The sequence below is a fragment of the Platalea leucorodia genome (assembly GCF_965183815.1).
Source record: "Platalea leucorodia genome assembly, chromosome: 3".
In the NCBI taxonomy this organism is placed as follows: Eukaryota; Metazoa; Chordata; class Aves; order Pelecaniformes; family Threskiornithidae; genus Platalea; species Platalea leucorodia.
Window position 1 is genome coordinate 49,854,257 of NC_138825.1, and position 144,179 is coordinate 49,998,435.

At 40.8% G+C, this 144,179-nt stretch overlaps 2 protein-coding genes across 4 annotated transcripts; one reads left to right on the top strand and one right to left on the bottom strand.

The window, feature by feature from the left end:
- Positions 1 to 14,582: 14,582 nt before the first annotated feature.
- CEP43 (centrosomal protein 43) lies at positions 14,583 to 44,652 on the bottom strand. 2 transcript variants are annotated; one of them, XM_082307934.1, is made up of 12 exons: positions 44,355 to 44,652; positions 35,681 to 35,734; positions 33,646 to 33,700; positions 32,905 to 32,993; positions 30,905 to 31,039; positions 30,018 to 30,101; positions 22,444 to 22,661; positions 19,621 to 19,730; positions 18,947 to 19,015; positions 18,158 to 18,197; positions 17,335 to 17,428; positions 14,583 to 16,882 (listed from the first exon to the last, which is right to left on the bottom strand). In XM_082307934.1, the coding sequence occupies exons 1-12, from the start codon at positions 44,442 to 44,444 to the stop codon at positions 16,808 to 16,810; spliced, it is 1,113 nt and encodes a 370-aa protein (XP_082164060.1). In that variant the 5' UTR covers positions 44,445 to 44,652; the 3' UTR covers positions 14,583 to 16,807. The 2 variants fall into 2 exon arrangements, with proteins under 2 accessions (XP_082164060.1, XP_082164059.1); XM_082307933.1 differs by lacking the exon at positions 35,681 to 35,734 and having other exon boundaries at positions 44,355 to 44,533.
- A 5,643-nt stretch (positions 44,653 to 50,295) lies between these two features.
- Positions 50,296 to 81,997, top strand: RNASET2 (ribonuclease T2). 2 transcript variants are annotated; one of them, XM_082307585.1, is made up of 10 exons: positions 50,296 to 50,390; positions 54,758 to 54,862; positions 57,416 to 57,482; positions 63,422 to 63,477; positions 64,409 to 64,466; positions 65,285 to 65,355; positions 70,866 to 70,979; positions 73,230 to 73,275; positions 73,489 to 73,563; positions 76,055 to 81,996. In XM_082307585.1, exons 2-10 carry the CDS (start codon positions 54,774 to 54,776, stop codon positions 76,244 to 76,246), a joined length of 768 nt encoding a protein of 255 aa, XP_082163711.1. In that variant the 5' UTR covers positions 50,296 to 50,390; positions 54,758 to 54,773; the 3' UTR covers positions 76,247 to 81,996. The 2 variants fall into 2 exon arrangements, with proteins under 2 accessions (XP_082163711.1, XP_082163712.1); XM_082307586.1 differs by lacking the exon at positions 50,296 to 50,390 and adding an exon at positions 50,924 to 51,128 and having other exon boundaries at positions 76,055 to 81,997.
- The last annotated feature ends 62,182 nt before the right edge of the window (positions 81,998 to 144,179 follow it).

Consider the following 144,179-nt stretch of genomic DNA (forward strand, 5'->3'; position numbering starts at 1 on the left):
ATCCTTGCTGCTAATACTTCAGTGGTGTTAAAACAGGCAAGCAGCTTCCACTAATACAGGATTTTTGCTGCAAATTTCCCAGAAATTTTATGTGATAACACCATGCCTCGGCTGTGCCAGAGAAAGGGAAGGACTCCTACTAGCTGAGCTCAGCCAGAAGGTTCCTGAAAATCTTGAAGTGATAACATGGGGCCGCTTAAAAAATTTAATCCAAACAAATACAACAAAAGAGCTTGCACTGTGATGCCTCCCTTAATGGTATTACTGAAGAGTAACTATGAAAAGAGCTACACGGTAATTACTAGATTCGTGTCCTGTGTTACTGAGATGCTACTGCCTGATAACCATGAGCTACACCTCAGAATTCAGAAGTTCCCCCGGCTCTACAGAAGTGCAATCGATGGCAGGATTAATGACTCAAAAGGCAAATTCTTGTTATGGTATGGTATTGAGATAGTAATTTATCTCCTTGCGGGTTCCTCATCAACTGAACCAGCTGCAAAGTTTCAATACTCAGGTAGACACTTCTCAGTGCAAAATGGCGGTAGGTAAGGGAAAGGCTGAACGTCAAAATCTATCCCTCTGCTCAGATGTGCCACCCTGCCCGCAAAGGGTGAGGGGAGGCCATGTCAACAGCTGGAGAGAAGCCCTCAAGCACATAACGTAGATCCTGCCTGGTTAAGCAAAATGGAGGGTAAATATGAGGCCATTCCAGCCTGCGACAGAAGGTGTGTGGGAAAAGCCAGTATTTTTGCAGTTCTCCCTGAAGGTTTTCTTATGACTTTGAAGTAACCTTTGTTTACGCTAATTTTCCTTTTCCGTCAGAGCTGAGTGCAACAAAGACTGTAAAAGGCAAGACAGAACGTTAGACACAAAAATTTTTAGAAGCAACAGGAGATTTGTGGTTAAAAGTTATTTTGAGCTCCTACTGTAGAAGATGCCCCCTTACTGAAGGCAGCACAACGTTTTAGTCTTAAAAGCTCCCCTCTGATCATATGTTAAATAAAAAGCTGCTATTTGAATAAAGAAGAAAGAAACTTTGAGAGAGTTCAATTTGCTATAAGCCATGTACTAAGGGTGCTTTGTTTTGGAGAGGGCTTCAGATGATTTTTGAAGAAGTTGAAATCTCATTATTCTTATCATTGGAAAGACTAGAATCAGATTTGTTTCTTTTAATAGTCATAAATGCAGAGATTGCTCACTGCCTCCAACTTTATCTTGTTATATCTGAGGTGGTAACATCCTACGTTAAATGTCTTTCATCTTCTCTCTTTCTGCTGTCCTGTGAGGCCCAGAGTGGTTTTCAGTCTGTGTTAGAGTACATTAGCATCCAACTCACGTTGAGGCTTTGAAGCTCTTGTAGACAGCAGCTTTTTCCTGGGATAGTTGCCAGCCTGCTCTGTCAAGGTGAATCTCTTCCATCCCTATCCCACTCAAATGCTTTGAACTTCAGACTAGTGTTTGAAGCACTGTCCCTGCACTAGGACTTCTAAGCACATCTCTGGGGTACCCAATGCTGCCTAGCAGCCCCTCCTGAATGTTTAACCTCTCAGTCTGCCTGGCTCCTGTGTCTCCTCCCACCCCACAACAGCTTTAATGTACCACCAAAAGTGCAGGCCTCCACTGTTGAATTCTTCAGGAACTACATAGTGTTCCTAGGGGGGAACCAAATCTTCTGCTTGAGTTGAAGGCAATTCAAAGGTTTTCTTCCAGGACCCTGAGGAGACCAGTAGATATATTAATCAGGCCTCCCACCCACATACACAGTATGTTGAATTGTCTTTACTTCCATTGAGAGCCTATTGTCTCTCTCTTTCTCCTCTCCAAATTGCTCTAAAGGCTAGGATCATCACCAGGGTGGGTTTCGTTTCCTTCTGAGAAATAGTGTTGCAGTCTCCTCAGACCTATCCCAAACTGAAACAGCGGGCAAGCTGCAAACCACTTCACTTTCAGCAGAGAGTCATTGAGTTGTCATGACAGGCCATTGCCTTGGGTGGGAGAGGAAGAGGGTGACTGGACCAGCATGGGAGGAAACCCATGCAGGCACTAGCAGTGCTCAGGGATGTAACGAACTTCATGAGCTGTACGGTTTGATGAACTGCCAGCTTGCAGCAGATCCATCCACCTGTGGCAGACCTGTGAACATACTTTGGGAGATGCAAGTTGGTGCCAGAAGGGCCAGATGGCCCTTCTTTGGACCGTGTTTGGACAAAAGTAATTTCTCCTGGTGCTGGGAACAGAGGTGGCTGGTGGGAGCACAGCTGTGTCAGTCGGGTTTTCAGTGCCGCTCTGCAGAAAACAAGTGCAATTGGGAGCTGAGGAGGAGATGGGATGAGCAGGGGCAATGCAGGTACAACAGAGAGAGAGGGACCCAGTAGGAGACACAGGGGAATAAAGGCAACAAAGGGGGCAAGGAAAGTCAGAAAGGAAACGGAAGAGGAAACAGACCATGTACAAAGGGAAGGAGCTTGAAACAATCAGTCAAGGGACTTTTTAAGCCGCCATCTTGTGGCTACCTATGCTGTGGTTAGCATGGCTGAGTTCCCAGTCTGACAGGCCTCAGGACTAATGAGTGCAGAGGGCATTTCTGAGAACAGTGGGTTTTACCTTTTCACAACCCACCAAACTAATACCCCAACCTCTTGCTAACACCACTGTACAAATCTGAGAGCGAGGAAGGCTCTGGACCACACAGCTCGAGCGAGCCTCGCTGTGCTCCACAAGGACTTCAGCACTGGTCCCACACTGCCTCACCGCTGACCGTTCAGGCTCCAGATATACAGCAGAGGATCCTCCACTGCCCTTCATCCCTCCTTTCTGTGCCTAACTAAGACTAGATACAAATTTGTGCTTGTGTAGTTTTATGTAAATGTGCAGTTTTCTGCAGGTAGAGGTTAACACAAGGCCATAAGAGACGTCAGTGTCCCTGCACTTATTCACTTAGGTAGGTTTAACACCACACTATTAAATTCCCCTCCCCTGGTGCAACCTTGTGCACACCGCAGGCACTGCCCTTTCCCAGCCAGAATGCACAGTGGGGACCGTCCTCTCGGCACCTTGCACTGGTGGGCAATACCTTGAGTAGCAAAACTTCTAGTGTCCCCAAAGCCCTGGCAAATTCTCCACCACGTGAGATTTTTCTGCACTGCCAAAGCTTTGAGCTAGAGCATTAAATTCTATGAAATATCATATTTGTTAAAATAATGACCACAGTTCACTAACGATCATTCCAAATAACTGCATGCCCCAGGTGGGTAGCAAACAACAGAGTACTGTGGTTTTAGATTAAACCCTCAGGTTAAGAACAAAAGCCGGGGGAGGAAAGGGGCAGTCATACTCAAGAAAGCAGTCTGTCTTTAGCTATGTGGTCAGCTTATCCCAGGTCAGCTTCTGGACTCCTATGCTGTTGGAACCAAAGAGGGAGAAATTAAGCTCCAACTGATTAGGTTTGCTTGATCTGGATGATCTCTTTTATGTTCCTACCTGCTGAAAATTTGTTTCAATTCACTTCCCCAACCCCTCGAGGCAGCACAGAGAAGATCAAGTAACAATAAAATGATTCATTAGCAGAATTTGGCTCTACTGTGCAGAAAAAAAAGCAGTCTACCTGAGCAAAGGTGCAGTAGTGACAAGAAAATGTCTAGATGCATGTATTATAGATGTATTTATTGCAAAAGACCACACAACTGGACAATCTTCAGTTTGCTTCCCACAACCGTCAGATCCTTGGTGAACAGTAAGAACATTGTTATACAACAGCATGAGTCAGGATGCATCCTTTTTTTTTTTTTAAATTCAAAGACCACAAGAACAAGCCACACTGGGAGATGAGCAAATGAAAATGAAAAAGGCTGTTCTGCAAGATTTCCTGTTCTGTGATGCATGGGTAATTGCCCTATATTTGTGACCCCATTTTTCTTTCAGGTTTGTAACTGTACTGCGGAGATTCAATCCTCTGGTACAAAGCCTGCGCTGTGAAGGAGTGGCAATGGTCAATGCGTGGTGTAGAGTGAGCCTTGAATGAGGCACATGGCTCTCTAACTTGCGTGCTTTCTCACTTCCACATGTCCCTAAGCCTGAACCAAACCTTAAATGCTACTCTTCAGCAAAGGAACAAAGGAAAGCATAGAAAGAGACAAACAGCCTCCTCTCTCAGGTACCTCTTTCTGAATTGCACCCAAACCTGAGCTGCTCATTAGAGCCAAAGCCCAAGGTGGGGCGGGGCTGGCTGTTGCTGGCTGTGGTGGCAAATGTGCTGCGGCACAGGGAGACAACCTCTGCAGTTCTGCTCCCACCATTAACGAGGGAGAGGGGAGTAAGTGACATGTATAGAGCTGCCCCTAAAAATCATGCGTTTCACAGGCAGAACAGCTCTTTACATGGTTTGCACTGCAAATACACTGTGCCTGCTTTGTGTGCTTCTAGAGCTGTTGGGTTGCAAGGTATTTCTGTTACACAAAAAAACAGTGGGCCAGAGCTATGAGGTCATATAGTCTATATGAGCTGCTACAGGCATGCAACTCTTCACCTTTTCCCAAAAAAACATATTTTCTAGCGCATCCCCTACAACACCAGGCCAGTAAATTTTTGTTTACAAACGGGATTCTGACTTTCTGCTTCAAAACCTGAGTGCTCCTCACAGTCAGCCTCTAATGTGCTGCTGTTATTTCTTCAGACTTTTTAATTTTTTAACTCAAATTAATCCCCACAGCTGCTGCTCCCTGCTCTACATTGCCCAAGTCAGCATCTGCTTGACTATCAAGAACATGGCCACACGTCCCAGGGAAGGGAGCACAGCTTCAGCCGTCCCTTCGGCAGCGCAAAGGGAGTTTCCTGCACCAGGCCATGGCTCTCATGTGCTGGCTGCAGGCACTCCTACTGTTTCAGTCAGTTTTACATAACTTGCTTTCTGCTACCCCCCATTGCCTTCTCAACTTCACTGTTCTTTGGGCTACTTTCCATTCATGGGCATGTGCTTGATTTCTTTTTCTTCGTATAAACTGGACTAGCTTGCGTTCTTTCAAAGTGGTACTTGGCACTCATTTCTGCCCATATTTTTAGTACCTCTCTGGACTCCTTTGCATATTTCCACAGTTTACCTTAATTCATTTTGATATTTAATGCAAAAGGAACATGCATGCAAGGAACCAGTGCAGAAGAGCTACTGTGCATTAATATCACACTAGTTTATCCTACCCTAGCTTCTCAGGTTAAATGAGACCTATGGCCCCAGTGCATTCATTTTTTTGACTGGTACTTTCAACTCCTTCAAATTAAGTACCATCAGATTAGCACACACTTATTGAAATCAGAAACTAGTAGAAGAGAAAGTATTCATTAATTTTAATTTCTCTTTCATGGAAGAAGTCCATGACAATTTGTCTTATTTCTCTCTGGGAACATCACATTTCTAATTTCAGCACCTCCCCGCATCTGTAACCACACCTGAAAGGGACCTGCAGTGCAAAAACCTGCTCAAAATCCAGACTTTCTCATAGTTTTGTTTAACAGTTTCTGTTCAGGTGCCTAATATAAAATTTCACTTAGGGCTTAATTAACTTAGTCTACTGAGTGAGTGTAACTGAGGAACACCAGTTTTGCAGTGCTACAGTTAACAATAGCTCTGTGTGTGTGTGTTGCTTTTTTATGGCAGAGTGTTACTTAAATCAACAATTTATTCCTTAAAGATTTATTTTAAATCTCATATTTCTCCTACTAATGTGTGTTAAACTATGAAGTTTAAGTGTACATAATTCTAATCTCCACAATTGTTTCAGTCTCTGAAAACCAGAATTAATATTTTGTAATTAATTCCCTCTTGGTTTGCTTGGAATTTTTCAAACTACTTACTTACCTTTCAATTTTATCCGTTTCCTTTTAATGAACAGAGCACAGCCCTCCTACATCCCAGTTCAAAGGACATGAAGAAAGCATCAGTCAACATGTCAGCCATTCATTTGAGCCACTTAACACTATAAAGGTGCCTTTTCTCACAAAGGTTGCCAGAATAATTTTGTAAAACCCAGCCTCTGTAAAATATTTCTTAGGTAGGCAAATATCATATTGATTTCAAGGAAATGTATGCTGCAAGATTTTGCCTAAATTCATCCCTAATTCATCCACAAGCCAGAATTATTTAGACTGTTTAAAGCATCTTTATTCATGTTTAGAAAGGGTTGGAAACAGGGCTTAGGGAGGACACGGGAGAGACATCGCTGGTCAGAGGCAGGCACGGCTGGACAAGCTGCTGACCAGCAGCCTGTTTGCACACAACCAGCCCCTTTTATCCCCTTTTCCCTCTGTTTGCCCGCACTTGTTCCCCCAAACCACCGTGATCCTGCCGTTTTCCCCCTTTTGGCCCTGGCCCTAAATATCCCATAACAGGACTTATGCGCTCCGCCAATGGTCCTCCCCGGCATCCCACGGTGAGCCGTGCCTCCGTAGGTCCCTCAGCCCATGAGGCGACCTGGGGCTTGCCTGGGGGACGGTGGGCTGGCACCTCTCCTGGGACAGCCCAGGGAAGAGACAGGGCAGGGGGCCTCGGGGGCTGCAGTCCAGTATTGGCGCCCCCCCCCCCCCCCCCCCCCTTTCTCCTCTGTGCTCAGGAGAGTTGAGCCTTAATCCCATAATCTAACATTCACCTATGTAAAAGTAGGCAGACTGCACCATCCCCTCTCCTCGCACAGTGTTTCCCAGCCATGTTTCACCTCCTGGATGGGCTGCACTCCCTGAGCAGGAGGCTTGGTGCCGCTGCAGGTTGCCTTCTGAGGGGCTCGTCGGTCTGTGGGGCTGCGGTGTGCTGAGCCTCACAGCCCCACGTCTCAGGAAGGGAGCTGCAGGATCAGAGTAGCCCCCAGCAGCAGCAGCTGGACCTGCAGGAGTTACCTTGTTCCTCTGTCCTCCTTTCCATTTGTGGAGATGAGCTTTTAATCACATAATCTACACAAACCACCAGAATTATACACGTGAAACACAATGTGAACATCATTTTAAAAGGGATTCTTCCATGTCACCTAAGCCAAAAATGTAACTGGCAAGACTGGTCTGCCACACGCCTTCCCTTTCCCAATAGTGCCCCTTGCAGCATGCCCTGAAGGACATCTGTCAGCCAAAAGAGACCATGTTGTGAGCATACGGTGGAAGTTTTTCCATTTTGGAGCAAAAAAAGCTGAAGCACCTTTCTTGCTATGAAGATGCATGTGATACTTTTAGAGGGGAACTGTGCGAATGACCTGGTTTTACTACCTTGTATCTGTTGTGGTTTCCCCATAGCATAGAGCAATTGAAACAAAACAATTCAAGCTGCTAAGAAACTGAAAAACAACTTTTAGAAACCTTATGGCTTGTTTTTAACCATAGATAGAACCAAGTGTAAGGATCAGCTGCAGTTACTCACACAGTGCACTATCCAATTATGTTTTAAGTTCATGTTTTCTAAGAGATTCCTTCAAGGACATAAGGTTTAAAACCTTGTAGTAGAGTCGATGTTAAACTACTGTATTTGCTGGCCTTTCTCCGTGGGAGAGTTTGTATGTAGGTGAACATCTGCATCGAAAAACTGTAGCAAAACTGTTTCTACATGCACACAAGGTAGTTTGCACGCACAGAGGCAGCCAGATGGAGTCGGCCTATCCCCATCATAACTAATCATCTATATAAAGGTCTGTTGTGGTAGAATAATGGAATAATTTAGGTTGAAAGGACGCTCCAGAGGTCCAGCCTCCTGCTCAAAGTAGACCTAACTTCAAAGCTTGACCAAGTTGCTCTCGGTCTGTTCCTTTGAGTTTTGAAAATTCCCAGCGATGGAGAATTCACAACCTCTCTGGACACCTGCTCTAGTCCTGGACCATTCTCACGGTGATTTTTTAGGTTTTATTTCATGTATGCAGCTGGAATTTCTCTTGATGCAATTTGACTATTATCCTTTCACTGGGCACCTCGAGGAAGAGTCCAGGTCTGTTTTCCATACCGCCCCCCGTAAGCACGGAAGACCGCAGCTTAACCACCTACCTTTTACCTTCTCTTCTACAGACAGAACAGCCCCAGATCTTCATAGGTCACGTGCTCCAGCCACATCACCATCCTCTGGCCGCTCCATGGGACTATCTATTTTGTTGGCATCTCTTGTACCAGGGGAGCCCAAACTGAACATAATACTCCAGGTATGGTCTCACAAGGAAGGGAACACAGGAGAAATAACCACTTTCCTCAGCCTGCTGGCTACACGAGCATAGCTGGCTGACTCACTCTTCCAGGCTTTCACTCTTCACAGCTGCCCCCAGGCCCTTTCCCGAAAAGCTGCTTTTTACCCAGCCCATCTGTCCACAATTTGTTACATAGATGCTTTGGGAGACTTTGGCTAAAGCCAAAGAAAATGACATCCACTATTGTCCTCAGAGCCATGATAGAAGGTGATCGCATCGGTCAGGCACAATTTGCCCTTCATAAACCCATGCTGGCTGTTCTCAGTCACCCTATTTTCTTTCATGTACTTAGAAATGGCTGCCATGAGGACTTGCATCAAATTTCCCAAGGACTGAGGTGAGGCTGACCAATCTGTAGCTTGCTGGATCCTCTTTCTCACTTTTTTAAAAGCTAGACGTAACATTTTCCTTTTTCAAGTCATCAGGAACGTCCCTTTATCACCATGACCTTTCAAAGAAGCCTGAGAGCAGACCTTGCCAGTAAAGACAGAGGTGAAGAAGAAACAGTACCTCAGTCTTTTTTTCTTTACCTTCATCACTTGGTCACCCATTCCATTCAGCAGCAGGCCCACATTTTCTTTCATCTCCCTTTTACTGATGTCCCGCTTGTGAAAACGCTTCTTGCCTTCACATCCCTTGCATTGCAGCTCCAGCCAAGCTTTGATGTCCCTCGTACCGTTCCCTTATGCCTGTGCAGTTCCATAGTCATCCCTTGTAGCCCATCCTCACTTCCACTTTCCATACAATTTTCCACATTTGAGCTCAGCCAGTCGTTTCTCAATCATCAGCCAGTCTGTCCTCCTGCTATGCCTATGCATTGTTTCGCATAGTGGAAGGAATCCTTCTGAAAGGCAACCAGCTCTGGCCTCCATACCCCTCAGGGCAGCCTCCCATGGGCTCCTGCCAAACAGAACCCTGAACAAGATAGAGTTCACTTCCCTGAAGTCCAAGACTATTACTCTGCTGTTTATCATCTTCTCTGCTCTCAAGATTTTTAACTCTGTCATCTCATGGTCACTGTAACCAAGGTTGCCACTGACTATTGCATCTGGGCACTTCTCCCTTATTCCTGGGTAGCAGATCTAGTGTATCCCCCCCCATCCTGTCCAGCGCCCAACTAAAAGATGGTCCCTGACAGAGAGTACTCTAAGTCTCCTGGCTTGTTTTTGTTCTGCCATGTTGCTCTTCCTGCAAATTGGAGGTGGTTAAAAATCCCCATGAAAACCACAGCATACAATCAGGAGACTTCTTCAAATTTTTTAAGGAAGGCTTCGTTCTCTTCCTTTTCTTGATCAAGGTCTGTTGCAGGTGCCTACCGTGATATCCCCTTTGTTGGCCTCCCCTTTAGCCACGATGACAAATTCTTGGCAGGCCTGTCGTCAGGGCTTTTTCTATTCCATTTATGCTCTGCACATTCAGACTACTCCTCTGTGGACCCCTCCCTCTCCATTTTTCTTCCCTGCCTGCTTGTCAAGCTTGTGTCCATCCATTGTAGCACTCCAGTCATGCAAGCTATTCCACCATGTTCCTCTCATCCCAGCCATGTCACAGCTTTGCGACTGCACAGACTTTCTCTTTCTCTTGTTTATTCCATTGCACATTTGTTTGTGGAAAAGAACCTCAGACAGTCCCAGTCTCCCTGATTTCTTGCAGTGAGGGATGTCACTCCCTCAGACTCCCCTGTGTGCTCCCTTCAACTCCCACATACCTGCAGGCTTTGGTCTCCACACCCAACAAACCTAAACTCTTCACAAGGTTAGCAACCCTGTCAGCAAAGACAATCGTCTTCATCAGGTGCATCCTGTCTTTTCCTAGCAGACCTCATTCCTCAAAAGAGGGTCCCATAGCCACAAAAAAAACCCCAAAGCCCTGCCCATGACACCAGCATCATACTAGAGGTGGGCTCAGGCAAGGAACAAACGGGACTGATGGGTGGGGGATCCCTTTGCAGAAGGCAGTCCCTGTCTACTGTTACCTGTCGCTTTCTCTCAGCCTCACTGGCTCTGACAGCACAGCTAGATGCATCCCCCAACAAAACTCGCCTCGTGTTTTGTTGTCGGGGCTCTACAGTTCTCTCCATAAGCATTTACAGCTGGAGAAAGCTTTCTTATTTCTTCTGCCATGGGAATCCCAGCCCTCCCCTGGTTAAACATTGCCTCTGGCCTTCCCCTCCTTCCATGCAATGGGGGATTGGGGTTCTTGCTTTTACAGTGGCCACGAAGTACCTTTGCCCTCCTGCTGGCATTCCTGATGCCATCCAGCCTGCTTCACCTGGCAGCTCAGTGTCCTGATGAGAGCACAGCTCCTGCAGGTGAGGCTGCTGTCACCCCCAGCCTCCCAGAAGCCACAGGCACTCCCTGCAGCCCGCATCTGGACGGCCACATCCGCCCCAGGGCCGTGCCTGGGTTGAGGTCTCCAGCGTGCTGTGGTAGTTGCTCTGGCTAGTGCCAAGGACTGTGTCTTCTGGCTTGTCACCGTCATCACTGTGTCCTCCGCTGGTCTCAAGCACTGTCTGTGGCCTTACTGCTCACTCTCTTCCACTAACGCTTTCTTGCTTGCACAAGCTGCTCGCAGCGGTCCTTCAGCGTTAAGAAGGATGATGAACGCAGGCCTGCTCCGCGCCCCCGTACTCAGCAGGCAGCGTCTCAGTCTCTCAGTTCTTATCCGCATTTCTCCTGCCTCACGCAGGCCGGCTCCCCCGGGCCGGCAGCTTCCTCCCGCACCCGCGCCGAACAGGGCACCGAAGCCCGGCACGTGCCTGCTTCGTCCCCGCTAGGTTGCCTGCGCAGCGCGCAACTCCTCCCGCTGCGTTTTGTTCCCAGCTGTGGTTCGTTCAGCTCATAAGCATCAGGTCTGCATTTTTCCTCCCACCATGTGCTTACAGAGTTTTAAAAAGCTTTTTTGAGGAGCTTACAAAGCGTTCTGTTCCCCTAGGTCAAATGACGCACTTCGGCAAAAAAACCTCAACACTAAAAGCAAACGTTCAGTTCATTGAACGAAGCAAGTGTCCCCCAAAATAACCTTTTAATTATACATTCAACTTCGATGTGATCTCTCTGTTCCCCAACTACCGTACCAAGGCAATGCTTGAAGAGTACACTAGTAAAAAAAAAATGACGTTCCATCCTCTTTCTGTACTTAAAGGCTTGCTATTCATTTATTGACCATTTTTCCCCGAAAGGTACAATGGACCTAGCTAAGGCAATTCATTTCGAGGCCTGGGAGAGAATAGCTTGTGGCCCTTCCTTGAACAGCAAGTTATATACTTACATTGTGCCCTCTGAAATGTTGAAAAGAATAAATGATTTGGAAAAAGTTACACAACTCAACAATTCTTCCCCTTTATTATCTTCTAAGTAAGCAGTAGAATTAAGCTAATGAACATATTTTTTACTTCTTTATGTATTTCATGAGTCACCCATCAACAAGTTATTTAAATTCTAGTAATTAGACTATTCTAACAAAAATGAATAGCTCCAATTTCTGCATCACGTGTGTGATCTAGTTTATGAACCATAAGAACAGAAAACTAGATTGAAAAAGCAAGTTATTGAACAAGAAAAAAATCCCTTGTATTTGCCAGAAGTAAATTCTGGGTTCTGCTCCCAGGTCAGCACACAGAACTGAGTCACATCAGCGGGCTGGTCCCGCTGCTTCGTCACAGCACAGCGCTGAACAAAGCGTCCACCTCCGTCTGGCCTCAATACGGATTTGTTCGGTCACGACAGCAAGCTCAGCCGCGCGAGCTCAGAGCAGCAAGGGCGGGAGGGAGAGCCCAAGTAACGGCCGCCAGGCTGCTCCCAGGCCCCTCCCGGGGGCCACCAGCCCACCAAAGGCCCACCTGCACAGGGCAGAGAGCACAGGGGCACGCTGGCGGGGGGGAACCCGAACCAAGGCACCACCACCTGAGAGCGGACCTATGTTGTACAGGGCTCTGTGTGTGCGTGTGTGTATATATATATATATATATTCTCACCAGTGGACTTCCATACTGTCCAGCCAGAGGGGGAGTAGGATAAGGCCATTGGTGCTGTCCCTGTTGGTGTGAGTGCTGCGTGTGTCTGTGATGTGGGTGGCTGGCCACGTATAAATGTATGTATGGAGCGTGTATGTGTGCTGCTACGTGTGTGCCGGCTGGGAATACATGTTCAGCCTCGCTGCTGGCTGGATGGGAAGGAGGAGGGGCAGGCGCCGATCTCTTCCCCCCGGCGACCAACGACAGGACCCCAGGGAACGGCAGGAGGCTATGCCAGGGGAGGGTTAGGTTGGACGTTAGGAGAAGGTTCTTCAGGGTGGGTGGTGGAGCACTGGAACAGGCGCCCCTGGGAGGTGGTCACGGCCCCAAGCCTGACAACATTCAAGAAGCATTTGGAGAACACCCACAGAGATATGGTGTGAATTCTGGGGTTGTCCTATGCAGGACAGGAGTTGGACCCGATGATCCCTGTGGGTCCCTTCCACCTCAGGACATTCTATGATAAAAATTGAACCGTGATTGACTTTAAGACACTATGGACGTATTCCAAAGAAGTGACATATTGCACACACAAGGATAGCTAAATGTATTTTTCCAATTATTCTGTATTGGGGGCAGGCGGCACGACAAAAATCGCAGCAGCAACAACCTTTAGTAGCCTAGCAGCCTGAAACCAGAAAGATAAAGGTCATTGGGCTTTTGGGCTTTTATTGTATGACACAGGTCATTGGGCTTTTGGCCTCCCCCTCCCCCCTTTTATTAGGAGAATTTAGTGCTGATCACAACATATAAACAAAGGAACTGACACTTCTTGATGTTCACTGCAATTCTGTCAGAGGTTCAATCTTTGGTTAACTCAATGCCCTTGAACAGCCCAGTTCCTTTTTTTTTTTTTTTTTTCTTTGCAGAAATCAAGACAGTCATATGTTGCAAGTTATGTTTTTGCAATACTGCATTCGTTATAGCTAGTCTGTAGCTTCAAGACGAACGTGATCATTTACAAATCTGCCAAAACTGCATCTCTTACAATTCAGTTCAACTTCTTTCTTGGCTCTACCTTACAAGGAAAACATCAAACCAAGACGACCTACCAAAAAAGATGCATCTGGCACTTCCTGAAGTGAACACGAAGCACTGTAGTCATCTCGCTGAGATTTAATTCCTGCTGCCTAGACAATGCTAAAACCAGAAGTTTGTTAGCTTTTATCTACAACTGAACTGAAATATCCATGGATGCTTTCTTTCCTGAAGAGAAGGCTGGGCTTTGTAGGAAGTATTTCATCAGTGAAAGTTACTGTGCTAAAAAGCAAACAAAGTAGTAAAACCCTTCATCATCATCATCACCCAATCACCCTGTCATACACAGAAGAGTATAAGTTGTTTCAAGAGCTAGACATATTGTCTAAATGAGGGCTGTATTGTCAAAACAGTCTAAAGCTGAGAGTGGTTTTATTACAGTTGGGGAAAACATCACATATGGGGACATATTTGATCAGATGTGCCCTGGTTTCTCACTTTGGTTAAAAAAAAAAAAAAAAAGAGGAATACAGTAACTTCACTACAAAAAAAAAAAAAAAAAGAGACAGGTATAGTTTTTATAATCCATCCTCATCACCACAGCCATATTAATGGTATGGAACTGTCAGCCATAGCTTAGTCCTTAATTTTTCACTTCTGGAAATCACAGGATTTGTTAAACAAATTACGTAGCCTGAGTGTTTAACATAAAAAACCCGTTTCTAACCAGACCCAGCTGCTATAGAACTGCACGGATCAGTCATAAGTGCCCCTTTCAGACACTTCCTTCTCTGTTCACAGAGGTGTCTGCGAAAAGGAAAAACCAATACAGAAGAACACTTAGACAGGAACATTCCCATCTTTTAGAACAGGGCTCTGGTTGTTAATTCTAACAGACAGATGAGGTTGGGTATTCAACTGCATTAGGTCCTTTAGGGAGAAGCCTAATGTAAAATACCAAACAATATGGTTTGAAATGTACAGCAAAGCAAGCATTCAAGAGAGCTTAGCTTGCCAGTCATGCTTAAGTAACTCGAACAATGGTAAACAAGACAAAATTTGGCCAATCAAGATTGGATTTTTTTCCTTTGTCTGTTGAATCATAAACCATCTGACAACTCAGACTGGTACCCAGTAACCCTATTCAGTCTGGTCTTAATCAGACTTCAGGATTCACCATCAGGAACTGCAAGATCGTTCAGGCTTAGAAGAAACTTGGGCATGCACACGTTCCCAATTGCAGACTGGACTAACTCTGAAAAATTTTTTTTTTTTTTTTTTTTTTTAAGAAAATCCCCCCCAAAACCCACAGGGCTTCCTGAATTTCCTAAATGCTAAGATTTTTTTATTCAAGAAGTCTCAAAAATACAATTTAGCCAGCACAATAGCTTTATTTTGCAATTTGAATTATTATACACAAGTCTGTAAAAGCCCACAGGAGGAACAGCATGGAAACTTACCACTTTTTGGCATTTTCTTAAATTAGAGCCAAAGTGCAAGCTCTCCAATTAACCCCCAATTAAGAGAACAACACTTTGCTGTTAACAAAAGTCACGTTAACACTTGAAATATCCAATTAGTTATTTAAAAGGCCACATCTTCAAATGCAATTAGAAATCACTTAGTAAAGTTTTTGTTTCTTTTGGTATGATAAATTGCCACATATCCTACAGCTAACAGGTAACGGAACATCATGTTTTCCCGAAACATGTAAAAAAGCAAACAACACTGTCTCTACATTACTCCATACACCTTAAAATTCCACTCGAATACCTGGGAACAATTGATTTCTGGCATTCATTTTTATTTCCTTCAGACATGCTGTTGCTCTTCTTCAGAAACAAAAAAAAAAAAGAAAAAAAGAAGATAGCCTAAACCAAACTTTTCATACATAGTATCTTGAGGCACAGGTTCCCCCACCTTAGAGGACTTTTTACACAGGGTGTATCATATGTTACAACATTGTTGCTACATGACATCCATGGCACATTGATTTTTTGGGGTGAAAAAAAAAAGTCTCTTCTGTGTTCAGCTGCTACAATATGGCACAAAGTTATAAGTTAACAGCATGACTAAATATTCTGATGCTTTTTTGCTGGCTATTTTGGGGTGCACATAAATAAAAGGCACACTTTTCCTCTCTCCTCTCAAATCATTTATGTACTGTACAAGCCTAACTTCCCAGCACTGCTCCATGCCTGCTGGCCCAGTGCAAAAAAAGATTTAAGTCAACATCCAATGCTAGTAGCAGCTCCATATGCTTAACCAATGGCTTTAGTTTAGCATGCTACTTCCACTGTGGTGACCATTGATGAGAGGCCAACAGTTTTCCTGAAAAAATTACAAAGCCTAAAAAAGAAAAAATTATTTATATTCACTTACATGTATATTTTCCAAATGTGTTCACAATGTTCAGAAAGTGCACATTTTGAAGTCTTGTTTCAGTATGACAAACGTCCATGACCTATATATTATAGCAGCGCCATGTGCAACAGTATCATTAAAGAACTGGCAATGTTTCCATTACTGACCCTGTTTTGCAGGAGTATAATCCAACTGCAAGAATTTGCTCTTAGCTAGAACTTAGTGTCCATAATGGCTTCGGTATGGTACTTTTAAATATTTGGATTTAATTCTGTACAGCAGTCAGAATCTGAAAAAACAGAAGGTTAGTGGTTTCACTTTTTGGCGCTTGTTTTTACGTAACAAGGATTATCAAGAATGAAAGTGAGCTTACAGCACATGAAGAGCCCTCAATAATAAAAGCTCCACAAACTATTACCACACTGTTAAAAACTTAACAAAACCCAATAAGATTTAGTTAATGATTTGTGGATCCTTACAAAATTACTTTTCGTGATTTAACAACAGATAACATCAATGAAATTATCATATATAAAAACAGCTTAGGTCTTAACATCAATGGTCTGACAAACGTATTTAAACAAGAATATTCGGAGTTAAGACTAGTGCTAAATTTAGCTCCTAAATTTAGCTAAATTTAGATTTGAGAGTTTAGATACTCTCAACTTGATATGCCTTTAAAAAAAAGAGTCCAACTTTCAGAAGAGTCTGAAAAAACAGCAGTTTCAAGTAAGTCTGGAGCAATTAGGTATTGTGGCTGGAGTTACCATAAATATGTACTACAGGCTGACTTGACAAAATTGTGTTAAAAGAAGAGTTGAACCACTGCTTCTGAAGGTTCTTGCTTTGGTTATCTTTAAAAAAAAAAAATAATAATTTGGACTGTTATGATAACAGTGCAAGTTCATTATAAAGCCACATGCCTCTTTGTAGATGTTCTCTTATCGACTGGTTTTTATTATGCCCACTGCCAGCAATGGACATTCTGCTTGGAAAATCCACTTTCTGCTGTAAAAGGTTTCACTGAACCAAATGAAGAAATAATTCTGATATCAGACTCAAATTGGAACACACTATTTCATTTAGTTCTTCTTAAGAATATTTAAAAGCCTTCTCCACCTACAGTCTTTTTGAAATACAAGGCACAAATACGGGGTGGACATTCCAGCAAAAAGTGATTGTCTGAAATTAACAGTCCACAGCAGTCTTCTAGTCCAGCACAATGAAACATTTTTGCTGTCCAATTCTATGCCACGTCTTCTAGATAATCTGCAACATCACTTAACTGAGAAATGGTAACGTCTTGTGTGATGCCTTCAAGCTAGAAAATAAATGAAATTACAAACTCAGAAATCATAGAAACAGTACATATTATTTCTTGTAGTCCTTCATATCACATCCCAACGTTTTGGCCTCAAGCTCTTCCAGTAAGATTTCAACTCCTTTAGGAGGTGCTCAGACAGATCTTGAGATATAGGGATAAGACATTCCTATCTTGGATACGAAACCAAGCTCAAATACATTTTACATGCCTAGAAACAGACAGTGAATTGTGCTACTGAACAATTGTTGTGGGGTTTTTGTTTTGTTTTTAAATCAGTATAGTATCTAACTTGGCAGGAATACTAGTTGTAAAAAATACGGAACATAATAAATAATACAACTTTAACATGTATCCTAGGAACCTATGATAATGGCACATTCCTTCACAGAACGTTAAAAAAAGTCAAGATCAGAAGAATGTCAAGAAGCACAATTTTAAAAGAATCATACTTTATCACTGGCGTTCGACTCTTCTGTTTCCACAGAAATTTCATCTATTTCTTCACCAATACTGATATCACTTTTTTCTGAGCGATGACTAGTACTAAAGAGAAAGAAAACCATAAATGTAGAAATAAGACTTTCTTTTCCAACATCCAAGTATTACATTCACTCCCACTTTACACCTGATATTTGATTTGGATTTCAGTTCCTAGAAGTTAAATAAAAACCCATAACAACTAAAGGCTTTCGAGCTAGATGAAGCCATGATAAACTCTGATAAGTAGTTAGGCCTCAATCCTGCAGTTTACAACACCAATACCTTCACATCATAAGGATGCGGCGGTTAAATATTTATTACTGACTACTCATGATGCTTTGTTTTTTTAGTTGAATATTTTAGCATACACCTTATTCATTGTCTAATAGCATTAAAGTGTTAACACATCACTAAGTACATGGTTCAGAAAAACAAACAAACAAAAAAAACCCCACTACAAACAAACAACCCTTCCACAAAAAAACAACAACTTATCACCTTAAAGTCAACACTAGGTTTTTAAGGAACTCATTACTCCCTACACAAAAAGGATCTGTGTGGTGGGGTTTTTTTTGTTTGTTTTTGGTTTTTTTTGTTTTTTTGTTTTTTTGTTTTTTTGATTTGTAACTATATATATTAAAATAGCAAAGCAAAGTTTAAAGGAGTTCAGAGATACTGACAGACTCCAGCAATAGTGACTAGCTGAAATATTATTTAATAATTCCAATATGCCAGTGGATATGCTTATAATGCATTAAATACTATGCTACTGCAATATCACTTTTCTCTTACCTGTTGAAGTCATCAGCATACTCATCATCATCTCCATTTCCTAAATAATTTTTAAAAGGTATTAATCAAACAAGTTTTCTCTTTGGGAAATGCAAAAAAAAGAATGTATTTTTGCACCAAAATACATGGTTTGATGTCCAGCAAAAGTGGGAGTAGATTAAATTACTTGTGCAGGTTTAGGAAGAGAAGCTGAGTTTATGTTTGCCATTAATTAATCGCAAGCTCATTTACACAAACTGTTTTGAAATTGAACACACATTTTCGGGATGTTGACTACATTGCTGAAGACAAAATTTAAATACTTGGCAGCTCTATTTTGAGAGACAGTTGATACTTCTTATATCACATCATCTCCATATTGCTCCTAAAGCTTACAAGGCAACTTTCAAATGTCTGGAGGGCAAGTAAATATGCCACTGAAAAACAGTAAGACTTGTCTAGCTATCTTTTTCCCGTAAATATGAATGCCTTCTTTTCTTAGAAATCTAGACAACAGAATTTGTCACTTGATATTAACAAACATATGCATGGAATGAATCAATTTTTTGCTGCATGTGTAAAATACTAATTCATATATAAGACACCGGTTTTCACTTTTCTGTATTCCTTTAGATCCGATCTTGCTCTCAACTCCAGTAAGTTTCACAATGGTGTTAAAGAGTGACAGAAGTAAAAGCTGAAGATTTTAGTTCAATATGTGTATTTCAGTTTCTCAGATTCCTCTAAGAAGCTGGGCCAGAACTTACAGTTAAAAATATCAGAGCTTACTCATGTTTAGCAGTTACTTGCCTAATTCTAGTGATCCTAGTTTTGCATTCACCAACCGCAGGTCTTTCAAAACAGAGTTTCTATTCAAATCTGTAACAAAACAAAAAGCATTTATATCAGAAATTTAATTTCTGACTCTTTAATAAGATCCCACTTAAACATGCCCATCAAACATTTATAAAGTGTTCTTTTTAATAACCTTATTACCATACTATACTATAAAGTTATATGTTATGTCCAATTTTCAGGTACGAACTCAGCATTTAAAAACATGAGTAGCAAACAGGGACAATCTTCCAGTATTCAGGATCAGGTTTCACAATATAAAAGCAAATATCCCTAAAGAACTTATGCAAATAATGCAAGATAACAATAAAAAAGAATAAGTTATTTTCAGTTAAAAACCGAGCAGTAGAATTTTATACTCCTGAAAACTGCTTCATATACTTACACTCCTTTTTTTGTGTAAGTATTTCATGCTCCAAAACATAAGATGCCCCAATGGTAGCCTAATATATCAAAACTAGTGTGTGAGCACTCAGTGAAAAAAGCATTACTATGTAGTACACTACAACCAGAAGGGGGCCACATACAGGCTACTTAACAACATTTGCATCTGAATATGTAGATCATTCATTACATTAAGGGAAATACCTCCTAAATTCATCAAAACACAAAAACATGTGAACACTTACTATCAGACTCCTTTAGTGAAGGTGCACCAGTCAGGGAGCTTAACCCACTTTTTAGAGGTGGTGCATCAGAAAGGGATGCTAGACCTCCTGCTTTATTAGCTTCAGTTTTCCTAAAACAAACCAAATAAAGTACTTCAGAGAGCTGTAATCTTTTCTATTATTTACTAAATTGTTGTAAAACTAGAACAGCAATATTTACAGCAACAAGAGCAAGGGAAAAGGACTATTCATACTGCAACCTTAAAAACAGTAGGCAGTCTACTGGCACATGAGTCAAGCAAGACATTCAGTAAGAAAGTCACTTTCTCACCCACGCAAAGACTTCTGCCTGCCTTCTTTCACAGACAAAGCTCCTGCACCTTCATCAGCATCACTATTTTTATCAAGGGGCCTTTCATTATCCCCACGTGTAAATGCAGCCAAAAGAAGAAAGATTTGGATATAAATCAATATTTAAATTAGTTTGGTTTACACCTGAAAGATATTACGTCTGATGAAACTACTAATCCTAAGAGCAGTCAGTTGACAGAACGAAAACCTCTCAGAGCAAGATAGATCTCATCGTCATGTGTTAAAGTTCACTTGGCTACTACCTATTCCATTCATATATTTAAAGTGTTGAGTTCAAATACTACTTGCAAGTAAAGGTTGAAGAAACACTATTAAAAAAAAAAAAAAAAGAGATCAGGATTTTCACATTTACTATTACCAGAACTGTTTGTTACTGTGGTTCCATTCCTATTAGTAATGGACAACATTTGAATCATTAGTTGTATCTATACCACCAAAATATCATGTATACAATCACGTATACATCACAAACACTTCAAGATTTTGAACAACGGGTCAGAGACCTAGGGGCAATGAGAGCGGGGATCATCTCTTACTCTGTCCTTAGTAACTGCTTGCTCCCTTCCTCTCTAATGCACCCTTCTTACAGGAATGGGCGTAGCTCCCATAAGGGATTTACCTTTTTGCAAACCAAGCGATGCTGGCACCTCTCCTACTTACTCATCCCCTGGGACTCAGGCACACCAGCACAACATACCACAAAAGGCTTTCACCTGAAGAATATGTTCTTTTTTCTCCTCTAGAGGAGCTGGCAGGAGGATAGAAGTGAAAGACTCAGCTCGGTTACAATTAGTTGCTAGCTCATTTACTATTAACATATTCAGCAAACTTTATTATGGAACTTTACTATAATATCTACATCACAATAACATTATGAGGTACAAATTACTACTTGGTGGACTATGACTTTACTACAGACACACATAATTTGGAAATAATTTTTTCGGTAGGGAGTTTCTCTACTAGGAAAAAAAAATCCTTTTTTAACTGAATAATTAAGTCTTTTTCATGGATGGTCTTTTTAAAGAAATCCAGTTTACCCAATTTTAAAGTGAATTTCCCTTCTTGTCATATGAAAATGCTCAAACAACAAGAAATTAGTAAATGTTATTATTATCCAGAAGTTCTTCCAGCCTTTTCTACTTTTCCCAGCTTATCATTTAAACCTATTTTATGGCAACACAACCACTCGCTATGATGGTTAGACTTTGGTTAAAGGCTAGTTAAATGAGCTCTTGAGTAAGAAGTAAATGCACTCAGATGCAGTTTTAATCATGGTATTTCCAATAAGAAAAAGACAAAAGAAATACCATAGTAGTGTTATTTGTAACACAATATTTTTGGGAGAAAAATCACTGCTCCGAGGAAAAAAATTCTGCTCTTTATATACATCTGACTAAAGCTGTATTATAAATAATCCTTCTCAGTGTCCATTAATTTGCTAGAAAGACACATAGTTTACCTCGCATGATAGCTTTGTGCTGTACCAGAATGACCCCATTCCAAGAGTAAGCATCTACTGCAGCGATAATACAAGAGAGTTTATACTGTTCTACCCACTATCAACGTAGTTGGGGGAAAAAGCCAACATGAGGGGAGCCACTGTCAAATTGACTTGCAAACACTTCTGCAACCTCTTCTGGTAACCTCTACTAAGCTAGAGCAATTCTCCAATTACCTGAACACAGCAAAAGAACACCATGAAATGATCTTGCAGCATTTCTCAATAGAGATATTTAAACTAAGTTTCAAAATAATGTGACATGACAACACAAAGATGGGTTTTTCAGTTTTATAACAAAGCTGTTGTATAGTTCCATCACTAGTTCTTGTTTCAAATGGTATTTTTCAGTCATCAGACTCCATAGATGAACAATAAAAAATGCCTTTCAGAAGTGTCTGCAAAATTGACATACGCAGAAATACACATACTTCACTGAAAACAGAACTGCACACAAAAGGTGCTGCAATGTGAAGAGGAAACCCTCAGCTGTGAGAAAACTTTCCTTATTATCACAGTTTATGGAGCCAGTTTACACATTCACCAGATTTTTTCATACTCCTTACAAAGCCATACAGATATCTAAAGCACTACCCCTGTCATTGTCCACTTCCTTTACTACTGATCACACTGCAGCTCTGCTGCAAGAAGAGACACTGATATCTGTGCCTCATACATATTCATTTCCCCAAAGAAACAGGCTGGGGACATTGTATAGTCTAACTGATGCACCTTAAAGTGATACAGGTTTTTCCACTCATGGTACATATCCAGACATCCTAGATGACACTGTGCATTTCAAAGAATAGAATCATAGAAATGCACATTGTGGAAACAAAGTGTTCTGGAACAGGCCTAAACACTCACATTTACAAAGAGCGAATAATCAAACATCAGCTAGTTCTCAAAGGTCTGCAAGCCTACGGAGGACAAAAGAGACCTGTATTAAGTAGAACATCAGTGTTACTTACCAGCCATAAGTTCTTTCTGGTTTGGGTATAGGATCATCAAAAAAAGAATCTCCCTCTACATCATCTTCATCCACACCTGGATCACTTTTTTCTTTGGTATTTAAGTCTTTGTTTTCTAGTTGAGGATCTAGTTTTATTTCATTAGGCAGAAAATGAATGCTTCGTTTGCTTGCTTCCCCTGAGGAAACACTTGTATCACTTTGAGTGGTTTCAGCTGCCTTGAAAGATAAAGAAAAAAGCCCTCACTGAAAGGAATAAGTAATTTCTCTTAAAGAAAACCCATATAAAGTGGATTTGTGTCTTATAATACTGTAAGTGGTAATATAAACACACAACATATAATATGCACCTACCATCACTTTTTAAAAAGTTAGCTCAAATTTATTAGTACTTCTCAGGAATTTATTAGTATCATCAAAAACCACAGAAGAGAAAATAGTTGTTTTATCATTTCAGAAAGGAAGCGTTCTTTACTGTTGCTGCCATTAAAAAAATTTTGTTCCATCCATTGCGTTGCTTTGCTATCTAGATCACCTCTATTATAAAAGCAACCAATTTTAAAAGATGTTGGGCATCAAATAAAGAAATCTACACACAGACTGATTTTTACCTCCTAGCTTTGAATATAGGGGGGGGTTGTTTGTTTTACAGCCTGAAAAGTTACATGATGCTTTCTTAGTAGTATTTTGCAACTTGCCTATAAACAAATGTTAGCCACAGCCATCATCTTCAAAAGAAATCAATTTAAACCCATGCAAATTACTCTAACTTACATATTAAATGGTAATCTCTGCAATATAATATTAGGTTTTAAAGCAGCAAGCATAAGAAAACTGCAGTTAATGACACTTTCTCCCTCCGAATAGCAAAAACAAAAATGACACAAACAAGATACTTTGAAAGTACATAACTTTCAGTCTTTGTATCATGCTTATGGCTCAGTCCTACAGATACTCAAGCTCATAAGGACTATTCTATATACTAACTTTAAGATCAAGTAATAGCATCACAGAATAGTTTGGGTTGCAAGGGACCTTTAAAGGTCATCTAGTCCAGCCCCCCTGCAATGAGCAGGGACATCTTCAACTAGATCAGGTTGCTCAGAGCCCTGTCCAGCCTGACCTGGAATGCTCCCAGGGACAGGGCATCTACCACCTCTCTGGGCAACCTGCTCCAGTGTTTCACGACTCTCATAGTGAAGAATATCCTTATATCTAATCTCAATCTACCCTCTTTCAGTTTATAGCCATTACCCCTTGTCTTATCACTATGATCCCTTGTAAAAAGTCCCTCTCCAGCTTTCTTGTAGGACCCCTTCAGGTACTGGAAGGCTACAATAAGGTCTCCCCAGAGCCTTCTCTTCTCCAGGCTGAACAACCCCCACTCTCTCAGCCTTTCTCCATAGGAGAGGTGCTCCAGCCCTCTGATCATTTGTGTGGCCCTCCTCTGGACTCACTCCAACAGGTCCATGTCCTTCTTATGCTGGGGGCTCCAGAGCTGAATGCTGTACTCCAGGTGGGGCCTCACGAGAGCGGAGTAGAGGGGGAGAATCACCTCCCTTGACCTGCTGGCCATGCTTCTTTTGATGCAGCCCGGGACGCGGTTGGCTTTCTGGGCTGCGAGTGCACATCGTCAGCTCATGTCCAGCTTTTCATCCCACCAGCAACCCCAAGCCCTTCTCTGCAGGGCTGCTCTCAATCCCTTCATCCCCCAGCCTGTGTTGATACCAGGGGTTACCCCGACCCAGGTGCAGCACCTTGCACTTGGCCTTATTGAACCTCATGAGGTTCACATGGGCCTGCTTCTCAAGCCTCTCCAGGTGCCTCTGGATGGCATCCTGGCCCTCAGACATGTCAACTGCACCACTCAGCTTGGAGTCATCTGGAAACTTCCTGAGGGTGCACTTAATCCCACTGTCTATGTCACTGATGAAGGTACTAAACAGTACCGGTCCCAATATGGACCCCTGAAGGACACCACTTGTCACCAATCTCCATCTGGACATTGAGCTGTTGACCACTACCCTCTGGATGTGACCATCCAACCAATTCCTCATCCACCAAACAGTCCACCCATCAAATCCACCTCTCTCCAATTTAGAGAAAAGGATATTGTTTGGGACCACGCTGAAGGCCTTACAGAAGTCCAGATAAATAACATCCATATCTCTTCCCTTGTCCACTGATGTAGTCACTCCATCATAGAAGGCCACTAGGTTGGTCAGGCAGGACTTGCCCTTGGTGAAGCCATGCCGGCTGTCTCGAATCACCTCCCTGTCCTCCATGTGCCTTAGTATAGATTCTAGGAGGACCTGTTCCATGCTCTTCCCAGGCACAGAGGTGAGGCTGACAGGTCGGTAGTTCCCACGGTCCTCCTTTTTACCCTTTTTAAAAATGGGTGCAATGTTTCCCTTTTTCCAGTCCCCAGGGACTTCACCGGACTGCCATGGTTTTTCAAGTATCATGGCGAGTGGCTTGGTAACTATATCAGCCAATTCCCTCAGGACTCTGGGATGGATCTCATCGGGACCCATAGACTTATGCATGTTCAGGTTCCTCAGATGGTCACAAACCCAATCTTCTCTTACAGCGGGAGGGACTTTGCTCCCCCAGTACCCATCTTGCAGTCCATCCACTTGAGAGGTGTGGGAAGAGAGGCTGCCAGCGAGGACTGAGGCAAAAAAGTTGTTGAGTACCTCAGCCTTCTCCTCATCCATTGTTACCAGCTTCCTAGTCTTGCTCATCAGAGGGGGTACACTTTCTTTAACCTTTCTTTTCTGGCTGACATACCTGTAGAAGCCCTTGTTATTATTCTTTGCATCCCTTGCCAAGTTCAGCTCCAGCTGTGCCTTGGCCTTCCTGAACCCACCCCTACACAACCGGGCAGCAGCCCTGTCCCAGGATACCTGTCCCTGCTTCCACTGCCTGTGCATTTCCTTCCTGCCCTTTAGTTTGACCAGCAGGTCTTGACTCAGCCATGCCAGTCAAACAGCTCAAGTCATATCTTTGTAAGACTTCACAGCCCAAAGAACAATATTCAAATTTACCTAGATAATCAAGCTGTTGTGAAAAAATGGATTTTTATTTTTAAGCAATAGCATTTTGCTACCTAGCAAGCAGTACTGCAATTTTCCTAGACTTCCTTCCCCTAGACTTATTAAAATTAAGCCAGTGAAAATGGGTACAAGTTACTCCCAGTGAGATTCTGATTGGACACAAGAGGTAAATTTTTCACAATGAGAACAGTCAATCATTGGAATAATCTCCCCAGGGAAGTGTTTGACTCCACTACGCTGAACATGTTCAAGACTCAGCTGGACATGGTGCTGGGCCATCTCGTCTAGATTGTGCTAGAAAGGCTGGACCAGATGATCCTTGAGGTCCCTTCCAACCTGGTATTCTATGATTCTATGAAAAGATCTAGTTATTTCACAAACTTGCTTCCTGCACACTAAGAATAGCAACAGTTTCAAAACAAAACCAACAGTATTGTTTAATCCATATAATCAATATGTAGATTGCACTGTCCCAAGTATTTCTTTATGAGTCATTAACTTTCATTCAGAAGGCTGAAGCAAGATTTTCAGACTGTAGTCCATGGAAGTTGAGAAAAGCCTACCGAGGTCATTTTATCTCAGTCACAGAACCATACTCAATTGCTGGCAGCAACTCAGTTCTTCTAGGGCAAGAAAAAGTACTTATACCTGTAAGTGGTAGTAACAACAATATTTTAATTTCCGATCCTAGAGGAACAGAGTTGTTGTTGCAAATTAAGAGCTTAGTGATACCCTGACAGGAGTAAAAGAGAAATTACAGCTACTTTTCTGTTCTGGGCCCTGAGGGAGTGAGCTGCTGCTATCTGTGAGAAACTAGAAGCACAACAGTTGGCCTTTGCTTGAATTCATATATTGTAAAGTTTTGCTACAGTGAAATAACTACTTTCAAATTGTTGTGGTAAGTTAACCATGGCTGAGGGTTCAAAGAGCAACATGCCTACCTTGGGTTTCAGACTAATGGTGTTAATAAGTCAGAGTGTGGTTTCGCACTTGCACTTAAACAAATGTAATTCTTTGCTGCTGCCAAGAGCTGTGGTCTTGGTCTCTCCTAGCACGCTCCCTTCTACGTTGCGTCTATTGGTTGCCAAGTCACAGTCAGAGCCAGTTCAGCTCACAGGTTTGCTGAAAAACCACCAGAGAATCTCAAGTTTCAATCAGGAAGTCTAGACTGTGTTCAGGTAACTTCCCTCTTGCTCCAGCCGGGACTGGCTAAAATTTCCTCCTCCTGTGTTATTTTTACTCCACGTACGTTGCACGGGCAGAATATTCTCCCATCCCGCCTTTACTAAGGAGACAGAGAACCGGGGTGTGGGAATCAAGAACTGTAGTCCCATTAAGATATCCACTACTTATTCTTAGAGGCGTATGCAGTCCAATCAACAGCTGTTGCTGTTTCTATGAGGAAACATCCATACAGGAACCAATTTTCTCCCATTTTGAGATAAAAATATTCTCATGGACAATTCAGCAATATATTATGAAAAGCATTTCCAGAACATGTTGATTTGTCTCCCACTGCAATGGAATTATGATTTGCTTGCCATAGAAGATAGGTATAAAGAATATAAAAAGCCTGATCATAAATTCCAGCTTGCTGGAAATTATATTCTACCTGCAACCTCATCACATCAGAAAGAGCATATAAATGAAAATGTTCTCATCACCACTTCAGCTGCTGCTGCATGCCATAAGAATTCAACTGTGCTGTTCTGACACTGCACAAAACTCTCCTTAAAAAAAAAGAAACATGGTTCAATGAATGATCTTTTACCACACTTTAATACTTCTTGCTCAGAATTAAATACTCCTATCTGGTAGTTTCTCTAAAACTTAGACCTCAGAATAAACCTTAGAATCACTTTCTTGTGTCCATATACTTATTAGGGATTAAGTATATACACACTAAAAAAATGCCACTATTGACTGGACCAGTCACAATCATTATCATTAAGCTGAAGTTAGACAATAGGAGAAATTTTTGCATCTATGGACTAGTGCAATCTAAATAGTCGATAGCAGCCTGAAAAAGAATTCTGGCAACTTCAACACAGAGAAGAATACAATGAACTGCAACACAGTATCACGTCTGGAAAACAGCACTAACCTTTGGAAATCATTCAGACATGGTTTATATTTATTTTCTACATAGTTTAGACAGCACTGTTTGAGCTGGGTACAGGAGCTCCTGTTTTGTACAGGCCCAAAAAATTGTGATAAAAGAACTAAGACTGTCATTTTTTCTTACTATAATCTTAAACAACTGAAATCCCTTCATGATACCCTCTCTAAGGCAGATATTCCAGGCATAACTTAAAACTCATTCTTATCAATTTAGTTTCCTAAGGAAACAAGTCTTAAGATATTATACTCCTCTGTGCTCGTGTCTCTCTGTCTTCCCCTAACTAATGTATTTTGGACTGGCTGGCTAAGTTCAACCACTGCAAAAAGGGTAGAAGTCTCAAAAAAACCCAAAAAACAAACAAAAAACCACCTGCATAACTGCATTGAAAAAAGCTCTGTCAAGAACAGACATACAGAAATAAGATTCATCCTAGACAGAGGTTAGACCAGCCTTGAGACATGTGCATGCACACCCAGAAAAAAACCCCATATGAAACCTGGTTCAATTTACAAGCTACTAGAACTACTTTTTCCTCCTCTAGACAACTAATTATTTTCCTGAGGAAAAGCCATAACAAACACTTAGCTCTTCTCTTTCCGACCCAGTTATTTCAAGTAAAGTAATTTAAACTCAAAGATGAAAGCTAGTATATGCAAAGGAGAATAGAATATTTATGACTTCTAACTCATCATCAGTAGTTCTTCTTAGCTAACCTAGAACCATTCAAACAAGAGCAGGGGCTCAGGTATGAAGCAACGGTATTAGTAACAGTGATATTTAATCCGCATTCAGATCTTTTTAGTGGATTTGTTTTGTTTTAAAAGCTGGTGCCAAGCAAGAATTATCTTCTTTTAAAACAGGTCTGAAATTACTAGAATTTCTATTCAAAGGTCAGTTACAGAAAGATTAGCTTTTAAGATACTATCAACAAGCACAACAATTAATAAAGTAACTTAATCTTGAAATGAAGCTTGCTTTTCAAGTTGTATAGTCTTCTGGTTTTGTGTGGCAAAAAAAAAAACAACAAAGAACTGGAACAAAATGAAGCAGATCCAAACTGAGCTGTCATTTTATTTTCTTTTATCCTTATCATACCCTCCCCCAAATGAATAAACTAACAACAAAATCCATGCAATGTTATATTTCTCAGCTTTCATTAGTGGGTTGGAAAGCTTCCAAGTTATTTCCAGTAATCTTGAAAAAAGCTATTAAAACTTTTTACGTGATCAGATTACATCAATAATTTGAACAAACTTTAGTACTTGAATTGGGTTTGGTGGGGGTTTTTTTGTTTTGTGTGGGTTTTTGGGGGGTTTTTTGTTTGGGTTTTTTTGTTTTGTTTTACACACACTGGGTGCAGTAGGTAGCTGGTTTCCTGCGGAGAAGAGGCTTAAGTGATCATGCCCCTTTCTGTGCCCTACGCTTTCCCATAATTCTCCACCTGTTGATCAATTCCAGTCAAACAAAGTCATGGAAGATGTCAGTAAATACAGATTTTGTGCTAACAGGAAGGTACAGAGAAAAGAAAGTCACAGGGCACAACACAAAGACAGTTGTATCCTAATGCCTCATCAATCCCAAGCAGCAATCAGCCAGCTGCCCGATAAACAGACAAGTTAGCTGTCTGTGTGTGCTGGTTTTGGCTGGAATAGAGTTAATTTTCTTCATGGTAGCGAGTATGGGGCTATGTTTTGGATTTGTGCTGAAAACAGTTGATAATACAGGGGTGTTTTAGTTACTGCTGAGCAGTGCTGACACAGACCCAAGGCCTTTTCTGCCTCTCCCACCAGCGAGCAGGCTGGGGGTGCATAAGAAGCTGGGAGGGGACACAGCCAGGACAGCTGACCCCAACTGACCAAAGGGATATTCCACACCATAGGACATCATGCTCAGCATAAAGCTGGGCAAAGAGGAAGAAAGTGGGGGACATTCAGAGTGATGGCATTTGTCTTCCCAAGTAATGGTTACGCATGATGGAGGCCTGCTTTCCTGGAGATGGCTGAACACCTGCCTGCCCATGGGGAGTAGGGAATGAATTCCTTGGTTTGCTTTGTTTGCGTGCATAGCTTTTGCTTTGCCTATTAAACTGCCTTTATCTCAACCCACAAGTTTTCTCACTTTTACTCTTCCGATTTTCTCCCCCATCCTACCACGGGGGTGGAGTGAGCGAGAGGCTGCGTGGTGCTTAGTTGCCGGCCAGGGTTAAACCACGGCACTCAGACTCTGTGTATGCGCTGCCACCTACCCAGTCGGAAAGGTACAGGACTTGGCAGATCATTTACGTGAATGCCATCGTATCTGCAGTTTCATAGGAGTTCTCTCTTTTACTTCTCATGTATATTATTTTCATTTTGTATAAACATGTATATAATTTTCATTATGTATAAACAATCTTACCTTATTTGGTACAGGGTGTGTACTTGATCTTCCATCAGATGATTTTGATGTGGGGCACAGGCTATCACTTAGAACTGGAGCCACCTAAGAAGTTTCACGTAAACACTTATTAAAAATATATTGAATTTTGTCATACCACCATCAAACAAGAAACAAGGCTACCATCCTCACTCACACAGCATGCGAACTATGACACTGTGATGCTCTTTTAGGAAGTCTATGACAACTATTTCCAAATTTAAGCTTTTGTTGGGGTACTGAATGCATCTTGGGTGCAGAGAATTTCCTTCTGAGCCACAATCACGACAGAAAACAATCAAATGCTGTTGGCTGGATTTCACTGATTTAATTAACAACTTAATTATATATTTCATTAAAATACTATTGTCATTGCCTTCAGGTAGTTCAATACTTTTGTATATTTAGTTTCAAACACATATGTTTTCAGAGCAGCTTTAAAGCTTTTAACAAAACCAATTCTAGGCTTTTCAGGTCATATTAAAATTAGAAGTATGCCAAAGAAAATAGGTAGAGCTAGAAGTGTTATTAAACCACACTAGAAATTAGAAAATAAGTGACACACTGTTTTGTGTCACTTACTGGGTTCACTCTGTGTTACTATGTTGTAGCAAAATATTAGTAAAGAGTAATAGGGTGGTATTAAAAGTAATACAATAGTCATAATCTTTATCTTTCAGCATTGTTTTCTGATAAGTTATCTTGAAGGCATTTCCTATTATACTACCTATAATAAAGACTTGAAGCAGTATAATATTCGAACAGTACCCAAGTGTCGTTAATTTCAGTTTGTTCTTCATCATGGAAATGAAAATGAATAAAGAATTATGAAGAAAGAAAAAAAGAAATTACATGTTAACACCACTTACTTCTCCACTGCCTGAAATCTTTTTCTGCTGACATTTCCTAACAACCTCCAACAACAGGGGACCACCCACAGTACCTTCTGCTTCTGTAATTCCCAAATCTCGAGCTAAGTTTTCTCGACCATCAAGGCCATTTAGCTGGGGAGGGGGGGGAAACACATAACAAAACAAACAAACAAAAAAATCACAATACAGAAATAAGTCAGAAAACACAATACATGTTTTGTAATATAACTCCTAAAGCTTTTTGGTCTTACTTAACACAGCAATATTTTGACTAAACAGTGATCATTTAAGACTTTCTGTTGCACGTGAACTAAAGTAATGACAGCCTGTTGCATCATTTACTTCTGATCTGTACCTGAACTTATCAGAGACCATTCAGAATTGTTTTAAATACGCAAGTATTCATCATTAGCATGCTTCAGGATTTAAGGATTTATATGGTCAAGTTACTTTAGCCTATCACATTTAAAAGTGGATCCTAGGACAGCTAGCCAGTGGTTCCAGCAAATTCATAGGTGATGGAGAGTCCCCATTCCTGTGTGTATAGAAATACACCAGCATAGGTCAACACTTACTTTCAGTCTCTGTTTCACTTTAAAAAACCCCACAGATTTGGACAGAAACAGGGATGAAAGGAATTCAATACCAGAAAAAAAAAAAGTCAGGAAAATTTGAAAGAAAAATACACTTTATAAAACTGAACTTCACTTTATAGCAGAAGCAGAACACTGCAGCAAACCCAGGTTGGTTGGCATAATCTCAGAATGGCAATACCGCAAAGGGCACCAGTTCATCTTGAACTCTTACGATTATTTAGTGATGCTTCCTATCAAAACACTGGTCAAGCAAATACTGAAGCAAGCCACCACTAGTCAAGCACACTAAAACATGGAGGATAAAGAGATAATCCAACAGACTGCTCAGAGACAGGGGCTAATAGAGTAAGACAAAGTAAAATCTTTCAGCACTATACCCAGTAGTCTTGGCCAACTTGCTTAACTTTAGCCAAATTTCATATAAGCACTGCAATAGCTGAAAAAGACACTTTTCCTGGAAAAAGGAAGGGGGCATTTCAAAGAGCATGAGATGCCTTTACAACGCGAATGAAGCACTGCTCCCAAGAGCGAGCAGTAACATGACAGAAAGCATGTCTGTTTCTATTTGGTAGCATGAACATGAACCCTTGTACAGATGTGTCCTATTGCAATAAATGCAGCTAAGGACATTCAGCAAAGGACAAAGGTGTGTGGGATTGTCTTTGATTAAGCCCCTAAAAAGAAACATGAACTTCTGAGAAACAGAAGTTGGATTTTTAATAAACTAACTACTTAAACTGACATTGAGAATAAAAATGAGTATTTGAGATGTAAAGAGAAATTTTTCAGTTAAATGGAACTGTTTCAAACGCAAATTTATTATTAAAACCTTTATATCGTAAAAAGGAACAAAGGGACAAATATGATGAAAAACCTCTAACTCAATATCAAAAGCCTAAAAGCAATCAGTTGCACTACATGATCACTGTAGGTCCCTTCCAACTGAACTATTCTATTCAATCACTTTTTGTCACGTACATCTGCACAAAGTCCTTTGTTTCACTGAAATTTCTCTCAGAGTAGATTATTGACATTATTTTAATTTTCATGTAACAATACTAACTTAATATCAATGGCATAGTAAAATTATTGGCAAAAAATGTTGCAGGAGTATCCTGTTGTATATACCATTCTATGATTTCACAAAAATAATTAATTTGTTAATTCAAAATTAACATATTATGAAGCATTGTTTTTAATAAAGGGAATAGTCATTCATATTAGCACACTTTCCTGGAATGTGTGACTTTATGGCAATAAGTACCTTTTACAGACTAAATATAAAAAATTATCTAGAATAAACACAAGCAAGAGGCTTAAGCAAATCTACTATAGCTTCTGCATTCATTGCCATGCACTCCAAACAATCAGCATAGCATATAAGTAACTAGTATATCTTACTGTGCTTGATTCAGGCTGAAAAACAGCCAACGTAAAATCAAGATTGAAAAACCGTAGAAATTCTGCAACAAGACCTGCTACCAAGCGACCTAAAAAGGAAATGAGAAGAGTAAAAATACACCAGATGGAAACAATTCTTACTTCAAAGATTAACATTAACATGGCTTCAGCATGAATATCTACGTTGATTCAGCATTCTTACAAACACCATTTAGACATTCAGCAAACTACCACCACATAGCTAATTTGTATACCAATTCCCTAATTTCTAACCCAGCCATCGTATCAGAATTATTTAAGTCAGCAATACTGCAGGAGCATAAATAGAGATTGCTTACAAAATTCAGGTATAAGATTTTTTTTAGGCTATTCAGCTGTTTTAAAGACATCATTTTGGCATTTCCCCTATGTGTGCATTTGCTGCTGCACCTCTACAGTGAGTTTTCACTGCTTACTGTTTCTATTGGTCTAGAATGGCTCTGAGTTAGCATAATCATAACTCATCATGAAATATTGATTTAAATGCATTAGTCACTTCAGTTAAAAATGCAACCTCAGCAACATTAACTTCAAAAATTATAGATTGAATTCTATTCTGAATGAACAGTAATTATGACATTTGACAGGAACAAAAGCATCCTTTATGTCATGAAGACTGTACTGTTAATAAAAGATTCAAAGACTTAATCCTTTGTTCCTTATTTTTATTATTTTGAAAAGTATACTAAACAAAGAACTTACCATCTTTTGTACCTAAAAAACTTTTCAAGCTTTCATTTACCAGAGGTGTTTTGTTCTGTCAAAAAGCAAAAACCAAACAGTAATTAACATCATCCTTGTACTAGCAAGAAATTGAAAACCATAGCAAGTTGCTGTTTTGGTGTATGCTATTCCACAATGATGCCTGGCACATGTAATTCACTTCAAAATCTACCTCTGTATTAATTCTACTACCTACAAGCAAAAGCTGCAGAGTCATACATTTACTTAGGCAAATTAAAATTGTCTCAGTATTTCTATTACAAAAGCTACAGAGCTAGAGTAATTTCACCAAAATTCTTAATAGCATACTGATTTTATTTTCTTAATAATTAAAGAGGTAAGTTAAGCAGATAAATGCCCAAATTGTTCCTCTAATACAGTGCCAAGTTTAAGGAAATTCAGTCCCACTTTTTAGAAAAATGGGAATTTACAAATCATCTAGACAAAGTATGGACCGTGCTAATTAGTGGTTCACAAATCAATACTAATCTTCTATTAATTAAAAGACTTTCAAAGATATTATGAAAATGCTTTTGCTCCCTTGTTAGATTTGCCCTCTTCAATTTCGTTTTTTAAACAGAGATAAATCAATGTGCTATGTTTGGGTTTGTCAAAATTGTTCAGGGATTTTTCAAACCAAGTTCTAAATGCCATTCCTAACATATCAAAACATCCTGGGTAAGAACCTAACTTGAAGAAAAGGATCTGTTATAGGCATTTATCACTATAGTCTTAAATGCTAACACACACAAGAAAGTGCTGTACGAAAAAAGAAATATATCTTACTTAGTATTTCGGAATTCAGATTAGTGATAAGTTAATATATTTTCAGTGTCTTTACAGTGTAAAATTAAAATATCATGATACATTTAAGCCTTTTGACAAAAGGGTGAGTTGAGATCAACTGTAGCAAATCTCTCTTCAGCCCTATTGCGCTCCAGACAGTCCGGGAGGTTGTTCTCTGAGTGTATATAAGCTTCCCCTAAGAGATGGCACTGCTCTGTTATATCGTTCTTCCATTACGTCTTCTTCAGCAATCTTATGTTAGATTTCTGTAATATGGAATCTCATACCATAGAATAACTACTTCCCCTCCTTACTAATGTCACAATAACAGACGTTTCAGTTGTGCAACTTTCCAGAAAAAGCATAACCATCTAACTAGTGGAGGAATAGGAGAGTTTTCCATTCCTCTCTTTTGAAACAGAGAGCCTGGACAGACAGCACCATCTCCTCTCTAGTTCTAGAAAATGGAAAGACACAGGAAACAAGGCAATGCCACCAGAAGAAGGGATCACAAAAGTAGCGTCTGCATACCACAGCAGTATTGTTAATCACATTAGTATCACGCACCCTTAGTACTACTACATTGTCAAGTTATCAGGTATCAGTACATAGTCTATCTCTTAATTCAGAATTCTTCCTTAAATATAAGCAAAGTATCCTAAAGTAAGCCTACAACACCCTTATGAAAATACCAAAAGCATTAGCATACTTGGCAAGTTACTGCATTAAATTGCTTTCACAATACACTCATCAAAAAACCCCACTATAATACTTTACATTTCAAAAGATGTTATTCTGGTTTGATGAAATCTTGATCAGTCACCTAGATTTTTTTGGTTTTAAGAAGTATTTGATGGAAATTTTTTTTTTTATTATTTTTTTTTTTTTTTTTTGTGGGCAGAAGCAATACAAAACCAGCAGAGATAGTTACTTAAAGCTACAGTTTCAAAAGGCTATGGAATAATTCCTGTTTCTAAACATCAGGAAACATCCTGGTAGTCCTGTTTTACGTTCTTTAAGCATCATGCTCTTATGCAGTAATACATAATTTTCTCGTTACATTTCACAAATAGAAAGTATTAAAGCTATAATATTTAATTCTACAGGAAGAACTATCAGGATGCTGTTTTGGGTTTTTTTTGTTGTGTTTGTTTTTGTTTTTTTGTGGGGCTTTTTTTGTGGGTTTTTTTTGGTTGTTTTTTTTTTTTTCCTCTCCAGGTTCTCTTACCTCTACTTTCTCTTGTTCTTCTAATGCCAAAAAAACAGCTGCTCGCAACTCTGCCTGCCAAATAAGAAAAAAAAAAAACAACACAAACAGCATTTCTATAAGCACTGTTTTCCCTATGCAAATAGAATGCAAAGAGCCAGCAAGTAGCTTAACAGCTATTTGTTTCTCCTCAAGCAACTTGGCATCGATTGTAATCTACATCAGTGCAATTAAGACACTTAAGATTACAGGCAATGTGACTTGAGGCTGAGAAAGAAGGGTTTTCAGTCTGACAACGAGGGCAGGGGGGAATTTGATACAAGACTTCCTAAATTATTTCTTCATATACAAAACGATTCCAAATTACCTACATTATCTTCTATTAGTTTCTTCTGAGAGTTAAAAATTCATCTCTCTCAGGCAGCTTTGAAACGCCTACTCTTCATTTACAATTCTTTCAGGAAACATGAACAAATAGCTTGTGATAATATATTTCAAAAAGTTAATGTTAAGTTATACAAATTCCTATGATTTCTTGTCAGATCACACTCAAAGAAACAAAATTTCTCAAGGAAAAGAAATCATGATTCCCGTCATTCAAATATTCTTGTACTGAGGTTTTACCTAACTGATTTTGAATACCTTAATATCAAGGATCAGAATCCTTCTAAGGACTATTTTGAATATTTAAGCTTAAGCCTTGCCCACTTTAAAAAAATTTTTTTAAACACTACAGTTTCTCTACTTCTCTCATTGAACACATCAAATGGACAACATACATTACATTTAATGGAGGAGTTTGCCACTGTAATCAGCTCTTACTCTGACATTTTCAAGTAGCCAGTAGATAACACTGCAGTAATAAACTATAAAAGACAGTGCTACTCTGTATGCCAGTTTTTTCAAGAGCAAAGAAGAAAGCAAGCTTTTAAAGCAAGCCTGATTTCCATAACTAAGAACAATATGAAGAGTGGATTTTCTCATGTATATTACAAAAGGTAACTAAACATGGATTATCCTGTAGCTGTTCCCTCCCACCAAAAAAAAAAAAGACAAATCCTTTCATGGGAAAAATAAACACTTCCTTTTTAAGCATAATCCTCTTCAGACACCTTTTTAAAAGACAAAAAGTAATGCAAAAAAGTTAAAAATTAAAAAGATTTCCCATCAAAAGAAGTGCAAAATGCTTACCACAATTGTACAGAATGGTCATACTGACACTGCAGTTGCATTTTTTCAGGTGCTGGGGTACAATATTCAATCAGCAAATCCTCTTATAAGCCATTAATTTAAATATTATTCTTACAATTTTTTTCAGGTGCTGGGGTACAGCATTCAATCAGCAAATCCTCTTACAACCCATTAATTTAAATACTATTCTTACAAAAATGGTTTACATTTAACTTTCCTACCAACAGCTAACAACTTATTTATTTAGTCTTACATCACTATGAATAACTTCAAATGGTTGCAAGGCTGACTTTCTTTTCCACTGATGCCACAGAAAACAAGTATACTTACACAAGAGGACAAGAAGAATAACAAAGCATTTGTGAAACAGACTGGCTACTACAACTGCTCAAAATAAAAGACACCAGCCATTATGTGTGGGTAGGGGTAAACCTCCTTAAGGGTCTGGATCATGAGACTGTAGAACAAAGTTGTCTGAAAGTAGGTGCCATTACATCAGCTGGTCCAGAGTATGGCCTGTTTGAGATTTTGGAACAATATCACAACCGTCATTCCTTTTCACATAACTGGTCATTTCCCTGCTGCACTCCTCTAGGTCTAACCCAGTGGCTTTTGAATACGGACTGAGATGCTTTTCTTTCTCTTCTCATCTATTTAATGACACTGTCAATTTCTCCCAGATGTTGCCATTCCCCATTAACAGCAGGTTCACCTTATATTTCCATTAGTGCCCAATTAATATCCTTAGGGTCAGGACCTCATCAGCAGAAGATAATGCCACTAGTATTTAGTACATCTCCTTTTGCCTTACCTGCAGAATCTAAAACACCACCCTACAGCTTTTCCGCAGATAAGCAGCCCTCCAATTGGTCCTTCAATCCTGCGAGCATCACAACAAATTTGAAGTTAAGCACTCCTGTGCTATATCCACAAGGAAGGTTTACACCATTCCAACACACTGACCTTTGTCCTTTGAGGTGGGTACTGCTCAGATCATAGCAAGATATCCTCAAAATATCATCTCAATAAATTTAGACGTGGAACCATACACTTGAATCTGTGTGAGGTTAAAGCAGTAATTCTCAGGTTCATGAGAAGAAAGTAAAAAGCAACAATAACAAAGCTGAGGCCAAAGCAAAAATCCCCCCAATACAACGAGATGAATCCTACTACACAGCAGGATGGACAATGTCATATAGGCTTTTCAGGACCCGAGACAAGTCACAGAGAATTTGAACACCAGAGACCGACACCACCATCATCAGGTATGGTCAGAGCAATTTGCTCCCACCAGCAGATATGGAGGCTTATATAACTGCATAGATTAATCCATTTACACAGTGTTCTTCTCCCTCCCCGCCCACTTTTTTTTTTTTTTTTTTACATAAGCATGAAAGTTTTGCATTCATCTTTGCCCTAGTACCCTCTGGCACCAGCCCAATCTGTGTTCCATACACAAACTGCTCTTGCCATCCCCCTGTTCTACACTGCCCCATTCTGCTAGCGGTTTTCAACATAATCCAAATACATTTTGAAGAATTTTATTCACAGTCTAGCAGTAAAGCACACCAAAGTTTGATAGTCAACTTCCCCACCCATATCCTTCCTAAGTTTTCAATAAAACAGGGTTATGCCAATAGAGCCAGATGTTAATGAGTAAGGTGACAGCGTATGCCTATCACTCTTGCATCCACCAAACCCACAGGCTTCTTTCTCATCCTGTGGAAGGTGCCCATTCCCTTCTATCCCTAAGAAGTTCTATCAGGCAAGAGCTCATACCAATGAGACAGCAATTTGATTTCACTGAACTTAGCTAAAATAAGTAAGGCTAGCATTGTATATGACAACGGCTGTCCGTACTCAGTGAGGAAATGCATGGGTCAGTATTTTGAACCAAAAGTACATTTCTCCTTTTCCTCCCAGGCATTTACAGCTCATCAGACGACACTGTCCCTTGCCGATTGCTGTTGCACTGTAAATCAGAAGCTTGTAGTCCATGAAAGCATCTTTTCTGCACTGGGCTGTAGTATCCCTCTTCAGAACCTAGATAAATTCATCCTGCTCTAAATACAGAGCCTTTTGCATGTATCTGAAGTACTGTACAGGAAAACAACTCCCTCAGTCTGCAGTTCCCTAGGAAAGGGGAAAACAGTTCTTACTATCTCAAGAGCTCCCCAAACACATTGTTTAGGTGGCACCTCAAAAATGCCAATCTGATTTGGCAATATGCTCTTAATAGTAAGATAACAAGACCCTACCTTAAGAAGATTATTAATCTGATTTAGCACACTTCTAAAAGCCATCCACAGCAGCTTTCATCCAGATACTGGATGAAAAGTAAAAGGATAAGACAGAGACTGCCCAGGACTGAAGGATGACTTGTAGCCTATAACCACCTCTCACTTGCAGACTCCAACACATACATATGTAGCATGCCCCTGGAGTTTTCTTTTATTGTGGCATTTGTCTTTTATTGTGCTGGAACATGTTTGCCCAGCACTTAAACAAGAGAGCTTACTGTCCTAGGACAAAACTTGAGACATTGTTTTCCAACAGGAAAGCACTTGGGGACTTCAAACTCATTTCTATGCCTCAAAGCATGTAGGCACATCAATGACCAAGATGACTTCTTAGAATAGGTACTAAGCACAAACTGCATATGGCTTATTCATTGCACACTGGTCTCCTCTGCACAGCTACACAAGTCACTTGCAAACATCCTGATATCCTGACACCTTCCAAGGAGATCTCGGCAAAATTATTTTGCCTATCAAACTTTATTCATACTTTCTACTCCCGAGGCAATATTTTAGATGAACAACCAATGGCTTCACGACACTGATCTTGATATGCTGTGGAATGCTAGACTAAAAAGCAGTCACTTTAATTTCATAAAATGTTTTGTAAATGTAGTACAGTTGAGTCAGACATTGTCTGCTAGTTGACAAAGCCTTGCTGTCTGTTTCATGCATCTCTCAACATCATTTCTACAAACCCTAGGAGTCCTGCAGCTTTTGCAGAGGAAGTCCTATGATTTTTTTTTTTTTCTTCAAAGACCTATTAGCAGAAAGCATAATATAAATTTCAGCTACCACCCTTCTCAACCTGCTCAAGCAGCTGAACACAGGTTTTGAAGCCACATACAGGCAACTTTATGCATTCCCTAAGAAGCAAGGCGTAGGCAAGTTCGACAAGTGTCAATAAGGGAGACATTCACTTCCGAGATCTGCAATGGGCCAGCTAGAGGTGCAAAACTCTCCTGCAAGCTTGCATTCACAAATCGTTACTAACACATGCATCAGTAGATGGTGTGGTTACGTGTATGTTTAGGGCAGTCAAGTGATTAAATAATGCATAAGATTTTGCAGGGTAAAAGAACGCATTGCTCCTGAGATACACTGTTTACAGATCTTCCAGGCAAACCACAGCCACATATAACTGCCACCTGCTCCAGTGCTATGAAGCAACCCCATGCATGCACAAGCATAAACAACCTCTTGCATATGTAAAGTTTAGTGGCACACGGGCACCTTCCTGCACAACTTTCAGCATCTCCACTTCCTAACTCCAAGATGACTGTCTTATACCTCGACAGATACAGAGCAAGACTGGCATAGCATTAAGCAGTCTTACCACTGATCACCCCGGGGTTAAAACCTTGTGTGCATCAGGCTAAAAGCCTGTACCAGTCTATATGCATCACAAATCCAAAGCTGGTGGCAAACCGTAAACATCAACTTCACTACCAGTGTTACTCCGTACTCTCCCCACCACTCTCCATCTGCGAAGTCTGTTATGTTCTCATCCTTGAGCAGGACCAGTAGTTTGCATGATCGTTTTTTGTCCAATTCAGGGGAAAACTGTTCAACTTAGTAGCCTTAATTGGCTAAGACAGTTAAACTTGGTGGCAGTGTAATTGAAAAGATGAAGAATGCTGGAAAGAGAAATAGGAAGAATCCATACCACAAAGGAAGTAGCAAACACCTAAAAGTCATAAACTCTAAATACCTACAGCTACATTTATCATGTGCTTACTCTGCATGTCACAAGCAGTTCTCATTCTCACCTCCTAAATGTAGAATACATTCACAATATTAAGAGGACCATATTGACATTGAAATGTTGAATTTCAGTTAGTTAATCTGAAATCATTATAAATGCTTATACTTTACTTCTAAAAATAAGAAGAAATAGATGTTATATTAAAAAAATTCATGATTCCCCTTGATTCCAGGAAATTAGTTGACTTTCTGATATGAACTGTTTTAAAAAACTAAACGAACCCCACAACATCCAGAAAACAAGAGATTACACTATAGTGTGCAGCATACTCATCATAACAGTTAATAATTCAAAGACATTTAAAAGCACTGTTCATTATAATATATGGAATGAAGATGAAAAAGGAAACAGGACAGTTTTTACTGACCTATGCATATACAGTTAACAGCCCATTTTAAAAATAGTATTTTTATTCTAACACAACATTATTTGCCCGTACCTCATCTGTCTAGGTTTTGAACCAAATTAGCAAGAAATTAGCAAGAACAGTATCAGCTGGCCAAAAGCATTACTAGTCATACAATATTAGTGATGCTAACCTCCCTCATATTTGTAGCAACAGCAAGCTCCAGAAAAGATGCAAAATTCAGGTGGCATAAACTTATTTTTCCAGAATGAGAGAGGTTAAAAGATACAAACCAAACCAAAATAAGACAACAAAGGAACACAGTAAGCAACATAATGGCTCTTGCTCGGATGATGACAGCTTCCCTCCGAGAGAGAGATCACATTTTCTTCAAGTCAGAAGAACATCTCTATTTGTACAGCACGCATAACACAGCATCAGTGATAATTTTCACTAAAGTACAAATATCCACAGTTGTATTCTATATGTTTACAGAATTCATTAGGAAGCAGTCTTATCCATCAGATTAATTCCAATGATTAATAAATTATATGTACACACACACTGCAGCTTAAAGACAGGAAATTCTCAACTGCAAGTGGCAAATATATTTACACATCTTCCAGTTTTCACAATATGACTTCATTAAACACTCCAGTGTTCAAAGTCTGAGGTAAACAGAAAAATCGTGAACAGATTTTAAAAATGTCATACAAGTAACATTTTTTCAGCTAAATAATTTGCATCAGCACCAATGTGTCCAAGAAATTAATCTGAAAATAAGAATAAAGTAATAAACTGCACCCCATTATAAAATCATATTTTACTAGAGAACAAAGGCATCACCATAAGTTTCTTCCTAAAAATTACTCAGTCATTATGTTACAAAATATATTAGCTGACAGCCTGATACGTTCTATCGACTGAAATAATTTCACTTGAATTCTAATCCTTCCAGAGCTGTCTTTATCTGTAGTGCTTCATAGCAATTCAGCTATACATTCACCATATAATTTTCTTTAATGTATCTACTTCAATAAATCTCAAATACATTATTAGAGTTAGCTTTCTAGCCTAATCCACCTTGAATAAATGGTCAGTACTCATTCTGATGTATAAAATAAACAACTGTTTTGATAATATGTAAATGTGCATTCAGTTCTACCACATAATAAAAAAATACTGACATACAATAAATAAACACTATTGATCACAACTATGTTTAATTTATTTTAATGAAGGGATGATGGCATTTTCTTTTTTTTATGCATGGTGTAATCTAATTTCAATTAAAAGCTGACAATTTAAGAAGAGTTGTTCAACCTTAATTCTTCTGGAAGACAAAGGGCTTTTTGTCAGGTACTAGCAGAACAAATTCTGTAAGTCATTAATACTATCAATTAACAGACAGCCATTAAAGTCGTGTGCCAATTAAGGTTTACAGCTAAGAAAAACACCACCATGAATTCCTCAAATGAGCAGCCTTAACCATAAGCATACCAATTATTAAACAGTAACTCCTAGTATTAAAGAGACATAACCCAGTAAGTAGGATGCAGTTGTATTTTTCTTAGTCATTTGCTAGCTTGCCTTAAGGATACCTTATGCCATATCAGATACCACACACTTTTAGCGTTATAGAATAGTGAAAATTACAATAAATATATTTACACAAAACTCAACGAACTAGCAGCTACAGTACAAAAACTTGCATACTACACAAAGGCAGGAATTAAGAAACTACAGCTCACATGCTCAATACAACCTAACTAGCTGGTGATTTTTTTTAATTATCGTTTTATTATCACCATATTTTTATTGGTTAACACTACCTGAAAGGTCAACAGGTGGCTCAAAAAGCATATTTGACACTTAACTAGAAAAAAAGGTCTCCCTATGCAAAATACAGTTACTTGAGCTAGAATCTTAATCTACTTATGGAATTTAAATGAGGATTATCCATTTGAAACAGAAGAACAACACATTTTTAATAATACTATTTTGTTGAAAAGTATGACAACTAGCCCAAAATCCAGCGGACTCACACACACAAAGATGCCCTCATTTCCATTAACCACTTCAATTGTTGAACTGTTCCTGAAACATCAGCAATGATCATCCACCTCCTGAAAGCTTAAAACAGAACACTGTGGATAAATGCCACCATCCTTGATCTGAAATCTAAACTTCATTTCTCCTCTAGCTTGAAAGGGAATCCAGCAGTTCTTATGCTTCCATATCTGTATGGCTCTCTGCTACACACAACAGTTATTGCTGGAAGCTTCCAATTTGAACAAGAATCCATGGAACCAATTTTCACATCCTTTCTGACAAAAGCTTCGGCTACACCACAGGGTTGGAAGTAGTGCATGCTCCACTACAACACTACCCTCCATACATTTGCTTAACATAGTATTATTTATTCCCTGTAGGCAGGCAGCATTCCCAGAGTTCCCAGGTTTAGTAAGCCTCCAAGCAACCCACACTCAAAAAGAACAATGTTTAAACAGCGACCCTCGAGGACTCTCTCCTTGAAATTTTCAAGAGAAGCTTTTCGTATCGAAGCAGAGAGAAACTCCATCCACCCTGTCCCACACCACCCGGCGGCTGAATGTTTCCAGCGGGGTTGGCAGCAGCAAGAGAGCTCTTGCGGCCACACGGTACCTACGAGGGCGAAACCGCACAGCCGGGCGCCCCGAGGCGGCCGAGAGCTCCCCTCCCTCTCCCCTCCTGGGCGATCTTGCAACTCCTGGGGCCGCCGGGCAGACCTCAGGCGGCGGTCGGGCCTCGGCTCCGCGTCGAGCACGTACCAGCTCTACGGCGCAAGGCGGGCGCCGGACCCGGCTCCTCGCCGAGCCCCAGGCCGAGCGGCCGGGGAGCACCACGGCGAAAGCAGGCGCCACCGCCAGGCCGTGACGCCGAGAGAGGGCCCCAGCCGGGAACACCGGCTGGAAGCGGCAGCGAGAGGGGACGAAGCCCGTGAAGCCTCGCCCCGCCGCGCTCCGCGGGGCTGTTAACCGCCGCCGGCGCCGCCCAGCGTTCCCCCCTCCCCGCTCCGCGAGGTGTGCGCAGGCGAGAGGCTCTCCTTCACCCCACCTTAATCTTATTGAGCACCCCGCTGCTCTCCAGCGTCTGGACCAGCAGGTCCCGCAGCTCCGTGTCCTCCTCCGTCGCTGCGGCCGCCATCTTGTTTCTCCCTGACAACCGCCCAAACTGCGCTAGCGGTAGGACGAGCCCCGCAGATTCGCCTCCGCCGCCGAGAAAGGCACCAAGCCAGCGGCGGACCCGAGGAAACGAGGCGGGGCGGGCGGGCCGGCGGCCACGCTCAGTGGCGGCCCGAAAGGGGACGTAGCGAGGTCGCAGCCGCCCGGCGCCTCTGCCGCCCGCGGCGCCTGGAAACTGCGACGGCGAAGAGGCAGCGCGGCCGCCGGCGCCGCGAGTGGCGGGCGGGAAGTTTAAAGCGGCGGGCGGCGTTAACGGCTGAGCTGCGCGGCTGTCCGCCCCGTAAGCTGCCCCCCTCGGCCCCTTCCTTCTTCTGTCCTCACTCCCTCCTGGTGCTTCCCGCCGTTCCCGCCGCACTCGAACCCAACGAACGCTAAACCAACCCAGGAAGTGATCGTCCCTCTGTACTCGGCACTGGCGAGGCCGCACCTCGAGTACGGTGTTCAGTTTTGGGCCCCTCACTACAAGAAGGACATGGAGGTGCTGGAGTATGTCCAGAGGAGGGCAACGAAGCTGGTGAAGGGTCTAGGGCACAAGTCTTATGAGGAGCAGCTGAGGGAGCTGAGGTTGTTTAGCCTGGAGAAAAGGAGGCTGAGGGGAGACCTTATTGCTCTCTACAACTACCTGAAAGGAGGTTGTAGCGAGGTGGGTGTTGGTCTCTTCTCCCAAGTAACAAGCGATAGGACGAGAGGAAATGGCCTCAAGCTGCGCCAGGGGAAGTTTAGGTTGGATATTAGGAAAAACTTCTTCACCAAAAGGGCAGTCAGGCACTGGAACAGGCTGCCCAGGGAAGTGGTTGAGTCTCCATCCCTGGAGGTACTGAAAAGACAGGTAGATGTGGTGCTTGAGGACATGGTTTAGTGGTGGACTTGGCAGTGCTAGGTTAACAGTTGGACTTGATGATGTTAAGGGTCTTTTCCAACCTAAATGATTCTATGGTTCTACCCTCTCCCACACCCGGCAGCTACAGCTGCTCTGTATTTGTGCTCTCACCCTAAAGCATGAGGGCAGGGGCAATGAAATGGGTTTAAGGAGTAAACAACTTCCTCTCCGGAGCTGAGCTGCCTCCAGCAGCGAGGAAAACACCACCCCTGGCTCCTGAGGGAGGGCAGCTTCCTCAGGGTGGTGGCAGGCCCCGGGTGAGGTCTCCGCCACTGCACCCACCTGCTCCACTGCACACAAGGGCACCCGGCATCAAAGAGTATTAAAGAGGCTTCTAGAGTCCTTGTTTTATAATAAGCATGTTCGTTATGTTAAAAGCGTAGGGCAGTGTCGCAGGTGTGGGAGGCTCCAACGTTATTGTGCCTTAAAAAAAAAAGATAGAGCTTTGTAAGTTGTAATACTTAATTTGCAGCACTACGTGTTGCTTTCAGGCCTTTTTTCACGCTGATTTCTGCGATTTTTCTTGAAGAGAACTAAAATATATAATAAAGAATTTCAGAAGCTACGAATATTCAAAGGGAGCAAGTACGCCTCCCGGGTGCGGCAAGATGTTGCTGGAAGTTGATTTTTCAAAAAGATGCAGTAGGTGGCACTAATTCTTCAGCGATGCCCTAAAGCCTGGCCGTCACCCCTGGGCGGCAGGTGCCACGCATACCGCCCTGTTTCTTTTGAGCCCACGGGAGGTACTGCTGGATGTCTGAGCCCGTTTCTACAGCCGCCCAAAGAATACAGCACTGCATTTTGAAGTCTTGAAGTTTGGAAATGTTAACAGTCTTTCACTTCAGTACAAAATTGTGTTAAAGTAAACCCACAATGCTGCACTTAAGCAAGACAGTTAAGAGCTTCAATCTACTTTTTCAAAACCCTATCAGAAGTAAATCATAAATGCAGAAACATAATGTCTGGTATTACACTTATCATTTTTATTTGTCCACCGAATCTCCAAACTTAATGGAAAGACAAAACCCACTTGACAAAATACTTGATAGAGATTGCAAAGCCAAGGGAAAAAACCATTAGACTTAGAAGATAATTTGTAAAATTCACTTCAGCATTTCAGTAACACTGGCTTCCCGCTCTCAAATACATGTAGAATATTTCGAATCCAGTCTATAGATAACCCTTTTTGAGCTCTGCAAAACACCAGAATGTTACTTAGCTAAATATTCACCACCTAGAGGGCAGCAAAGCATTCTAATAGTCCGACTTCCTATCCAGCACACGATGAACCATCTCAAACTGTCTCATGTTGGAAGGAAATGTTGCCATTTTGAATGTATGTAATTCCCAAGTCTACCTTTATGGAAATCATAGAAACCCATTGCAAAAGATAGAATTATTTTTACTGTTCGTACAGCAATGTAATGTGACTAACGTTACTACAGAAAGAAGAAAAAGTCGATGTCATGGGAAACCCAGTGTAGTTTTAAAAAGATTCTGTAAATTAACACTGCATTATTAAAAAAAAATGCAGTGGTGGCATTGCTACAGGCTCTTAACACAATTTAAATAAAATTTAAGCTTTCAAAATCATTCATGGTCCAAGTCTATTGACTTAAAATTAGGACACAGGAATATACATACTTTCCAAAATCTGTGCATCTGCTCAGAGTATTGTAAATGTCTTATTAACATACAATTAAGAATAAAGGCTAGCAAGATTTGTTTGTTCTATTTGTGCAATGGCAATAATCCAAGCAAAACAATGCATTGTGTTAGGGAGACAAAATTTGAAAGTCTCTACCTTGACTCTTAAATCCCCATCTGAATGTAATCTGCTGGAAGCGTGAAAAATGTATTCTTCTGAAGTGCTTTATATAAAATCTTTAAGGAAGATGAATCATGCCAGCCTTGTTTTGGGTCAGTTTTTTTTTCAGGCAACACATTTCAGCATATAAACATAAAAAAATCTAAGATCATTTGTTCAGAAATTTTTGAGGAAAATGTTATTTTCATGAAAAATTTAAAAGAAACTTTTCAAATGTTTTGATATTCCCTCAGTTCTCCACCAATTCCTAGTCATAGCATCGTGATCATTAATAGGGAGTGATCAGGAGAGAAAAGTCAATACTGAAATAAAAGATCATAGTAATTTTAATGAGAAATTCCCAAAATGAGGTCTATTATTTTTCATCACAATGCTTCTCAGATTTAGGAGACCAACGTGTTCTCAGAATTAATTATAGAGAGTATTAAAAATCCAAGTTAACTCTAAGTTGGTGATTGAGGCTCTAGTTCAGGACAGCACTTCAGTACTTTTTAGTTTTATCCCAATTCAGAAGAGTATTCTCAGCTCGTTGGTACGTGCTCATGTCCTAGGATTTGAGTGTGTGTAAATCTGTGGAGCCACATCCCCATAGCGCAGGGCACAGATGCGGGTCAGGTACCGAGTTCCAAACTGGATGGCCAGCCTGCTGACTGGGGGAACGGCTGTAGCAGATCTCGTATCTGAGTGAGGATGTAGCCACACACAGGAAAAGTCGAAGGTCCCACCAGCTTCCATGGCCTCTACGCAGATAATCATGCATATTAATTTCTTGTCCTTTCATTATGACTTACGTGGTAAATTCTTTCTGCCTTACTCCTAATGAACAGTCTCTTATGTTGTGCATAATTCCACCGAAGTCAGTGGAGGCTACCAGTGGCATAAAGTACAGCTCAAACTGACCAAAGTGCCTCAATCTTTCCTTTAATATAACCAAGTGTCAGAACATAGAAGAAATACTAAATTCCAGGCTGTAACTATTAAATGAAGTCTTGGCACCGCTTTACATCTTATAAACCTCGATATTTATATGTGCTTGTCAACAATCCCCAATATTCTGAGTTGTATTAAGACGGCGTGTCTGCCAACTGTTGATGAAAGATGAATGTGTTTTTGTTTCACAAATGATTATTTGAGAAAGCGGTCTTATTATGATTGGTTTTATTCTTCAAACAGGTTGCAACAACAGCTGTTCACATTACTGAAGTAATGAACTTCTCAAGAGCAGAACATTTCCTAATCTTAATATAAAAAGGTTGAAAACCGTGAAAGTAGAACTTGGCTTTCTTTCTCATTATAGGTGACAGCATCTTCATCTGACACAATGGTTGATTTAAAATTATTGATTTATTAACAATTGTCTTTTTTCAAGTACATAGATAAATATTAAATGGAAAGTCTTAAGGAGGTAGTTATCCAAAGTAGCTCTCCATTGCCTAGCTTTCTCATATTCCTCAAAAACAATCTCTTTAATAATACCCTCCATTAACATGCACTATTTTGTAATGATATAATGACATAAAAATATGGCTTCCTTGTCCTGATACCTTAAGAGCCTACATCATTTCAGAGCAGCTTTGAATCTCTCTTTGAAACCACCTTAATGGGAAACTTGTCTTTGGGCTTTGTTTTCACAGAGCGCTAAGCGTTAATTTGGCAGCCTCGAGAGTATGAATCCCTATTGCACCTCGAAACAGGACTAGCGGTGGAGCACAAGGCCTTGCAAGCTCTATTATACGTGCAGCACAGCCCACGCTCTTCATCCCTCCTCTGCAGGCAAAGATCAAATCCGAGGCTGAGAGAATAACTCGGTGTCCGTGTCTACGGACTCCTCAGGGGCAGTGACAAAGCCTTCGGTGCCAGATGGAGCAGCGATGCCCTCCGCAGCAGCAGCAGGAGGAGGAGGAGGAGCAGCGCTGAATACAAGGATCTGGAGAACTTCACTATTTTTAACTCTTCGACAAAATCTCTGCAACTTTTGATACCTCTCAGAGACTGTCAGAGACAACAGCAGATGGATCACTCGTTTCATCCAGCACGACATTTTCACGTTTCCACAGAAAGGTGGGCAAAGAGATTCGTTTTGTCTCATCCTCCTCCTTACCACATAAATGTGTAAACATTAACTAAAAAAATCTTGCCAGTGAATAATACTGTAGCTTTGAACAAAGACCTTATTACACAGACTGTAATTAATCTGTTCAAAACAAATGTTGTTTTGCTTGTGGAAGCAGATCTGCCCACATATTTCTCAAGTGCGTTACAGGAGGACGGTTGTGACATATCCCCCTCTAGTTCAAAACTATACAACAGTAACTAGTAACCACGCTTTGTATTTGTGGTTCATGCATCAGCAGAGAAAGAGGGGTTGGACTATGTTTCACGGTTTACCGTAGCACTGAGAAACCGTGAAGCAAGTCCTGCCTGGGATACTTGTGACTCATCCCTTTGGGTTGTTTCTTCCTCAAAAATTTCCTACTGTTTCCAAACATGAGTGTTACCATTTCAAACTTCCCTCATTACTTTGGAGAAGTATGCCACAGGGGCATGTGTCAGCAGTCCTCTCTTCCCCTTACTGGGCCTGCTTTAGTCAACCATCTCCTATTTGCTATTTGAACAGATTACTTAGAATTAAAATATGGAGTGGCCTTCTTGCACTCCTGAAGTCCTCTGTTCTGCACGAACTTTCAGTAGGAAATCCAAATAATTAAAACATAGAATATGGTAAGGAAGCACCAACAAAAACTTTAGGATGAGCAAAACCGTGCATATAAACGGTTTCCTTCGCGGCCGCAGGGTGTTTCTGCCTTGCCCGCGCACACAGGGGCCTGCTCCCCGGGACTCCCGGCTCCAGCGGCGGCGGGGAAGCCGAGGAGCGCCCGAGCCCGCGGGGCAGGGGCCGGGGCTGGGGCCGGGGCCGGGGCGGCGGGCAGCCGCCCGGGGCGGCAGGCGGGGGCGGCGGGCGCGGCCTGGCGCAGGGGCCGGGGAGGGCGGGCCCGCCCCGTGTCGGGGCGGCTGGGTCACGGCGGCGCTGCCGCCCGCCCCCTCCTCCGAGGCGGGGACTGTGCGAGGTCAGCCCCGCCGGCAGCGCGTCCCTGCGCCGTGCTGCGTCCGGCCCCGGAGAGAGGCCAGGGCCGGAGGAGCGGGCGGACGGTAGCGTGGGCCGGCGAGTCCCGGGCAGGGCCAGGCAGCGGCGGGCTGAGGTGAGGTCTGGGGTCCGAGGCAGGGGAGGCGAGGTGTGAAAGCCTCTCCGCTCCGGCGTCCCTGCCGCTCCCTCCTCCCGCCCCTTGCCCGCCTGTGGCCGCGCTGCGGTGGCAGCGGCCGCGCGGGGGGAAGGCGGCGTTCGGCCTGCCCGGGGTTCTTCTGTCTGCGCCTTTTTGCCTGGTGCCTCCAGGGAGATTAGGGACTTGCAGGATTTGCAGGGCTGGTGAGGGCTCAGGTCGTATCAGGTTTCATTTCTTGTGCCTTAAATTGACTGTGAAGCAAATCGAAAGTCAGCCAAAGAAATTGCAGGATTTCCCAGAGCTGGAAAATCTCTGTCTATAGTTTTCCTTTGTGCACTTGTCATCAGCTTTGGCATCCTTCTGTCACTTGCAGGCGTCCCGCTTCTCTGCTCTCTTGCATTCTTTACAATTTATAAAAATACCCTTGTAATAAAATGTGATGATTGTTTATCTGGAGCAAGTGCTTTATAGTGTCAGGAAGTTAAACCTTACAACACAGTGCTAAAAGTAGAGCAGTGTCTTTGTGTGTGAGGAAAGCAAGGTGCCGCCTCGCTCAAGACTTCCCCAGGAAGCCAGGGGAAGGACAGCTCGGAGCACAGCAGCAACCTCCTGCCGGCCTTGCCCTAAAACCACTGCTGTGCAAGTTCTGCTTTGAATTGTACTTTGTGAGAGAAGGAGTGAGAAAGTTCTGCTAAAAATCTTGCTGTGTCAGTGGACGTGAGTATTGCATCTGAAAATCTTTAAGGTGCTTTTTGTAGTTAGACAGCACTCAGGCTTGGGAAGAATGGTTAACTGAGAGTGGGCTGTGGAGATAAAAATTACCGGAGCTAAGAGCGTTGTTAGAAGTTAAATTAATATTTCTGGTACAAAGTTTTGTAACTTGGCTGTCTAACTCGTTGTGGCAGAAGCAGTGTGTGCTGCCACGTTTGAGGTGGCACCAAAACCTTAGGTGTTTATTTTTGTGCTTTTAGGTGCCAGGCTAGCTGCCCTAATTCTCATCTCTGGCCATTGTTGCCAACACTTACCTGTGTGCATGCTGTGCTGTTAGCCGTGGGAGTCCTCTCACTAATGCTGAAGTGCTCTTCTGCAGCCTCTTCTCTGTTCTCTAAGTCTGCATGCCTGAACTAAAGTGTAAACCAGGAAATTTTATATAAATATGAGGTTTATTAATCAAGCTAGCTGTTAAAAAGAAAATAAGGGAGTAGAATACAAGTAACTAATTGCTAGTGTCCAAAAGAAGCATGCGCTATGTCGGCAGCCCCCTCAAGATGGTATATTAGAATTCAAACGATAGTAAATGTGTTAAAGAAAGATTTCTTCACTATTTATTACAAGTTCTCCCTGGTCCTTGATAAGCTTGGGCAGGTAGCTGAAAGTGACCTTGTCCTGACTCGGTTACTAACACACAGACACACGTGTTGTGCATTTGTATCGAGGCATAGTAAACCAAGGGTCATCCCAAAGCTATTTTTATTCTTTGGAATTTTATCTATAGTGAAAATGAGTTGGTAGCCTAGTTTCAAATAATGATTTTATGTATCTGTGCATGTTTCACTTCGGAGTTGTAGGTTTTTTTCATTACGAAGTCTTTTGGAACGTTATCACTTTTTTATAACTAACTTTCATAATATGAAATCCCTGTTTCTTCTTATTACAGTAGAATTGGTGTAAGATTTGTTAATATCTTCTTTCTTGTATTTGTGGAATTAGTAATCGAGTGTAATTTTTAGTAAACAGAAGCAATTTTTATTAAAATTGGATGTGCTTCATAAATCTTAGTTCTTAATACAGTTTTAATTTGGATGTGTATTTCCTCAAACGTGCATCATTTGGGTGCTTTTCAGGTGAGACTGATTCACTTTTCACCTCCCACCATCAATGTCACAGATGAATAAAAGGTCAACTTGAATAAATCACTCAGTCTATCATGATAGTGTCATGATAGCCGCAACATTGGTTTCCAAGCTAAAACCTTAGAGAGAGTTTATGTATTGTTTATCAGTGGGGAAAAATGTAATTTGTTACGTAAAAGTTACAGATTGGGGGCTTTCAGACCTGCTCACTGTCTCTGTTGTCCCTACATTCCAGTTCCAGGGTGCAGAGCAATATGCAGAATAAATCGCTACATTCCAGTGCTCTGATAGCAGCGCTTTTTGAAGCTCCCCTCTGTTTCTGGTCATTATTTGATCAAACTTGAGAGTCCGATGAGAAAGGGAGATAACTGCCTTTATGCTTTTTTGTAACTTAGTCACTGGAAAAAAAAAATGTTTCTCTGTGCCGGCCATCTTAAGTCTTATCAGTTTGCAAAACAAATGCCATAATGTTTGCTGGCTTATTTTTCTTCCATAATCTACTTCCTTAAGATGTTTTTTCCAGACCTTTGTACAATGCAGCTTTTTTTGGTGATGGTGTGTGACATTGTCTTTTAAGTGGTACTTTCTGCTCTCTGAACAAATACGTGATTTATAGGTAGGGTAGCATCTTACCTGAAGACTCCTTACATCTCTCAATGTTTTATCTTGGGTAGATAGTTTATCATGCAGAAAAATAAAGTCTTGCTTGGTTGGTTATCAGTTGAAAATAACAGTAGATGGAATCATAAACAGGTCTATAAGGTTGAATCTCACATCATTAATTTCTACCGTACAAGTGATGAGACTTGAGATCACTTTAAGTGCAGAACTTTTAGGGAAATTGGATACCTGGCAGTTAATTACTTATTTGCAATTTTTCGTTATGTGAATATATCAATTTCTTTAATACAAGATCTACATCTTGCTTTAGCTAGCCTTTGATAAAGATTAGTTCTACATTATCGATTGCTTTTGTATACAAGTAGTACTCTCCAAATTATTTGGATTTTTTTTTTTTTGTGCTCATCTTCCCTGGTGAGTGAAAATTCTTCAGGCCTTTTTTAAGAAACTGGATCAGAAAATTAACAGTTGCCAACTAAGACTTATCTAGTAATATCTTCTATTAGGCCAAGCTGTTTACCTTGATAATATGTCCATTACAAATCGGACGTTAACATATGAAATAGCTTAAAGGCTGTGGTTTCTTCACAATTTAGCAAATCCCTGTAATAAATCTAGCTGGTTAACTGTTAGAGCTGTTGCCCGAACACCACACCAGTTTTGAAATCTTGACTCGTTTTGCAAGCTGGGATGCTGCCTCCTGCGTACGTCAGCTGTGCCACGGCATTTGCAGAACTGCAGGGTCGGGCTTCGGGGGGGCCTGCAGGCTGGGTCCAGAGCCGTGCCATAATGGTGGGAAGATGGACCCTTGTTTATCATGAGCCATGGATCAGAATTACACTGAATTTCCCAAAGTTAGCCTTAATGGCTGAATCAGCAATGTCTTTACTGGTGTCAAAACAGGCTTTAATTGACTGTTATAAGAAAGGATTCATTTTAAAACCTTCATAGAAAGAAGGATACGACTTGTGTAGTGAGTGGTCTTAGAAGGGGCCCATAGGTTACACACAGTGTCTTACAGTGCTTTTTTTAGGGTTCTCAAAATGAGAAAGTTGCAAAGTAGGTTTGGTGAGGCATTAATAATTGCATGTAAATACATGCACGTACATCTATTTCTGGCAACTAGGAGGTAGCATTTGAAATGCTGTGAAATGTCTGGCTGATACAGGAGGCAGCTGGGGTTTTTGACCTGTGCCAAGTGAAAGTCCTCCTGTTGGTGAAAGTTAAGTTGATTTGTTTTTTTTTTTTTTTTCTGCCCTGAGTTCTAAGGTTCATGAGGTAGTAGGCAGATTGTGCATGGTTTCGTAGAGGCTGTCTCAGGTTTATAACAGGAACAGAAACTAGTCTGTTTTCAGCAACAATTTTTTTAACATCAGTTTAGTAGTCGACTGGCATGTAGAGAGAATTTCATCCTTGGACATCATACTTCACTTGCAGTGAGTTTCTAATATCAGCCTTAGTCAGTCTAACGTGAATATTCCATGTTAAGTTCAAAGTTTCTTTAATGAATCACTTTGGGCATTTGAGCTGACCACAAGTAGAGTCTTACATTACATAAAGTATGGTTGCATAGAAGATTTATGTATCTGTTTATTGGAAAGTGGCTCTATTGGGACTGTGTGCAAGTAAAGAAAAAAAAAAAAGGAAACTGTGATCTCATCCTTGATGCCATTAGTTTATGAAAATTAGCACACACACTGGGGAATCAGGCACAGCTGTGAAAGAGATCCTCATTTTACCTATGGTTGTAAATGTGTCTAGAGTTGATACTACCTGCTGTTTCTGAGGTAGTTGTGTTTTTCTGCACGTTAACACTTGCAGTTTAGTGCATTGGATAAGTAACAGATTTCTTCTTTTAACACCTTTTTACAGCTATTTGATTAACAAAATGAAGCCTGCAAAGCTGCGCTATTGGATTCTGGGTTGGTTTTCTATGGCATTATGTTGTTGGTGTACTTCAGATAAATTCACTCAAAGGTAAGTTATGCTTTAAAAAGAAATCTCTGACAGGTCTTTCTTAAGTGCAGAGCAGAATAGTTTAACCTCTAATGAGTGTAAATTTTTTTTATTTTATTATGTGCTATTTTTGATGTGTTATTCTTCCTGTAGGTGACTGGTAAAATGAGGCATCTACATTAACTGGAGGAGTGGGGGTCATGCCTAAGAAAAGCTTTATGTTTATTAATGTGTCAGCATGAAAAAAGAGGGAAACTTAAATTACATTCATTGCACTTAAAAACTGCAATCTTGCTTTAAATGAATCATTTAGGCTTGTGATGTAATGACAAAAATCAGAAATAATTTTGGAACCTATAACAACAAACCGGAATCATCCCTATGGCATGAATTGCACCGTTAGCACTGTATACTTTTTAAATATCTTTTTATTTTTTTCCTACTATTTTCTCAGTTCCAATAATTTTAAATTCCTTTTCATACAGCATCCCAACTGGGGCTGTGTATCAGTGCCGCGCAGCCTTTTGGTGGCTGTTGCACTTGGCAGAATCTGAGCTTGAATGCCAATGGGCCATGGGGGAACCCACGCCCCAAATCACACCCTTCTGTGGTAAAAGCTCAAATTCCTGTTGCATTATATTAGGAAATAAACTTTTCTCCTTCCTTTCAGTGTTTTGGCAAGAGAGTGGTTAAGGGTGCTCAGTTCAGTGCTGAACTTCATATAATGGCTACATTGCAGCTGGTTGGTAGCTTGGGTGCTACGCTGAGGTTTCTCGAATCCCCAGGACTTGAGTTGTGGCTTGGCCGTCTGGGTGGCAGAGGCAGCTCTAGAGGTGCAGTGCTGAACTGCACGGGGCAGGAAACTCGGTCAAAAAAAGGAGATATCCCTGAAGTTGCATAGGTATTGAAAATGGCTTTCCTTGGATTCCAGTTCAGAGCTTAAGTTTCTAAAACTTGCTCTATTTAATAACCAAAATTTTCTGACCTATCCTTAGCCAAAAGGTGTGTTCTATCAGAACTTGTTTTGGCATGATTGTCATTGCAGTTCAGCTGCTATTTCAAATACAGATGAAAGGTGGTATTTTTCTAAGCAAGGATTTTTTAAAGCAAGGAAAGTAACTGCTCTACAATATTGGGCAATTCTTCTCTTCAGGTTTCCACAGCAGCAGTAAAGACCAGTTAGAAGTGTTAATAGTTTTCATTGTGGCTATGCCTGATTTGTTCCAGAACTATTCTGCTAAATTATTTAAAAACTACAGATATATGTGAATGCTTAAGAGAAAATGTGGCCATTGCAAACTAGCAAAACTAGAGGGAAAAATTGGGAAGTGATGTAACACGGGAACATCCCTACTTCTTCAGGTTGAGAAGCATTAGCTTTCTTATATATATATATTTTTTTTTATGTAACCTCTGGCAAGCACTAATGAAGGACATGTGGCTATTAGCTTCCAGAGAAGAACAATTTATTTTGACAGTACTTCATATAGTGCTGTCAGTTTGAACAATTTACAGTTCTTTGTTGATTTTCCCACTTGCTGTTCTATTTAATCACTTAGTGTGGTTGCTTAATAGCTAAATATATCTGCTGTAGTGTCTGAAGCAACATTTTTTTTTATCTACTTCTCGTTTATCCAGAGTAGGGCTGCTCCAAACTTGGAAAATGCCTCTGTAGTAGTGGCAAAGACATGATACAACCTTCCAACAGTTTTTGTACAAAATTTTTAAGCTTTCCTCCCCCCCCCCTCCCCCCCCCCCCCCGCATAGGAATAAGATAGTACTGATGCCTCTCTGAGTTACAGATCTCTTTATTCTAAGAGGCTTTTGAACACAAGTGCTTTTGTAAAATATGGGATATTCCTTCTTTTGTTCTTCCTTAGGCAACCTTAAGACTGTGTCACAGTTTGATTATTTATTAAATGTTTAAAAATACTTAATTTATAGTAAGCATTTTAAAAATGTAGTGTTTGAATTAAATGTCTATAAAATGATAAAGTCAACATTTTTGAGATTTATGGTTTTTACTTTAGTTTTTATTCTGTTTTGTTTTTTTTTTTTTAATCTAAAATGTTGGAGACACCTGCAAGATCAAATCGCATCTCCTGCAGTGTCAACTACGTTGCTTGTGGTTGTTTGTAGTCTTTCTTTTTTAGAAGAGTAGTTACAGTTCCAAGGATGTTGTATACTTTCTTTCCAGCTAATATACCCATCAGGAAGAATTAGCAGATTCTTAACATCCTAAACAAAGATTTGATTCCCCCCCCCCCCAAATACAAAACAGAACAACATGTTCCTTCTGTATTTAAGAAATGGAAAGCATATGGAGATAGGATGCTGGGAGAGGTATTTGTTTAACAATGGGGGGCTATTAGCGTGTTTCTGTACATGTTGTTTCTATGTGATTTGTTAGTTTGGTCTGCTGTGTTTGGAGTTCTCAACTGTTGCAATACAAGCTATAAACAACAACCAGCTCTGAAATAAATGCACTATACTAGTAAGCTTTGTGCTGCTGGCTGAAGGTGTTGCCGTTTTTAAAATGCTTGAGGAAAAATAGATTTGTCTGTCTTTCTCCAGTGACAACCACCCTCATACCTGGAAAAAGCTGTATCTTGCTCATCATTGGCCAGTGACTGTATGTAAGGTGAGATTTTTGTGTTTTGTTCTCTTTTACCCTGACAAAGGTAGCCTTGGACAATAAATATTTGAAAACAGAATGAATGAAGCCCATCAAGCATTTAATCTGGCTTATGCCCTTGTATCTCTCTAAAGGCTTTCGCTGATCTGGTCCAACTTTTGCTACTTCCCCTGCACTCCAGAGTAGGAGTAAACAAGACAGGATTGTGGTGTGTTACAGATATAGCAGTCCATGTAGGACATACAGTACGCTAAGCCTTAATTGCTTGTTACATACTTTGTGATGTCTTGTTAGTTGTAAACTTAATCCTACATTTTCACCGGACTCTGTAAGGAGACTTGCCTACCTTGTCTGACTGAAGGCAGCAGATTAGCACTTGAACTGTCTGCTGCACATCAAGTTTTAGCTTTGTAATGTTGGCTACAGTGTTTTAATGGTAAGTCATCAAATATGGATTTAGTCAGGAAGAAGAGAGCTATAAAGCTGTTATGGCAGGTGTGTCTGAGCATTTCTGTACTTGAGGGCTGGGAACCAAAAATAAACCCAACCTTCCAACATATGTCTGTCAAAAGCACAGCTAAGGGGTGTACTACTTATGTCCCTTTTGCTATTAAATACCTACTACCATCTGATAAGTAGAATATTTTTCCTATGCTAGAAATACTCGAAGGTGTCTTCTCATACAGCTAAGTTAAAAATATGCTATACTTCAAAATGGAAGATGTGATCAGATTTACTGACACAAGGATCAAGAACCCTGTGGATAATAGAGAAGCTTCAGTTTTGGGCAAATGTCTCTGGAGCCAAAAAGGTCCCAACTCTGGCAGACTTAGGTTTATTTATTACAATATAACAGTCTTATTTTTTGTGCTTTAGGTAGCTTTTATTTCTCATTTGAATTTCTGGAAATACATATCAAAGCAGTAGCAGCAAAAGTCACATACTGCCTAAATTTTTGAGGAAACATAGATGTACTTTACATTAGTTCAATGTGGAGGGGAAATGTCAATAACAAAACTCAGATGTGCATGACTAACTGAGACCAAAGAGTGGCCACTGTTCTGGTTTTTGTTTCTTTGCCTGTTTTTGAGGAGGAATAAGGGCAGATTTGATGCAACTTGTGTCTGATTTTCTATTGAGTAAACATCACTGTTACTGACTTCAAGCAGAGATGTTGGTGTTCAGGGGTTTGTGGTGCCTGGCACGAGTCGGCATTCAGAGTCAGTAGCAATGCAAACACTTGCTTACATGAATGAGACTCAAACAAACAAACAAACAAACAAACAAAACCCCAACACAAACCAACCAACCAAAGAAATGCTGTCAACCAGTTTTCCCATTGTATATTCATGCTGGCTACTACTCTTAATTCCAGGGTAGTGTTATTGGTAAATTGATAAGTAACCTTTATAAATTTACAGTGAAATTGTAATGAATAATTGAAAATATTAAGCATCAGAAAATGTAGGCTTTCTTACATTTTGTTGATTTCTTATGATCTTCTGTAGTAGGAGGTGAACAGAAGCATTCCAAAGGAGTGAAGAAAAAGTGAAATTAAAATCATATTAAGTGACTTTTTGCCCAGTTTCACATTACTGAGTCATATGAAGAAACAGAATCTCAACTGTACTCCCATAACAGCTTTTTATTTTTTTGCTAACGTTAATGTAAGAGGAGTTCCCAAATTCAGTTGTGGGCTTTTTTTAAAGTATATAGATTCTTCGGAAAGTTCAATGTATTTATATATGATTGCTATGTTATTTCAGGGAGGAAATATTTTTTAATGTCATTCTTCAGTTTAAACTGTTGACATGATGTTGAAAGGGAAAATAGCTGGGTGAAGGAAACTGCAAAACTCATTATATCATTTATGTAAAAAACCTTGGAGACACTACTTTGTGCAAGTACTTATTAGTTTATGCTTCCTATATAAAGGAACCTGATTCTAGACTACTTTGCTACATACTGTGTTTGTGATACATGTGTGGATGACCTACATCTTAATTCCTGCCTGTTTTGCATATCTGTGTTCAAAAAGTTTTTCAGGCTTTTAAAGGCCTGAAAGGACTTTTTTAAAATTTAGCAGACACAGTTCAGCATGCCGGAAATTTGAAAATACGTATCTCCCAGCTGTTCCTGTGCTTTAAACTGTATGTGTTCAGCTGGTGCTTTTTAATACTGAGTGTGATCAGCACAATTAAACTGGAAAGTGAGTGTTTTGTAATCATATCTTCTAAACTAACCTATTAAAATAAAATAGTGAGCATCGTGGAAGCAGTAATAACCCCAGGACTTAAGTACTGACTGCTGCAGTGAAAGGGTGAAGGAGGAAGAGAGATGTTCTTTTTCATTATACGATTAGAAATTCCAGTACCATATAATTGACCTAAAGTGGCTATGTCTTCTACAAATATATCCAAGCTAAATTCACAGATGTCAAGTGATTACGAATTTATTGTTCCCTTAATAAGTTGTGCCTGTGGTGCAATTTATTGAACTTCATGTGGCTAATTCATGTCACACCTAAACTTTCTGATCACAAATAAACGTGAATCCTGTTGGGTGGAAATAGGACCAACTCAAGGGCAAGAAGAGGGACTTTCCTCCTCCCTTTTTATGATGTTGTGAAGGTCTTTACTTCAAGAACTTAAAAAGAGAAATATTATTGCAGCTTTTGCATTTTGGAGATGGCAAAAAGAGAAAATCTTCTGTGGGTGTTTCCTTATGAAATGGGGAAAATCCGATGCAAGTTTGTAGGCTATTCTGTTCCTCCTCTGTTGAGAATGGGAAGGATGATAAAGAAATGGGTACTAAGCACTGCTGTCATCTGCCTTTTACTGCATGTATGTGCTGATCAAATGAAAGAATCAAAGAAGGGACAACAGAATAGGCTGGTGAACAGAACAGTGTGAATTCAAGTTTGAATGTAATGTTAAGCGGCAGATGAAATTAATTTTTTTTTTTTGAGATGAGAGGTTTTCCTAATTTCAGGCTTTGGCAATAATTTTATAGCAAAGGCTTAAAGGAAGAATAGAAGCATTATTTTTTCTTCTTTTTTTTGGTGAAAATAGAAGTAGTCCATAACATAGAAAGCATTAAAGTGACTAAGGTGAAGGCAGTACACTATTGTGATCTCGCATTAGATCAAAAATTCCTTAGGTAAATGGATACTTTTATTTCTTTTTTTGTATATTAAGCCAGGTGTGTCAAAGTGAGTCCAGCTTGTGACGTATGCTATTTTGGAACAAAAGAAAGTTTTTTCCTAAATGCCCATGTAACTTATAAGATAACTCTTAATCTATGCCTCCACCATCTCTGTGAATAAGGTCTGGTTTAGATGTTTTTGTGGGCCTTTACCTTCTGTAAGGATAAACACATGAAAGGTTTTAGCATATCAGCTCATGCTAGAGGGGTGTTCAACAAGAAGTAAATTTGGTTTATTTCCCTCCTCCCAACTTTTTTCAGCAACCTTATAAGTTTCGTTCATTCATTGATTGGTTTTACTGCAGGGGGTGGGGGGAAGGAGGAAGGGAATAATTACAGACTATTTGGGGGAGAGAAATTGAAGAGGTGAACTCTCTCCACAGTTTCAAAAGCAAGGATTTTTCGTAGCAGTTGTGATGTTTCATTACAAAATAACACTTAAAATTGATCTTAATTACACAGATGGCCTACTTAAACAGGGTGGTTGAAAGGGAGCGCAGGATTAAATATTTCACTTTCCAGAAGCTGGCTTTTTATTTAAACTTGGGGTATCTGTATGTGATCCAGTAGCACTACCCTCTCCTATGTACAAGCTGCTATACCAAGGGATTGGTAACTTGGGCAGCTCTGCAGGTAGCACTTCTGTGACAGTTTGATGGTGTTTCACTTTTCGGCATGTCAGAGGTGAAAGCGGCTCCCACGCTTCTAGCAGCCACTGTTTGTCCGATGTCTTGCTGTTACAAATAGGCTAATCTCTCTGCTGCAGCATTCCCTCTCAGCGTGGTGGGTGCTGTAAAGGCTCTCTGGCACTTTTCTCAGTGTCATAGATCATGTATGGTTAATTGGGATTGGTTTGCTTATCAGATTGCTTTAAAACAGGAGAAAGCAATGTTCCCTTTTCAAATTAATCTAGATATAGAAGGCTTCCGAAGGTCCAATGCCTACTTGAAAATACATATTTGTAACTGTTTCAAGTCAACGATTGCCTGAGGTTGAATTAATCCTTCAGCAATCAGTATATGATAAACAGGAAGGCTGACAAGAAGTGTTTTTGCAGAAGCAGCAGGAGTACCCAGCTTCTCAGACTAGCGTTTGCTCATTTTATGATATTGATTTAAAATGAACATTGGAAAAATACTGTGGCTAGAATTAAAGAGGGGGATGAATGAAGCTGGCCAAAGCATGCAAAATGTGAACTAATGCATCGTAGGTTGCATTGACCTCACAGTTCTGCCAACGCACAGTGTAACACCAAAAGCCTGATGAAACATGTAGAAGAAACTGCTAATAAGGTTAGTGCTGTGATAGGGGAGAACTGATCCCAAATTTAAAGTACTCTGGGCTTTCCTTTAGCGTGTCTCAGAACTGCAGTTAAAGACTGAATAAGGAGCACAATTGCACTGTTCTTCTTACCACCCTTGGTTGAGGAAGCTGGTTAGCTGCCAGGTTGTTTTTCAGGGGATGATGCATTAGCTGCTGGCTATTAATTTGCTGTATTTTGGGCTGGATAGCTGAACTCTTTCAGCTCCACAAAGCTTGTGTCATGACAGGAGCAATATTGTTTAGGCGTTTGCAGTGTGTGTTTGTTGACAATATTCTTTTCAGGAAAAAAGCCGTTGCTGGGTTTAATTGATTCTATTATTGGTGGCAAGAGAAGAGAGGAAGGAAATGGGCACAGAACAAGAAGGTCTTGCAGAGCTTGCAGTTTTGCTGCCACTGACCTGTGGCACGTGGAAGGCAATTAGTGAGATTACAGGCCTCTCTCTGCTCTTCTCTACACTCTGCTCTTGCTCTGGCATCGCATAAAAGGCATTGTGGCATAATTAAGACAGGATGCAGAGCCGAAAAGGAAAGCTATTATTATGGGGAAAGAAAGTCTGAGGAGGTTGCTATTTAATGGCAAAAAGTGTTTACTAAAAAGAGCCATAATTACTAAGCAGAATAATCAGGGAAAATACAGTAATGGTATGCTGTGATGTGTGAACATGGATTTTTTGGGGGTTTTTTAGGAATATGTCCTCTGGTCTAAACAATAATTAATGTGTAGGCTATTTCTCCTGCATTATCAAAAGTTTTGACTGGGGGCTTTTTTTTTTTTTTTTTTTTTTTTTTTGTAGGAATGTATATAGTCTTTCCTCTTCTCTTCATTCCCTTGACCCTCAGGTCAAAATATTTTAAAAATATATTCTAACCATTTTACTTGGAATAAGCAACCTATTTCTTCTCTTCTTTGTATTTTTCCCTTTTAATACAACAACAGAACTACTCATGGATGCTTAAAGATGGTTGTGTCCCTGTTTAATATTATAGATTACGTTGATGCTTTTTATTTTAATGGCTCTGCACTCCTTGAAAAGATCTGATGGTGAGAAAAATACAGAGAGCTGCCATCTGGAATATGATAAATGCAGATTTAGCTCCATTCATTTAGCATGGATCAGACTACTTTCTATTACCTCAGAACCTATCCTTTGTCTTCTTTTTACACTGCCTGTTCAGGGTACCCCCTGATATTCACTTGATCTGCTTCAAAATTTTAATGCCACTTGGTCTCTGCTAAGTTGCACATAATCCGTGACAGCTTCAAGTAACTGCAGTTCACCAGTTCCTTATTTGGGCAAGCAAAAGTTCTCATGTCTCACTAGATCCTTGGACCACCAGCAAATGAACTTTTATTTTTTTCCTCTAAACCATTATCCCTGGACACATGTAACAAACATTCTGGTTTTTTGTTTCCACAGATGAGTGCTAATGATTGTCAAGACCCTCCAGAGTACTGGACAATCCATGGACTGTGGTATGATCATAGAGTGTTTTTATTTCAGCCTGGAAAGGAAAAATGAAGTTTTGTACCAAGATGTTTCGTGGGTTTTTTTGAGGGCTTAATCTATCTGTTTTTATAATTCCTTGAAACAAAAGCTTTAATTTTGTTGGAAATCAAAACCTTATGATTTGATATAAAACAGAATTACACTTCTGTATCTCATGACTCACTGAGCTCCTGAAATCCTCTTGCCACGTGAGCATTTTATTTATACATCTCCTTACAAGATCAGTAATGTTCTCAAACAGAAAGGGAAGTATAGTTTCCCCTCTTTTTTTTTTTTTTTTTTTTCTTCCTGAGTACACAGAATTTGTTAATCTCATGACTGCTTGTGGTTTTACATATCTTAACTCAGCACAAATATTGCAAAAGTACAGGAAAAACTAATTTGCTTCAAAGGACTCAACTCACTGGAATCGGTGCCAATGGCAGCAATTCAAAGGTTTTCCTGACAAATACAGGGGAAAATTCAGTACAGGAGTTTAAGCTATGCATCCTGTAAAAGTGAACAGCATTATGTCTAGATTTCCAGCGAGTGTCTTGGTGATACTTGCAGAATCATCACTTGGTGCAGTGGTTGAGGAGGTCAATGTCATTAGTGACATCATGTGCAAGACCCTTCCATATCATTTAGTCCCCCTGTATGTCTTTTACATAGAGTGAGAGGGACTGAAAGGCCTAACAAAGAACCTCTGCATGGGAAATATTTTGGCCATAATTAATGTCTTGAATTTTTACTTCTAAAACACTGTAGGTGCTGATGGGTTACTTGCATTTTTAAATAAAATCTCTAGCTATAATCTTGCATATTTAAAATTCAGGCTAATGGTATAGAATAGAATGCTGTTAGTTACCATTAGTGAGTTAGGAGACATCTTTTTTCACTTTTCTTTTGTTTCTCTAGGCCTGACAAAACTGAAGAGTGTAATAGGACATGGCATTTCAATGTCACCGAGATTAAGGTATTTATTTAAAACAAAAACAGTTGTAGCAAACAGTGCTTAGTGCAATTACTTTTGCACATCCTATATGCAAAATCTGTAGCTTATAATGTATCACTCTTAATGTTTGCTGAGAGGTAGGTTCTTTTAAGGATTCTGCAAATTCATTAGGTGCTTCTGGTACAACTTGAAGTTGTAGTGCTGGTGATCATTAGCAGCTGTTCATACTTGGTTTTGTAGACGTGCGGTTTGACTTGTTCAGCCACATCCTCCTTAAAAAAATCTAGACAACATAGGTGGTGAATCTGCAGTGGCAAAAAGTACCTGTGAAAAAGAGGTTACGCTCATCCGTATTCTCTCTTCCATTTTCTAATGCAAAGCCAAAACACATAAAATAAAAAGAGTTCAGAGCACACTTTTCTGTGTGTTTTCTCCCAGGGCATTAATCCTTTTTTTATTCTTTTTTTTTTTTAATTAAAAAAATGTCCATATTTCATTCAAATGTGTTGGAAATGGGGATAGGAGGCTTGAGCCAACAAATGGGAAAAGCTGCACGATTGAACAGCTTCTGCAGGGACAGTTGAAGGAAAATCTTATTTTAAGATGGTGTGTTGGTATTAGTACATTCAGATATTTAGACAGTTGCACCTACCTGTTACCTACAGTAACAGCATTTTCAGAATATTGGGGAAAAAGACCTTTTCTTTTTCTATGAGTAAATGTTTCAGTTGGGGATGTTGATGAGGCTTCAGTTTTAGAAAATGTATCAATGTATGTAGATTGTGTAAGAAATAGCTTTTCAACACTGTAGGTGCATTTATTAATTGTGATATTTTTAGGATCTTATGTCAGACATGAGACGCTATTGGCCTGATGTGCTTCATTCATCTCTGAATCGCACCCAATTCTGGTGAGTACAAAAAAACCTAAAAAGTATTTTGGATATTATTTTATAAAAAAATCTGTCTGAGTTAGTAATTCTTCGAGTGAGTTGTTGTACATGAGAAGCAGTGTCCAGGAGGCCACTGAAGGCAGTGTTTCTTGTCAGTCTCATTTACAAAATAAATCTATTTTCTTGTTAGAGCACCTACAAAATGCAGCTGTTGAAGAGAGGGCTGTGGCAGAGGTTTTGGAGAAATGAAACTTAGTGAAAGAGAGACAATGTGTTCCCTCCCTTTGCCCCCAGGGAGGAGAAGCAGCTGCTCTTGACACATTAAATCTGAATAGCAGTAGCACTCCTGGGATGTCACAACGAGCTGCAAGAGCAGCTTCCAGGCCTCTCTTCCTAGCTAGCTTCACTGTGTTGCTGGCTTTGAGAGACCTGTCCTTTTGGGCTTTCTCACTGAGGAGGAAATAGAGAAATAGGATTCATTGGATAATCCTAGCCACTTGTCTACAGAATTCTCTCTCTTTACTTACTTTCCTAGCAGCCTAAAATCAGAATTTATTTGGAGATCAGCCTTCTTGGCTCATGGGAAGGGAGAAAGAGATTTTTATTTCCTCTGACAGCAGCATTCCTTTCCTTCTTCTCCATGGTTCTCTTTGCTTCTGAATAATCAGACACTTGGACCAAAGAGCAGTATGAGTAGTATTTGAGTTTGCACAGGCTTCAGTTTGCGTGCATTATGTTAAACTAAAATCGGTGGCCATTCAAGTTAATTTTCTGAGCCATGAGCTGCTTTCGCCAAGATACGGATATGCAATTTGTTCTTCCAAATCTACAGTGAAAGCTGTAACATAAGATAAGAAGCAGAGCACATAGCTAGGGGCAGTAGCATTTAAAGCCATCTCAACTGTAAGTGCCCATAAGTTTTCCTTTGGATTGGATGACTGTTTGCTCCCTGTGTCACTAGGGAAAAGCTTGGAAGGGAATGTGCATCTCTCAGTCTTGTGCTTGCTCTACAGAAGACACCTGTCCTCAGAGTCTTAAACTGGTTCCACAGGTGTCTTATGGCAAACTAAACTTGTAACTGTCAAAAGTGGTGGTTTTTCCTCCCTCCACTCTTCTGTTCTTGCACTGTGCAGGGGAGAGCATGACTGCTTCTTTCTGTGGTAGCACAAGTTTATGCCACCTTAAACTGTTCCTGGAATTAGGAAAATGTGTCTTAAATCTAGCACCTCCCATCCCCTGACCACCTACCTGTTCATAAAAACAGGTGTGTACCAGTCCTTATTTTACTAACAGATATATTTTGGTAGGCAGCTGGTATGAACAGATACAATGAAAACCTTTTCCCTTTCAGTTCAAGGCTAGCAAATAGCACTTATTTCAATACCTGAAAATGCAATTAGAAATATCATAAGAGCAATACAAAAGTCATATTATAACACTGTAACTAATATTTTGATTGACAGAGGAATTCACTCCCTTTCAGTAAGATGACAAGTGCACTGTAATTGGCAGCTCTTAATTGCAGATTTTGTAAATGCAAGCTTTTAAGCCAACTGAAAGCCCGTAAGATCCCGTTGTACATCTTCCTTAGTTAAAATACTGTATTTACTTCAAAATTAAAAAAGAAATAAAAATGTATAGTGTAAAAATCACAGTACAGCAGAAATAAGAATCTGAAAGTAAAACTGACTGTTCACAATTTTCATTGTTGTAGACTAAAGGCACCTTAATTGGGTAAAGAGCACGAGCAGTGACAAGCAAAATGCATATTGACTATCTTAGCATATCACATCGGGGTTTTTCCAAGACTGCTATAATTGTGTAGTATGTTTCTTCCTGGCTTTACCTATAACCGTAGCCCTGGCTTAAAAGGGGAGGTAAGGAATCTTCCTGGCAATTTTAGGATGGCTGCGGGTGCTTCTGTAAATGTAATTGCGCATCTCTGTTCACCTTATGAACTGTGACAACTGCCACCCAAGAGTTTTTGAAATGGACGGGATAGAATGCCTTAATACAGGACGAAGGGTTATGTATACTTTGTATCTCAAAATTTAGTAACTGAAACCACCCCTTTTATAGTAGTTAATAATTTTTTGGACCACATAAAAATTTCTAGACCAAGAGAATTCCCTTCAGGATCAGTTTATACATATGATACAGAAGAAGGAATCAGCGTTTAGCCTGTAGGACAGCTGGGTGTCCCTAATCTTCTGCATTTTGTGGGCTGCACTTGCAGCTGTGCTTTACAGACCTTCTTTGTTCCTACCCTAATAATGAGCCAGTCTTTGAGCTGGGTGGTTTCTATAATCCCTGGACCCACCTGATAGGCTCCTGATTTTGCCTGTCACATCTGTGTGACTTTGTGTTGGGGTCACTCTGTCCTTGTTGTACGTAACAGGAAGCAAAATCTCTTTGAGGTTCATCTTCCTTTCCACACTGCTGAGTTGTACCAATTTCATTCCTTTGCATTTCTGCAGCCCCCTAAGGCTTCATTTGTAGGACTTAGCTTTGAGGTATGCAAGCGTAGCATTTATTCTTAGCAGTACCATAGAGAAAATGGTGGAGAAGGACAAGTTATATAGTGGAACCCAATCTAGTGCTTATGTAAGCCCCACTCTTGTATGCCTGCCAATGTACTTGTGTCCTGCAAGGAGGAAAAAATGTTCAGCAAAGTTCTTGACAGCTAACGTATGTGCTCTGTGCTACTGCCTGGCTCATGGGTACGAGAAGTACAGAAGGATGGGTGGCCTTCATGAATACAGGCAGCTGTGTTTTGTATCCACATGCCACCCAGCTGTGAGCTGAGGCTCAAGTAGAATTGCCTTGTCTTATTGTGGTCTAGGTGAAGGATAATGTGTCTCAGTGAATAGCATTGAGACATTAATTCTTTTGATTTCCAAACAAATGACTTTGTTATTCCCTGGTACCTGCAGCCCCTTCATTTCTTAACTGTTTCAGTTAACATTTAAATGTAAGAGGTGAAGGTGAAGTTCTGTATGCCTGTGCTGAATAGTCAGAATTAGCTGTATCTGCATCATTATTTTTTTTCACATGGCTGTGCTGCAAAATAAAGTAATACCGTCAAGAGTGTCATCTTAAAGTTTCAGTAATTGTTTTGTAGTGACTCTAAAGTAGCTCTCCATTCTGGAAGCTCACAGGTCTGATTAAAAAACTTGGGCCCGGTGTATTCTCGGCTTGCTGCAGCTGATGGTGCATGGGCGCTGTCTGTGGGTAGCTCTGTGTATTTTCACTGGGGATCCCCACAGCCACATTGGGCCCTGTGAGCAGTGCAAACTGGACCTAACAACTCCAATGGCAGTTCCATGTTAGCAATAATATGCTTCTTCAGCACCATCAGATTTTTGGCCCTCTATTTCTGCCTCCTTTCTGGAAACAGCAGGGCGCTTAAATACAAGTACTACTGGAAGCCGTCAAAAGACAGACACAACACTTCACCATTAGTTTTACACACATGCACGTGTATATTCTCTGAAGAAAAATTGTCATCCTACATGCAAAGCCTTGCTGGCAGCTTACTGCTGTTCTGGTAGCCCTTTGGATTTGACTATTGTCTGCTTCTGGTCTAAGCTCACTGCTCAATATCTCTTGCTAAATTTATGCGTAAAAGAGCTTCCATTTTCTTTAAAACTGTGGTCTCTCTTCTCATCAGTAATTTCAAATCCCTTCTTGGAAACCTGCTCTTTTGCCCATGTTAAGTAGACTCCTCCAGGCAGTAAACAATTCACTTGACATGCAGTTGAGTTGAGTGTTACAGCCAAGATGAAAACTCTCTGCAAGGCTGAATTTGGGAACCTATAATGAAAATCTTCTGGTAATGCATCTTCTCTCCTGCCTCAAATTTCTTGATGCCACGGTTGCTTTATTCATTCTCTGTTCAGAAGTAGTGTACAAATTTCTCTAGATACAAACATAACTTCTCTTAAAGTGTTTTCATTCCTTAAGAAAAATCTGAAGTTCTTAATATGAATAGTCAATTCAAAGGCAGGCTCTCAAGTGAATAATAGTTGTCCTTGTGCTGCTCTGCTTTTCCATGAGGTACTTAAGGCATCATAAGGTCAGGGAATGCTGTGGTAGTGGCAGGAAATTGTGATGAGATAACTTTTTGTGTACATCTGCTGAATTGGTACCTTTTTAATACAAGTGGCTTATGAAAATTTGAAAAGAAAGAAGAAGAAAAAAAAGATGTCATCCCCCCCCAAATCTGCAGATGGTCTTATTAAAGATTATACTGTTTAGTCTTTCAGTAGACTTTAGAATTGATAGAAATATATTTTGAGCTTTGCCCCATTTTTTTGTCCTATTTCAGTTTGTCTGCCATAAAATTGCAAGAATTGCTTTCTTTTGCACTCAGTTCCATGGTTTTAGAAGACTTGATGGTGGAATAGAAACAAGACTTGAGAGCAGGCCTATGAAAATACTGCCACAGGCCAAAGTAAAATTTGAGGTAACAGTCTTGTCTTAGCAGCTTGTGCCGTTTCACTGTTCTACCCAAAATAAGGGTTAGTCTCTTCAGTTCTGAAAAAAAATTTAGTGCTTTGAAAGTACATTTAATATAAAAGACTTCACTAAAACTTACACAAAGTTTAGAAATATTCATTTTCTAGGCAAATTCTTACCATTCTGACCTCCAAACATCTCTTAGTAATACACTAGCAGACCTCTGTATCATAAGAGCATGATACATATTTACTTCATGAATTCCTTCATTTAATTATTTCAAGCTGATTCAAAGGAGACAGCTAAAGAAAACCAAACACCCAAACTGTTGGGCTAGCTTAATCTACAGAAACACCCGAACAGCACTTTTGGCTTGATAAACTTTTGTCACACCCTTGTGACACAAAGTTCTCTTTAGTCAGCTTAGGAATAAGGTAACGGTTTATTCCACATTGATATCTATCTTATCTCCTCACCTTGCAATGTCCAGTCTTAAAAAGATAGCTGATTGGGGGCTGGGGGGGGCAGGGAGAAGAGTGTTATCCCTTTGGTAGGATAACAGGTGAGGGGCTGAACTATAAATGACTTTTGCACAAATTCATATACGTAATGTACAGGAAAACGGAATACTGATTCTGAATGTCCCAGGTCCATACTAATATCCAAACCATTAGACCATCTTCTCCTTTATCTTCTACTGTTCTTACATTCATTTGAAAAGTCTCTCTCTTGCAGCTGTCAATGTTAAGGCCAACTCATTTATATATTTCTAGCACGATTTATTGTCTGAAAGAATTTTTCCTTAGTCTGATGTTACAAACCATAATGAGGAACTTCTTAGGCTTCTTCCTTACTTTCCTGATAGGCCCATATATATAGATGTTGCTGTAATTGAAATGGTGGGAGTGATCTTTCTTGGTTTTGCTTTTTGCACGTGCAGTATTCTTTTAGTGCAGTGTCCTACTTCACACATGTAGCCTTTCAGATACTTGTTTTATTGGCTAGCTTTTGCAGCACATATATCTGCAAATAATGTTTTCTAAAACTTACATTTTGCTTTTCTCCTATAGGAAACATGAGTGGGATAAACATGGCACTTGTGCAGCCACGCTTGAGGCCCTTAATTCTCAGAAGAAATACTTTGGTAAAGCCTTAGAACTCTACCAGCACATTGATCTTAACAGGTAAGTAAATACTCTATGGTCTGCCTCTTATTTCAAAGTTTCTAAAAGTTTCAAATCTAGCCTAAAAAAAAAAGTGTAAAAATCTGATGGCAGAGGGGAAATGAGTGTTAGCATAAATTACTTTTAGTACTGGAGTTCAGAGGAAGGGTTGTCTACTCTGAGAAGCATGTCTCTGGTCACTCCAGAGTCTGGTAAGCCAGCAGCAGTCTTTGCAGCATCATTTTAGACAATGTGAGCCAGTAAATTTTGAGAAGCTGTATCGGCTATATCTCACTGCCAAAAGCTATGGTACCTGTAAACTTCTAAATCAAGTGACAAAAACCCCCAAACTTCTGAGTCATGCTGAGGCTAAGACAGTGCTCTGCTCAGAGGAAAGGACAAGCTGCAGGCAAAATTGTGCAGAACATGCTGGGAAAAGGCTGAGAGGTAACAGCAAGAGAGGATGTCCTGAAGGGCAGTGTTCAGTCGCTGCAGGCAGCCCTCTGCTGTCCTTTCAAACAACCCTGAGGTGACACTCTGGCTTTATCCTAGGGGCTGATTCCTCCTCGTGGTTCCAAAGCACTGGCCATTCCAGATACAAAATCTTGATGTGAATGTTGTGGCTTGTCAAAAGACTGCATGTACACATTCTGGCTGCAGGTGAATGCCAAGAGGCCAGAGTCCTTTCCTGATCAGTGCTTGGTATGGGTGGGGAGAATGTTTGACTCGGATTTGTTGACTGTGAATTGTCTCTTTGTATAAGATGACAGTATCTCAGCGAGGAAATAAGTTCTTTTATATCTAGAAACATATCTTTAAAAAAAAAAAAAAATTAAAAATCCTGTTCATGTTCTGTCAGTGTCTTGCCCAAGCAATCTCCTAACAAAGTCTCATTTACTTTGCATATGCACAAAGGAAATATGTCTTTCTCCCATCCCCCCCTCTTATTTTTGTAGGTGTCTTGTAAAACTTAATCAGACTTTTCTAAACACAGTGCTTAAGAGCATGTCATATGTAGTGTTAAAATTAATAACATCTGATAAGTCAATTGCCTAAGTAGCTGTGACAGTGTGACTAAAAAATTTTACAGATGGCACAATGACCGATTATGTGACTCTATATCAGTATGTGTAATACCAAAGAAGAATAGAGACTGAAACATGTTGAAATTAATTGCTCAGAGCATATTCTCCATTGTAAAAATGGACATAATTAAATTGTTCTTTACTGAGAAGAATAAAGACTGCTCATGTTCTTATTGTACTTCATTTATACTTGAATGAGAAAAAGTAGTGTTAATGATTAAAAGATTGTTTCCAGAAAAGAAGTTATTGAAGAGGACATCATGCAGACTCCTGTAAGAATAACAGAACATCATCTATTTTATTCGCCTCTTTATATCCAGCGTCAAATGACGATGACAGACAGCTAGACCTTTAGTCAAGTGGGCTAAATCTCCCCTGTACAGAAGCTGACCTTGGAAGGGTTGAGCATTATCAGCACCCATGGATTAAATCCTGTGAGATGCTGAACATTCCCACTCCTTACAGAACAATCTGGGACTTACAGACTCGGCACCTATTGGGTCCTGAGTCGTCTTGTCAAGTTGGAAGTGTGGACTTCCCTCAGGACTGAATCTAAAGGAAGGGGTACGCAGGCTAGAGGTTCTTGAGGGTTACCTTGTTTCTCTTATGTGAACAACCTTTCCTCTTCAAAAATATATTCATTAGGAAACATTTCTGCCCTGACATTGATCCAGATCCATGCGCCATGTCCCTCTCCCAGTGTGCTGTGCGCCTCCCACCCCAGCAAGCCCTGCGTTAGAACATGAGGGTGCCTAGAGCAGCCTCACAAGTCTGTTTCCGTCCCCTCCTGGTGGCCGGAGCACAGGGATATGGCTCAAGGCAGAGGAAAGGAGGCAGTTAAACTGCATGCCCTACCTGGCACTCAACGGAGCATTCTGAAGGTCCAGCAGATAACAGTAATATTGCCCTTTCCCCTAGCTGTGTCTGAAGACTTGACTCTCCCAGCTCCTCAGATTAAGGTGGGGGAGAGTGTTCTTCCTGACCCTGCCGAGTTGGGTGGCCTGAAGTGGCCTTTCAGAAAAGGGGCACCTTTCCTAGGCCTGGCAGAGGATGGGAGACAAGTTTCCCTTGCTCCCCATTGCTGTAATGCTTGCCAAGTTCTTGCTAAGTTTATCTGTTTACCTAATGATTGTGAAGTTATGTCTGCATACAGGAACCATGGAAAAATGTTTTATCTTTGTTTCAGTTGTCTCCTGAAAGCTGGGATAAAGCCAAGCAGTTCATATTACCAGGTAAGAGGCAATCCTCTATAAAACAAAATCATATGCATGTACTTTTTTCAGCAGGAGTCAAGTAATTTCTAGAGAACAAATGATCTTTTTTTAATTGCATAGTTCTTTAAGGTTGTGCTTTATCTAAAAGCTTTTGTGAACTTAACAAGTGTGGGAGCTGATGGAAGATGTGCTAGTGACTTATTAATTTATAGAAGCTTTTTAATTTTTCAGATGACTGCCATAAAGGAAGCTCTTACAAGATTTTATGGTGTAATGCCAAAGATCCAATGTCTTCCTCCAGAAGAGGTAAAAAACCCAAACGCACACATGCTTCCCAAACCCCCCAAAACTGAAAAACAAACAGAAAAGCAACCAACCAACCAACTTTTTTTTTAAAGACCACTTTTTATCAAAAAAACAAAAGCAAAAGTAGAGTGAAAAATCTTCAGCATGGTGCAACTCAGATCTGTCTGTTCCTTGTGTCTGCAGCTCTTTGCAGATCAGATATTGCTCGATTCTTGGAGTTGAGTTCATAAAAACATTGCTTACGTACTGGCACCACTGAGTTCAGCTTATGTTACTGTTGCAACAGCCTTCTCTTAATGGAGAAATATTGTTAGTGGATGAAGTGTCCATTCTTTACCTAGTAACTTTGCTGTTAGTATACTTACCCAGAAAGTGGGAGCACTGGGTTTTAAAGGTCTCTTTGTCTTAAAAGACGTGAACCTGCATCTCTTGCATGAATGCTGTAACCACCACGCTAGAGGTATTGCTGTAGCTGAGTACTTTCCACTCCTCCTGCTAAAACTTAGTTGCCATATAGCAAATTACTAGAACCAACAAGAGTGAGCTGAATGGAGCCAGTGACTGCTGGCCTTGACAAGGGTACTGCCTGTCAACAGCAGTGTTCCCTTAGTGGGGCATGGCTCGTGTTCTGCATGAAGAAGTTACTCAATGGACAGAATCCTTCAGAAATAAAGCAGCTCAAAGGCTTGTCTTTAAAGTTGTTCTCAAAAGCCCATACCTAAAGAGGTACAAAAAGGCATTTTGATCTTCACTGTGGTTCAAGATGACTATAGTCTTTCCTTTCAAACCAACAGTGGCTAAAATTTCCATTTCTTTCTACTTTTCCTTGCCAACGATTGTACTGTGAATCACGATGCAGTAGAGAATGTGGTACACAGAGACAATGTGCTGTAACGTAAAATACAGGTCACTATATCCAAACCAAAAATGCCTTTGAAGGAACAAAATAGTATTCTGAACAATTAGATGGGTAGGCTGCATAGCTGTTTCTTTCCTTTTTCAGCTAGGTTGCTCTGCTTTTATTCAAAAAGAAAACAAAAAACCAAACCCACAAGATGGCTTTCCCTCTTATAAGTGATTCCTTAATATCTCAGCTTGATAAAAGTGGTTTACTACAAAACACTTGGCAGAGTTATTGCCCATACACAGAATACAATTTTATGAAAATTTGCCAAGATACAGTTGCTGTTGGAGTTTAATAGCTTGTGTGTTGTCAGCTTATTTGCTTTAGTAGTGTTCTGAGGTTCTTATACTCAGATGTTTCTTCACATGAAAAAGAATTCTAGGTTACAATATTTTTAAAATGTATTTTTAAATTACTTTAAGCAACAAAGGAATATGAGTTGAATGTGGGTTGCGCGCTCACCCACCTCTTGATGTTGAAGAAATACAGAGCTAACACAAACCCCAGTTTCTAGCTCTGTTCACTGTAGTTCTGCCATTGCTTTTAGTACAACTGGGATACTGCTCAAATTCTGTGAAAGTAATTTACAGCTTGAGTCTTCTGTGCTTAACAGCTGAAGCTAATGGGTAATAGAAAGGAAAAAGTACATCCCAGTTATTTAAAGATAGCTCTTTTCAGATAGCCTTGTCGATGCCTGAAGTGCATTATGGAGGTACTTTGATATTTAAAACCTAGTACACACTTGCTGTGTTGTTAAGTTTCTTTAAAAAACAAAACAAAACAAAAAAATCCCAACCCCTCCAACAACAAAAACCTAAAACCAAACCAAAAAAAGAAAACCCACAACGAAAAAAAAACCCAAAGCAACAATAAAAAAAACCTACCACAGTTACTTTTGTCTTGTACGTATATCTTTGTCGTGCTTAGTGGTTTCAAAACCATTTTTTTTCCACATTTTGTATAATCTTCCCCAGGTGAAAGGCTTCTATGCCTTGCCTGCCTGCCTTATTCGTGGCCAATATTTTTCTTCCTAGTCTGTCCTGTAGTCCAAAAACGACATTTCTGCTACTTTTGACAGCTTGCTTCTGTATTCTTTTCAGTAAAAGCTGTTCTAAAACCAAGTTTCTTTCTCTTCTTGGAGAATTTTCTTTGCCTCAATTCCCATTCTGCTACAAAAGAGTTGGTGAAAGGTGGCTTTCAGGTCACACATACCCTTCAACATTCACAGAGTTCAGCCAGAGCTCATCATTAAGGTGAACAGCTTCTGTGTACTGTGCAGAAATTGGTAAATGCTAAGATAATCTGTGTCACAGCATTTCATAATGAGACTTACTAGTTAGGCAGATTCCCCAAATTGTTACTGAATTCTGTTGTTGGAATGCGTTTCCTTCTCTGCTTGCTCCTTAAAGACAAGTATGTACTATAAGCTGTTCAGAGTGGATGCCTCTGGTACCTCTCTCCTTCACATTTTTCAAGCAGCAAATATACAAATAAGCACTACTGTATTCTATAGATAAGGCAATATATCTGAAGAATTGATTTATTTTCTTCTCCCTATCAAGCTGATCTCATCCCTCATGTTTCTAGGGTGAAAAAGCACAAACAATTGGTCAGATTGAATTCTGCTTCACCAAAGAACTGCAGCTGAGAAACTGCACGGCGCTGAAGGGTGAATCCGACGCAATGCAGGCTGACTTGAAGCCTGGAACTGAGGAGTTGTCTGTCTGCAGTGATACTTTGCCAATCTATTATCCTTCACAGGTCCAAGATCACAAATGAAGCCATAAGAGTCTGAAAAACTTTTTAAACAGCAACAAAAAACAAATGCTTAAACGTTATACTTTGGAAAGCAGTCTTGACTTAGTAATATTACGAAGCCCTGTCGATATCACAGGCATGCTGTGAAGATTTCTGCTGGAAAACACGCTTCTTTGGCCATTAAGGGAGAACGGTCCACATTGTAATATCAGTTACACAGGCTGAAGTATTGAATTGTGGCTCTGACATTGATGGGATCAGAATCTGATTTACAGCTTTGCCTGGACTTTTTGGCTTGCTTATGGTTTGAATCAATATTCAAAGGAGAACTGTGACTTCTTAGTTTCACTTGCAGTTAAGCCTGCCACTTCAGCCACTTTTGTTTTTTGCCAGTGAGTCAGGGAAATTTAAGTCATTCTTTGTTTTGAAAGGATGCCTGTCTCTCTGAGATGAGATGACAATTTCTTGAGAAGAAAATATTGTAAACAAAAAGAACTTGAAGACCTGTCTGGAGGTCCTTTCCCAGACATAATACCCACTGCCTTGCATAAATTTGCTCTCCAGAAGTGCTGAACAGAGGTCTTCTGAGGCATTAAACCTTTCCTCACTCAGAGATCACAGCGGACCAAAGATGACAACTTTTCCGTAACTTCTTAGTGAATGAAATAACATGCACCAGGTTTTGGCACTTCTGCCTAAAGGACCCCAAGAAGACTGTATTTGTACCCTTACCTGTTCTTTGATTGATTTTGCTACAGTAGCTCCATGCAGTCTTGAAGAACAACCGATATTAGAACTTACTTGCTACTACAGGAAAATGTTAGGCCCTAGAAATATTTTGTTATTAATTTTTCGTTGTATTTGAACATTTAGCATTACCATACAAGTGTGAGTGCCTGCACTTTTGTTTAAAAATAGGTTTGTCACATAATCACTTTGTTCCATGAAACAGCTTTTTTATAGGTGAAACAGTAAATACTACAGGATCTTCACTGAAAAGTACAAATGTTAGCAATAGTGCATCTCTATCCCATAATCATTAATAACATGCCACAAAGTTGGATTTTTTTTCCACAGGGGACCAAGTTTGGATGACATCCTCTACACAGTGCTTTGTTGATGTAAGTGTCTCGAATTGTCTTACAAAGAAAGACAATTATGGCTCAAGGAACCATCTGTTAGAAGAATATTACTGTGAAAACATGAAATGCGGGATTAGGAAGAAATTTGTTATGTCTTTTGGGGTTTAGAAGCCATTCACATTTACTCTCATTTTTGACTGTCCTGTTTCTACTACCTCTCATTTAAGGCTCTGTTACCTTGCCATTCCAGAATACTGTCAGTTTTTTAGTCCTTTCTTTAGAAACTCAGGTATATATTTATTTTAACAGCTAAGAAATGGGTATGATCTACACTCTGTTGTGTTTGTATTTCAGTAGAGTGAGGGCTTCTCTTTCAAAATTTGTTTTCCTTCCTGAGAGGGGGAATATACTAATGTATACTAATATTAGTATACTAATGGTAATCAGATCTAGTGTTTTTATAGTAGCCATGGCATGTTCAGTTCACGTTGAACATGACCAGAGATATGACCAGAAGAATCACAATTCTTCATTCCCCCATTTCTTCTAAGCAAGAAAAAGTAGGGATACTGAACTAAAATGCTTGAAAAGACTAGAATGTACTTGGTTTTTGTGGAATCTTTTTGAGATCACTAATATTTTTTTCCTTCTAATTACAAAAATTATCTTAGCCTAAAGGAAACAAATACTTTTTGGGAAAAATGCATTTCTCTGCAAAGGAGCAGCCCAAAGCTCACGTACTTTTTAAAACTCTTTCTCCAGCTCCTTCAAATACTACTTAGAAAATGCATAGGTTTTTGGGTGGACTACATAGAGTGCAAACAACTTAGAATGAATGTTAATTTACAATTCACATCATAAGGGTTTGTTGTTGTTTTTTTTTAAAGATGCAAGACTCACCTTTTCCTCAAAATTGTGCTATTTTTTAATGGTTTGGATATTTTGTCCTTTGGTGAAGTCCCTTGTTCTCCTTTTCCTTTCGAAGTTCTCCAGAGTTCAGTGCCGTATCCTTGCTTGTTAAACGAATCAGCAGTGAGGGAAGTGGAAACAGAGGCTGGTAACTACCATCAGACCATGTCACGAACATCTTGCTCGGTGTTTTTCAGTCACCAGTTTGGTTATGAACACAGTCCTTAATTAGAACAATAGACTTCTCAAAATCTCGCTATAAATATTGCCGCCTTGGATGAGCAGGTGCAATATAAAAAAAACCCATGAAATCCACAGCAACATGCTGTGCTGCCAAATGAGTAATCGTTGGGTTTGCCTGGTTTTCTGCAATTGTTATAATTCCTTGGTCCTCTTCACAGTTAGAAGAAAAGCTCCAACTTGGAAGCAATGGTAGCACTGATTCTTGCACAGACATATGCTTAATGGAAGCTCAAATCAGTAGCCTGATTATTTTTTTTTAATTGCAGTATAAATGGTATTTTCTTTTATAATGCCAAATAATGATTAGGGAGACAAAATATACAGTATGAGTTCTCTGCAGTTCAAGTGTAATGCATTAATTTAAGCAAAGCCAACAACTGCAAGTATGCGCTTTACAAGGAAGTGACACAGACACTAACAGCCTTCACAGGGTGAGGCTCAAAGGTAAAGCCGACTCTGGCCAAATACAGAGACAGCAGATACAGATGAGAGTCAGAAACGACCAACCTCTGCAGTAGAACAGATAGTGTGGCTTCCATGCGTTTTTTCAGCCTCATTTTCAAATGCAAGAAATGTGAGGGAGCTGATAAGTTTTAAAACTTTGAGAATCTAGCATAATCTGAAATGAGAGAGAGGAAGGGAGGGAGACAGCAAAACCAGCAGCATGCTAAGCAACAACCTGCAACTGAGTAAAAAAATAACTGATGAACGTTAAGTCAAGGTTGGCTAAAAATAACATCACGGACTCTGAATTCCTGTTTAAAGGGACATACCTGGCATTTGCCAACATTATTATACATTAAATATTTTAATTTTCTATGATTAATTTATTAGTAGTAGCAATAAAACACTATACATGACTATCGTTGCTTGGTTTTTGACAACCCCACCTGCCTAACTTCTAGGAAGATAAAAATGTCTTTTAAAAGCTACTGGCTGATTTTTATGCAGAGAAGTGCCAAGACACTATAAAGTTTTAAGTGATACTTTTAAGGGCTGCTTTAAGGGCTATGTCTGGATGTGGGCAACCAGGAGAGCAGACGAATGAATGGTAGCGCTGGTTCAGACCAAAGATCATGCCCAGCCCCTTGTGTTCTCTCTAGCAATGGCTCACAGCCAGTTACCAGTCTCGGCAATTGCTTTCCATTAGAACGTATATAATTTCAAGAGTTGGATTAACACACTTTAAATACAAGGGGTAAACAAAGGTATATTGGGAGCCTTAAAAATCGCTTCAGTTCTGGAAAGTGACACTCGCTTCCTTAAGCAAAATAAAATCTATTAGCCTTGAACATTCAACACAGCCTGGGGAAGATGGGGGTTATATTCTTTTCTGCATCATTAAATAAATTAACTAAATCCCAGCAGGGGGGTTGTTTGTGCAGTCTCGGTGCTTTAAAACACTAGTCAACTCCACACAGGGACTCAGCTTGTTTATACCCGTTGTCTGTGTGCTCTCTCATGCAAAATACATAAGCATCCCTTGGCGCGTAGGTTAGAGCACGGGCTGTCTGTCCCCTTTCCGAGGACAGCCCCTCTTCCTAGGCCGTGGGCAGGTTCTTTTCTCTCTCTTGTTCTCTTGTGCTCTTCCTGGCCTGCACTGAGCCTTTCTCGGCTGCACAGGAGCCCACCTTCAGCCAAGTTTACGGTGGAGGGGAAATACGAGACCGGAAAAAGCAGCTTCTACGCAGTTTCTTCAGATAGTTACCCATGCACATGTATATTGTGCTTAAGGACACGTCTGTCTCTCCCTGCCAGCAGCCAGCTGATGTGCCACTGCCAGCAGGAACAGGAGATGGGAGAAACAGAGGGGACTTCTCCCCATTGCTCCTGTTCTTAGCGGGGGCACCGACCGGTTGCTGTTGCCTAGCTGATAGGCAAAGCTATCTCTGCAGCCTGAAATGGAGGCGGCACAGGCCTCTGTCGTGTCCCCGCTCTGCACCCTCAGCAGCTGGCGAGTGCTGGGCTGTGCTGCTGGCCCCAGCTGCTGCCCATCAGAAGGAAAAAAGTGGCAGCAGGACTGCAGTGCCCACGCAGCCCGTCAATACGCTGCAAGTCAAGTCCCACAAACGTGGACAGCCCGGGTATCTACAGCAGCAAAGCAGCAGGTGCTGGCTTTTACAGTGGGGAAGGGGCATTTTCACAAGGGTCGGGTCTCGAATTTGGGCACCTCAGTTCTGGTGTGGTTGTGCTTCGGGCAGCTGTGCTCTGTTTGGGTCTGGCTCTGAGCGCTGTTGAGCCAAGGCCGTAGAAGGTTAATGGCGCTGCTAACAGTATTATTGCTGCCTGATGATGGTACTGATGATGCATAGGGAAAATGTCAGGACTTTGCAAGTTGCTTTCCCAGGAATGGAGCAATCAACGATGAGGAACATTTTGTTCTAAATTCAGACTGTCTTGCTGCTCAGGCACCTTCCTTCACAAGGCTCACTGCATGCCTTCCCTTCCTGTGTGTAAGTATGCCCTGCTCCACAAAGTTGCTGTAGATCACCCAGAGTTGATATAAATAATTCATTTTAGAAGGGATTTCACTTTCTTGTGCTTCAGAGAATAAGAGCTTTAGTATACAGGCTAAGTGAGACCTGATGTGGGAGATGGGCAGGTTATTTTATGTTTCTGTGCTATGCTCTTCATTATTTCTTACCCCAAAGTACATTGGAGCATCACAGATTGGGCGAGGATTAGGAAGACCTCAAGAGCAGCCAAGCCCAACCATGCCCACAGATTGGTGGTATGAATCCCATCAATATATTCAGCATGAAAATCACAGCGCTGACATTCAGACGCAGTGCTCAGTTTGAAGGAGTGATGTTTCACTAATCTTTTATAAAAAAGAAGCAAAAATGACCGTATTTGATAAGAAAATTCTTAAGCAGGTGATAGAAAATTCTTAAGCAAGCTGAAGAATACCATGGTGCTGTCTGTAAGAAATACTTTTCTGAGTACAGGCTCAGTTACCAGAAAACAGGCTGTTCACTTAGGATTTTTGTACATCTCACACAATTGTTGTTTGCGTTAGAGACCCGTGCTCTGCATGCAAATCGGAGAAGATGAGCCAAAACAAAATTAGCAAGAACTAAAAGCACAGCAGTTACCCTGTAATAATGACAATCTCTATAAACAAGCGTGATGCATTCCAGCAGGTACCCACCATTAGATCATTTACTTCTGCTAGTACTGTTGAGTAAAACTTGCTGCTGTCAGCTTTGGAGAGAGGCTTCTCTCTTTCCAAAGTGCTCAGCTGACGGTGGAAAAGCCGTGCATACTTCCAGCAGAGGCTGGAAGAGCTCTCACATCGCCTGAGCGCTGTCATTTTAGCCCATCAGCCTTCCACAGATCTGTCTCCCTCACCAAGGTTTCACAGGTTAAGTTACGATCGCGCAGGTTAACGCGTGTCCAGATCATTTGCGCTATCAGTTCCCAGTGCCAGGTGTTGTGGGTTTGTGTTCAAAAGAATATTCTGCAGGGACTGTGCCTCCTCATAAACCCTCTTTTGCAGGTATTTGCCAAACGCCTGGGGCATGCATTTGTCAAGGATTTATTAGCCAGGAGGCTGTCTGACTGATGCGTGAAGTGGGAACCACGTTCTTGTTTCCTGGGCTCTCAGATGTTTGGGGCTCACAGTGCTGGTATCCTACGGAGGTAGTCATTTTATACATAACAGCTGGCCCTGCCTTATTTATTCTCCAGCCCCTGGATATCTTAAGAGATTTCAGTCTCACAGTTTCTCTGGGATTCAATGAGCAGCTTGTCATTTCTGAAACCTGCTGCAGAATGATCACTGTAACAACATAGCTCTGGGACTCAAACCGTCGCTCATTTCCAATGCCTCGTGGTGTTTTCGCTTCAATTCCCTTCGTTATCCTCGGTGACTTGAGGGATGAACAGACCACGCTCTTTGATCTTGCAGAGTAACCAAACCATTTATGAAGGCACAGATATTGTAGCAGAGAAAAATCTCTTAACCCTCATGGACAAAATATGCTCAAAATAAACACCTTTTTTTCCCCCTTTTTTCCTCCTCTTATTGTTTTGAGAGATTTTGACTGCAGGGATCACTGGAGGTCTGGAGGAAGGTAGGCATATTGATGGATAGCTTTTAATCCTTTATTTGTTATCCCTTTGGCACCTGTTTTTTGGCATGTCTGGCTGATTAACAGGCTTGGTGTCACACTCACACCTGACCAAGAACAATGTCCCCAAAAATTAATTAAAAAAGATGGCATATTCATTAAATCGGTTAACAGTCTGGGGCCTCCATAATTACTTAAACAGAAATACGGCAGGGATAGCCTGGTCTGTCTGGGCAGATGGGAGAACAGAGAAATCAGAGTATGTTTTCTTACTTAGCTCTGCCACTATCCCCCTGCGAGTGAAATTCAACTTGAAATCTGATGACAATTTTAAGTCCCACAGAAATTAAGTAAGAATTTTGCTGTCTGCAGAGGGGCATTTCATCCTCCCTAGCCCTGGACAAGTAGTTGAAGTTGCAACGCTACAGACTACAGGCTTGGGGAGGAGTGGCTGGAGAGCTGCCTGGCAGAAGTTTTGGGCCCCTCACTACAAGAAGGACATGGAGGTGCTGGAGCGTGTCCAAAGAAGGGCAATGAAACTGGTGAAGGGTCTAGAGAACAAGTTTTAGGGGGAGCGGCTGAGGGAGCTGGGGTTGTTTGGTCTGGAGAAGAGGAGGCTGAGGAGAGACCTTATTGCTCTCTACAACTACCTGACAGGAGGTTGTAGCGAGGTGGGGGTCAGTCTCTTCTCCCTAGTAACAAGCAATAGGACGAGAGGAAATGGCCTCAAGCTGTGCCAGGGGAAGTTTAGGTTGGATATTAGGAAAAATTTCTTCACCAAAAGGGTAGTCAGGCACTGGAACAGGCTGCCCAGGGAAGTGGTTGAGTCTCCATCCCTGGAGGTACTGAAAAGACGGGTAGACGTGCTTTTGAGGACATGGTTTAGTGGTAGACTTGGCAGTCCTAGGTTAACAGTTGGACTCGATGATGTTAAGGGTCTTTTCCAACCTTACTGATTCTATGATTCTAAGTCTAAATGCTTAAAAATATCATGGCTTTTGGAGGCAATTAGAACATTGGGTCCCTGCAGTAGAATCGAAACCCTGGTTTAAGCAGCTGGGCTCCTTGTGCTTACATGGTGGGAACTATGTGGTGCTGCAGGGGGGTGACTAATGCAGTAGTTGGACTGAGCCTTAAATCCAGCTCCTTCCCAGGGTGGCAAGGGGGCATGCCCTGCTGCTCTGGGGAAGCCCTCCCTAAGCCTTTTGGGATAAACCAGGTGTGGCATTCCCGGCAGGAGCCCAGGTAGCACTGGTTAGTGCACGGCTGAGTCATATGGCACAGTCACACTCCTCCAGTCACCCAGGAGAGGTTGCTGCTGCTACAAACGGCCTCCGGAGAAAACGCACAAGCAGGTTTTGTAGCAGAGATGAGAACCCAGGGCTTCTCCCTGCTTTAGGTAATTGCAGCCAGTTTTCTTCACAAGGAGGGACTTTAGAGGAGCCCCTGTGCAAAACAACCCCCAGGCTGTTGGCTTGGATGCTCAATGGGGAAAAACAAGTCCCTGTTTTACCCTGCCAAGGAGAGACTAGAAGGGACCTCCTCTCCTGTAGCTGGGACCACTGCTTCACCTGCCGGTGAGTCCTACAAACAAACAGCACCGGCACTTTCAGCTCTGTGTTAGACACAGTGGCTGTTGTCTTTTGCAAGGAACTTCATCCTGTCAGTATAAGTGACACGGGCTCTTAGGAAGCCATCCCAAGGACTGGTAGGTAAAGGAATAACCTGGCCAGGCAGGAGTGCATTGGATGTTGAACTCCACCTCACCCAGGCAGGCCACCCTCAGCAGCACATTTCCAAGTGCCTGGGGAACGTCAGAATAAAATAGTGAGAGTGAGGACCTCGCAGGACTAGGTGCCAGGTGAACCAGAGTTTCCCAAGATCAGATTTTATGATTTGCATGCCTCAGTTCCCCCAAATCTCACAAGAAGCACGCAGGCTTTTTCACATCCATCTCTTAAAATTTGTTAAGCAGCGTTTCTGCACGTTTCACCTTCTCCAGCTGAATTCTGCTGGAAGCCACTAGTGGTCAGTGGTGGAAATTTTAATTACTGGCAGCTTGTTTTATAAGCCATAGAGAGCCAGATGGAGCCAATTCCATAATCCTGAAATACAAATAATGTATTATTTAATACAGATTTTGAAGTCCCTTCAGGCTTGCAAATCATCCAGTTAATAGCTTTTCGTTTTAGACATACTGAACACTGTAATAACCTGATGTCATTTTGAACACAGTGATTAAGTATTCAGTTTACAAGACAAATGGAGACTCATTACAGTCAATCAGGGAGGAATTACATGAACCTAAATTGCAGGTATTTATCACAGTTTCTCAAAAGAATATTTTACTAGCTCTTTTGAAAGAAAAAGCTGCTGCTTTGTTATTCTGTAAAAGTACTGCCTTCTTTATAAAGAACTTCTAATGAGATCTTTTTCCAATCCTAATGTTTTATGGTAATCCGACTGCACTATGTCATCATAGGTCATTGTGAAATTAGATAGTGAGTGTGACAAATATATCTTATACTGGCAATTTCTTAGCAATCTATTTTAAGGTTTTGCCTTTGTGATGACTAGAATGAGAGAAAGCTTTACTTTGGATAATGCAATAGGAACTGATTCAGCAGCCAGTGACGTCCAGTACACTGGCCGAAAAAAAAAAGAAGAAAATAAAAGCAGCAAGAAAAACTAATATTTGGTATGCTTTGTTTGTCATGTTTGCTTAGCGTGGAAAATGTTGGGAATTTTCCAGTAATTTAGAGCTCAGTGACATAAGTGATACAAAGTACTCTTAGTTAAATACACACAGATTCAATTTTTTATGATTGCAATTTTTAATGATTTCAATTCCACCCATCTCTGTAAGTTTTGTACTATATTTATCTTTTTTACAAGATTGCCTAAGCTGTAGTAAGTCTGCCAAAAGCCAATTACCAATATTGGGGTAATACTAATACATTGTAGCAGAGGAATTGGAATAAATTGATTTCCATTTAGCCAAGGATTTCAGAGTGAAATATTAAGTAGCACCATGACTAGATTTAGAGAGAGAAAAACAGGCTGAGGCTGCTTTTCAGAAACTTGCTTAATATTTTTTTTCCCTGAAATTCTTTACAGCACAGGAGCCCAATGCTATTGGCTCCAGCTATAGCACCAGGGGCTCCTATTGCTTTAAGATAAAGTTTTATTATCAGTTGAACAAATCACAGTCAGACTCTGCTAATCAATAACCTTTGCCTCACGAATGACTTAAAGTAAAACTCCTGTTTTAACTCACTGCTTTCAGCAACAGCATGTCTCTCTTCTAGGTTATTTGGCATTATTCATATTTAGACTGAGAGGTTGTGTTTTGTACTCACTCTTTGTGAAAATATAATTTACATGAGCATTCCCTGAAATGTCACAGTCAACTTCAGTTTCATTAAGAGACATTGGTATTCCAAGACAACCGGAATTTGTGTTCAAGTAGCAGAGCAGAAAGGTTTGCAGAGAAAAGCATGTTAATTCAGTAGTTTTGCCTTAGAAAAGTAGTTACATTTCCATAGGAAGAAGGGAGCAGTTTTATCTTCATTATTCCACATGGAGAACTAGATATAAAGACTCTGAGATAGTGAGTATGCCTTGATGCAGCCTGACTGCACCAGACAGTTTATTCCCAAATTTTATTCTGTACTTTATATATTTACTGGAATTAACTACCATGGGACCTGCTCTCAGAAGCATTTCACAGTAGTTTATAAAATAGAGAAAATTGTATAATCGGTGTCATTTATTTGAGACAATAAGTAGTTCTAGATTCTGCTACTTGTGATTTTTTGGGAAACATTTTAGTTTTGAGAAACCTTTTCCAGTTTGTCAGGTGAGAAGTGGGATTTGGTCAGAAGAGGAGACCATCAAACCAGCTGACATGCCAACCGTGTCCAGGTTGGACAAACAGCCAATTTGTTCCGGAACTCATCCAGATAATTTCTGAATCTCAGTTGCTCACACTGTGGTAACCGGCTACATTTTCATTTCTGTCCTGGAAGAACAACTTCCCAAGCCAAGCATTTTCTGCAAGTCAGAATTTTATTTCCCAGTGAGCCTTTTCTAGACTTCAGCAACCACCAGAAAGCATTCCTAATGCAGCCAAGATATTTGCGGTTCCAAGAGTATTGCAATGTAGGGCTGTGTTTTATTCTGCAGTTGGATCAAAGCACCGGCATTTCAGACAATTAAATTCTGAAATTCTGGGACTACTTGTACATCTAATCTGAACTTCTGCCCCGTTTACATTAGCCGCCTTATTCTGATTTGTACAGAAGAGGGGAAGAAACCAAAGGACGAAGTGACTTGCTGCAGCTTACACAGAGAGATAAAACCAGGCATGACCAGAACCTCATTTAGTGTGGCACGTATTAGGTAAAATTAGATTTGCAGCATTAGTTGCTCTGTTTTGTTGCATAGTATTGTAAGGGATTTGGCAGAAGCCTGGTTTATGTGACAGAGAGCTGAGTTATAAATAATAATGTTTTGTTCCTACAGGTGCTGCTTTACAAATAAAATGACTGCAGGAGAAATACAGTCTGAAAATAAAGTGCCACATATCTGAGTTCCAAACGTACTCATTTATAACATTAAGGCAAGTCAGCATGCACGTTGAAACACTTCTTAGAAGACTTCGATTTCCCCCAGACAATGTATGTTGCCCACGTGGAGATGAATTTTCGCTGTCCTTGAAAACCTTGTAAACTGGAGCTGGTGGAAAGTTGTGCTGTCAGTCATCCCGAAGAGCGTGTTTCTGTGAAGTACCCACCAACTATGAACACTGGCCCATCGCAAAACTTTCCTAAACTTCACAAAGGGTGCTGCCCTGTGGGAGGCGCTGCTGCAAATTTCAGTTCTGCTCAATTTGGGTTATTCAGGAGTGAAAAGCTTTCCTTCTTAGCAAGCAGAATAAGCTCTTGTATCAGGCTCTCCCAGAAACTGAGATCCTACCTAGAGGCTGCAAAGCCTGATGCACGTGTGGGCCACTTTCCCTAGAGGTTTGCAAGAGGTTTGGGATTTTCTTTGAAAAAAATTCTGCACCTTGAGATCTGCTTTGAGGCAGGAGAGTGCTTTTGCAACAGGGAGGGCAGGGTCAGTATGCAGAAAGCGATGGTCTTCCTGGTGGATATTTTACTTCTGATTCTAGGTCTTTGAGTGTCAGAGGTTTGAAAACAGGTGGCAGATTCACAGGGATTAATCCAGTCAACTAGATCCTGAGAGAAAGAAGGAAACGAACTGAAGAACTTTTTAATAGCTATTTGCTTATTTTGTGAAATAAGCATGAGTGCGATGAATAGCCTGGGCCTAACCTAAAGTCGTTGCTTGACTCCACTGGTGATCTATGGTGGAGTTTGTGTGTTTTGATCAGACACAGATTTCTCTGGCTGGAACCAGGCAGAGCAGGAGCCAAAGGACGAAAATTGTCTCTGTTAAAACTGTTTGGAGAGCGCTGTCTGAGAGGTCTAGTAATTAGATCTACATCTAAGTCAGGGCAGCTGTTTGCCTGGGGTTTTTTTTCTGCTACGTGACTTTTAGCTACTTGGTCATGTTAAATTGCAAGATAAGGCAGTCACAGAAATGGTTTAAATTGCTTTATGTAAGAAACTTCTAGTCAACCATGTCACAGTAATGTCTCAAGGCAAATTGCAGCAAAACTTGTAAAAATGTTTTGCAAATGATTTAGGATGTCATAAACAGCATTTGTCTGGTTTTAGTGATACTGAGATATCATAATTATTCAGGCAAGCCTTTGCCTCTCCAGTGATAACAGGTGATTAAGGCACTGTTTGAAAATAATACTATGTCTCATATGCCTTCTTCTCATACGCTACTCAACAAGGATAATATTTTTTTTCTTTCAACAGGGTATTGTGAGGCTTTATTATTGCTTATAATGAGGTTGGTGATATTAGAGTGGAAATTGTACCAGTAATTACTCAAGTCAGAATATCCTGACATGAGAAAATAACTTTTTCCAAACCCAAATTAACTGAGCTGAATGAAGATTCAGAGATACACAGAGGACTTATTATGGGTGACCTATAGAAATGATAGGTGTATAATTATTTCTAGAACATTTAAGCCAGCAGTTACTTTAGCCATTTCAGCAGCAGAAGCATGTTTAGGAATACTTTTAGTAGAAGCAGTGAAAGAAAGTATTTAAAACACTATGTTTTAAATGTGAGGTAGGAACCCAGGGGTTTGGAGAACAGCAAATTCTAAGATAAAACTACTTTTTACAAACAATTTAAAAGCTGAAATTATGCAAATTCACTATTAAAGTAGCTAAAGCAAATACAACTTTTTCCACATTAGACAATACACAAGTCAGCCATCATTATGGTGTTAAAATCAGAGGATAAATTAGAGATACTTAATAATCACGTGTGTATCAATTTTGTTGAACAAGGTGCATAAGAACACGTATCTGAATATTAAGCATTGCAGAATTGTTGTGGAAACCATTGCAAAATAACATTTGCATATAATTAACTATAGGTCAATTGTCAAAATAGCAATCATAAAGGAGGGAATGGGAGGAGAAGAGACATAAAGATAGGAATATCCAGCACAAAGTAAGTTTCAGACTTCTGGTGACTGTAGATAATACTGAACTCCTTTTAATTCTCATTCTTTGCCTAATTTCCATCCACTTATATCCCAAATGACCATCGCCAATCAAAATAAAAAAAACAAAACAAAACAAAACAAAACAAAAGTGGAATACTTTTTAAGGAGCTCCAGGGAAATAAGACAAAACCAGTTTCTGAAAAAAATGTTTGTGCCCTTGTTTGGAAAAGGAAAAGGCCTGGATTTCACTCTCCATTGTATCTATGCAATTACAGCAGGACAGGATGTGTCCAGTAATTTTATAACTGGGTTTATGCCATATGCAAAGTAATTCTGGTCCCTCTTCTTCTGTAGGTTTATGGGCTAGAGATGATATATGTAGCAGATATTAGTTGCTAGCATGAAGTATTTGTCAATGTAATTCCAGATTTGGTTTTATAGAAGTGCATGAACTGCTAAAACATTATTTCTTTGACCAGTTCTGTTCAGCTGCAAAGCTACAATTCTTTGTTCACTACACAAAACTGGTTTACTAGAGAGCTTCGACTTCTCTTTCTGCAGCCTTAAATGTGAGGAGTGGAACTAGCTCAGATGGTCCAGGCTGTACAGGTAACCCCTGAGGTCACTTGTAGTCATCATGAGGCCATCAAATGCAGGAGGTTATCCAGAAGGGCTAATGATTATCTTGGCAAAAGTATAAAACACCTCCGCAAGGACACAGGGCTTCACACTTTTTCAGTGGTTGGCACAGTATATCAGGTACAACAGGAAGGAAGTAAAGCATGAGTTTCTCATTGCGTTAGTAGCACTTCTTTTTCAAGCCAAAATTTAATTATCAAAAAAGATCTTTAAGACAATACGAATCCGTACCTAAATGGATTTCTAGAAGTAATGATTCATACATCAGAACAGTCCCTCTAGCACATATATGAGTCCCTGTTCCTATTTTGAAAACTTCTAGGATATAGAAAGACTTTTTAAGAAATCAATTTTTTCTGTGATGATACAAAATATTTATATGAATATATTGCAGTATTTGAGGGAATCTATGCAAGATATAGACTTGTTTATGTAGAAAAAAGAATTATAAATAGTTTCGTGATGGCAGTGATGTTAGGGTCTGTATGAAGTCAAGCAAGACGTTAAAACTAACTGCATTGCTGCATTTCTGGCTGACACTGATAAAGGAACTTCTGACCTTCAGTTTCAAGTCCTGTTTGTCCAATCCTCAGGCAAGTCATTAAATTTAAAATCTTTTGAGGATCCCTAAGCATCATTTTCCTTTGTTGTACCTTAGTGCTACTAGGAAAGGTCTAGGAAATGGTGTGTGTGTGTAAAACCAGCCTAAACCCTAAGAACATTGATGCTGATTTCAGCTTGGATGAAGATGACTTACAGAGCAATTTCACTTGATTGTGGCTGAACAGTGGATTTAAGAGTCCTTCTCAACAGAAATTCTTTCTTACCTTCTGTGCAGTTAACCTAGTTTTGCAACCTTGTAGTTGCAATATGCTCTGGTCCTATTACCTTACTTGGTCTTAAAGCTCATTTGCAAGGCCAACATTGGTAGGATCTAATCCTACTTTTACCATTGTGTGCTACTGCTGCCTGAAGACTACTTGGGAAAGTTAAACAAAGGCTTAAATTGGGACAACTTTGGTAGGAAGTGTGAGGATGTGTGAGACAGAGAGATACCTCCGATGCACAGAAGTGGAGAAATACTTCAGTTAATGCTGAGTGGAAGCATGAGATCCCAATGGCTTGAAAAAGTACAAATATCCTTATAAAGATGGAGATAAGGAAATTATACATAAAAAAGCAACACAAATAGTAAGAAATCCCCTATGAGGTGACACTTTATTTTAGTTAAGGGGGTAAACACTCACTCGGGATGTAGGGATCCTTTCTTTAACTCCCTTTTTTGCCCAAGAGGATCCACATTTCCCACCATTCATGTGGGTCCCTCACCTGAGGGAGCAACCTGGTTCGGATTGCTTCAGCTGTTTGCATCGCTGTTTCCCTTTGCACAAGATCAACAGTCTTTGCTGACAGCACTGGGTGTCAGGACTCCTATCCATCTGCTGAATGTCTGAGACACTAAATCCAGTCATGAATTGCCTCTTCTCTACTTCTCGGTGGGTTTTCAGATGTTCTATGAAAGGTTAAGCAGCTTTTTCAGCAAGACTGAGGTATTTCTTCAGTCAGAGAATAACAATCAAGGACACTCACCAGGGTATGGAGAGTAGGAAGTGCGGGTTAGCGTGGGAATCTCCAGGGCAAAGAGGCGGCAGCAGATCTGCAGTTCTGAAAAGGAAAGGCAATTCCTGCAATGCACTTCTTCTTGTTTGCTTCCCAGAAAACATTTTCATATAAAAGAATAAGGTATGGGCTAAAAAAAGTGCTAGAAGTAAGCACTGTAGGTACAGCAACAGGTACATGCCAGCTAATCTGGACTCTCATTGTATCATAATTATTTTGTGATCGGCAAACATTTTTTCTGTCTTTCTGTGCTTTTTTTAATTTTATAAGGGATGTCACTCTGCTATGCAAATAATTTAGAATAAAGTTCCCCTTCACTGAACTTGATACTTGCCTCTAGAAAACATAAAAATGCTTTATAGTTGGAAGGACAGAAAGAGTCTCAATACATCTCTTACCAAAAAACGTCACAGCAATAGGCTCCATGGCCCTGGGACTGCACACTTGTTACAGGAGGTATCAGACAGCTTATGCCTGGCAGCCACCTGGGAAGCATGAAGGTGAGAGCAGGCTCATGTGGTGTCCTTTAAAATGCCCGTTCAATGCGCACAGCCTGTAGATGTGGAAAGCGGAGCTTACTTGGGTCAAAGGCTGTATGCAGCCTGCTGCTGGAGAAGGCCAAGGGGATATTCCCTGCGAAGGAGAGTTGATTGAACATGGAGTTCCTGTGATAAGGTGCACAGGACTTCTGTCAGAGTTATAAAGACCTTGAAGTCCTTACCAGTGGCATTTGTACGGATGGTCCAGGTTATCTGAATGACTGAACATTTTGGGTTATTTCCCAACTTTAGCCTCAAAAAATCAGCTGAAGGCAATCATTCTGTGTAGGAGTTAATTAAACCCTGAAGACCCAGACAGGCGTAATGAAGCTAGAGTGGTAAATATGAGACCTGTGAGAGAATGAACAAGTGTGAATATGCTAAATGAAGCTGGGGAATGAGGGAGGAATTATTCTTTGCATTTTGTTTTACTGCTTATTGAGGATAGATGGGAACGCTGTGAGGGACTTCTACCAAACTGTTCCAAGTTTGAATTGACTGAGAGCCTGGGCAATCCAGCTAAACTTGAACCATTTGTTCTTACTCATTCTGCTATGACCTTGTTTTTATATAAGCTTACTAAATCTTGAAAAGCAAATTGCAGGTCTAGTGGGTAGCAGCAGCTCAGAGCCTGCACCGTACCCCGTGTGTCTGTTTGAATGGCTCTAATTAGGCCAACCGAGCTCTGTTTTGAAATCTAGAAGCATGACAGCTCTTGCAGAATCCTGTTCTTTGCAAGGAAAATTGTGCCTCATTTGCACAGTCAAAGCTAAGACCTTTGCCTCTGCTCACCATCACCCTACAGTCTCTGGTTGAGTACTGCTATGGAAGTGCCACAACTGATCTAATTTTTGTCTCTTTTTGTTATGCCTTTCGCCAGCTGCTGGTCAGGTTCATTTGGTCTCCTGTGCATCAGGCCTTGAAATTTTCTTGGAAGTGGCCTTAAAAGTAATTTATGATAATAAATTCTGCTATTCTTGCAGAACTGTGTTTCTTTTCTAATACAAGTAAGCTTTTATTGATCAGTACTCATACAGTAACTTTGGCAAGCTTTTGCTTTTCATGCCTTGCTTCACAAACTGTGCTTTGAATTGTTTTTTGAGAAATACAAAAGCAAGCTAGTGACATATAATGGTTCTTGAAGCAGAATGTGGAAATCGTAATTTATAAGGGGACATCAAACATAAGCCAAATATAAAATTCTACTGCAGGCTTAATTTTATTTACAGTCAAGAAAAAGAGATGAATATTGGAACAAATGTATAAATCTATACTTGTACCAGAGCTTTTCAAACTCTATAGATAGCAAGATAGCAAATGGATGATAAAAGAAAACCCAGGAAATCAGTAACTCAGAACACCAGATTGTTTTACTAGCTGGGATTTATTCTATTATACCCTCTTTCTCTCAATAATTATTGCTAGCAACAAAACAGCACTATAAGTTACTACTACTATGATTTTACACTCATCTGAATCAAAATAGCAGTGGGCTAGTGCACATCTGACTGACACCCCCGCCCCCGGGCCAGATTGGAAACTACACAGGTGCCAGCACTCTGTGTTTCTCCCCCTACAAACACTCCCTGCCCTTGCTCCAGGGCAGGACGTGCAGCCAGCCTGTGGCAAGCGGGACCACGAGAGATCGAGTGCTGCTGACACAGCAGGGAAGCAACTTCCCCAACCTTCCCAAGAAACTTTGTTCCTGGGAAACTCCAGCCCAGAAAGTGCTGCCAGTGCTAACACCAGGAGTACTTTCCTTTCCCTCTGGAGCCTTGGAGCAGGTGGCCCTCGTTCAGGTGGCCCTCACCCACGTGGCCCTCATTACACTAATGAGGAGCTATAAATTAGAGCAGGCTGGGAGGGTAGGAAGCCTTTCTGCTTTTCTGGCTGTGGTCTGTTTTGTAGCTTGTGCTACTTCTGTGCATGGAGGCAGTACCGTGGGACAGCAACTTTGCCTGTACAGTGGATATTGAAGTGCACCATCAGCATGGGCTCCTGGAGCTGCTATACTGCTGCACCTTGACCTGTGAAGGTGAGAAAGTGGCGTTGAGTAGCCCCATTTTCTTACTGCTGCTCAGGTGGAGAAAGAAGGGCAGCTAGAGGTAGGAAGGTATGTGTTACCAGCCTGGCTTATTCATCTTGAAAAAGTGGTAACTGGTGTGGAAAAAGTATGCTCTGTATGAGTAGGCTTGCTGCTTCTATCTGGGTCATCCTGCTGGGATGGATGCTGGCTGTGTGGCACGAATGGCTCACCTGTGGGCACCCTGTCCCAGCCTTGTGTTCTCCTGTCCTGCTGGTAGGTAGGAATTCTGGTTTGGGCATGTAACTCTCTTCAGTGATATTGCTGTGGGAAGCACTTGCTTGACCTATAATGTCTGTTTTGGAAAGAGTCGCTATATTGCAGTTGGTGTCTCTCTCTGTTAGTGGGCAGCGCAAGCAATAAATGGTTTGGTCCTGTGTGCAGCGTGGCTCTAACTTGCACATCAAGCTGCTTTCTTTTTTTCTTTTTCCCAGAAGAAATATGAAATGTGAGTTACGTGGGGGTGGTACACAGCTGTGCTGCGTAGCCTGGCTTGCTGTTCACTCTCACAGCGTGACAGGATTGTAGCTCTCATCTATGGCTTTCTGTCCCCAGCTCTCTCCCAGGCTCTCGCCTTTGCTAATAGCAACTGCAGCAATGAGGGGAAATTCTTCCTGGAATTGCACAGTTGATAGATGCAGGTTGGGCTGCAATATAAAAAACCTTCAGTCATCATCCATAATATACTTCATTTCTTGAGCTCAGATATTCAAGGCTGTACCTTAATTGTCTCATATACTTGTCTGTAGAAATAAGCAGCTACTCTGGTATTCATTTGGAAAAAGTAATCAAAATACAGCATGTGACACATTCTTAAAAAAAAAAAATGAAAACTGTTACTTCTGTGTGTTTAAAATTCAAAACACTGAAGAAATTCCCTCAAAAAAAAAAAAAGCTGTTTTTTGTAGGGGTTTTTGGTTTGGGTTGTTGTGTCCCTGTCCCCGTCCCCCTCCCATCCCCCCCCCCCGAATTTAGGAACTCTGGTTTGCTTTCTCATCTTCAAGTTAAGGTCATCTTTAAAAAGACAAAAATGCTAACTGGTTGAGGGGAAGAAAGCATACTGCATATTCATTTTTGGGTTAGAAATTCTTGATTTCCTGTTTTGTGTGTATGCTTTCTGCAGTCTTTATTGATTTGAATGTCAAGTGTTCTGTTTGAGAGGTAACAATTCCCTTTGAAGCTAAGGGCACTTGGTGTTGCAAAGCTTCTGTAACAATAGAGAATTGGTGCTTTTTACTTTGAATAGACTTTATTAGTTTCCTGACTGTAGATTAGATCCCTTGAAGAGGAATTTGTGAAGCTGAAGTGTGTCACTATGATTTCAGTTGGTGCTGCATCGCTCCTGTTCCGAGTGGGTGAGATCATGATTTACTGAGTGAAAACCAAGCAGCATGCCCAAGCTTCCAAAGTAAATTGAGAACAAAACCCTCTGACATCTTGGTCATTCCTTCTGCTCAAGGCAGCAGTTTCCTCAACTCTGCCAAAGTTGGAAGGGCTCTGCGTGAATCTTCTGAATGGGTGGTTTTTTTTTTGCTTCTCCACTGTTCCTGTAAATATCATTGCAGTTGCTGAAAAGCTTACGTGTCTGTTAAAGGTTGGAAGAGTTTCTTTTGTCTGAGTAGATATCCTAAAAGGAAAGTGGACAGTTAGTGAATATAACATGCTCTTTCTAAATATCACTTCAAAAGTCCTTTTTTTTGATGCTTTGCTACTTTCCCTAATGTTGATTGAAAAATGGCTCTTCTTTTTGGAACACTATAATCTGCAGTTATTATTTTATCTTGATGCATTTAAGCAGAGTGGATCTTTAGCAGGACCTAAATGAAAGCATGCCCAAAAGTGAACTGGTACCCTTGTCCTCAGTCACCTAAAATGTCTGTGCCACAGTTAGTGGGTAAATTACTGTGTGCATTTCTATGACTCAGTGTGTAATGTTCTGTCGCATTAACATTACCCTTGTTGATTTATGCTTGAGAAGTATTGCTTGCAGTCTCCTGGTATTTCTCTATATATTTCTATATCTTACCTTCTCTGTTATCACAATGTTTCCTAGGCTACTTCCTCGGTGTTCTTTCTGTAATGTAAGTTTCCAGTTTCAAAATTCAAAGAAATTGAATCAACAGTTTATATGGAAAACTTAGTTCCTGAGCATTGTGTCACCACAATAATGTTGTTCTGTATCTGAAATAACTTCATTATGTAATTAGGTTGAAGAAAAGCGTCTTGATTTGCTTGTACTTCTAAATGTAGCTGCTGACAGAAACAGTGACCTGTGGTAGTCTGTTCCATTAGCGAAGACCTAAATTTATTTCTTGGTCTCAATTCCTTCTGTGCATAATGGAGTAGGACAGATGTTCTTGCCCTTTTTTAGTGCAGCCACATCCATGCTGGTGAGATGCAAACTTGTTGCCTTATCTTGTTGGTGCTTCTGTCCAAAACTGAGCTCAGCTTCCTTTCTGCATGCTCTGATTGAGGTAGCAAAGCTGTTCCTGCTCCTTTCAGTAGGGAAGAGTTTAAGCAGTTGGAGGAGGTAGGTTGCAGCTACCATCTCTCTCCCTTGTGCCTTATGGGCCTTTGCAATGTGCCCCACTGCTGTGGCATTGAGGGGACATGCCTGAGGCTTCCTTTGGTTTTTGGGGAGGGAATGAAGGTATTTTGGGGTGGCGGTGTCTCTGGGTGCAGTGAGCATGGAAGGCAGGGTAAGTGAAGGGAGCCCCTGGCTCAAACATTCTCCCCCTGCCCCCTGAATTGCTCTATTGCCTCCAAATCAGTCTTCCTGACCCCAAATTGAGGGCAATGCCCTCTTTTTCCCTTGCCATCCCCTCATTTTGGCTGCAGTAAATGTTCAAGCTGTGCTGCAGCTGCTGAGAAGCCTTGATCCAGCCTGACTTGAGCTGTTGTGCTCAGCTCTACCTCTGACAAGAGTGGCTGCAAGTAGTAAGCAGACAGAAACCCCTTTGCTCAGCCAGGGTGTCACAGCTGCAGTAATAACTGGGCAGAGATAGGAGTGTGTCCTTGGTATCCCTGCCCTACTGCACTGAGCTGCTCCTCAAAGAGTTACGCAATGTATTTTGGTGAAAACAGTCTCTTCTGTGCTTGTGAGATGAAAATGTGAAGAAGTCGCAAAACCTATTGTAGTCTTGTGCAGCAGGAAAGTTTTCACTGCAGCTAATTTTTATTGAACCTGTTTAACTGGTGTCTTTTAGTGTAATGGGGAATATCCCAGAAGCTTGCACAAGGGATTGCTGCGTAAGAGATTACTTGACTGAATGGTTCTGAAAGTCAGCATCTTTGCCATAAGAGTCCCTTAATTTCTCATTAGGTGTGGGAGGTAGCAATAAGACTATCTTGTGTTTGGCAGCTCAGGTCTGCAAGTGGTTAATGTCTCATGTGGCAAGAAGGCTAACAAGCTTTGGATGTTGGGCAAATTGGCAGCAAATCAGCTCAGGCTTTCCAGCTGTGTGGGCTCATCAGTGCAAGCATGATGCAGATACCCAAACTGCTTGGGGAGAAATGAGTTGCCACCTGGTTTAGTGTAGGTAGCACTTGAGTAGAGTGTGCAGCTGAGGCAGGACTTGGCTGATGCCACGTGATGCCACTTGGTGCTGCTTTCAGTCTTGTGCACTGGCTCATGAGCCCTGAGGTGCACAGACTATGAGGCCAGGCCCAATATTGTACCGCAACTAAGCTGATGGCATGGTAGAGGAACACAGTGGGGCTCCTGCTGTGCTAGTCAGTTAGCCCTACTGGGGACATCAGCTAAGTCATGTCTGTACTGAAGGAGGCTGGTCTACTCCAGATATCTGACCTAGGTTTTCTGTTTTGCAAGATAATTCCTTCCATAGTTAACTATTCAGCAATATCAAGAACTGATTAATATTTCAAGTACCTGTAGCCTTAATGCAGATAATTAACAAGGATTAATGTGAAGAGTGTTCCTTTTCCTATAGCTCCTAGCAGCCTTCATCCCTGTTCTGCAGGGCCACCGGACTGGTTGGTAATACCAGTCTGTTGCACCTTTTAAACTGAAGGAGCCTGATTACCATTGCTGCTCTCTAAGCATTGTTTTTAGTATTCAGCCTAGACCTTCTTATTAAATCGAGATGGGGAAGCTAGACCATTGCAAAGGTTAAGAATTAAGCTGACTTTCTCTCTGGTGTTGAGCATTTCATATGTCAGGAGATGCAGCAGACATGATTTTAATTTGAAAATGTTGCTATGAGCTTTGTAGGGGACAGATGCATGCTACTTTGATACTGAATGCCTTATTCTATCTGCCACCGTTTCCTTTTGTGTTTCTCAGGGATGACCAGGCATGTACTTCACAACGAAGTAGTAAATTGTTCTAGCAGCACTAGGGACACCTCTTATGTTGGAGTAATCAGTATTTCCCCTTTGCCTTGCACACTTAGCAATGTGTAGGTGGTGTTTTATGCTTCTCTCCATGTTCTGCACAAGTGACGAATATCCAAGTGCTGAACTTGAAGAAGTTAATGCTGAGGCACTGAACAAAGACAGCTTCTGCTGAGGAAATGTAGTCATCTTGTTTTAGTAATGAGCTTAAAGCATTTCAACATCTGCTCTCAGGGAGGAAAAAGTAGTGTGGGGGATCTTGTTTGTTTGCCTGCTTTCAGTCAGGAAGAGTAGCTTTTGACTTTGGTATAAAGCCAGAAAAGCATAGGCAACTGAGACTTCCCTCCATCAAAGAATGATGCATGGTTCCTGTGCAGTTTAAAACCTGCCCTACTTTTACTAGTTTACTTCTAGCATTTGACACTTACCCATCTACTACATATTTCATCCATCTAATACAGGCTCGATTGCACAGATTATAGGAAGCTAGTCATGCACAGCATGTTTCTTCCATACTTGGGATGGTGTAGTGACAGATTGAGGCTAATATGGGACTATGGTCTTGCTTTCTACTTCCCTGCTAGAAGGCTGCATTTTATGGTAAACTAGAGAGGCTGTTGATGGATCTACATGTGATAGATTGTGGGCTGTGTGAATCTAACATGATCGCTGGGATGTGCTCAGACATCTCTACTTGCTGTTGAGATTCTGCTTGTGCATGGTCTGTGTATGCATTGCCTTCTGCTACTGGGAAGACAGCAGTGTTGCATTCATTACAGGGGGTGACCAGTCCTTTAGCTGAAGGGTCTCCATCAGCAGGTCTTCCATGTTGTTTTCCTCCAGTTTGACAGCTGTTTGCTGTCAACTGATGTATTTTGAAGTGTTCAAGTGTGCCTCAGTCTTTCTGTGTTCCTCCCAAATCTGTGCCTGTATGTTGGAGAGGACAATATGTGTGCATATTGTCATAGGTACAAATATCCTACAGAATAAGGAGGCTAAAAGTTGGCCGCTTGCTTGAAATCTGTGCGTGTGTTGCAGGGCAGAGTTCTTTCTGTCCCAGGAGGTCCATCCTCCTTGGCTGCAGTAGGTAGCTGGCATCATTGGAAAGGACCAAAGAAACTTTTTTTTTTCATGCCTCGGGAGGCTGAAGTAATCTGCAGGAAATGTTGCTAATGCTCTGCTCCTATTTTGTTCTTCTCTCTTAAGGAACATCTGGGGAATCTTCAGCACACATTTCATCGTGCAGTCTGATAGCTTTGGAGATTTAAGGGATGATCAGTGGTTGGGCCTCTTGTAGTTGATCATTCAAGGCTTTCCAGGAGCCCTTTGGCAGCCAAAAATTATGTCAGACAGGTGATACACACAAATGGCTGGATGTTCTCTAGTGCGATATCTGAAGGGGACAGGGGAGTGTTACTACTTTGCCCCTAGCAATTTTTTTCTCCTCCCTTCTACAATGCTATTGACGCTTTGGAGACCTGACCTTTTCTCAGTGCTGGCACTTGGGGTAGTCCATCCTTTAAGAAAGCATTCTCTGTAGCTGTTGTGTGCCTGGGATGTACTGGATATGAAGCTTAAATTTTGCTACCATGATGCTGAAGCTGAACAGACAGGTAAGTGTCAGCCTTGACCCAAAAAAGCTATGTGCAGGAAAGGAGGCTTCACTTGGGTGAAAACTCGATTGAAATTTAAAAAGCAAAAAGAAGAAAAAGTTAGGCAGATGGTGCTGGTGTGGCAGTGTGGCCAGCCTAATAATAGGTGATGTTTACACTATGGCAAGCAGTAAGAGGCATTTCAATGCAGAGGGGGACCTTGGGAATGTCCTTGAAGGAGAGAGAATTTTTTGCTGGCTTCTATGTCAGCAGTACATGTTTTGGCCATGTTCTAGGTACAGATAGCCTGACAGAAAAGGTTATCTAGCTCAAACTTTGAGTGAAGATGTGTGTGCGTGCAGATGAATGCATGAGTTTTGGCATGAGGTGATTACATTAAACCTAGCGCTGAAGTCATGAACCTAGAAGGGTGTTGAGCTACTGACAGAAAATAGTATTTCTCTGCACCTCTTCCCTTCTGTGCATCAAATGGGAAATAGTACTTTCCTTTTTCATAAAGCAGTGGAGGTGTTAAGTATCTTGATACAATTTATAGACAATGCTCTTAAGAAATTTTCTTCTGTACCTGTGCATCTCCTGCCCGTGTAGGAGTTACCATAACGCAGCAGAATATCAGTATGTCTAATCCCCCACTCTGCATCTGGCAGCAGCCATTAGCTAGTACTCAAGAGGCAGGTAAAAATAGATTAAAAATCACTATGTAAGTAGTCCAGTGCTTCGTTACACAGGAGAAAAAATGCTTTTATACTCTCAAAGCAAGTTGAACTAATCTTCTTGCAATTCTTGGCCTAGTTAACATATCTGCAAATATTATGTTCTGCTAAACTGTGAATGTGGTTAACTAATCTTTCCTTAGGAAAAAAATCCATAACTGATTCTTGCTATGACCAAATTTCTTGTGTGTCCTCAGAGACCGATTGCTTTGAACTTCTGTTTTCTCCCTTGTGTATCTTCTGCCTCTGCTATGTTCCATGCATGCCATCCCTCCTTTCCCTTCTATTTCTTCATCCCACTCCTAATGTGGTAGTTTTGGAAGTGGACCATTCCCAATTTTGTGATATTCAGTCCCTTTTCTGACCCAATGTCTTTGTAAGTGGATCAAAGGAAGACTTGGGGAGGGAAGCATGGATTTTTCTACTACTCTATTCATGCAAAAGAATGTCAGTCCTGGTTGCCCATTAGATGTTACTGTAATGAAAGTGACTGACCACTTTGTTGTGACACAATCATTTCTAGCATGACATGATTAATCTTTTGTTTCAAATTCTTCTTAATTACATCAAATATGCCCATTTCTAATATGCGAGAACTTGGTTTACCAAATACTTGGGAATCTAAAGGTGCTTTTCCTCAAGAATGAAGATTCTAGCAGAATATTTAAATCATTGAGAAGAAAATTGGTATCCTTGTTAATGAATGAGACAGTTCTTACAAAATTTGTAGTCAAAAATAGTTCCAGACAGTTTGGTGGGATTACTCTGAGTAAATGCAGCAAAATAGAGGGAAAGAAATTACTGAAACACATATTATTTGAATTTCTTTTTGGCTGAGGTTGAAAAATTCTGCTTTTCTTTAGGTATGGATAAGGGATGGAATATGAAATGCATGCTTTGGTTAGTTCAATGAACTTGAACACTTCATTTAGGTCCAGTTCATATCTTGGTGCTGAAACAGTGTAGCAATCTACTGCAGGATACAAGCATTATGCTTATAACAAAAGTATATATGCTCAAGCAATAGCAAGATCTCATCACTTTTTCTCTTTGTTTTCTCTTATGCATGTTTAGACTGACCAAACAGATCTGGAAATATACTGGGTTTTTTGATATTCCAGTTTGGTAACAGATTAATACTTAAGGAAGCATGTAACTGCATATCTCAAGGATTAAGTGAAGTTCTTGGAAAAGATGTAAAAACATTAGATCTGCATGCACATGTGTTTAACTTGACTGCAGATGCAGTGATCCCAGACTTATCACCTTGATTTGCCTCCCCTAGGATTACCTAGGCATGTCCCACTTTGCCAGTTCCCTGCTGTTACAGACACTTTGCTATTGCTCTCAGCCTGTGGCATCTGAGCTTTGTGTCCCAAAAGCTAAAATGCAATTCTGTAAATTGGAGCTAAACAGAGTTTTTAAAAAACAAATAATACCTTGTACGAGCTTAATATATCTTCTCTGGGAACACATGTTGGTTGAATTGATGAAGCTCTCTGGGTTTTGTAAAGCAAGTGTAGTTTGTGCTCTGAATTTTACGCTTGATCTTGGCTCTGGCTCACAGCTGTTGGCACTACAAGGCTGTTTGAGAGAGCCTGTATGTCAAGTTAAAGGGAGTAAGTATGTCTGCCTCTGCCATGTGTTGCTGGAGGAGAAGCAGGGGCAGAACACAAGAGCCAGGGAGTATGTAGCAGCCAGATACTGTAGCTTCTGATTTCAGGTACATGTCTGTTATGTGATTGACATCACTCCCACTACATTTTTTTTTTGTGAGCAGTGAGTAAAGCCAGTAATCTAGATATTTAATTGCTCAATCTGTAAAGCAGATGAAGCTGCATAATTGGTGTTACAAGTTGCTAGTTCAGTGTTGGCACAGATGTCAATAAAAGTGTTCATATTCTACCACAGAAGTAAAAGACTGAGTTCTTGCAGCAGTATCTGAATGCATGGCTCGAGTTGAGGTCTGATTTCCCCCCCCCCTCCCTTATTATGGTCCGTGCCTATTTATTATGGTCTCTCCTAACCCTGCTTGGCATTTAGACTTACAGGACAGCTTATTCATGTTAAACAGAGTTTGAGGGAGCTGAGATGGGACCAGAGGAGGAACACTGCTTGAATGTTCCTTTGTAGACTGGCAGAAGAGTGTTGGTGTTTCACCAAAACTTGCTCTGAATTTGTACAGCACTGCTGCTATGGAAATAAACTGTGGCTTTTTGAGCATGGAACAGAAGAAAGATACTCTTTGCACATTGACTATTTGTTCTGAAATAGCTCTTTGAAGAGCAGTGACTTATTTAGTAGTAACACCTTTCAGAACATGATAATAGAGTTGCCTGAACAAAGTAATGTGCATGTTTTAACCTCAATTTGAGGAGAATCCAAATCAACATCTGCATAAATCACGGTTTCCGCAGCTGGGTATTCAGTGTGATGTGTCATGCCTGTTATAGTAAGGTTGTAGCAGGCTGTGTGAGCTAAAGGAGGAGGAAATGGCATCTGAATAGACAGGTTTTACTGTATGTTTCACAGTAAAGAAATAAAATAATAAAGCAAGTGATAAGATAATTCTTTTCAAGACTGGAATAATACTGGGCTTGGTAAACTTCAGATAGCCTTCTGTTGGCTGCACTCCCCATCACTGTACCAACGCTTTGAGAAAAGAAAAAGAAAATTAAACTGGCCGTTTTCTTTTTTTTTTTTTTTTTTTTTTGCTTCCTCCTTCGCCCCCAGCCGTGCCCCCCTCCCCTCCCCGGCACCCAGTGGGGCGACTCGGGCGGCCCCGCCGCGGGGGGCCGGGCTGCCGTTGCCATAGCAGCGCCCGCCGCAGCATCCTCCGAGCAACTTTGGCCCCTCGCTCAGCGGCGAGCCGGGGGGACGGGGCGGGACGGGGCGGCGGGGCTCGGGTCTCGGTTGCGGGGCGGCCGCCGTCGCCTTGCCCCGCTGCCGCGCCTGCGGAGCGGCCGCGCCCCGCCTGCGGGCTCCCGCGGGGCGCGGCGGCCGCGGGCAGGCGGGGAGCCATATTGCCGAGCGGGCGGAGGGTCCCGGGCCGCGCTCCCGCCGCTGTCCCGGCGCCCGCTGACGCCTCTCCTCTCCCGCTTTCCTCCTGCTTGATCCCGGCTTCTGGCAAGCGTCGCCCAGCATGCCGATCGCCCACTTACTGGAGCTATGGAAAGGGATAGAGGTGAAGCCCATGGAGACGGAGGTGAGCGGCGGCGGGGGATGCGGGCGGCCGCGGCGCTGCTGCCGGCTCCCCCCTTCCCGCCGGGGGAAGCACCTCGGTGCTGCCCCAGACCTCGCGAAACGGGGTGTGGCGAGGATCCGCTCGCTACGAGGAGCGGGGAGAGAGGCTTGGCTGGGAAACCTGTTGCCCCGCACCCGGAGCGGGTCGGAGCCGGGCGCCTGTGCCGCGGGCGCGGCGGGGCCCGGCCGGGCGCTCCCGCACCGAGCCCGGGTCGGAACCGGGCTCCGGGGCGGCCGCAGGGGAAGGAGCGTGTAAAACACGAAAATCTGCACAGCGGGCTGAGTAGGACTTAGGCTCACGTTTAAACACGAAGTATGTGATCTCTAATTTGAGGCTAGGACAGGTCTGTGGTTCTCGCTTCTGTTTTGATTTCTGAGCTTCCTTGCGTTTGTTTCAGTGTCAGCACAAAACTGAAGTCAGACCCGTGTCCATTACCTCGAAGCACAAGACTGCTTTCAGGATCATAGTGGAAACGCAACGCTGTGATAACTAGCTGGCTGCCGTGTTATGTATGCTCACGATTTGTCCTGTAGAGTTTTTGTTGCCTGCAATTTAAGATGGTCTTGTGTTGAGAAAGGTGTCATCTCTTTATGCAGGGATGGGCAGAGTGGATTCCTGAGTGTTTCTGGGGCTCTTCAGTAGTGCAATGAAACCAAAGTATTTCTGGTCAACTGTTTCCAGCACAGGGTACATATTTGTAACGGGTGATAACATAGATGAGTGAAATTTGTGAGGTGTTGGGGTTTTGTGTTGATTTTTTTTAGCACTCTCCCCCTGCCCCCAGTTCTTTGATCACAGCACTGTCAGAGGGTTTTGGGGAGAGGAACAGAGGGGAGTGCAACTTAGCCAGGTTACGGGGAGCACAAAACACTTGTCTCAAATGAGGAGTTGCTGAACTGTGGAAAAGGTTTCATACAGAGTGTTAGTTTAAATAATATGGCAGAAATGATACTATAATGTATTATACCAGCATAGCTCATTCTGGAGTCCCTAGGTTAAGAATGAGTTTGAGAGGCTTGCAGAGGTTTATATTGTGTAATTCACTTCTCAGCACTGCCACTTGCTCCACTTTGTGTGATGCAAGGAATCTGAGTGCTAACAGGTTATATCTAGGAAACTGTATTGTTTCTGATTAAGTAGCCTGCTGACACCTTGTTAAGTCACTTTCCTAATGAGGGGACTTGTATAACTACACTTATGGTGAAGAGTTTTCTGCTGAACATCATAGAAATTATGCTTTCCTCCCCCCCTGCCCTGAGTCTGGCTTTCCATTGACCACAGTATTCAAAGTGCATGTACGCGCTTGCTCCCTTCCTTACTCCTTCCCTTCCTCTTAAAATCAGTTTGGTTTGTGTGGGCCCAGTATTTTTCTTTCTGCCCCAGACTGAAAACACTTCAGTCACTGCTCAGATTGCTTTTTCTGCCACAGCTTCTGGGAAAAACCTCCCTAGATCATAGGGACTAAGGCCCAATACCTGTTGCTTGGGACAATAGCTTTCTGTTGTCACCTCTTTTGTTGGTAGAGGACCATTGAGACCTTTCTTTCAGAAGAAACCATGTGAGTCTCCTTACCAAGTGTAACTGACCCATTACAAAGCTAGTTAATCAATGGTTTGGTTTTTCTGGTTGGCGGTTTGTTTGGTTTTGTTTTGGGTTTTTTTGTGGTGTGGTGTTTTTTTTTTGCCTCTCCTGCTTTAAGGAATACCATATCTATGAGCTATACTGTTCTGTCATTCTTGCTAAGGTTTCACTTAAAAAAGCTTACAGAGGGTTCAGGAATTACAGGCATAAACTTTTGCAGTGTAGATGAGAACAACAGAGCACGATTTATTGTGTTATTGCTCTCTCTAACCATGTTAAAGATATACTACAGCTTATAACCCTTTTAAATCATGCTATAGATAGAATTCCTAAAGTACTGGTTGCTCAACTCTAGTGAAGGTACATAGAAATTAATTTTGTCTCTTGTGGGCTATTGTCCATGAAGACCAGTTGTCTTTTCAAACAGTGATGACATTTGGTCTCCAATGAGTTGAATGCAGCTTAAACACTAGTGATTGGACTGCTTTGAGGGAGCTGTCACGGGCTCTGAATCTGTGTGGGATGAAATGTTTTCATGATTGTCTGCAAGTTGTTCTTTTTCACGGAAGCTTTTCACAGTTAGTAGACAAGGAGGGAGACAGTTTCATTCTTTTATGCATATGGACCTCTTTCTCCTCCCCTTCCTTAATGCCAAAAAACCTTTTAAAATAGAGGCATTTATGAGTGCCTGTGCATGACTCAGGTGAATGACTTGCAGGATGTTAAAGACAGCATTTATAGTAAATCAATTGCTTGATAAGGAAGAGTGCATTGAGGGCATGTTCTATATTATGTTTGTATAAAGGAAGATTGGAGCAAAATCCTGCTTCTTTCACCTGTTGACTCAGGAGGTCATTAATTGTGTCTGACAAGTAAGCAAGAAAATTAGGATATTTGCTGGGTCTAGAATTTCTTTGTGGGTAGGCGAAGTTATTGATCCCTCTCAAGCTGGATGGATGGGGTAGTGAATTACAGCCTTGGGAATATTTTCCTGACAAAGGGCTGTGTGATCAAGCTCTATGCAAGCTTTCTACTTATTTTCAAAAGGGTTCATCACTTAATAGATTTCAGCTGAGCACCCATTAAATGACAGTATTTAAATGGAGGCTGTGTGTTTAGAAAACTTGGTCCTATGTATACATATATTCTCTCTTCTCAGCAAGAAATACTGTTCCAGTTCTCTGTTCGTTAATAAGCTAAACTAATCTTGCTTAGTTCTTCCTTCTTGTGCAATTTCTATGACAAACCTGGTTTTGACTATTCATCAGCAATTTTAATAGTGTCAGTGTGCTCTTGCTTTCTCCTATCTCTCTTAGCGTTTTATATATCTTGGAGAAAGCAGGTCCTCATGGATTCAAAGGTTAATTTAACCATGCTAAGTGTGAAGAATTGAACATCTGTGCTACAGTGGTATAAATTTGGAGTGACTTAACTAAAAGTAAACTGACTGTATTTTGTGCTAGAACTTGGCTTAAATTGTGTCTTTCTCAATAACATCTATTTACAAGACTTTTTTTCCCTCTCTTTTCTCCTCTCTGTTCACTAGCCTGTGGTGGAAGATGCTGCCCTGGATGAAGAACCTGTGAAAGAGGTAAATATGTTTATTCATGGATCACACAAATGTTAGGAAATTATAATATAATCTTCTGCCTTTGTGGAAACAAAGTGTCTCTGGTACTTCTCCACGTGCTTCTAGCTCTGAAGATGCAAAATGAACCCATTTTTTTGGTCTCTTCTTACAAGGTCAAGTGAAAAAAGGAGAGTAGACTTGTTCAACTAGAGGTTAGGGAATTTTATTTTACAGATCTTATCCTTGTGTTGGTTTTCCAAGAAAGAACACAACTTCTTGAGGCATATGGATTTCCTGCAGAGAAGATTTTTGTAATGACCTCAAAAAGAGTAGCTGGCATAATAACAATGCTTGTGTATTGTGAATTGGACCTGATGAATTAAGCCCAATACTATTAAACTGAATTAATTCCTGTTTGTCTACTAGGCTGGCTCTTCATCCAGAGCAAGACTGAGCTAACTCTTTCCTTTAAGTTAATCTCTAGTGCTTGTTTTATTGTAACATTGTACTATTGTGCTAATTTAAGAAAAAAATAAAATCACAAGTTTTGCCTCAAAGTGTTTAAATGCCCAGTAGAAGAGACAGAAGGTGAGATGAAGATACAAAGCAGGTGAGGACAAGTCAACATTCACTATTATGATGAGCTCAGGGCAAAGCTTGACTGTAAAACTGGTTACTGCTCGTTCCAGGTGTCAGTACAAGGTGCTGCTGGTTTCTGTAGCATAAACCAAGCTGTGCTTGAAAGATCGTTAGGCATCTCCTGATTTCAAAAAGTGAGGGAGACTGAATCCCTTCAGGATTGAAGGGAGGCTGCAAAGACACTTGTCTAAATAGCCACCTTTGAACACACTAAGCTTCCCACTATCTCTTACTCCTTGACATTTCAAACTGATGTTTGTGATGTTTGATTTTCAGTGCAGGGTAAGTTCTTATTATTTTCTGCTGTGCTAAAGGAATAGTTTTAACCACCCTAATGATAGAAAGGAGGAAGAAGTCTTAGTTTTGAGCTCTGTGAAATGGATGCAACTTCCAAATGTATTTTTTCCCCTCCTTTTCCATTTCTCAAAAAGCACTAACTTACTCTTCAAAAAGCTTGGGGTTGAAATTAAGTGCAGGTAACTGGGCTCATCACATTATATCTTTGAGGATATTGCTGAAGATTAAATTTCTGGTTTGTGGGTTTGGGTTTTAGGAGGACTTTTTTTTGTGAAGATAGCCTTCATTTCCTGATTGAATTTAAACCTAGTTAACTTTCATTAGGGATGCATCTTAATTCTGAAGTTTTAAATTTTGCAGAAAAATTGCATGTAATGATTACTTATATAGAAACCCCAGTCCTGTGTTCTCTCATTTTCTGATGTGTTTACTGCTGTAAGTATTCCACTTTGCAATTTGGCATCTGTAATTGCATTTAGCTTTCTGTATGTCTACTCCTGCCTCAGCAGGTCAATTGCGGTGTCTGTATGCCAGGTGGGAGGATGTACTTATGTCTGATTGAAAAAACCTGTTGCACTTGTGCATTACGAAACATGTACACAGTGACCACTAACAAATCATTGACAGTGAAACATCCCTGTCCAATGTAGAAGTACCCTCACCCTTCACTTAACTTTCCTCCATCTGCCTTCATTACACAGTACTACAGAAAAATACAATAAGAAAAACTGTGACTGTTTTTCACCCTTACTGTGCTGCTGTCATGTTATTTCAGCCCTTTACTGGCTTAGTATGTAAGCCTGTTCTATTTCTATGAAGCTTGCATCTTGCTGTAGAGGTATTGTAAGAAAGAATGGTCTACTGTTCTGGTGACTTCTGTACTGACAGCTGTGCTGTGCCCAAGCCCAAAGCCATTTTTTTCAGGAAACATGAAGGCATGACTTAAGGGGTGAATTTGAATCATGTAATACAACGGCGCACATCTGCTCAAAGGATGTTCTTGTAAATAATCTGCTTCAGGCTATGTTGGCCTCCTGGTGTTCCTCCTATACTGTGTATAGTACAAAAAAATTAGATGGGGGCAAAATGCATTATAAAAACTGCACTTCTTGTTTTTCTGAGGTTTGATCTTGCTGTTGATGGACAAGTTCTTTAAAAGTATTGGGGGGCACAAATTAAAGGGATTGTTGGATACAGCAAGCGTTTCTGAGGCACATCTCTGTCCTAGAGCAGTGTGTATCAGCTCTGCTCTAGAATTGTCACCTAGATTTCTCGGGGTTGCCGTTGTTGGGGTGTTTCCCTAGGAGGTCCTCTCAAAGCGATGGATCCTGTTTGTCCTGCCACAAAGGCAAGTAGGTTAGCTGATTGGAATTTCCTTCAGAGAGAACTCCTGCAGCAGTCCTTGCTTAGACTTGTGGGATGCAGCTTTTCCATAAAGTGATTCTTTTGGGCAAACTGGCCTTTTTTTTTGGTAGGGAATGATAAGTTGGACCACATTAGATGCCCAAATATACTTAAACAAGGGTGATGTGTTTGTGGTCTGGTCTAGGTCCAAGTTAAACACTGACATTCTACTGAAATCCTCCTTGAGTGTGCAATGAGTAGCAAAATTCTTTGTCACATCTTTCTAAAATAGTGAGCATGTGTGCAATACAGCTCACAGCACTTTGAAATTACAGCATTCAGAACCTAGATTGTAACATTGCTTTAAGCTATTTTACCCTTTCAAGGGAATTTATGCTCTAATTGAAAGCTTGCATGGGGCTCTCAAGAAAGTAGAGGAGAGATGCAGTGGAAGTGCTGATATCCAACCAGAAGCACAACTGGGTAAATTCTCTGAAGTTTTGCTCTATGAAAATGGCAGGACCTAGCCTTACTGTTAAACCCTGTACAAAGTTTCCAAAGACACATGTAACTTCTGCTGATATTGTGTATTCTTGTGCAAATGTGAATAATAAAATTGAAGGGAGCAAAGGTGGTTGCTCTGTGTATAGTCTCATGACAAGCATGCATTGCAGGCTCTACCACTGTCCATAGAGGATATGAATTTATTGTATCCTCAATGAAAGATCAAGTTTTTATAACTAATGGCAGTAACAGCTAATGCAATAGCATTTATAGAATCATTAAGGGTGGAAAGGACCGTTTAGGAGCTGAAGAAAGACTATGTTGAATGATCGCAATGAGGAAAGCACAAAACTTCCATAGCAGTGAAAACTTTACATTTGTTGCTCTAGTGCTACTTTTATTGAGGCTATGATAAATGCTTATAACACCATAGAAAGCTGATGTTGGAAAGCACCTCTGGAGATCCTCCAGTCCAACCCTCCCTGCCTTGCTCAGAGCAGGGTCAGCTACAGGAAGGTGCTTGGGACTGTATCCAGTTGAAGGGACTCCACAACCACTCTGGGCAGCCTATTCTAGTGTTTGATCACCATAAGAGCAAAAACCTTTTCTCATGTTTAAATAGAATTTCCTGTGTTTTGCTTTGTGCCTGCTGCCTCTTGTTGCTTCACTGGATACCACTGAGAAGACTCTGGCTCTGTCCTATTTACTTCTTCCCTTCAGGTATTTATATGTGTGAACAAGATCTACCCTGCCCCCTGCATTGTCTTCTCGAGGTGGAACAGTTCCAGCTTTCTCAGATTTCCCTTTTAGGTCAGATCCTCTCATCCCTTAATTATGTTTGTGTGGTCCACCTTCACTGGGTTTGTTCTAGTGTGTTCATGTCTCTTGTGAACCGGGAAGCCCAGAATAGGACACCACTCTGGATGTCTCAGCAGTGCTGAGTAGAATGGAAGGATCATCTCCCTTGACCTGCTGGCAACACTTTTTCTAATACAGCCCAGGGTGTTGTCAACTTTCTTTGCCGAAAGGGTGCTTTGCTGGCTCGTGTTCAAATTGTCCACCAGGACCCCCAGGTCCTTTTCTGCAAAGATGACTTCCACCTGTTTGGCCCCCAGCCTGTAGCATTGCATAGGGTTATTCTTCCCTAGGTGCAGGACCTTGCATTTCCCTTTGCTGAACTTCAGGATACTCCTGTCAGCCAACTTCTCCAGTCAATAAAGGTTCCTCTGGACAGCAGCACAATTGTCTGGTGTATCAGCTACTCCTCCCTGTTTTGTAACATCTGCAAACTTGCAGAGTGTGTACTCTATCCAATCATCCATGTCATTAATAAAGATGTTAATTAATACTGGACCCAGTATTGACCCCTGGGGTATGCCAATAGTACCCCACTAGTACCCCCAGTGACTGGCTTACGGCTGCGCTTTGTGCTGATCATGACCCTTTGAGTATGACAGTTCAGTTTTTGATCCATCTCACTGTCCACTTATCTAGTAAGTACTTTATCAGTTTGTCTGAGATGATGATATGGGAGACAATGTTAAAAGCCTTACTTAATCAAGATAAAAAATACTCACTGCTCTGCCCTCATCCACCAAAACAATCATCTCTTCGTAGACGGTTGCCTGGTGGTTTAAGCACAATTTTCCTCTTCACAAATCTATGCTGACTAGTCCAAATAGTCTCCTTGTCATTCATGTGTTTGGGAATCCTTTCCAGAAGGATTTTCTTTATCACCTTTCCAGGGATCAAGGTGAGGCTGACTGGCTTGCAATTCCCTAGATCTTCCTTCTTGAACGTAGGAGTTACAGTTAGCTTTCCTCCAGCTCTCAAGAAGCTCTTCTAATTGCCATGGGTCTTCAGAGTATTGAGAGTGGCCTCACAATGACGTCAGCCAGCTCCCTCAGCCCACATGGATATATCTCATCAGGTTCCATAGATTTTTTTTTTTTGTATATCTAGTTTGTTTAAATGTTCCCTAACCTGACCCTCCTCCACCAAGGACAAGATTTTTTTTCCCACCTGTCTCAGGGGCTTGGAATTCCCAAAGGCCTGGTATTACCAGTAAAGACTCAGGCAAAGAAGGCACTGGGTACCTCGGACTTCTTGTATCCTTTGTCACCATATCTCCTTCCCCACTCAGCAGCAGGACCAAAGGTATTCCTTTTGCTGCTGACATACCTGTAGCAGCCCTTCTTGTTGCCTTCCATGTCCCTCACCAGATTTAACTGCAGATGGGCTTTGGCTTGTAGTGACACCATCACTGTGTGCTTAGATAGTCTCCATGTTCCTCCTGGTCACCTCTCTGTGGTTCGTCCTCTCATGTTTTTCACTTCTGTGTCTCAGTTGCCAGAGGCTTCTTGTTCATCCATGCAGGCTTCCTGCTGCCTTTGCATGATTTCCTGTTGATCAGGGTGGCCAAATCTTGAGCTTGGAGGATGTGATCATTGAAAACTAACTCACTCTTCTGGACCCCTCTTCCTTCCAGGGTCATAATCTATGGCATTCATCCAAGCAGGTGCCTGAAGAGGACAAAGTCTGCACTATTGGAGTCCAGGGTTATAATCCTGCTTTTTGCCTCGTTCTTTCCTCTCAGCATCTTGAGCTCCTCTTTCTCATGGTAACTGCAACCAAGACTGCCCTTGAACTTCACGTTCCTGACGAGTACTTCCTTGTTTGTAAGGATCAGATCCAGCAGAACAATTTCCCTTGTCAGCTCCTTGATCACCTGTGTTAGGAAGCGCATTAATCAATGCAGAAATCTCCTGGGTTGCTTGTGCACTTTCAGAAGTTACCAGGGTGGATAAAGTGGATCCTTTAAGGATCAGGGCCTGTACACATAAGGTCTTCTCCAGTTATCTGAACAAGGCCTCTACTTCTTCCTGGTCAGGTTGTCTGTAGTAGATACATACTACAGCATCGAGGCACATCTGTGCTACTGTAATGCTGAACTGCTGGTAACAGCTTCTCTTTCAAAGGTGCTGGAGTAGTATTCAACTACAAAGACAAAGGAGAATGTTTCCAGGCCGTTTGTGATCATCACTAGGATTATCTCAAAGCAGCTTAACCAGTGTAAAAAATTGGAGAGGTGGTGGTTGTTGTTTTCAGTAGTATCTGGTGAACTTTCCCTTGTGTGTCCCACTTCAATGATCAAAGGTCTCAATACACCTAGTATGGACTGCTCGATCCATTATGAAAACTAAATGTATGTTGTGGATGATTTTTTAATAGTGATCATAATAACTGCTTGGCAAAGCAAAAAAATCCACATCTCTGAGTGATTAAGCTTGCAGCTCACAGGTTAATATGCATATTGAGGACCTACAAAACAGAATAACTGTAAATTTTTCTGCTGCTTCATGATTTGTGGGTGTTTTTTTGGTTATTGGGAATGATCACAGAACACAAGCTTGTCCTGAGGCAGGAGGTTATTAAAGAGACTAACTGAAGTTTTTTGGTTATTTGTATTGATGTATATGTTTTTATACATATACATGCAAAAAAAAGTCTGTACCTTTTTTAAAAAAAAAAAAAACCCTGGGTTATAGGAACAGACTGTTCTTTCAGGGAAAAAAAAATAGGAGGCTGATCATTAAAGGAGTAGTATGGCACAGAGTGGAGAGAAGTATAATCATATAATATGATGTAAAACCTCTTGAGGAGGGAAGCCTAGTTAAAGTTGCTAGATGATAATGCTATTTATTTAACATGCTGCTTTTTTTTTCTTCTTCCATAAAAAAAAGCCCTCAGAATTAAGGAACCATGTTTAAAAAAAATTCAAAGTAATGAAAAATTGTTTTCTTATCAAGCATTGTGTTGTCATCAGAGTAAGTAACTGTGAGTCCAGGTATTATGCTACACATCTCTCTAAAACAGAGATGCGTACAAGTCTCTCTAGGATGACTTGTTTCTTTCTCTAAAAGTAGATACTGAGTGAGCTCAAATGCAGGCCCTTATCTGATTACTAGAAAGCGATGGCCTTGCATAGATCCTTACAAAATTACACTGGTGATGTATTTAAGAAAAAAATTATAGGTGTTTTCTCCTTCCCACAGTTTGGTTGTTTTTTTCTTTTTTTGAATGTTATATGGGTAGTGTAAGATGTTTTACCATAAGTAAATTTTAATCTTTTTAAAAGTCTGAAGTACTTGGTTTTTATGAAGGATTTAGTAGCTAATAACTTTGTAAATTGATTTTAGAAATTGATTTTTTTTAATATATATATTTGGGGAATTCATCCGTAGTGCCTATTTTCTGATGCTTCTTTTTTTTAAGTAAATAATTGCACTTTTCTTTGGAGTGAAAACTGATCAGACAACCAACAGAAAATTCATTTCTGTTTAACTTAATGCAAAATAGAGTATATAAAACTGTGTCCTTGATGGAGGTGAAGGGTTATTCCACCATTGACTTTGTGTGGGTAAAATGTGAGAGGAAGAGCTGGGGTCAAGAAACGAAAGCAGTGTCTCCTTCTCCTATTGCACCCCAGAGCCTATGTTCAGAATCCCAGAACTGGAGGGAAAGCTGACAGGACAACAGCTGTGCTGCCCTCTTTGAAAGACAATTTTGTTACTTCTGGTTCTTTATAAATTGACTTCTTGTTGTTACTGTCTTCACCAACTGAATCAGGACAGACATAGGGGAGATACCAGTATAAAAAGAACTTGCTTTTTTTTTTTTATTCTGATCTTTTTCCTTCTCCTCCCCTTCATACAATTCATACAGCAAATAGAGACATAGAAAACTTCAAATGTTTTGGGCAAAGTAGTGTGTAGAAAAAGTTATTACATAAAATGAAAGAATTGTGACATTTGAGCGGGATATCATTAAACTTAATATTTCAGTTAATGTTAAACTTTAGTTTCTAGCTATTTTTATTGTGCACTCTGTTACTTTTTTGAATTACTCTTACTGCTTTCAGCCAGTGTGCTGTTGTGCATCAGAGACAGGATAATAGCATTTTAAAAACTACTAAAAAACATCTATGAACCCTGTGCAAAGTTTCTCAATCCCTCTGGCTTTCTGCAGCCATCGTAAGATGCTGATGACCTATGGTGAGTGGCAACATGCATTGAAACTATTGTCCTCATGGCTGAAGGGTGACACATCCTGTTTCTCAGGAACTTTGGTCTTTTAAGAACCAAAAATGATCTTGAGGTTCAATATTTATTGAGACCCTAGATAATGAGGTGATGGGTTTTTAGCTGGTAGAGAAGGTAGCTGATAATTATAATTGGTGGCAGAGCTTTCCTTACCTGTGATAACAGCTGATGCTTGCTCCCACTGAAGTGTGACTCTTACATGTGTTGGCCGTGATCTTCTTGAGCCTTTACTGAATCAGCACTTTGCCGTGGCAGTAATCTCACCTCTGTTCCTGATACTCCAAGAAGTACTGGTGCAGTGGGATGGCGCAAGCTGCGGAGTCTAGGGACAATGCATGAGGGGTGCGTGTGTTTTCACGTGTGTTTTGGTTGTGTGTTGGATTTTTAAGTTTGCAGTGTTTAGCTATTGAACAAACAGCTAACCAACCAAATTTTTTCCGAAGTGGACACCAAAATGGCCAACTCTGATTTACTCAATCAGGCAGGCACTCGGATGCATAGCAATATATGCGTTCAGAAGCTTTCAAAATAAACTTTGCAGACTGTTCTGTAGCAGTCACTACTGAGCAAGTGTCATGCTGAATGGGGAAAAGTTCTGATAAAGTACATGCAAGACGTAAAACACTTCACAGAATTAGGCTACTTGATTTTTTGAACACGGGTTATTACTTAAGACAAATAGAAGTTTATCTGCAGAAAACTGTTCCCTCATGAAAACGAACTTAATGGCAGTTGGTGCCCAAGAGAGTGTGCTAGCTATGAGCTAATTGGGTCATCAGGAGAGATGAGTCACTTGGCAGACTCTAGAGTCAAAGATGAATTGTTTCTGTGATGAGTATGGTGCCTCCTAGAGAGCTGTATTTTGGGGCGGGGGGAAACAACCTTACAATTTTACATATAGGTAGTTAGAACTCTAGGGTGAGAAAATCCATTTTTCTTCATTACAATGAGCTGGAAGTCAATTGTTTTCCTTTTTTTTCCCTAGCTTACTCTAGCTTTCTTGCTCACTCTATGGTTTGTTCTTTCCTAAGAACATAGTATTTTGTATAGAAATAATAATTCTTCCTTTGATTCCTCTTCTTTCCTTTCCTGCTATTTCCGAGGTCTATAAATAACTGTCCCCAAAGAAAAAGTGATGTGGCAAAGAAGCAAGACAGGCACTGCTGTTGTTCTGGAAGAAAAAGCCTTCCTCTGACTGCTTTCTTCCAGAGATTTGATGGGAAAAATCAGAAGGTAGCTCTACCATCTGTGACAAAAAATTAAAAAAAAAAATTTCAAATGGACTTGGTTAGATACAGAAGAATTTTCATGTTGTCATTGTAGATGTCAAGAATTAAGCTTCTGTTTTGAACTAGTTACGCGCTGTAGGGTGCAATTTATTTTATCCAAGACCTGACTAGTTTTCCCTGGTGACTAAAAGGGAGCTTTGGGTAATAAATGTCTGGCTGCATCTGAACAAATGAGTCAAACCCAGAACTTCTGCAAGTTTATAGGATGTCTGATCAGTACATGTGCATGTTTATTACACTCAGGGTTTAACAAAAATTGTCCAGTTATTTCTGACAGGTGGCCAGGAAATTCATGTTGTATAAACACCTCTATAAAAGAGAGAGGGTTGCATCAACACCAGAAAAGCATTGGGGTTGAATATAAAGACCTGATGTCTAGGATTGCAGGTGGGTATCTGTACAATATTGCCTATGTGAAGCAAACTGCAAATTCCCATCTGCTCAAAACTTTGATCCAGCATCTATATAGAATTTCTTGCATATCTAAGTTGCTTGAAGTGTGTCATGATCAAATCTCTTCATAATTATATGAAGTTAAAATCTTAGGTCTTCTAAACATTTTTATTCTGGATATGAATTGAGGAGCTTAGTAAATGACAAATTCTGACCCTGTTTAGACCTGTCTCATCCAAAATGGGCTTGGATTTTGATTGCTATTTTTGTCTTTATTTTGTAGCTGTTTTCTCTCCTTTTTAATTGCTATGTTTGTGTAAAATCAGTAAATGGAGTGATTATTATGTTCTTTTAGTCTGGTCTAGAATTACTCTGTTAGCAAACATCAAAAAGAAAAGGGGAGGGAAAGCATAGTGTGTGCTAACTGGCGATCATGTGTACGGTGCATGACTGAAGTACAGTTTATCCCTTTCATTGATGCCTTGTGTTATTTGTGGTGCCCTGAGTTTTAAGTGTGGTGTTTAAGCATATTTATTCATATTTAGGCACTTGAATAAATGGCCTGATCCTTTTGTACACTGTAGCAACCACAATTCTCGCCTCCAGTAATCAGGAACTGGGGGATTCTCAACTCATCTAAAACTTTTTTACCTTTTTAGTCCAATTCTGAATTTTCAGCTGTGGTTAGAAGGTAATCCTAATATATTTAGTAATACCTCTTATAAGAGGAAGAAAATATTCCTAACAGAACAATGAGCAATACGGTACTGCTAAAAAAGCTGGTACACTCTTGTTCATGAGACTGTTATTTAAGTGAATGGATTGCTTCCTGGTATGTGCTAATAAACATGGGTGTTTAATTTACATCATCTTCTGCACTTTCCTATAAAAAGTCTTGTATTATGAAAAACAGTTTTGAGAGACTTCTTATACAGTATATATTACAGCAGCTTTTAACATAACTTGCTTTATTAATCTATTCTTTTTTTAAGGAGACTAAAGATTGTGAGTCACCTTTCCTAAAAAGGGAGCTGATACAAAGGAATTAAACTGCAGCATTAGTGTCTTGGTTATGTTAGTGAGCCTGTTCTGAGTGTCTGTCATCTGTTGTTTCTGACTTATCCAGGAGAAGCGTACCTGTGAGTTTCCACATCCCATAGTGTCCCTGGGGGCTGTGTTACTGGCTACAGCACTGGTAGCTAAAGGTGCAAAGCACCCTGCTTGAAATGCTGCAGCTGTGGTCTTGAAAGCTACTTTGAGCACTCTGCCCAGCTGAATAGGGAAGGAATGGCAAGGGGGAGGTGTGTGTTGTATATATACTTCTTTATGCTTTTAGCTAAAAAGGATGTCTTTGAAATGCTTTGTCTCTTCATCTCCTTTCATGTTGTTTTGGGAGGCTCCTTAGAAGGGGTAGAGTAACAGGAGAAGGAGGGCTAAATTCTGTTCCTAAAATCAAAGCTAGAGCAAGGTGATGCTTAGCACTCCCCGGCCTCCTAACTGCAGTATTCCTGACTACACCTGACACAACGGGCCTCTGAGGTGAGGTCTGTCTGAAGCCTGCCCTGCAGCAGCACTGCGGAGGAGCTGGTTGCGGAGGTGGGGATGATGGAGTCTACCCAGAGCGAAGTTTTTTCTAGGGCAGCCTCCTTTGGTCTGTCCTGCTTGTTTGGTCTGTCCTGCTTGTCAGCATGCAGTGAGATCCAGAAGTAGCTTTGGTTCCTTGGCCCTGTGGGTGCCAAGCAAGGTCAGAGCTCCATCCCAGCAGGGCTGGGTGTCAAGTAGTTTGATTCACACAGAGGTGTGCTTGGGGGTTCCTTCTCAAACCACCATCTTAGGTTCTCTACAGATGCCTAAATGATCTCTTGCACTGTCAGCAACCAAATACTTGGAGAAGATCATGTCAAAGCTGAATACCTAGGCCTAATATGTATAATGCTGTGAACTTTTAAGGCAAAACTGAAGGATTACCCATTTCCTTTAAATTTGGTAGGGTTGCTGTAGACTTGAACTAGATGCACAGAGGACATCTGACCCAAAGAATGGAGTCAGAAGATCTGTCAGGGTAGGAGAATGTGGTGTGTATCTGGGTTTACTTCTATATCTAATTACTTTACCCTCTTGAATTTTTGGTGTCAGTTTTCCTAGCCTGGCATATGGTTTCATCACACTTGGGTAGCAGGGGGAGGTGACCCTGAAACCCCACAGCATGCCTCTAGTATCATAGGGAAAGATTTTTTTTCTTCTGGAAATGGTGTATGAGAAGCAACCTTGTTGCAGATACTGACATGTTTCTCTGGGTGACAGCCTTGTTGAGTGCATGGGAGATTAACATGGATTAGAGATCTGAATAGTGTTTGTCAGCTTGCAGTGTGTAGTTAGCTGTTTACAGAAGCAAACTAAGATAAGCGGTCAAATCCTTTAAACATCTGAATCCAATAGCCAACAAATACTTCAGCAGTAAAGCACAATGCTAAATAAATATGACTTCATATCCAGGCCTGATGCACATCTTACGTGAGATCTTATTGTGGACATAAAGGTGAGTGGAGAAGTGTGACAAGGTGACAACCTTTCTCTTCTTTTTTGCTGGTTTGAATCAGGCTTGTTTTAAGGTTGCGTGAAAAGTTTTGCTAGCTGATAGCTCAGTGCTGATAGCTGTGCTGAAGAATTTGGCACTATTCAGATTTGTAGTGTGGGAATGGCTGAAGGACTAATCTTTTCTTCTACAGAGCAGGTGTGGCTGCCTGAAGCTTGAAGTGTGTTAGTGGGACGGGTCTTGAAAGTCAGTATAGCCTCTGCCACAAATGTCTCTCTTCTGGAGCCACACATTTAATGCTAGTGCTCTTTGACCAGACTGCATCTACCGGGATGTTTCGTAATGGCTTCACATTGGCAAAGGAAGAAACTCCAAGCATGCCTGTGAAAGGCCTAATCCAGTGCTGTAAGGGGGGCCTCTAATCTTCTCTTGGTTTTGTTCTGCATGACATATGTCCTCAGTTGTACAACTTTGCGCTGGTTGAAATGACAACAGTGACAGATCCTGACTCTTTTGTGAAGGTCATGTTTGTGGTGTGTGTGTTCTTGAGAGAGAAGGAGAAAAGGCTTTACTCTGTCATCCAGTAGATAAAACATTGCTGGTTTCTGGAGTAAACAAAACTGTTGTCTGTGCTGTGGTGACAGGGGAAAGAGGGTTTTAATTCCATCTTCAGGATGGCTATGTGAAATGGAGCTGCAATCCCAGTTGAGTGGTGGAAACAGACACAGTGAGAAGATGCTGGGGCCATGGTTGGATACCATGTAAACAATGTAGAGGCTGGTGTTGTTAGTGGCAGGATTTGAGCACACTGAGTTTCTGAGCTGCTGTTCTCAAAGATCCTGAAGGAGGACAATAGCCTCTTAAAAAAAAAAAAGTGACTGTTTGGCACTAGTGGCAATGCACCCCACCATTCCCTGGTGTTAGTAAGAGACTGACAATTTTTGCTCGTGTGCAGCAATATGTAAGGCTTGCTGGCGAAGGGCAAAATATTGTAGAGCTACTTGCCTCTTTCCCAATCACCATTTTGTTGTTATATTAGGAAGAAGGATGCAGTGCTATGTTGTAGCCTTCCTGTCATTTCCATAGCTGTATTGATCCTTTCTTTGTGATAGCTGTCTTAACTAGCAGTGCAATGGAAAAGAAATAGGAACAATGTGAGAAATGTTAGTGCTCTACACTAAAAACAGGTGTGAATGTTGCTTTTACTGTGCCAACCTTGTAACTTGAGCATGGGTGCAAGTAGCAAGTGAAGGTATTTCAGTTTGCATCTTTTGATGTTTGATAGTGCCACTGAACTCAGGGTCCGCTTGTTAACATGGAAAGCTAGTCATCCTGCGGATCAGCACGATGATAAAGAGGATACACAAATAGCACTGTAAACACAGGGGAACTTATTTTGTTGCGAACTAGACATTTCAAACAGAGTGCAAAGGACAAAGAACATACTTTACTTCTGTTTCCTTGCAACAAGCTAGTGATGCATATATATGTTTTTAACTTGCTATTGTGCTCAAATTTTCTGGAGCATGATGGGAATTGGTTTATAGCTCAGTATGTTATGGATGTTCTGTGGATCCTTCTAAGCTAAACATTTGTTGCACATTTTTCTGTGGTCTTGTGAGACCTCTAGATCTTAGAGGTCTCTTCTCTGTATGCTTATTTACTTCAGCTGATTGTCACCAGCAGTGGGAATGGGCAACCCATGAACAACAGGATGACGTAAATATTTGCATAATATCTTTTTACTTTAGCACCAGGACTATGTTGTGCAAATTTGGTCTCTTTGACTGGTAGTTTAGCTCAGTATTGCATCTTGAGGTATATTCTTTCTAACTAAAGAAGCTCAGGATACTGCGGTGTCTTATGGTATGTAAAAGAGGGTCACAAATAACAATAAGTCTGGTAACCACTGAGTAAATGCAGTGATGTGCACAATGGTGACACAAAACTTCATGTGAAGGACATTACCACTACCTCTTCTTGGTAGTCTCTGGACTTGATGTGCCATCCTTTCTTGGAGATAGCTTTGCAGAAGACACTAAAGGGAGAGCAGTAGATAAGCATTGCAGTGTTAGTGGACAACATCCTGAGGATTAGAAGAGGGTTTGATTGGCAATGCCTCTGCTAGTGCTGGTTGGTGTAGCATCTGTGCTTCAAGTTATGGTATTTATCTTTTTCTTTTTTTTTTTTCCTTGCTTCTTATCTACAGTATACTTGCCTATGAAGCAGGATGTTTTCTCCTGGATTCCTGCTGTAGTAAGTAACTTTACCTCCAGGAGTAAGCAGTTAAGTTTGAGTTCTTTGAGTTTGCTCCTGTGATCTAGTTTCCATGATTCATACTCCTGCTTGCCAACTGGAGTTAGTATAAGGCTTAATTAAATGTGTAAAACATTTTGAACTTACTGAGTCATTTTTCTGAAATATGGTTTGTCATGCTGTGTGTAGCTGGCAGACTTGCACACCTTTTGGATTTTCAGAGCCAGCTTTGAATAAATAATTGGCTTTGGGCAGGGGGTGGGTGGGATTTTTGGTGTACATACTGTCAGCCTTGAAGTAATTGTGTAAAAAGAATATTTAATTAATAATTCAAAAATGCCCAAGACCAACGGGTGTATACTTCAGTGTGCAAATGAAAAACATATTCTTTTGCTTGCTTCGTGCTCATCATAAGATTGTAAAAACCCGTAGGCTTTGATGTCTAGGTGAAGGTTATCCAATTCTATTGATGAAGAAGCTAGGCAGAATCCAGCTCCTGTCCCTGGAACCATGCAAATTCCCTGGATTTGAAACAGGAATTTGAAAACTATCTGCCTTTCAGACAGGCAAGCAGGAGTTCTAAAGCACATCAGGAGATCAGCTAGTAGCCTCTCTAATGTTGTGACTCCTGCAGGCTCACTTTGCTTCTCTAACTCTTTAGTTCTGCAATAAACTTTTTTGTAAATGTAGCTTTAAGAACCTGAATATTTTAAGCTCTAACTGTGGCAAAGAATAGCAAACTAGTTAGAATGTCTGAATTGGGAGAAAAGAAATTTTAAGTTCAGCTTCCATATAGAATAACTGTTTATCTCTTAACTTGCTGATGGTTCACTGTTGTGACTGATGAGGTCAGTAGGAAATTATTCTTTATGCTTCTTACAGATTTTACCAGGCTCTACTAGTCTTTCTTTTAACAGTTCTCTTAAAGCAGTCTAACTTGCCCCATCAGCTTTGGGAGAAAATTTGACTAAGTTTCTTCGAAGAGCCTGAAATATGCATTTAGTTCCAAACCCTATAGGCTGGAAACGTACTTCGGGGACCTGAGTTTTTCATCTTTAACTTTTCTAGTAGTATAGCTGCTAATTAAGTAACTGTACACTGGGTTCTGATTACAGGTACAGAGTGGGTTGGCTTGGCAACCTATTGCTGCTCTTGACCATGAAATGTTTTATATTTGTGCCAGGTTCACTTTCAGGAATATCTAGAGCCATGGAAGGTGCTTGCTACATGTTTGAAATGGTGGTGTCATCAGTTTGCCAGGTTTGGTGCTGGGACTGTGGTGGCTCTTGCAAGGTAGTGTAAGGGGATAGGCATGGGATATTTTCTTGGGAACTATCTGACCCTTAACTCCCACCTGCTGTGGCTGGAGTTGAAGATGATCTGGCTATTGCAGAATGAGTTGAAGTAGGTTTAAAAACCAGTAAATGCCTCCTGTATTTTTTTCTATGCTGTTGTGGTTTTTTTTGTAGTGGCCTATATATGGTCCCTGTTCTCTAAATATTCCTATATAATTGTCTTTGCCTTCAAGGCATTACAACTACTTCATTGTATTTACATTAGTATCTTGATGGCCTTTAAAAGTGCGTTGCAAGCATACTTACAGACAAGTGGACAAAACTAATGCTACTATCTGGTGACTTAAACAACTGTGAGTATCAGGGAGCACTTGTGAGCCTTCCTTCTAACTGGCTTTGCTTAGACTCTTATGAATGCGAGGTAAAGGTGCTTCTGGATTAGCCAAGTTACTTTTTTCTTTGCTGTAGATATTAAGGGAGAGAGCTTGTTGCCCTATGTCAATCTACCAAACCTCCTTTTAAATTTAATAATTTATTCTTAGTATAGTAATCCTTGCCCTTGCTGAAGATCTTAATCTTCAACTTCATTGATAGGAAGCCCGCTATACATTTACTTCTATGTCAGACTGTCCAGCAAGAAATGTATGTGTGCAGACCAAATGTTTCCAGTGTGCTTATGCAGGCTAATTTGAGCAGAGCTTCTGATCCTTCCCATTGAGCAGAGGTATGGTATCTCAGCTGCACAGCTGGGATGAGATCAGTCCCAGGCCCTGGGAGAGAAATGGACCATTACAATAGTCCTTTGCCTAGGTCACTCTTCCTGCCTTTTTTTCATTCTTTAACTAATATAGGTGCACCCTGTGTGAACAGTTGGAAAAGCTTCTTTCTGTGAGATGCAGCAGCTCTGTATCCCTGGCTGCCAGATGGGGGAAGTGTTTAATGACAACATAAGCACTATCCAAGGCAGATGCAGACTGTAGGAGAAGCAGTGTAGGACTGTTTTCCCTAGCTGTCTGGATATAATGGCTTGTGCCATTTTGAAGAGGAAACCTAACTTGGATTAGGGTGTTCCTTTAATAAAAGACCTTCTGGAGGATGGGGAGCATCTGCAAATCCTGTTCACTTGGCTGCAGCAGAGAATACAAGTGCTGGATGCCTCCCCTGTGGCAGCTGCAGGGTGATTAATGTCTGAATTTCTGTCTGCAGCTGACAGAGGGAACTTGGGCTTTGTCTTTGTCACAGTGGATGGAAAAACCCGCTGAAATTCTGTGCTACCATTGATTTGCTGCCAGCTCATCTGGAGATGTCTTGGTAAAAGTGGGGTAGCTTTTCCTGCACTGTTTCTCTTAGCTCTTATTTCTCCTGCAGTTATACTTGGGCACCATGTAATGTCTAAAAATACTGCTCTTGGTCACTTCATTTAGGGTCACTAACTTGCATTGCTAAAACTGTCTTTCTTCTCTCTGTAAAGTAAAGGAAAAATAAGATCATGGAATACTGATAACTTTTTCTGTTGGGCTTTTCACTGCTGAACAAGTTAAAAGTTTTCAGAAAATATAATGAGAACTGGAGTTTCACCTGATCTCATGACTCCAGAGCTTTAAAGAAGACATGAAATGGTGGAAGACTTGCTTATGGGGGTTGGGAGTGTATGGCTTTTTGTACGGAAGAGGTCTCCTTGCTTATGATCTTATCACCAGCGATACCCCAGTATCTGGCCTAGGGACTGTTTCTGGGCCTGAATAGCTGATTTTCTGATGATGCTCATGGCTGAAGACTGTATGTGTGCTGCAGCTTAGTGTGGGAGAGATGTTTCTGTTCTCTGTATGAAGAGGCCTGCCTCGGGGCCCAAGGTTTTACATGTAGATTTGAAGAACAGTAAGGTTTTTTTGATCTAGTGGGAGAAGCATTGTCATTATGAGGATAGAAGTTGTCAAGAGTGGCATGCTGTTTATAGAGGGTCAGATAACTGCTGATCTGGGCACCCAAATCTAGCTGTATGTTGCATATGCCAAGTTATTGTAACAAAAATATCTTCAAGACTGAAATTAATAACTTCATTGTTTCTCCTTGTTTCTGAAACATTTTGACTTCATATATGGCAACATAAACAGTGGACTAAATCTATTAAAGACTAGATCTGCAAAAGAGCTTCCTGTATGATTCCTCCAATTCTCACAAGAAAGCAGATATGGAAGACCCAGGATAGGCTTTCCTTGCTGCCTGAAGGCATGGAATGGGCATAACTCACTCCCCAGGTGAATGTCTTGCAGGGGGTTGAGTGCTCTTTGCTGCTGCGATGTGGTTCAGCCTGTGTGAATTAGCAGAAATATTCAGTGACTGAAGATGGTACCAGCTGTATACAAAGGTGTTTTGATGAATCCAGTTGGGTTTTTTCCCCCTGGTCTTCTGACTAATTTGAAGAATAAGGCTGAGGCAGCTTAAACATAAACAGCCTAAACCCCAGAGGTTTGGATGCTCATGGGAGAAATCAGATTAAAATAATTTTCATCATGTGTTGCTGTGACACAACATGGAATTTCAAAGGGCTACCAGACTTAGTGTTGTGATGGGTAGATATGACCTTTGCTTAAGCAAAGCGGAGATTTAATTTAGGTTTTTGAATATTAGCCTGATGAGATGGATTCAGACATGTTCTTACTCCTGCCAACAAGCATATTATGATACCTGGAAACAGCCATAGGCAAAAGGGCCAACTGAAGCAAAAGTCTGTTGCGTATCTCCATCTGTGGTGTGGGAAGTGTTGCCTCTCCTGTCCTATGTCTATATTAGTCACAAATATCTTAAGTAACTGTTGGGGTTTTTTTTTGGTGGGGGCAGGAGGGAGGCAGACACACAATGTACACCTTGTGTCTTTTAAAGTTATTTGAATACATTACACTTTTTGTAAAATGCACACTGAAATAATTTCAGATAACGTGTGTGTTTCTTACCGGGTGCTGCTCTGTAACTGGTTGTGGTCTTTCTGCAGCTGTGGGATAGAAAGGTTCAATACCAGGAGTAGTTAAGGGATGGCAGCATGCCCTTTAGCTAATGAGCGTGTACTCAGTGTCTGAAGACCCTAATGCATACTACTTTGGATGTATTGCTATATTTTCTTGAACTAGCTGGACTGAAGCTAGCAAATAAACTGTAGTGTGGACATGCCTACAGTCTGTTGCCATGGGGACAAAGATAAGTCTCGTTTTAAAGAATTGTACTGAAAACTCCCATACTCTGAGACGGCATGACCTGTAAGCAAGCAATTATGCAGCAGTTTGTTGTTGAAGGATGCCAAGGTTGACAGACTTGGTTAGATCTTTGGCCTACTCTAGGGAAGCAATGCTTACAATCGTGCTGATAGTACATCCTCAATAGTAATTCTGGAATACTGTGACCAGCTTCGGACAGACTTGAAGGAGGGGTAGGCACTTAGACTTCTAGTCTCAAAGGTTTTGTGAAAGCTGATGGATGAACAGAGACAAGAGACTCAAAGCAATGCCCTACCAAGGGGAAAAAAAAAAAAGCAGAACTGTACTTGGCCACAATCCAGTATGTGCTATTCAATGAGATAAGCAGGCTAGGAAAACTGTGTGCTATGTCCCTGCCCATAAACAGCAAGAGGAAGAAAGGAGTCCAAGGGACACTAGCCATAAATGTGTTGAGAAACAGGCTCTGTTAATTCTCCTTCTTGCAGAACAACTTTGAGTTTCCTTTCTTTCTGGGAAATTTTATGTTCTCAAAAAATAAGTACAGAAGTCTGCCCCCTTCTTTGTTTCCCTACAGAAACCAGATTGCACTTACTGCAGTTACATGTTGACCTGTTTTTTAACCTTTCTGTAATCTAGTGACAAGACTAGCTCAGCTTTGAGAGAGAGTACATTTTAAAGACAAAACATGTCCTCTCTTAATGTTCGTCCGTGAGAACGAAAAGCAGTTTTTATTCTTGTTAATCAGGTGCTATGCACATGTGAACCTCACTTGCAGTGCAGCGCTTGCGGAACGTGGGCGTCCCGGCGGTGCCTGGGCAGGCGAGCCCTGCCGTGCCGCGGGCAAGGCTGACGCCTACTGCGGGCTCACGAACACCGAACCGGCGGCTTCTGAAGCTCCTGCGAAGGTCAGTAAAACTGACTTTAAACTTAGGATGTCGCAAAGCTTTTGATATTTAACAAGTTATCAGTTGAGACATCAGGTAGCTCACTTTTATGCCTCGCTTATCTTTCCAGCAGCTAGCAGAACTGTTGCTGTAGTGAGCACTGCAACCTGATAGTTTGGAAGTTGTGGCCCCTTGCCTGGGCTGACCTCAGATGTTCACCCTATTTTCTACAGATGGAACTGCCTCAGTCATGTTACTGTCACACTTTGGGCATCGATAATGATGCTTGTACTACTGAGACTAATGCAATACTGTGCCTTTTAATTAGTGGTAACTGTTGAGTGCCTTGTCTTCTGCTCTCTTCCGTTCAAGGCCTTGGAGACTTGAAACAAACCCAAAAAGCTGGGTGAAACTTAACCATGGCAACTAAGTATTTCTAGTCTTGAAGTTAAGCTATTGCAGAGCTTTCAGATAAATTTTGTATATCTGTGTGTTAAACTACTTTGTGTCTTGTATCCTTATACCTTAATAAACTGGATGTGGTGTAAGTCTGTTGCAGATAATAGTGCTGAGGTGTATCTTAGAGAATTAAGTATCATAGCTATAATTATTTACTTCATTGTAGCAAGACTTTATCTTAATTCTCTGTACAGCCATACCCCAGCCAAGTATTAAAAGAAACAGCTCTCCCTTGCCCCAAATCCTGCCTCCAAAACAAACTGCAGCCCATAATTATTCCATTTCTGCCACAGAGTCTGAGCCCAATCTAACTTGGGAGCGGCTTCTGCTTTGAGCATGGGGTTGGTCTAGCTGACCTCTAGAGGTTGCTTCCAGCCTAAATGACTCTAAGAATTGGGATTTTAGCCTTTGTTTTCCCCCATTCTGGCTTTAAAGAGCGAGGAAGGATTCATTCTGTTTCTTCTTAAATTGTAGCCTGTCATTTGAATGGAAAGCATGAGGGAAGTGATGGTTGTTTCTTAACCAAATAAATAACCATGCTGTCAACTCTTGCACAGCGTTGGGAACATGGTCACAGGGATACAGCAGTGTTGCAGACCACAGTAACTGTGGTGCAGTGTAGGGATCTGACAGGGAGATGGCACTATGTAACCTGGGTACAGTTGTCAGCTTAATTTTGGATTGGGATGCTGTACCGGACTAGGCAATGTATGTTAGTCCCAGTGTCATAGAGCTCATTTCAGGCCACTCTAAAGCAGGGCTCCAATGAGGCATTTTGATATTCGTGATATAAGTGTTGCTTACTTTTCAGATTTCTTAGTTTCAGCTATTCTGTCCTTTTAAGCCTGTTGCTTAGATCTACAGCACCTTATTTCAAGCAGTAACAGCAGTGCCACGAAGGGTAGCTCATTGTGAGATTCTGAGCATGTTTGTTTCCATCAGATGGCCCCTTGGGAAGAAATGCATTAGTGGGGAGGGACTCTTCACCTCATCTCCTTGTGCATGGCTACCTCTGCCAACAAGCAACCTCAGAGGTATTGTGTCACTACACTGCAACAAGAGCCTTGAGTTGCAGTGCATAGCTATAACCTATAACTAGAGCAATGGAATTATTCTGGGGTAATGAGCAAGCTTGTTAAGCTTGCAGTAACTTTGTCCATCAGTAGAGGTCTGTCTTGTTTCGAAAAAGGATTTTTATCAGTTAAGAATGAATCATTATGGGAGAACTTGAGTAGCTCTTCAGTCATTTTAGGGTGGGGTTTTCTTTTTGTTTCTTTGAATACCAATTTAAACTTTTTTTTAATAAGAGCTGGTCTGAAAGTGCTGCATGCAGTTCTGTGAATCACCTTTGCCAGTAGTTGGGAAATGCTGGCAGTCACAGAGCTGGTACAAGAAGCTGTAACTGGAAGCTTAAGCCTGTACCCCCTCCCAGCCCTGGTAGCTCAGCACAAAGCTAGAAACCACTGCCAGATTTTTAGAAGTGTGAATGGCTAATCACTGGGACGAACCACAGCTGGAAAGTGAGCTTGTCCTTATCTTGAAGCTTTCAAGTCAGAACTGAATTCCTTTCCAGAAAATAGGCTTTAGCCAAACCCCAGTTATTTGGCTTCAGATAGGTGCAAGCAGATCAAAGTTCATGACTAATGTTAGACAGGAATTGTTATAGTAGGTGATCATAGTTGTTTCTTTTAATGTTAACTCACAAAATTGCAGAGCTTCTGCCAGCATTTTTATCTTTCAACCCAAATCAGCTCTAAATATTCTCTGTACCCAATTATCTATTAGGTCTACAAATGGAGGGACCCTGTACAGTTTAGAAATTGTTTCATGAGCCCCTAAAAAGCACTGGTTTCCAGTGGGGGTTTTCTGTTACTTAAGACTCAAACCTCCTCTGGTTCTGGCATCATTATCTATTGAAGTAGTGATCTTTCCTTCTCTAACCCCTTGGTTGTACTGTCCTGGTATGATATTTCTTTTTATGGTGTGATGCTGTATTGCATTGAGCTATTGGAAGTTTATTTTTGGTTTTGCTGAAGTTGAGTGACCTCAGCCCAAACACAGAATCTACCATTTATGAGTCAAAACTATGATAGTTGCTGTTAATCATCTTGTAAGTAAAGCATCCTACAACTTGGCTAACTAAACAACGTACAGATGGTTCTCTTGTTCTCTCCATCCAAAACTAATGCAAGTTTGCTATTAATCAATATAGGTTTCAAAATCCTGTTTCCAAATTCCTTCTTCATTTTGCAGACAAGCATTTGTGAGAAGCAAAATTTCTTCTGTAACGTCATGGCTGTAGATGAACTGGTCTCACATTAAGACTTAGCAAACTTTCTCTGTAATGGTAGTTCTTCAGTTACTTGTCCATATAGAAATTTTGAAAGGTAAACACCATACAAAATTCTGTATAAATTAATTGGATATCTGAAAATATATCAAATTTAGCTAAAGGTTACTGGTTTTTTTTTGCTGTTCAGTGTGAATACGGTCCTGCATTAGCTAATCCTTTAATAAAACAGATCTTGCAGTTGCCTAAATCAAACTGCAGCTTTTTTTATTGCTCTCTTCCTGATCTTGGTTCAACTGTATGTTGTAAACATAATTTCAGAATCATCCAGTATTGACAGTATTTCTGCTGCCTTTTTGCTTTTAAAATTCTGGATCCTCCACCACTCCCAAAAGATGAAACACCTAGAAGAGAAGCCATGAATTTTCCAAACACTAATCCCCTTGCTCATTTGTTTTCAGGTGGCTTTGTTTATTTGTTAGAGTTTAGTTTATGGTAGGTATGATCCGCTGCTAAAATTACTGGAATTTATAACAAAGAGTATAATTGCACTACCTTACATGAGGTAATGAGATGATATCAAAGCCGATGGGAAGGTTTTCTTATCTATGAGCAAAGAACTTGTATGTTGTCATTGTGACTTTATACTCTGCATTCATGTTTTTGGTACATCCACGTAATATCACAATAAAAGAATAGTGGCATCTTTAATCAGGAGATGAAAAAGCACTGAAGCTGAATAGAAAAAGATTTAAAAAAAAAAAATCTGGAGCATAGTTATTTCTAGAAATCTCTTTCATACTACTTAACAGTATGCAGGTACAGCCTTGTCGTGCCAGCTATTGTGCCTCTGTGTGTACCTGTGGGAGGCGCAGAATACAGGCTTTGAAAGTGAAACATTGGCTATTGAGACCAAATAGTTGGTGGAAAATTATTAGAGGAATGGAAAGACATTTATATGAGGAGATAGGAAGAATATTAAACCTCTTTAGTTAAAGGTGAAACAAGTGATTTTTGGTTTGTGTGTTTTGTTTTTGTGTAGAGAAGTGAAGATCAACCAACTTAAGAGGCAATTTTAAACTTTTTCTCTTTCCTATATGTCTATAGAAAATGTGCAAGAATGACAAGTAAAATGCATTTATATTCAAATGAATGCTAATAAATGAAGAGAATAGAATGAAGTATGTATTTTATCCTAAAGGAAAGTTGTGACACATTTCCAGTTGAGGGCTCTGTTTTTCTCTGAAGTCTGGCTGAAGCCATGTATTACTTCTGTTTCTATATCCTGTATAGCTATGAGCAAGGCATAAGGGTCACAGATGTAATAAATTGTTTTTATAACTCTGAAAATGTATGCTTTTAGATCATCTGTAATCTTAGAATAATTAGACTGGCCAAAAAAAAAGATGCTCAAGGGAGACACTTCTTAGAACACTCTAAATATATGCTGAGATGCGAGTCTGAATCTGAGGCATTCACTTTGGGCAATAGGCTTTCCTGGTTCACTGTGTTAAGGAATTACTCACAATGTGAATTCATCTTTACAGTGATTACTGTAATAAGAACCGTATAGGGCTTATCCATTCTCATACCAACTTAACCACCTGGATTATTCACTTGGTTTTACTCTGCCTATTGTAAAGGTCAGGAGAAATTAATCTGTGTTCAAAATCTGACCTTCCACAGCTGTTGGAAGTGCTAGTTTGTAGGCCAATAATAATTTACTGATACTGTATATTTCCAGTATATCTCTGTTTACATATCTACCATAAAGACATGAAAAAACAGCCCATAGCATAGAAACCCTATGCAATTCACAGCCAGAGCTGAATGATAAGTTAACCCTCCTGCAGCTGTTATGCTTATTTTTTTGCAGTGACTTTGTGTTCAGAAAGACACTTTTGAATGCTTCCTTTTTTTTTTTTTTTTTTCTTCCCACCTTCCTCTTCCCATCCCTTCAGGACACTGTAAAGTTTATGGCTAAAACTCGAATCTGAAAGTAGAAGCATTGGTGCCAAGCACTGTGTCTCCTTAGACCCCTGCTTTCACTGGATTCCTGTACATGCGTCTGCATCTATGAGGTTAGAAGCAGCATACTGGTGGGAAGGTGGCGATTTGACCTTGTACTTCTGAGATTACTTTTTCTAGGCACTTCTAATACAGCTCTCACTTTGGCTTTTGGAATTACTCTTTTTATTAAAAATAAGTAAATTAAAAAAAACAAAAGACCTGAATCCTATCCCTAAGTGAAAGAAAATGTCAAAACTCCAACATATTTTGCAAATTATGTTCTCATTTTCTAGGCAGGTCTAGCAGTCAGCTGCAATTGCAATGAAAACAGTAGCTCATAAGAAAAGTACATGGTGCTTAAAGCTCAGGTCAAAAAAAATCAAGTTGCTTAAGTAGTCCTTGCTCACAAGTCTCGTTATAGAAAGCTTTCTCTGTGATCAGAGCTTGAGCATACAATGTATGCGAGGTACGTACTTCTTGGAAATTAAATTTCTTTAAAAGCTTGTTAGACATGTGATCCTGTCCATGAGTGACTTCCCTAAGGGTCCTTCTCTGGAACATTGTCCCATGACATGCATCAAACCTTTCCAAAGAACCCCTGATTTCTGTTTTAAGGTTGAAAAGTTGGGGTGCAGTCAAAACTGAGCTGTCACAGCATGGCTGGCAGTGTCCTGCTGCCTAAATCACACCAGAGCTTCATGAGCTATGGTATGATCACACTTTTTGATAAAACTTCTTTGGTTTTGGCATATTTGAAAGCATAGAGCTTCATTTAGAGGAACAAATCTCTGGCTTTCTGGCTATTCTACAAGAGGACTCATTAGAGAGAATAACATTTATTCGGGGCACTGAATTAGATTTCCAAATGTATGTCACTTCCACTGTGGTGTGCAGAGTTACAAACCTTACCTAATCAATAGTGGTATTTGATTGCTACAGAACATGTAGTGGCATTTGTGAAATAAGAGCCAATTACCACAGTAGAATACACTGAGAATACTGTCAGAATTTGTAATTTCCTTTTGTTTTCACCAATGAATGCAGCAGAAAGCGCAGAGTGAAATGTGATTGGGAATCATCTTGTGATCATCTTCAAATGTGTGTGTGGCTTTTGGTAATCAGATAACCTATGCATGTTGCTCTGTTCATAACTTCCATTCCCTTCCCCTGCCTCCTCCAAGGGATGTTGCTAGTGGTATATATGTGAAGCTATAGGAAGACTGTGAGAAATGGCCACAGAGCTGCATGTGACAGGACAGGGAAAACTTTTGGACGTGTGCTCCTTAACCCTGTCACCTACATTGGCACATATGCGGAGGTGCCCCTCTTTGTCTTCCTCCAAACTTAAGTACAGGCCTTGACTATATTAGGAATAAGGTAGGGTTGTCTCATGTTTTAACTAACGTGGATTTTGCAACCAGTATGCACACTGTAAAGTACTAAACTCAATCAGTTAAAAGCAGGCCAAAATTTCAGCAGGGCTGTGAATCATAATGCACCTCTTGAGGATAAACCTGATTTTTGTATCATGAGGAAAAAAAAAATAGTATGAATTGTTGTGAGTTTGTGTGAAATCTGAAAAAGTTCTTGGCTGTTGGAAGGATTTGCAACTGGCTAAATTAAGCATCTTCTTTCAATAGCTGCTGTGTACTGATGTTGCTTAAAAAAAGCTTGTAAATAGAAATCAACTTGAAGGTGGCTTAAATTTTATAATACAGATTTAGAGAAACAACGTGGAGCTGTTTTACATTCGCAAAACTCTGTAATAAAGAGGGGAAGGAAAAGTCTGCATCAAACTTTGATCAGTGTCCAAATTCACAGCAGAACATGGATCAAATCCCTTAAAACCTTGGCCATAAGACCCCTTAAACTTTGGCATATAACAAATTTCAAAAAATAAAATAGGCTTCTCTTTTCGTATAAGTTGTTCTCATTTCCCTTTATGGTACTTCTAGATCTAGAATTTTTCCAACTGTGAAGTAGCCATGTTTCTTTTTCTCTTTTTAATTGAAGAGGTAATTTTTTGTGTTTCTGGTATAAAGGTGATGCAGTCATTTCTTGATTGAGAACATCTGAAGGGGTAACTTGGGGGTCCTTAGGGCAGCAGGGAGACAAAGCAGGTGCTGTGGAGAAGCTTATTTCCTTGCTTTTATTGCAGTAGTCCTTGGTATCAGTCCCCTAGGAAGCTGCCTTTGTGTTGAGTGTTTGCAAAGGTATGAGGGGAATGGGGTTTACATGAGTTGTTTTAAGAGCTTGAGCAGGGTCTGCCAGGCAGTGATGTTTGCTAATTAATTTGCAGATTAACAGGTGGGACAAATCACATGCAAATGCTGCTGGCTGTAGTGGGCACTTCCAAGCCCAAACTGCTGTGGATTTTGGCACTGGTTATTTTCAAAGGGGAGTGGAGTTCTGTTTTTCAAGGTCAATGCTTTTGATTTGCTACCACATATTTAGTGTTATCCAGAAAAAAGTCAATATCCCCTGCGTTCTGCTTCCTCGGTTCTCCCTCAAGGTGGCTCTTGAGGAAAAGAAAAAGATGTCTCGTACCTCTAGCCTTTTGAGGAATGGGAGGGGAGAGAAAAATCTTTCTGCAATCCAAGCTTCCTGATCAAATACACTCAGTTTGCATCTTTTTAAGTACATGTTCCAAAAAACAGCCTGAAAATGGATAATCATGCTGGAATCTTTCTTGATCTAAGTTATTACTGATCTATAAGAGAGCAATATCAGTTCCTTTGCTATGTAGCCCCCATTATCTTGAATAGATTTGCACTAGCTAGTTGTCTGAAGAATGTAAGAGAAATCCTTTTTGCACTGTAAAGGAAAGAATTCGCTCCTCTGTGTATTGACCTCAAACAATTGAAGGGCAAACTTGACAAAAACTTCAGTTTTGGTTTTTCGAGTGTGCAGATCAACAGCATCATGAGCAAAGACCTTTGGAGCCCCATGGCAGCGTGTGTGTGTCAGTAGCTGCCATGCTGCCCTTGCTATGGGTTTGCTGCTAGGGCTGTAAGACATAGAACTTGAATCCTAAACCAGCAATTTTTGTTGCTGCTGTCATGGCTCGGTCCAGTGGCCAGCCATTGAGGAAAAATCCTCTCCTTGCTCATAAGGGCCTTGTGTCGGGAACTGGGCTTCTGCATGTCTGATGGAAAGCTTGTGACTGACAGCGGAGCTGGTGGACCTTCCCTTTGAGACTCAGGGCCTGAGCATATGTTCCCAGTATAGATGTGCATTGTTAGGGTTACCAGGAGTTGCATATTAGAAGCTGGCGTTCTTAAAGGTAGTACTTATTGTTTAGGGTGTCCAACTTCATCTTGAGAAATTATTTCAGAGTCCCATTTCTAAGCAGAAACACATACTGCTGGATTTAAGCCAATACTTGCTAATTTATTGACTAATTTTAGCAGGGGTTCAGCTAACCAGGTAAGAAACTGGCTTGTATTAAGCAATTCTTCTGGAATTTTGTAAGTTTGTGAATCTGTAAATTAAAACAGGAGGTAAAACGAGAACTGTCACTACAGGGACTGACATTTGGTTAGAATTACTGATAAAATAGTTTAACATTATTTTTTCAAATTGTGCTTCCTCTTACACTTCTTCTTTTACCCATGTGAGTTAAAGCAGGAAGGTGTGTTATCTTTTCATATTTGAGTTACCAAGGAAAGTAGGAAGGTAACTTAAATAGGCATAGAAAAGGATATCTGTAATATCACCTACCTTTCTATAGAACTCTTTAATATTCATTCCAGTGAAGAGTAACTATACTTAAAGAAAAATCTGAGCTATATTTGTCTTTAATATCAAATACTGTAATAGATGCTATATATGCAAAACTAAACACAGCCACGGAATACTTTATTCCTCCTTCAGTCTTGCAAACTTTTGCTTATGGCTGGCTAGCTTCTCTTGGAGTGCTAATGCCATCTTTCCATGAGAGTTAGTATTAGATGGGAGTGGGCCTGGTAAGAACTGTGCAGTTTATAAACAAACATAAAAAATACTTAATTAAAAAAATGTGGTGTTTCTTCTATTGGTTAGGTCAGGAAGATGAGGTAAGCATTCATCAATGAATGAAGCATCTTTTTTTTTAAATTGTACAAGCAAAGCCTCTATAGCATCAAACAGCACACAGACTCAAAAGGGGCAAGTAGCAGTGCCGAGATGTAGAGATGTTATGCACGTGGAGCTCAGAGGACTTGTTTGTGAAATGTTGCATTTAGCTGAAAGCATTCTGAATAAACAGAGACTGTATGTGTTAGGTCTGTTGACTGTCACATTTAACAAAAAACCAATTATCTACCATAGTAACCATGACTGAATTCAGAATATATTCAGACATATATAAATAGCCAATAATAATGCTAAGGTATGTCTTCATTCCTCAGTGTTTTTCTTTACTTAAAAACAAACAAACCTGCAACAAACAAACAAAAAAATCAGAATTATAGCTGAAAGTCTACCTTTTCTGTAATGCAGCTGTTTTCCAATAACTTGTGATGTATTAGAAGGCGTAAAAGAATGTTTTATGGTACTTCCAGCTTAAATTTAATTGTTTAGCTTGAGCAACACTTTAAAGAGCTAGGTGAATCTAGAGGCTAGGATGATATGTTACCTCAAAGGAAGGAAGGTTTTTTTTTTTTAATATTTTTTAAGAGGGTCTTCAAAGTATTTTAACTTGCATATATCGAGGAAAACCTTGTGTCCTTTACGGGTGTGAGTGTAGAAATAAAAATGCAGCCAAATAATTACAATATTAAGAACTGAAATTCTAAGTCAATGCTGTTTGACTCCAGTAAGCTCCTGGGTGGAAGCTGAGATACTAAGAAATGATGTAAATCCTGGTGAACTGGAGTAAGAATTGTGAGTTTTAAATTTAAAGTAATATGCTTCTTGGTAACGCATACCCCAAAACTCTGCAGGGTTTTTAACTGTATAACTTGTAGGGCTCCAAGTTTCAAAACGAGGCTTGCCCTTTTATAGCAGAAACTACTGAGAAACATACTGGGGTTGCAATTCATATTTTCCTACTGTATGCATGCAGGTGGTTTTTATGGTGTTTTCACCATCCTCTTTTTACAGGTATCCTGGATTCTTCTCTGCCTTACACAGTGAGACTTTTCAAAGAAATGTTCTTTGTCTTTTATCAAAATTACACCCAAAGACTTCAAGCATATAATATGCCAAAGAAATAGCCCCAATCTCACTGCTTAGGCTTCCTAGTTGCTGGTTTTTGGAACCATTTCTTGAAATGGGACTTGGAATCATCTTCTTGGTGTTATCTTGATAGATATCCTCCTGGTGCAGGATGCTTCTCAGAAAACTTGTCTGCAGTTCTCCATCAGGTGGAACACCTGATGGCCAGAATATCTTCTAAATGCTTTCACCAAGTCTACTGCTTACCTTGAGCTGTTGGTTTATCTCAGTGCCTGTCCTGGGTCTGTATTTTTCTCATGACTGGTACTTTGACACAGCTTGCACTTCTGTTCTGTGGTGTTGTCAGTGTGCCTTTTCAGTAGGACTTGGGACTTTCTTATTGGTGTGTAGTGGAATCAGTTCTCAGACTTTGGTTCTGCATTTTGCTGCAGCTGTGATTTGCCTGTCATGTTTGGCCCTCCCTTAAATACAAACCTCTGCAGCTAAGTGTGTGCCGAACTTCAAACCTCTGGTTTCCTTGGCTCGCCCTAGACCCTGCCACTTGCTGGAGGTTAAGTACGTGTGCTGCTGTAGGAGTGGAACTTCGCAGTGATGTTTGAGAGTGTTTGTGGTACTTGAGCTCCTGAAGGAACGGGACAGCAAGAAGGCAGAGGAACAAACGTAGCTCCTGTGGTAAGGGAATGATGTAAGTGGCAGAAACATTGATATAGGTAGAGATGGCCTATTACAGATTTGAAGGCTTTTTTTTTTTTTTTTCAGCTGCAGCTTGTGTGAAATAATATTTATAGTATAAAAACAAGAGATGGAAATTTGGGAGTGACTGGCACTTAGTGTTTTCAAGAAATTCCCCCCCCCCCCCAATACATTTCTGTGTATTCTCACACACACAGTGACTCTTTAAGTACTACAGTACTGGCCAGGAAGGTAGTGTGGCCATGAAGTGATTTTTAACCTGCTTCAACTAGTTGCTTCAGTGTGTGCTCTAGTCTTAAATACAGGGATTACCCCATTGGCATAATTGGGAGTGCGCACTGTGTTTCAGATCAGGTTGTCCTATAGTACCTTGCTGGTTTAGGACACCAGTGGCCCAGGAGATGCAGCATTACTGGTGTGCTGCCAAGCCCTGTCTTTCCAAATCTGGAGCTGAACTCTGCTTGCAGATTCCCAAAGAGAAGGCAGCAGTGCCCATGATCTCTGGTTCCTATGGCATTGAATCAAACTCAGCATTGGTATACTCTATAAATACCTCTGTGTGTATCTGTATATAACATCTTTGTGTGTAATCTCTTTCTTCTTAGAGGTTTTTCTAAAAACTACTCAAAAGAAATAAGTCTCCAAGTGGTTTGAAGAAAGCATAAATGACAGGCTCTTTCCTGTGCTTGGCTGAGTCACATACAATGCGCACAATTAACAGGTGCGCGGTGGCAAACTGCACTCAGCAGGCAATGCTGGGTAGGTTTCAGAATCCTGAATGTTGAGCGAGTTTCTTCTGTAGCACGGGGTTTGAAAGGATCAGCAAGATACTGAGCATCTCAGTAGCTCTTTCATTTTCCTGTAAATTCTTGCCCCTGGATAAGCACCTTTTTCAACTTTGCAGGCTTTCTAGGGAGAGATGCAGACTTCATACCTGTTCTCTTCCTCCTCGTGCTGACAACACAGCTATTGGCTTTGGCTGGAGCTGGAGTGTCTGTATATAGCTTCCTTGTTTGAGTCAAAGGTGAGATCCAGCCTAGCTCTTGCCTTTTAATCTGTTGCTGGGCTGGGCTGGCATCTGGTGACGTGTTGAGCTAAGCTGGCTGCAGCGAGTTAATAGAGAAGACGAAAGGTGTCAAACCCCTGCAGAATGGCTCAAGTACTTATGGTGTATGACCCATATCCTGAATGCTGAAAAAAAGATGATAAAGCTGCCTCACAAGAAATTACAGAAATTTTTCCTTAAAAAGGTAAAAATGCTTTTTTTGCTTGCTGCTTTGCTTGCTTTAATTAGGTTGATGATAAATTTTGACAATTGCATTGATTTTGTGCAGTCAGCCTTGTGATTTCTTTACGTCGAGATGCCTCAAACTGTTCTTTCGATGTAATGTTATTCTTGGCTTGTGGTTTGGGACATGATGAAAATCAAAACTGTACTCGAGCAGCATGCTACATGGGTTAGTTTGATTACCGCTGCAGTTTACAGGTTCTGTCACCCTGTTGTGTTATGCTGCCTTTTAACCTTGCTCCTTGACTCAGTGGCACTGTATATTCTGAATCTGTCAAGAAGTATTAGTGCTCTCTAAGTGTGGTGTGTTTTTTTTTTTTTTAGTGTAAGACAGAGAAAGCTGCTTGTTGACTGGTGCTTATTTAAAAAAAAAAGTTGACGTTAACAGATGATATGTGTATATTTTACATGTAGGCTGTATATTTGTATTCTGTTTTCAAATATACCCATGTAACTAAGTAGAGATGTGGGGACAACTAATAGAAAACATCATACTTTCAGGCAGAACTCTGCTTAAAACTACCTGGGTTTTCATTTAAAACTACCCCTAGATCATATTTTTCTATTCAGCACTATACCTAGCTAGGTATTGAGTATTGTGGTAATTAACTATCTGAAATAGTATTCTTTAATGTCTGCAGTATCTATGGATCCTGTTTTGGCAACATATAAACATTTATCCTGTAGGTTATGAAAATACATATATATTTTCTTTTTTTTTTCCCTCCCCCTCCTTCTCCTCTTGGCTACTCATACACACATTTCATTAGTGGTTGATCAGAAGCAGAGTCTTTATTCGGTAGAGTATCTCAATTTTAGTGCAGGGCTCTCTGTTGTAGTCAACTGGAGTTTTCATTTTCACCATGCAGTATAATTTCACATGTATGGGATTTCATACAGATATCCGTAATATGCTGCTTCAAAATAAAATGTTCAACTTGGTTGTATTCTAACTAAAACAATTTTAAAGGGGTACAAGAGAAGACAGTTGTGTTTCAGTGCAAGTTAGAATCTGGCACATAGTTTACTGATTTTTTTTTTTTTTTTTGGCACCTTCACAGATGCAGATGGTTGGTTGTACTTCTTACTCTGGAGTAAATTTCCAGCATTTAAACATTGACATCAGAGTTATGCTGTTGAACTGTCCTTTTGGGGTTTCTTATGCCATCTGAAAAGAATTTTCCCTTTTGCTAGAGTATATATGCCTTACTGCTGGCAATACCTGATCGAATGGTCATAATTCTACTGGGATATAATAAAAACAACTGGATTTTCTGTTATACTCTTGCATATAGGACTGAAAGCACCCAATTGATTAATGTGGGTTAAAGTGCAAGAGAAAGATAAATTATACTACATTTGATTTTAATGTAGTTGCTAAAAATGTATTTAATTGAGCTACTGGTTTGAAGTGATAAAGCGAAGGTGGGTGCAACCAAGAAGGTGATGAGCATAATTTAACATGCAAATAGCAGCAGGTCATTGATAGTCTTGGGAGTCCCATAGCAACTTGTGCTCTCATAAAAAGATGTGTCTGTATGGTGCCACACAGCAGAGATATCTAATAGGATTCATGTACTTGCCTGTGTTGACGATTCATGTTATTTCTCTGGCGGTGGATGGAGTATTTTCAACAAACTATTTTTATTTGTTGCAATGTGTGAAACAAAATTGGTGGAAACATCTGCAGCCCTTCTAAGAGTTATATACTCGTTCAGTTTGCAGAGGCCTTTTTCTAAATGCTAGGAAAGGGAGGCACCACAAAACAAGTGGCTAGATCCTGCCCTCTGCTACGCATGCATACCTTGGACTCAAGTGTGTGCATGAATATATTAAGGCAGAAACTTGACTCAGACTGGTCTTGTGCTTTGGTTTAAGTCACAGGAATCAATAGCCTACGTGATCCCAGATTACCTGATTATACCATAGCTAGTTAGTGTTGAGAATTTTGTTTCCTTTCCTTCTTAATGACTGTTGCATGTGAGCAGGCAGTGTTGTGGTTAAAAAAAAAAAAAAAAAGAAAAAAGTAATCTCCAATAATTGGAAGATGAATTAGATGAACTATGTCTCTGAGTGGTGGCTGGGAAGAATTAATGGATATTTTTCTGGTTTTTTGGGGTTTTTTTTGTTGGTTTTTTTTATGTGATAGCCAGATATGGAGTTCAGCTAATGATTTCTTCCTTTACTCATGTGGCCACTGTCACAGCAATATCTTTTTGAAACAAGTTTTGAAAAGCACCCGTAGCTCCCTTCTTACTTTTGTGAACATAACTTTTCATGTACCTGAGGGGTGGTTTCAGAGGTAAACCTTTCATGACCATGTTGAAAGCATGACTTTGCCCTGGAGAGTGACTGCAAACTGGCATGTTGTGTTTCAAGCTCACAATATTACTCAGTGGTTCCTAAAAACTTGTTTTCAGGACCAGCAAAAATTAGTTGGTAACAGTACACTTAACAACCTTGCTGCCTACTGAACTTTGAAAGAACTGTTGTCTTTCCACAGAAAGGATAGATGCTTAACATGTGCAATTAACATTTTCTATGTAAATTTGTCTGTGCAACTCAGTTTCGTCTGAAAGCTTTGTCCGAAACAATCGTGCAAAGGAAGAGAGAGATGTTCCTCCTATAGTGTAATAACATTGAATTAGGATGCTTTATGAAATTGGTATGTGTAGAAAATTCAACATCACATAAGCTGTTTGATTTAAGGAATGGATATGAAAATCATTGCTTGTAGTAAACTATAATTCAGTAATTGAGTCAGCAGGAAAATAAAAAGCTAGTGAAAAACATTTGATTTGAATGGCACTCTGGCAGACAAAAACAGGTTTTATTAAAAATGGGTAATTTAGAGTTTCACTGTTTAAGAGCAAGATGTAATCTCTGCTAATAGGAGAAAAGCACTTAAGCAAAACAAATTAAGACCTCAGCTGATGCACTCTTTTATAGGGATCTGGTGTTGTAAATGTTGATTGTATGATTTATGGAAATGCGCGTGTTCTTTGTAGCATTAAAAGGCAGGATCTTTAATTTTTTTCAGTGCTGTGAAAAATGTTTTGGTAATGACTGCAGTATTGGCAGAATATTGCTCTGTTACAGCTTGCAATAAATGTTTCTGCCTTTTCCCCATCGCCACCAACAGATGTTTCTGCCCTTAGGGAACGTATGACTGAGTCACTGATACAAAGGAGAGCAGAATGAAAAGATATATAGCACCAAAGGAATCTGATCGCGCAGACCTCTTAGATGTCTTTCTGTACACTCGCACATATGTGAGTCATATATATGGGCAAGGTATTTTGTGATCTCTATGATGTTTCTGGTGTTTTTTCATATTTTATATAAAGCAATATATTTCATACACATGTCCATAAGATAGCTTTCTTTGCTGTATGCATGCTTGTTGTCTGTTGTTTCCTGAGGGACCTAGGCGGCTTGTTGAGTTCAGGCACTGGTATATCTTGGTGATTCTGCCTGTTCAGTGTGGGTGGGGGGCTGGAACCCTTTGGAATGGAAGGGTTTTCAAGTCATCTCCCTGCTATGCGTACACACCTCCTGTAATGTTCAGTCTCACAGTTCCTGTCCTTAGTGATGACATTGATCAGTACAGGGTCAGCCCTCAGGAGTGTGGGGAATTTTAGCAGTGTTTAACTGACTTGTATATTACTACATGACTATTGCAGGGCCTGTGTGTTAAGGTATTGAAATGTGCCTGATCTGGCAAATAGTCTGCTTCTCTCACGACTGGGACTTCGTTAGAGAAGGATGGGGATAGTCCTCTCCAAAGATGTTGGAGAGTGTAGAAGGCATGAGAACTCATTTGCGGACCTGTTTTGGACCTGAACATATGGGGCTTCTCTTGTGGTTTGATTTCTAAATAACCCACTAATAGGGGTATGTGTGCATGTGTACATATGGAGGGTTTTTCCTGTATCTGGTGCAGAGAAGGTACAGGTTGGCTCAGTTGTTACCTGGAGCCAGCCTCCTTGGCTCAGTCTGCGAAGACCTAGATGTTTGGTTCATGAGGGCTCTGATTTTGTGTATGATGTTGGCCCATCATGATCACTGACATTGCTTTGTCTCATAAGTAAATGCTAATGAATCTTTATTTTACTATTGTGAAGACTAAGAGAAAAGCAAAATTACTTCAGCCTGGCAGTTGTAGGGATGCTATTGAAGCCAGGTATGGGGAAGGAGTCTTTCTGTAATTCTCTGCCTACGCTGCCTCAGACTGTTAAGCTGCTTAGAGCTATTATGGTCTGGAGCCAGCAAAGCTGCTGACTGGGTATGATGATGATGGGTGACTCTCAGTATGAAGACTTGGAGCTAGTCAAGCCAGGCATTTTCCCCACGTAGCAAGGGGAGGAGAATAGGTTGGACCTGAGACACCAGGTCAGGGGCCGAGCTCTGGAAAGCCATCTTTGCGTTACTGCTGCAGCTGCTGGGGGACTTGAGGGATGGGGCAGGCTGGAGAGTGTTCTGTTTGCCACTTCTGCATATGTGGGGCCTGCTGCTGCCCTGTGATCCCTACCCTGCGTTTTGCAGCAACATCCATCTGTCTTTCTCTGGGGCGGTGGTCTAGGCAAGATTGGGCAGAAGGGAAGACTATTTTGCCACATACATTAGTCTGTTTCTCTAGGCAACCACCTGCTTTGCTTATGCCTAGAGTTGACCCCAATGCTGTATTGTCTTTGAGCTGTAAATTGGTGTTAAGGTATAACTGTAATCTTTTGAACATGCAGTATTGACCGCAAGTATATAGATGTCTTTATAAGGAACCTTGTTGAAAATTGTACTCTAAAAAGTATGTAATTATTTATAAAAATCTAGATCCCTGAAGTCCAGAACAGATAATGGCTAGGCATGCTTTTTTGAGCAAGTGATTGCATACAGAGAAACCACTGTCAAACTAACTCTTGAAGTAGTGGTTTTCTGATGAGAGGAAAGCAGAAGCAACTGGACACTATACAACCAGACGTTATTTCTGGCTGGGCTTAAAAGGAAAAGTTGCAAGCAGGAGCAGTCTAGGCTTCTTGCTCTTGGTCACTCCTGGTCATTTAAAAAGACTTACCTACTGCGGTTTCAGAAAGCAAGTCCTGGACCTGCCTGCATGACACTGGCAGGAATTAGGGCTCTCTGAGCTCTTGGCTCCCATGTTTACTGCACTGAGTGGCAGAGGATGCAACTGTGCATTTTGTTGGTAGTCTATTTTGAAAGATTGCAGGGAAAGCTGTCTAAAGCATGCAAGTCTCCTAAACTTCACAAGACATTAACAAGACAAGCGTGCTTTTGAACGTGTGATTCCTGTAGCTTAAGTACTCTATTCAGTTCTTGGTAAGTGTCAACATGGGATGAAGTAGATGGCTCACAAAAAAAGAAGAAACTTTCCTTCAGGTCAAGGCAAAGGGTTTTAAAAAGAGAGCAATACAATTCTGAGTTTAGCAATG

Excerpts from the sequence above, each read along its gene's own strand:
- CEP43 (XM_082307934.1), bottom strand. The coding sequence starts at position 44,444 with ATGGCGGCCGCAGCGACGGAGGAGGACACGGAGCTGCGGGACCTGCTG. Across the intron at positions 32,994-33,645 it reads TTTTTTAGGTACAAAAGATG|GTCGCTTGGTAGCAGGTCTT; the intron begins GTAAGTTCTTTG and ends TTTCCTTTTTAG. Across the intron at positions 18,198-18,946 it reads ACTAGGATCACTAGAATTAG|GAAATGGAGATGATGATGAG; the intron begins GCAAGTAACTGC and ends AAAATTATTTAG.
- RNASET2 (XM_082307585.1), top strand. The coding sequence starts at position 54,774 with ATGAAGCCTGCAAAGCTGCGCTATTGGATTCTGGGTTGGTTTTCTATG. Across the intron at positions 64,467-65,284 it reads TCAATGTCACCGAGATTAAG|GATCTTATGTCAGACATGAG; the intron begins GTATTTATTTAA and ends TGATATTTTTAG. Across the intron at positions 65,356-70,865 it reads CTGAATCGCACCCAATTCTG|GAAACATGAGTGGGATAAAC; the intron begins GTGAGTACAAAA and ends TTTCTCCTATAG.